Here is a 144,179-nt window from a genome sequence, read left to right on the forward strand (position 1 = left end):
TACAATGAAGGCCTGGCAAAAAGCCTCCTGTGGGGACGGGGGCTGGGATAAAAAAAAATATATAGGACAAAACACACATTTACATTTACATTTTAGTCATTTAGCAGACGCTCTTATCCATCACGACAAGAGACACCACAACACTACATAAAGAGAGACCTAAGACAACAACATAGCATGGCAGCAGCACAAAACATGGTACAAACATTATTGGGCACAGACAACAGAACATGGCCATAATGTAGTTGTCAAAAACGGATTTGTTGTCATCTTTTATTTGAAAGGTAAAAGGTCATCGGTGAAACGTCACAACTCGGCAACAAAATGTTCTCCGAGTTTCCCATTGTAATTCCGATTTGAAGGGTAGTTCAAGTGAAACTTCCCAGTCGGAACTATAGGAAATTCCTATAACTTCGATAGCACATGAACGCAACATTGCACCAGCAAGTAGGCGGGACTTTCATGGTCATGGCTAGAAGGGCTACAGCTTTTGTCAAATTAACGTAAAAAGTAGGGTTTATTTTGTTGCATTTTAGCTAAACCTAACCCAATTCTCCTAACCTGCTACGAAAAGTAAAATCTGACAAAAGCTGCATACTGTCTAGTCAACACCGACTAACCTGCTACGAAAAGTCCAATCTTGACAAAATCTGTATCCGTTCTAGTCAAAACTGACTTTGATATTTGTGTCGGAGTGGATCACGGCCTAGGGTGGGGTGGGACACGAGCAACTGGCGACTACACATTTCCTAGTCCGCTCCCCCTCTCATACTTTCAGCAATATCTGGCAATTGGAACCGGGTTGACAATTTTGCGGAGGACTACGAGTATTTGGGCAAATAGGTCCAATTTCTGTGCCACTGAATTATCCGAAATAACAATCAGAAATGGATGAGAAGTGTTTTACGAAAGAGATCGACCTATGGATCGAACAAATCACCGAATGCAAACAGCTGTCGGAGAGCCAAGTCAAAACTCTGTGCGAAAAGGTATGGTATACAGAAATAACTAACTTTCCATCTCAAAATGTTTCAGTGTACAGTAACATTCAGGGGGGTGATACATGTTGCGGAGCTTGTCTGTCAGCACTTTCTACTTGCCAAGCAGAATACATAATAATCCTGTCTAGTTTCAAAAGTGGACATTTATTTTTCCATAGCCTACTTTCTCATGTAGCCTACAGTATCTAAAGTTCTTGTCAACCTTTCAGAAATAGGAACACACTTGGCTGGCACATTAGAACTATTCGAATGTGGCTTTTTCACCCTTACACCCCTCCCATACATCCTTAAAATGGCGCCGATTTTGTACATCACATTGCACTTCTCATTCTGAGCTGTAAAACCGGTTTAGCATTTTACTGCAGCAATGTGTTGTTTATTTTGGAGACGCCAAACGGTTGTATTCATTCATTAATTCATAAACATGCTTTGTCCGGAACATCTAAATGACAAACCATAACATGTCAGTATTGTAGTGGACAAAATGTGTTGGATATACAGTCAAAAATTACCAGGCCCGGTCTTCGACGATATGCTGCCCTAGGCGAATCCAAAAAATATTGCAGCCCTCATATCCCCGTAAAGTAGAATAGTCGCCTAGGCTATACCGCCCACAATGCACTTTAATGAATGCCTATCCATGTGGTAGAGTGCCGTTTGTAAAACAGGCAGTTGCATTGGCTTTATAGTCCTGATAACTGACAAAGACTTAAGACTAATCATTTTGGCTATTCAAGCTCTGAATATCAGATGCCATAGGCGGAGCATTACAAGGTAAATTGAAATAAATGTACCTAAATTATATAATTACTCATGTCTTCACAGGAATAAATACAATAATTCAAAATACTTCACCAGAGAGCATGACTTAGCCACAGATGATCATTAGCTTCTTAAAAAAATAGCTGTGGATTGTTTCAAATCACAAGCGAAGTAGGCCTATGCCTAGTTGGAAAGTCCGCAATTTGGGCAGCACGAGTGGCAATAGGCCTAGCTGATTATTAAGTGGTGGCTGTCAGTGAAAAGCATCTCAAATATGTGTGAAGATAATGTGTCTTGAGTATAATTTGTAATGTTGAGACAAGAAGAAGGGGAGGGGTGGGTGGCGAGGATCTAGGCACATCGCTCTCCAGAATGTGCTCAGCTGTCTCCCGACAATTCTTGTGCATTAATTGTTTCATTGTGTGAATTGTTTGCCCTTTGATTATTTATTTGTATTAATTCCCCATTACATGTCACCAGTAGTACATTTACCTTTAATCCCCGGCATTTGGTTACATACATTTCTGTTAATGCATGTATTAATTAGTAATTTACCGTTCTAATTCTCGGAGTGGAAATGTTGTTCGCAGAGTTCACACTTGTGAGAAACAAGTTTTGGTTTATTTCATACCACCATTTAAAAAAAAATGGCATTCTTATGTTTGGAGCGCTCAATGTGAGCAATGAGCATGTGTCTGGTTTCTTTCTGTCCTGTTAATGTTGAGGGAATGTGCATGCCTAAAGGCGGCTACATGGTTTACCTGTGTAGAGTCGTTTTTTGGGGGCAGCGGACTCTTTTCGTTGCGTTACACCCAGAGAGGAAGTCTGCATTGTATAGTGTATATCCACTAGGGGGCTTGGGGAGCCAGAATAGCTTACCAAGCAAGAGGGGCCGAGGCGCTCTTTTTGACTCTAGTTTAGCGATGACATTTGAACTTCTGTATACGGTGTTATATGTCTGTTTACAAATGCTAGCTAGCTACATATCAGGCTAGTCTGGTGTTCTATTCTTTACAACGCTACTTTTTTTTGCCACAGAAGCGAACATGTCTCTCTATGAATTGCAATTGCTAGAGTTTGAACAGCAAGAGCTTGGACTGTCTTACTACTCGAGGAGAAGATAAAATGGTTAATCCACTGAACACTACAAGAGGGGATGATGGAGAATACACGTCTCTTGTCCAACCTATGCGAAGCATTGACGAGGAAATACATTTTCAATACTTTTGGATGTCTTGCCAGATTTGATGACTTGTTTCAGCAGCTTGCCCCTCACATCTCGCACGAGAGAACTCACAGCTTGCCCGTAATTGCTGCAGGAAGGCTGTCTTTGACCCTTCGGTTTTTGTGAAGGCCTGCATGGCCCTCCACAATTACCTTTGCACTACAGACACTGACAACACAGTCATCAACACGGTACATCCACCCCACGTTTGTTGACCACTCCACACCCACTGGGGACTTGCGTCCAGGAGATGGAGACAGCTGGTACAAGGGGACACCAGCTTCCTGGACCCAAGAAACATGTCAGCATACAGGGCAACCAGAGTTGCTATGGACAAGCGCAACAACCTCAAGGTCTACTTCACACAAGCTGGTTAAGTGTCTTTCCAGGATGCTGCTACCATGCGTGGCACCCTTCAGTGAATGTGGTTTGGAAAATGTACACACATACAGGATGTTCTCTTCCTCTGGTTGATGACTGTTTATCATGTTGTGAGCGACACTTGGTTTTGCTGTTTTTCTTATTCACACTTTACAAATCACAAAGACTACCATAATGACAGTCACTTCATCCTTGTTTTAGTTTGTCATATTCTTTGGAAGCTAGACCCTCAAGACATTTACCTAACATTGTGTTGTGTAGTGGCCTTTCAATGAGGACTTTCCTGCTTGGGTACATGGGTGAGAATGAGTTGTCAGCTGTAGACCATAAGGACAGACCTCCAAGATATTAACCTCATCTACATAGCTCCGGTACAAAGCAGTACACGTTTACTGAGTGTCTGATTCAGAACAGTAATATTTTATGCCACAAGTATAAATAACCAGACAATTACATCTGCAGACCTTTTTAGATAGTTATTTTAGGAAAATAGTTTAATGTAAAACACAGGGGAAAAGTGTGATGAAAGGGGAAATAAACACCAGTAACGTGAATTAGTAAATATAATCAGTATGATAACACAGGCACTGAATATTTCCCATTCACAATTTCTCCCATCCAGAAAATAGCAAATTTCACGTTAACTACGTCTTTAAACATAGGATCTCAAACACACACACACACACACACTGTACAAAAGAACTCTGCTGCATGACAAGAGTACATACCATATCTGGCATATTATTGGTGTCTGTCTGACAATGTTAAACGTGAACATGAAACCAATCTAGTTGTTGGACAAACGGTGGGGGACACACCAGCGGCAGCCCCACTCCGCGTCTCCTTCACCCTTTTCAGATTGCGAACATACCGGTCCCAAATCTTTCTCCATGTTTCTTTGATATCAGTATCGGTGTTCAAAGTTCGTGGTATCTCCCTCCAGCTGTTGTCTTTTGCGTGCTTGTGTGAATACAACCGTATCGAAGGGTTGTAACGGTTCTCCTATGTCTCACCAGTTTGCACAGACGCTTCTCAAAAAGACAGACATAATTGCACGTAGAAAATCTCAATAAAAGTACAAAAGGAAGCTTGCAAGTAGCAGAACATCTAGCCATCTCTTCCATGTTTATACCACAAGGGATCCTGGAAAAGACGTGATGTAGACAGGTGCGGGGGACTTCCGTTGCAAAACTCACTCAATACCGCCCCTCAGTCTTCGCAAGGAATGACATGTCTGGTCTCAATTTCCAGGTAGAAAAAAACTGCGTTGAATGAGTTCGATCGGGTTCAAGTCCAGGCTCTGGCTGGGCCACTCAATGACATTCAGAGACTTGTCCCGAAGCCACTCCTGCGTTGTCCTGTTGAAAGGTGAACCTTCGCCCCAATCTGAGGTCCTGAGCAGGTTTTCATCAAGGATCTCTCTGTACTTTGCTCCGTTCATCTTTCCCTCAATCCTGACTAGTCTTCCAGTCCCTGCCGCTGAAAAACATCCCCACAGCATGATGCTGCAACCACCATGCTTCACCATAGGGATGGTGCCAGGTTTCCTCCAGACGTGACGTTTGGCATTCAGGCTATAAAGTTCAATCTTGGTTTCATCAGACCAGAGAATCTTGTTTCTTATGGTCTGAGAGTCATTTAGGTGCCAACTCCAAGCGGGCTGTCATGTGCCTTTTACTGAGGAGTGGCTTCCATCTGGCCAGTCTACTATAAAGGCCTGATTGGTGGAGTGCTGCAGAGATGGTTGTCCTTCTGGAAGTTTCTCCCATCTCCACAGAGGAACTCTGGAGCTGTGTCAGTGACCATCGGGTTCTTGGTCACCTCCCTGACCAAGGCCCTTCTCCCCCGATTGCTCAGTTTGGCCGGGAGGCCAGCTCTAGGAAGAGTCGTGGTGGTTCCAAACTTCTTCCATTTAAGAATGATGGAGGCCACTGTGTTCTTGGGGACCTTCAATGCTGCAGAATGGTTTTGGTACCCTTGCCCAGATCTGTGCCTCGACACAATCCTGTCTCGGAGCTCTACGGATAATTCCTTTAAACTCATGGCTTGGTTTTTTGCTCTGACATGCACTGTCAACTGTGGGACCTTATATAGACAGGTGTATGCCTTTCCAAATTATGTTCAATCAATTGAATTGACCACAGGTGGACTCCAATCAAGTTGTAGAAACATCTCAAAGATGATCAATGGAAACAGGAGATGCACCTGAGCTCAATTTCGAGACTCATAGCAAAGGGTCTGAATACATATGTAAATAAGGTATTTCTGTTTTTTATTTTTAATACATTTGCAAAAATTTCTAAAAACCTGTATTCACTTTGTCATTATGGGCCATTGTGTGTAGATTGAGGAACATTCTTTATTTAATCCATTTTTAGAATAAGGCTGTAACGTAGCAAAATGTGGAAAAAGGGAAGGGGTCTGAATACTTTCCGAATGCACTGTAGGTTACATGATTTGACGGTGCATTAGTGGAGTGCCGCAGCGCTCCAACAGAACCATGGAGAGGTGCGCTGGGCATTGACAAGATACAGATTTGCATTGACAAGATACAGATTTGCATTGACAAGATACAGATTTGCATTGACAAGATACAGATTTGCATTGACAAGATACAGATTTGCATTGACAAGATACAGATTTGCATTGACAAGATACAGATTTGCATTGACAAGATACAGATTTGCATTGACAAGATACAGATTTGCATTGACAAGATACAGATTTTGCGCCCCTGCCTTTAGCAAATAGGCACTGCTTGTCATGGGGCGGCATTAGCGTTCACCTTAATAGCCCATATGCCACTAGGTGAGAAGTTTTCATTGTTTTTGGGGCAGAATTATGTGAGGTGTGTCTTGGTCAGTTAGAAGTTTCCCTTTATCACACCATCAGTACACCACCAAGGGTCTAAGCAGGGATTTAACCTCAATCTTCCTTGATGCCCTTTTCAGTTGGTTGCTTAAATACAGTCTGTTCTACAACAGTCCATCTACTCATGTACTTGTTTGTCTTGTTTACAAACAGGTGGTTATTGTCTTGAGATGCCTTATAGGTTAGAGGCCGGGATTACGGTACGGATGGAAATGGTACTTGGCTAGAATATCCCATCATTGCCAAATATGTAATACTAGGCTATAAGGTGTTGGCGATCACATTCTAATAGCCTGTGGCGTTCAGTCTCAGTCATCTGGTTGTTAGAAGGAATTCAGTCTCATTTGTTTTAAAGTAGAGGGGTTTTGCCACTTACTCAAGTCAAACTGTGAGTTGTCAAATGCTTAATCAGTGGTCTCACAAACTCCTGAGCACATCTTCGAGCAGGTCCCTCACAGCTCCAAAACGGTAGGCCTAAGCAGAATAATAGTAGTGGTGTGTAGTTTGAGAGCACACATTTGCTCAGAGATGTCTGATGCATCCACCCCCTGTGAATTTTGCTAATGTGTTCAGCAGAATGCGCAGCGAGAGTAAAAAATAGACTTGGATGTGAATGATTCTGAGTTGCCACCACATTGTTGCTGGGCTCTGTGACGCAATATAACACTGGTGGAATGGCCTCTGTATTGGGATACAAATTAAAGAATGGGGGAGAGGAAAAGCAAGCTGTTACATCTCAGCAACCCACTCATAACATATTGAAAAGCAGTTTTCTTGTATTTAAAACATAATCTTACACCAGGAGATTTCAGTGTGATGATCCCAGAGAAGCAGGAGCTCGTGAGTCTGGTTTGCATGTTAAGTTTTGATTCAAAGACTTTCAGGTAGACGTTTGCTTGTTTATTACTCAGAGGGGTCAACAAGAGAATCAAACTCAGATCACTGGATTCTGAATTAGTGATTGCCCCCATGTGATGGTTAATGTGTTTTGTGCTGAGAACATTGTTTTGTGTTCTGAGTGATGTCATACTTGGTCATGTGGTTGTTTAACCTAGAGTACACTTTCTAGGTCTTGGAAGGATAAAAGTAGGGTCAGTTGGTTAAATGTAATCTACTGTTGCAAAGATGGTGACTTCACTTCACACCATGTCATAAAGTAGTTTGATTTCACAGAATGAACATTGTAAGCCAAAGGTTTCTAGCTGACGCTGGACAAGCATTTCTGGAGTAGGTGCGGTTATGAGGGGTGACCCATTTTATGTAACCTGCTAAGTCATCCATTCAATTAACACGGAGTATACAAAACATTAAGAACATCTGCTCTTTCCATGACGTAGACTTACCAGCAATGTTCCCTCAACATTTTTTCAGCACTGAGCAAATTTCAGGTCTGCTGAGCGCAAACTTGAACATTGTGAAAATTCTGTGCAACTTCCAGCGTACGTTTACTGTGAACACTGAGGCTGTACCCGCTTTGTTAGTTTTTACAGTGGCCAAGTAGGTTACTGTGGCTGTTTGATCATAAGGTAGGTTTACCAGAGTGGCCTACCATCAAAACAATGGAGAAAATGCATCCCATAATATTTTAACATGGAAATAGCTGTTCTGTCATTCAGCCTACAGTAGCAGCCAATGTGTGGTGTTCAATGTAGGCCTACATTCCAAGAGACTTAAAAAAAAAACATACAGGGCTTGACATGAACCTGTTTATCTGCTTGGCCTTCAGACACGGAGGTGACTGAAAATGGTGTTGTTTGATGCAAGAAACCACTTTACAAAATAAAATGCATTATTATTTCCATACCATTTATTACAGAGAGGGAGGTGACCAAGAACCCGATGGTCAATCAATCTCTGCCTATTGGCTACTTAGCTTATTCAAGCCTGTCTCAAAATACAACACTGCCCCTTTTAAGACAAAAAAAAATATTTACCTCACTCACTTTTCAAAGATGTCTAGAAATGTACACGTTTTGTGCTCTTCTTTTCTTTTTTTTTCTTTTTTCTGAGGGTAGATCAGCTTTAATATTGCAGATAGATTGTAACTTCCATCAATGTAATTGTTTACATCACTTCCAATCCCCCATATATATTTTTTCTTCTCATATATATATATATATATATATATCCTTTAAAAATATATATATTTCCCTTTATTACTTTCCAACCCCACCATCCCCTCCCTAATTGGAGTAAACTAGTGAACAACAATGCTTAGGCCTCTACTTCATGCTTATACATACTATATACATTTTATGGACACAGTCACTAATTATATTTTTTGTTTTTACTCCTGAACTTCCTCTGATCATTTTCATGATGTCCATCTGGTATGCTTCTATATTCCATATCTTTCTAACTGTGCTCTTTTCACAAAAGCTCACATATATATATATATATATATATATATATATGTATGTGTGTGTGCTCTTATAGGAAGCAATCACTCCCCAATTGCTGACTACAAATTATCTATAAGTGGGCTAATAACTCCCTAAGTAGCAAAGGATATGAACAAAATGTGCACACGTGGCAACATGCAGCTCTCGCTTTGATCTCAAAACAAGCACATCTACTCATGCTGTAAACAGTCTAGTTCAAAGTCAACATATATCCATATATGCCAATGGTATATTTGCATGTAGGCCTACTGCAGCGCTGATTGGTTATGCTGCACCGATCTGTGTAGAGTACGGGTTGAGTCATGAGTGTCAATGCAATAGAATCCTACTCCGATGCGTTCTGCCTACAACAAAATCTATTTTATAGTTCGTTTTGTTTCGGTCTGTTGCATTGAAAGTGGCTAATATTGCACTGAATTGATCACAATTGCCACAGTAAAGGGAAACGTTGATAGTGTTAACAGGGAAAACTCTAGAACAGTGGTCACCAACCTTTTCAAGTCGAGTACCTTCTGAGTCAAAATGCAAGCCGAGATCTACCGCTCAGACTTTGTTTTTAACACGACTTAGAAAATAAGCCTATGCAACATTAACCAATTTAAAACAGTACTGTAGCAATGAGGTTTGTGCAGTAGGCTATAGGCCCAATACATTATTACTGCATATTGGCTTAACTTGAATTGCCCTGCCAATGCATTGTTGTTTGGGCCATTTTTTTTAGGTAGGCTATCCGTTGTTGTATTACTTGTGAAGCACAGCTGAGTGAGCATACATTTAAATAACTTGCTTTTTATTTTACTGAGCTGATGGTGACTGCATCTGATGGTCAGTCTCAGCGGAGGGAGAGAGCAGCAGACTGAGGGTCCGCCTCTCAACATCCCTCCGCTCTCCCTTTCCTCCACTGACACTGACCAAAAAGGGACACCGTCTTCCAGCTGATGGCGAAACTCGAGTCGCACCGCATTATTTCTGCCTCATGCACAAATTCATGTTACTCCTATGAACAGGGAAAGTTAAATATTCCTCTATATTAAAAGACCCAAGCCGTTAATAATAGCAACAACGCAAGCCTATAAATACACTTTCCTACTCATTCATTACTGCTGCAGTACTTGTTGTAGCACTGAGTGGAAATAGGAAGAACGTGCATTGTATACAAAGTCTCGATAGTGCTGAGTAAGAACTTAAACATGAACTCACTCATAAAAACAGCAGCTCTTTGCTGTATTCGTTGAGTCTGTCTCTAGTCATGGTTTTAAAAGTTTTGAAATCTCACAGTATCAACTTTGCTGTAGCTTTCGCTTATGCCTGCTACGTTACTGCAGACACGGTAATCTGAGCCATCCGATTGGCCAGCGTTAGGCCTATAGTGCACTTGATTTGATCTCCGGGCCCACCGGGAAGGCAGAGTTTGTACCTTCAGACACATGAAATGGTTCAAAATGGCAACATTTGGCCAACCCGGCCCACAGGGCAGCTGAATCGGGTGCACCTACCGCCAACAGCCTGAGACTAATACACACGGCTTTATCGTTGGGTTTTTTACAGAAATATTTGGCGATCGACTAGTGACCACTGCTCTAGAGTTCAATCTCGTGCTTCTCTCAGTCGGGGAGCTGCGCGGCAGTCTCGGGCTACTGCGCACAGTTTAGAGGGAGCATTGCAGACCAGGTGAAAACTTTTATCCCTTATTGATGTCACTTGTTAAATCCACTTCAATCAGTGTAGATGAAGGGGAGGAGACAGGTCCCTGTGGAACGCTTCAACACCTTGTAGAGTCCATGCCCCGACGAATTGAGGCTGTTCTGAGGGCAAAAGGGGGGTGGGGGAGGGGCAGTTGAATATCAGGAAGGTGTTCCTTATGTTTGGTATACTCAGTGTATATAGACATACCTAGATCAGTTGGTTCAGGTTTCTGATTTAAGAGGGTCTATATTCTGAGGTCATACCATATTTTGTAGGATGTATTAACTCTGTTACATACTCTTGTGAACACACTATGTATCTGACCAAATTACGCAGGGTTTTACTTCTGGGTTAACCAAGATTAGAGTCCCATTGACCTACAATTTCAGTGTTGGCCCTATCTGACTCTTTTTATTTTTAATTCCCACTCAAATTAATTCGAAATAATATCAGGTTTGTTTAATACGCATCTAGAATTAGCCTTTTGGCTGAGCGATTGAATGGCTTTATAGAAACCCCAGCCAGCAGTTAATTGAAAGGCCTTATGCGGCATGGTTGTGAGGGCACGTGGTGCCAGATTGTTTTGTGGGTATTTAGGTCAACACTAACCACAGTCCTCTTTCGCCCTGGCCTGGTCACTCTGTTTCTCCCTGGCCTCCATCTGCCAGTGTGGCTCTCTCCCTCGCGCTCTCTCTCTCTCCCTTGGGGTGATGCCTGGAGCAGAGATCAAAAGCTCTCTTCCTCTCTTTTCTCTCTTTCGCTCTCATCTGACCTATAGGCAAACACACAGTGACACATCCCTGCTCTACTCTATGCCTGCTGCTCTCAACATGGGATTTATGCTCTAAAAGCTCCTTACAACCACTTAAACCCCTAGTGTAGTACTGCCAACATTTATCATCCCAGCCACACACCTCAAGGAGCACCTCCTGATTTTAAGCCCTTCCTTTTGTTAAGGTTGAGAGGTGTTTCACAACATTGTGTCAACAAGTGCGTATGGAATGGTCTGGAGACCTATGTGTGTGTTGCAACTTTGTTTAGCCTAGAAATTGTATCAAAGACTAACACTGATGCTTTTTGAGATAGGGGGAGAGATTGCCTTGACAACAAATATAGCCTTGCATGCAATCACGTGCATTAGAGAACAGTAGTGGACTGTTTTCCTCTATAATACCACCGGCTTCGCCCCCAGCAGGCAGCACGGTTCTTAGAGCTGCCCTACACAGTCCAATGGTTTCTAGGAACTGCTTTGGTATTGAACTAGCTTGCCAAATGTCATTAGTCTATTTATTTCATGGGGAGATGACGGTTCGGAAGGGAGGGACTGATTGTCCAGGCGAAGGAGAAACAACCTAATGTTGTTGTGTGTTTTGTCCAGGCTAAGGAGATTCTGACCAAGGAGTCCAATGTGCAGGAGGTCCGATGTCCAGTCACAGTGTGTGGAGATGTCCACGGCCAGTTTCACGACCTAATGGAGCTCTTCAGAATCGGAGGGAAGTCTCCAGACACAAACTACCTGTTCATGGGAGACTACGTGGACCGAGGCTACTACTCTGTAGAAACCGTCACACTACTTGTAGCACTTAAGGCAAGTGTTGTTATTGTACACTGGGGACCAGTTTCCCGGACACAGATGAAGCCTAGTCCTGGAATTAAAAGCAAACTCAATAAAGAATCTCCAATTGAAAATGTTTTTCAGTTCAGGACTAGGCTTAATCTGTGTCAGGGAAACCGCCCCTGAAAGTTTTTTGAATGACCATTCCCTTTTTAACTTGACCAATGAGAGTGCCCAATGATTAGTTATACACACAGGGGCCTTGTGATGTAAAAGCAGTGTAATGCGAAAACACACTCTCAATCCCAGAATGCCCTAGTCTCCATTGAACAGTGCTGTTTTGTAATTCCCTGTATTTTTAACATTGATCACAGGTTAGGTACCGTGAACGCATCACAATCCTTCGGGGGAACCACGAAAGCAGACAGATCACACAAGTGTACGGCTTCTATGACGAGTGCCTAAGGAAATACGGCAATGCAAACGTATGGAAATTCTTCACAGACCTCTTCGATTACCTTCCCCTCACTGCCTTGGTAGATACTCAGGTAAGAGGTTTCGCACATTTATTAGATATTAAGTTGAATCTTCTATGGTGCAATTCCACAGTAATGGAAATTACGCTGAGACTAAAATGTTTCACTTTAAAAATGTATGCCAGACAAAAACCATTGCTTTCAAAGTTTAACAAACCATACAACTTTACAAGGATTACTTTGAACAATTTACACCAAATTTCACAAACACATTTACTGGAAGAACTGTGCAGATGCAAAGTTTAGTAACAGAATTACGGTGTAATCGCCGTTTTTTTTATGCGACCACGTTTTCCAAGAACTTTGTTAAATATCTACTCTGAATTAAGATTCAAAGATGTCTGCAGAAAGAATGGGATGTCAGCTATTATGGATAGGAATGTCATTCGCTTCATGATGATGTATCCTGAATAGGTACACAAAGGTAGAAATATGCAATATCATCTTTTGCATATATGGACAGGGCTCTAAAGTGTGACAAAACATTTTGCTGTGCGACCAGGAGTTTTATTTTGGGAGCACTGTGCGACTATGAAAAAAGCTCTCCCAGATAATTGTTGTAATGACAAGGCTTCGCTGTACCGTTGTTTCCGAGTGCTGCAGATTGGTTAGCGTCATGGTTGCACCATTACTACAGCAAACACAGCTTGCTTCTAGCCCATCCAGGTCAAAAGATCTGACCTATATTACCAGCACAACATTTTATCTTCCTAAAACGGTTCGCAGGGATCGCATTTTACATTCATAAACCATGTCGTGCGCTGTTCTAAAACTACTTTCATGTCGATAACCATTTGTTTACACTTTGTTCAGTCATGTTACCTCATTGGCTAGCTAGCTAACAACCCGGTAACTTTACCAGTATATCCAAACATTTGGAGGCACAGAAAGAATGGAAAAGGGATAGCTATGATCATATCTCTGGCAATGACAGATCTCTTGCATGCGTCATCACAAACTTGACGTTTTTATATACAAAGTACAATTTTCAATGTAATGCATCTCAATAGGAAAATAGTGCTTTTACACAATGTAAAATCTAATATTCCATAAATGACTTTGTAATTTCAATGACAGGTATTCGTAACATTTTATAATAAACTAATGTATTTACAGTGTTAAATATTAGTTTCTAGGGCGCAACATGTGCTTCAAAAGTAGCTAGAATTCATATAGGCCCAATATAGGCTGTGTCTCAATCAATTTAAAAAATCAAATTTTTTGGTGCTCCTAAATTTCATGTGGTACTTTTAAAAGTGCTACTAGTGAAAAATATAAATTTTGAGCCCTGTATATGGGTATTATTCTACACACTGGCTATTATTCTAATGAGCTCCGCCCCCAAACAAGACCAAATTTGGTTGGTCCGGACCAAATCTGAACCAATCATAGACGTCTGTATTTCACAAGTTTGGGCAGGCCAGTAGAGTAAAGCACAGCACATCACAGTAGAGTTCATTACAGTAGAGTACTAGTATAGTACAGTATGAAAATGTATGCACTCACTAACTGTAAGTCGCTCTGGATAAGAGCGTCTGCTAAATGACTAAAATGTAAATGTAATACAGTACATTATACTGTTCTCTACTCTAGTGTGCTCTACTGTACTATACTCTACTCTTCTTTTCTTTACTGTGGTTCACTGTACTCTACTGTGCTGTCCAAACTTCTGAAACATAGACGTCTATGATTGGTTCAGATTTGGTCCGGTCACCAATCATGGACACCTTTTGTTTGGGCCAAATCAAGGCCGGACCGGCCCAAAAAACAACGTCTGTGGACGTTGAAATCACGTCCATGGACGTAGGTTAGGGATGGGCATTTGACATTTTTGGACTGTTTGAGTACTCAAATAAAAAATACAAATAGATATATACAGTACCAGTCAAAAGTTTGGACATACCTACTCATTCCAGGGTTTTTGTTTATTTTTACTATTTTCTACATTGTAGAATAATAGTGAAGACATCAAAACGATGAAATCACACATGAAATCATGTAGTAACCAAAAGTGTTAAACAAATCAAAATATATTTTAGGTTCTTCCAAGTAGCCACCCTAATGCCTTGATGACAGCTTTGCACACTCTTGGCATTCTCTCAACCAGCTTCATGAGGAATGCTTTTCCAACAGTCTTGAAGGAGTTCCCACATATGCTGAGCACTTGTTGGCTGCTTTTCCTTCACTCTGCGGTCCAACTCATCACAAACCATCTCAATTGGGTTGAGGTCGGGTGATTGTGGAGGCCAGGTCATCTGATGCAGCATCCATCACTCTCCTTGGTCAAATAGCCCTTACACAGCCTGGAGGTGTGTTTTGGGTCATTGTCCTGTTGGAAAAAAATGATAGTCCCACTAAGCGCAAACCAGATTGGATGGCATATCGCTGCAGAATGCTGTGAAACGATGCTGGTTAAGTGTGCCTTGAATTCTAAATAAATCACCAACAGTGTCACCAGCAAAGGGAGGACACTAGCAGGTGACCCAACCTTTGGTTTGTGACTACTATGATTTCCCATTGTATTCAATTATTGTAATTCCGTTTCCGATTTGGTAACAGAATTACGAGTTTTAATCACTTAATAATTAATAAACAAAATGTATATCAGTAAAAACACTAATTGGTAGGTCTACCTTGTTACTTCTGTGAACTTTCATTATCCTCATGAGGGAGATAAATAAATAAAATATCTTAAAGATGTGGATTTTTGGTAACAGAATTACAAGCCTCAAGGCAATGTTGTTTAAAGAAGGCAAATCATCTCTCCAAAGCCAAATATGTGTGGATGTTAGTTGGTAGGGGTCTTCAACATTATTGTGTTTTGATGTATTTCTAATACCTTTTTTAAGACTTTTTCTGGTAGATGTTTTCTAAGACCCATTTTATATCCGTTGGAGCAGAAATCAAAGCCATTACTTATGCCTAATTCTTTAGATGGAAAATTGTAAAAAAAAATCTTTCTGCTTGCATTTCCCAAAAATGTAGATGCTTAGCTTTCATTTGACACCCAGTTTGATATACTATGAACTTCATGTTGGTGCTCATGGGTCCTTTTACATGGAAATTATCAATGCTTTACCTGCTGCTGTAAATACATGTTCACTCATGTCTTATGTCTCTGTCAAAATGTTACTCGGAGTCAAAACCAATATTGAAATCCTCAAGTAACATTTCTGTTTTCTTTCCCTTCTAAGATATTCTGTCTTCACGGGGGCCTGTCACCGTCCATAGACACGTTGGATCACATCCGAGCGCTGGACCGTTTGCAGGAAGTTCCACACGAGGTACATGGCTCAACAACCCTGCTTCTGAGCATGCTCTGCTGTCTCATCGGTGCTAGGCAGAAATAGCTTTTAGGCACAGGTCTAGGATCAGTTTATCTGCCCCTAATCCTAACCTCAACCATTAGGTGGAAAAACACAAAAGCTTATTGAGGCAACTTTCCATCCTACTCCATCTTATTGGATCCTTATCTTTATCACTATGCTTCTTACACGTCTCCTCCTCTCCAGGGCCCCATGTGTGACCTGCTGTGGTCAGACCCAGATGACCGTGGGGGCTGGGGCATCTCCCCCAGGGGGGCTGGCTACACCTTTGGCCAGGACATATCTGAGACATTCAATCATGCCAACCGCCTTACTCTGGTGTCCAGAGCTCATCAGCTGGTTATGGAGGTAAGCTGTCTGTCGCTGATTCTCCATGCTTGAAATCTCAAAGGTGACCATAATGTGAACTGTATGAGTGTGAAACCATATTGGAATGCATTTCTTGTTAGCCCCCTCATTCAAGTTGATGAATATGTATAATGTTATGTCTGTATGCATGTCTCAGATTTCTGCATTCACTACTAATTCGCTGCTCTCCTGTTTTCTTCTACAGGGTTACAACTGGTGCCACGAGCGAAACGTGGTAACAATATTCAGTGCACCAAATTACTGTTATCGTTGTGGTAACCAGGCAGCTATCATGGAACTCGACGACACCCTGAAATACTCCTTGTAAGCATATTGATTGAATCCTTGTAAGCCTATCGATTACCATTCCATACATGACCAACCCTTAGAAGTGTTTCGTCCTCAGTTTGGTGAATTACCAGCAAGGGCCTCCATTATTTCTGGAGGATGAGGATGATGAATTAAATCAAATTTTGTCACATGCTTCGTAAACAACAGGTGTAGACTAACAGTGAAATGCTTACTTACGGGACCTTCCCAACAATGCAGAGAGAAAGAAAATAGAGAAATAATAGAAAAGTAAAACGCGTAATAATAAATACACAATGAGTAGCGATATATACACAGGGTACCAGTAACGAGTCAATGTACAAGGTAATTGAGGTAGATATGAACATATAACTTTGAATAAAGTGACAGATAATAAACAGTAGCAGCAGCGTATGTGATGAGTCAAAAAAGGTAGTGCAAAAAGGGTCAATGCAGATAGTCCAGGTAGCCATGAACTGTTCAGCAGTCTTATGGCTTGGTGGTAGAAGCTGTTCAGGGTCCTGTTGGTTCCAGGCTTGGTTCATCGGTATCGCTTGCTTGCGGTAGCAGAGAGAACAGTCTATGACTTGGGTGGCTGGAGTCTTTGACAATTTTTAGGGCCTTCCTCTGACACCTCCTGGTATAGAGGTCCTGGATGGCAGGGAGCTCGGCCCAATGATGTACTGGGCTGTACGCACTACCCTCTGTAGCGCCTTGCGGCCGGATGCCAAGCAGTTGCTATACCAAGCAGTGATGCAGCCAGTCAAGATGCTATCAATGGTGCAGCTGTATAAGTTTTTGAGGATCTGAGGGCCCATACCAAGTCTTTTCAGCCTCCTGAGGGGGAAGAGGCTTTGTCGTGCGCTCTTCACGACTGTGTTGGTGTGTGTGGACCATGATAGATCCTTAGTAATGTGGACACCGAGGAACTTGAAGCTCTCGACCCGCTCCACTACAGCCCTGTCGATGTGAATGGGGGTGTGCTTGGACCTCAGTTTCCTGTAGTCCACAATCAGCACCTTTGTCTTGCTGACTTTGAGGGAGAGTTTATTGTCCTGGCACCACAATGCCAGGAGGTCTCCTGACTTCTCTATAGCCTGTCTCGTCCTCAGTAATCAGGCCTACCACCATCGTGTCATCGGCAAACTTAATGATGGTGTTGGTGTCGTGGGCGGCCACGCAGTCGTGGGTGAACAGGGAGTCCAGGATCCAGTTTCAGAGGGAGGTGTTCAGTCCCAGGGTCCTTAGATTAGTGATGGTGTTGAACACTGAGCTGTAGTCAATTAACAGCATTCTCACATAGGTGTTCCTCTTGTCTAGGTGGGAAAGGGCAGTGTGGAGTGCAATAGAGATTGCATCATCTGTGGATCTGTTGGGGCGGTATGCGAATTGGAGTGGGTCCAGGGTGTCTGGGATGATGGTGTTGATGTGAGCCATGACTAGCCTTTCAATGCATTTCATGGCTACAGATGTGAGTGCTACGGGGCGATAGTAATTTAGACAGGTTACCTTGGTGTTCTTGGGCACAGGGACTATGGTGGTCTGCTTGAAACATGTAGGTATTACAGACTGGGTCAGGGAGAGGTTGAAAATGTCAGTGAAGACACTTGCCTGCTGGTCAGCGCATGCTCTGAGTACGTGTTCTGGTCATCCATCTGGCTGGTTTGGTAGGAATCGATCTTAGTCCTGTATTGACGCTTTTCCTGTTTGATGGTTTATCAGAGAGCGTAGCGGGATTTCTTATAAACGTCCGGATTAGTGTCCCGCTCCTTGAAAGTGGCAGCTCTAGCCTTTAGCTCAGTGTGGATGTTGCCTGTAATCCATGTCTTCTGGTTGGGATATGTGCGTACGGTCCCAGTGGGCACGACATCGTTGATGCACTTATTAATGAAGCCGGTGACTGATGTGGTTAATGTCCTTAATGCCATCGGATGAGTCCCGTAACATATTCCAGTCTGTGCAAGCGAAACAGTCCTGTAGCTTAGCATCCGCTTCATCAGAACACTTCCGTATTGAGCGCGTCACTGGTACTTCCTGTTTTTTTGTTTTTGCTTGTAAGCAGGAATCAGGAGGATAGAGTTATGGTCAGATTTGCCAAATGGAGGGAGAGATGATGGAGAAGAAGAGCATCTGCTAAATTACCTTAATGTATATGTAATGATGATGATGATGATGTTCCATAAACTCTCAACAGGATTTTTGATTAAAAACAAGATGTGTGATGTAATGTGTTTCTCTTTTCCAGCCTGCAGTTTGACCCGGCGCCTCGTAGAGGGGAACCCCATGTCACCCGTCGCACCCCAGACTACTTCCTGTAAAACCTCACCCATTGTACTGTCCAGTATTGCCATGATTTATGAAAGTACCTTTAGCATCCAACACCATGGGAGAGGGGGGCGGGGCGGAGGGGGGGCAACACGGCAAAACATCAATGTACATAATTGTATTCACACAAAACGCTATTTAAGCATTCAGAAAACATCTGTGTACATGGACCAAATGGTGTGTGCCATATATTCATTACGAAATGCTGAAGAGTATGATGTCCAAGATCACAACCCCAATTCCTTACTCCTCTAGCTCTACTCTGTCTCTAATCTCAAGGTGAGCGTGGCAACCAAGTTTTGTAAATTGAAACGTTTTCAATCCAATGTACCATGGCTTATTTTGTGAGTCCCAACATTTTCAGATTTAAAAAAAATCAAAAAATGATTTTACATTCAAATAACATTTTAACATAAGTCAGATGATGGACATTTCATTCTACAGAATGTTTTCTTTTAGATTCTGTCAGCAGCTTTTTGCTGGGTTAAACTCTCGGGTATACATTTGAGGACAAACTTGCTTAAACAGGCGCCCATCCAATTGTGTATGGCAGACCGATTGAAAAACCATTGTGAAAATGGTCACACACTCACTACTCATGATGATTTAGTTTCTGTATTGAAGGTTCCAGTTGAATAATAAAGATGAAAGTTGCTCCTTGACTTGTGAGATGTGTTGGTTTATTCACTTGACTGCTTCGTCTGACACTGCTGATGGACTTTTAACCATGGCTTACGGTTATGTATGTAAGTGATGGCACAATATGCCTACCTAAAATGACCAAAACCATGATTGATTTTTGGAGAAAGGGTGAAGAATAAAGCTTCCATGGATGCTGAAGATATATTTTTCTTGCTGCTTCACTTATTCTAATTTTACATAGCTAAGTAATACCTGCACTGATAATTATTTGTATCATATGTAGTGATAAATACTTCTGATGATCCAACCTGTTCACCCACTGCTTATTTGTCGTAAAAATGTGTTACTGTTTACAAAGGGTGGCAGGTAGCCTAGCGGTTAGAGCGTTGGGCCAGTAACTGAAGGTTTGCTAGTTCAAATTCCCGAGCCGGCAAGGTGAAAAATCTGTCCATGTGCCCTTGAGAAAGGCACTTAACCCTAATTGCTCCAGGGGCTCGATCTTGGCCGTGATCCAACTCTCAGATGGTGTCTTAGGGGGAGTTAGTATATGCAAAAAATAAATTTCCATTTCAAACATGAATCTTTTTACACACTTGTACATGTGTGAAATACGACAAACATTAAGCACCCACCTAAATATTATAAGTGAAGAAGATACATGGAAATATACAAATAAGGGGAAAGAGTGCCATCTCACGGCAGGACTCGAAGTTACAACTCGGAATGTGTGTCAAGGTAAAGGTGTGATTGTGAAGCAGTGCTCATTGTCGTGAATAATATTTTGCATAATATTTATAGCTAGCGTACATGTTATATGTAGTACTTTATAGGCCTACTATTCAAGTAAGGCAGCAACAAAGTGTAGGCCTATTTACATTCATCAATTACTGTCATGGGATTTTAAAAAATACTAACATCTTGGCCAACAATATGACGGCACAAAGAGAGTAAAACAATTCCAGTAATTTGTTTTTGTCCTGGGAAAAATTGACAGAGCCTGAGCAGTACTGCATCATGAAATAAAAACATGCGTAGATAATAATATAATTGTATATATTTTGGACGCAAAAATGAACAGAATGTACAAAATATTACAATAATAGTAGTAGAAGCCACTCCTGTTAATAAATATTGGGTGAAATTATGTCTTAACGTCAATGGGGAAAATCACTCACAGGCATATCACAAGTCAAGACCACCTGCTCCATTTGACAAAGCGTAGCTTTCTAGTGATTGCCTGTACTTCGGTCTGGCCCTGTTGACGTTTAACATTTTATCTCTAGATTTGCTTTAAAACATTCACAGTAAGTAACGACCATTTATATACGATGTAGTTGCATGTCTTGGTGAAATAATGGGGTTTTTAAATGTATTATCCTTATGTCTAAATGAAAATATAAATTACTTGAATATGGCTGCTAAGACGAGGCCTTGCTGACGAAGCTAGCTAGCCGTTAAAGTCGTTTTCTGGCTGTCGTTGTTAGCTAGCACTGCAGGCTAAGGTTAACGTAGCAAACGAGTTACTGTTACCTGAAATGATTGGTACATTTTAAGTGTAACGCTAGTATTGAATCCAACATCTTATTTCAGCCCATAGGCCTGTTTCAGATATCCTGTTTTGTTTACAGTTGCCCAGACCGTATGTATGTAGGTAGTAACTAAGCAAGTTACTGTGTAGCTAGCTAACGTTAGCAAAGTAACTACCTAGTTCATGAAACAGACTGGAATCGATGCTAGGTAGTTAGATAACGAATGTTGAGTTAGCGTGTGACGCTAGCTAACTATATGGTTAACGTTATACAGGCAGTTGCGTGAACTGGTAACTAATTTGCCTTCTACCAATACGTGATTTCTTCAACTGTTTGAAAGCTGAACTTGGCTGGCAAGTGTTTGGGTGGCTAACTAACTGGCGTTACTTATCTAACTAGGATTGGAAATGGCTTGCTAACTAGCCACGTTAACGTTAGCCAAGGTAGCTAAGTTAGCGTAACTGTTACCTTGTCAGTTAGCCAAATATAGGGCTCTGTCACCCTATATAAAATGTCATTTATGGCCCCATATGTCAATCATTACTCTACTAGCTATGCCTGAAGCTGACAAACGTTTTCCTGTTTTACAGATGCCCACAATTAAACTGCAAAGCTCAGATGGAGAGATCTTTGAGGTGGATGTGGAAATAGCAAAGCAGTCTGTTACAATAAAGACAATGCTGGAAGGTATGTAGCTATGTTCTCTGTTGTGATAATGTGGTTGTAACCTGAGTAGGGTGTCCAATCAATGCATCTTTTGACAAGTGGGTAAAATAATGTTAATTATGTAGATACTCCTCTAAGAAAACCAACGGTCCAAACCTCTGTTGTTTTTTGAGAAGAAAGATGAGTTCAACAGTCAAGGTAGCCTTAAATCTCGCACAGCATCCAGCCTAGCTGACGCAATGCTATTTTTCAGATTTTTGACCAGTTTTTACTCTGGCCTCCATTGATTTAGTGGTGCAAATTTTGACCATCCAACAAGGGTAAAAACTCCCAAGAAGTTTTGAACGGAGGCTGAAAATATTTGGCATGGGCCTTCAGATCCTCAAAAAGTTATACAGATGCACCATTGAGAGCATCTTGACTGGCTACATCACCGCTTGGTATGGAAACTGCTCGTCATCCGACTGCAAGGCTCTACAGAGGGTAGTGCGTATGGCCCAGTACATCACTGGGGCCGAGCTCCCTGCCATCCAGGACTTGGGGGTGTCCGAGGAACGGCCTAAAAATGGTCAGACTCCAGCCACCCAAGTCCTAGACTGTTCTCTCTGCTACCGCATGGCAAGTGGTACCGGCGTGCCAAGTCCGGGACCTAAAGAGCTTCTACCCCCAAGCCATAAGAACAGTTAATCAAATGGCTACCCGGACAATTTACATTGACCCCTTTTATTATTTATTTATCGTAATTGTTTTGCACTGACTCCCTTGCACTGGCTCTATGCACACTCACTAGACTACATTTTAAATTTTAGTCATTTAGCAGACGCTCTTATCCAGAGCGACTTACAGTTAGTGAATACATATTTTTTTTTATACTGGCCCCCCGTGGGAATCGAACCCACAACCTATCAACTGAGCTACATCCCTGCCGGCCATTCCCTCCCCTACCCTGGACAACGCTGGGCCAATTGTGCGCCGCCCATGAGTCTCCCGGTCGCGGCCGGCTGCGACAGAGCCTGGATTCGAACCAGGATCTCTAGTGGCACAGTTAGCACTGCGATGCAGTGCCTTAGACCACTGCGCCACTCAGGAGTCTAGACTACCCACACACTCACACATACTACACTGACACTCCAACACACATACACTACATATGCTCACACACACAAAACATACACATGCATATTGACGCCACTCACACATAGACACACTTTCACACTTCACATACGCTGCTGCTACTCTGATTATTATATATCCTGATGCCTAGTCACTGTACAATACTGTATTACCTGAACTACATCGTACACCTGCACATTGACTCGGTACTGGTACTCCTTGTATATAGCCTCGTTATTCTTTTTGTGTTACTATTTCCTTTTTTTATTTAGCAAATATTTGTCTTTTTAACTCTGTATTGTTGGGATTGGGCTCGTAAGTAAGCATTTCACTGTAAAGTTTACACCTGTTGTATTCGGCGTATGTGACCAATAAAATGTGATCTGATCTGATATAGACATGAGGTTTGGACCATTGGTTTTCTTAGGATTATCTTCAAATTAAGTTGTGTATTTGATTAGACACTCTATATTAATGTGAAATTCCTGTTCTTTTTGGAAGATTTCTCACAAAAACAAGCATATCTCTGTGAAATGTTAAAGGAGCACTGAGCGTATACCAAGCGTTTTATTTTCAAAACATTTTACATTTAATCCAGCTCGTGTCATGCTAATTTAGCTTTTTGCGACCCGCGGAAAGAACTTTGCACACTACCACCACAACATGTAAAATCCTAAAGTAGGGTTTTCACCAACAACGAATTCAGCAGGATAAATTCGCCCTCATTCATTTTCAATGAGGGCACGCAGAGAAATGTGCGGGGGATTGTGGGAAGGTGAGCGGCGATAACCCAGCTAGCGGAGCGGTAGAAAAAGTTGAGCTCTACTTTATGCAAATTTCAAGCGGAGCGTTTTCAAGTGGAAGCGCCGCCTCTGGTCAAAACCCACTGTCAAAGGTCGCTGGGAGAAAGCTTGCTGTTCTGTCAACAGAGCTCTTATCGGATGTATTATTTTTATTTTTATCGGATGTATTAGGTTATGAAATCTGACTTTTTTTATTTATTTAATGATATTTTAAATTGTTTCAGAACATGAAGAATCGAATTTGTCTTGCTAATATTTATTTTATAACAAGGAAGTACAATTTCATCACCAAACGTGTTTTCACCAACTCTGGGCAGAGTGGGTGGACACGCTACATCGAAATGGTAAAGTGCAGCTATCAAAACTGTCTGGCAGCATCTGTGTGCACTTGTTTAATGGTTGTCTTTGACAGATTTGGGTATGGATGATGAAGGAGATGATGATCCAGTCCCCCTCCCAAATGTGAATGCAGCCATCCTCAAGAAGGCAAGTGGACTCACTGTCTGACAGTTATCCCATATCTGGTGCAATGGACTGAGGGACAGGCAAACTGTTGGGAGTTGGACATTGATAACCTTAGGTAAAGTGCCTCCTCCCAACCAGAGCTGGGGTTATCTTATCTCTATCTCCACTTTTATCAGTTTAATTGCACATCAATTCTATCCATAGCGTCACAGTTCAATTGAACCCAAACCATTCTTAGCCTTTCTCCTAGATTATTTTCCAAGAGGTGGAACATTTGGGCACAATTTAAACTAATTAAAAGCCAAACTTGTAGGCAGAATGACTGTCCCAAACCTGTAACAGGGATCCGTACCTATGTGGGAGGCACTGTGAGGGTCCGTGCTGGATCATTACATTATTTAGCAGACGCTCTTATCCAGAGCGACTTAAAGGAGCAGCCTTGCTCAAGGACAGATGGTTGGGAAAGTTGGCCTTAGGGGTTCAGTCCACAATGTTCATGTGGTCAATGGATGATTTGAGGAGTATAAAATAACATGCATCTAGTCATCTGTGCCTCTCCGAATCACTATAAATCAAATGGTGTGATTGTCTACAGAAGGTGTAGATGGTGCTAGTTGGATTTATACTGTGTGAAGGGATGTGGGATTAAAGCTGATTTTATTTCCTCTCCCAGCTAAATTGTTCCATGCTGTCTTGTGGGACAAGCTGATGTTGTTTCTGCTGCTTTGTTAAGCAACTGTATCCATGTAGCTAATTAATTACATTTTGTTTGGGGAAATGTTTGCATGGTCAGACAATTATACATTTCTGCCTGACTTAATTAACATGGTTCTTTACTTGGTTCTATGTTTCTTACATCTGTAGAATAGCATATCTATCTCTCTGCCAGAAGCATACAGCTCCAAAAAGAAACCTTCCTGTGTGCTCTGATGTCCTCCCTCAAGTTAGGCCTCTGAAACTGGACTCCATGGAAGATGGATGCCTGGCATGTCTGACTGTTGATTCACTGACTGTGCCTGGAATAGTTGTTCCTTTCATGTTCTTTCCTTTCTCACTCTGTCTTCCGTTTCCTCCCTCCAGGTGATCCAGTGGTGCACCCACCATAAAGACGATCCCCCTCCCCCTGAGGATGACGAGAACAAGGAGAAGAGGACGGATGACATCCCCGTCTGGGACCAGGAGTTCCTCAAAGTGGACCAAGGGACCCTCTTCGAACTCATTCTGGTGTGTACCTACCGCCCCCCCCTGCCACTCACTCACAGAAACAGTTTGACACCTGCACACATACAAAGAGGAAGAGTCTCAGGTCTTGAATTTAGGCAATGACTTAGCTGAACATACAGCACTAGTTAATCTAGTAGGTGCTTAATAAAATGTAATAAAGTTATAACTGGAGGTAGTAGTAGTTACTAAAGGGCCTTACACACAGAGTCAATAAAGCGGTGAAGTTTCCTACAGTTTATACAAAATCTTAACTGCTGGTGGTACAAAAAGCGGCTGCTATGACACCTCTGGATTATCCAATAAAACACCCCAGAAAAAGGGATCCAACCCCCTGTAATTTGATTGGTCAATGAGGGGAGGCACGGGTGCAAACATTTGTTGAATTTGTGCATCAGAGAAATTCCCTCTCCCTGTGCTGCTGCCGCCGAGGTGGGAGGCAAGTCTGCCACCGGCTTTTTATAGAAACACATGGAGGCGGCTGCGTTTTATTTTCCTGTGTGGAAGCGGCTCAGGAAGTATCAGCTATGTGCATATGAAGTTAAACAAGCAGCCTTGCATGGTTCTTTTGCAGTGATTGTGCAATACGTTCTTGTAGTGCTCAGGGCTTCTAGGAACTGTAACACAAGTCTGTCATTTGAGCAGTAGGTTTTATCCAGCTCCTGAAACCTGTTTACATGGCCTAAGCCCTGGGCTGCAGTAGTTCACTTGAAAGGCAGCAGTTGCTTTCATTTCATCCTCATCCTCCTATTATTTTTAAATGTTTAGGCCGCAAACTATTTGGACATCAAAGGACTGCTAGATGTCACCTGCAAGACGGTGGCCAACATGATCAAAGGAAAGACCCCAGAGGAGATCAGGAAGACGTTCAATATCAAAAATGACTTCACAGAGGAAGAGGAAGCCCAGGTAAAACAGCCTTCTGTGGTTCTCAGGATGTCCCAAATGGCACCCTATACAGTCACAGTGCACTACCTTTTTTGAGAAGAGCCCTATAGGCCCTGGTCAAAAGTAGGACATTTATAAAAGGAAAGGGTGCGATTTAGGACACAGCCGCAGTCCTGAATGCGGAGCTGCCGTGATAATATACATTTGACTAATGTGACAGTGTGCTGCTTTTCCATTCTCCCCCCTCAGGTACGCAAGGAGAACCAGTGGTGTGAAGAGAAATAAAGGAGGATCCTGCTAACACTAACACACTGAAAGGATTGTTCCATTAACTGGTTGCACTGCGCTGTTCATACTTGTTAATATTACATTTAGTCTATTAGAGCGCCCCCCCATGTACTCCAAGCATGACCATTTCTATTGCTTGTGCAAAATAATTAAAAAAGCTATTTCATGTTTTTACAAATGTTACTTCACTTCATATATTCACATGAGATGCATAGTCTGGTCTTTCTTTTACAATTTCAAGAGTAGATGTACCTCTCTCTCCCTTTTTTGAATTGCTATACTTGTCTTTCTTTACTGGACATGTTATTTTTTTCCTTTTTGAGTTAACTGAATAAATTGCATTTTTTGACTGAAATGATAGTGCAGTGCAGAATTTTGTAAAGGCAGCCTCTTCTGTGCTGTCTTCTTAACATTACTTTAAGGAGACAAGCTGTCGTAGGAGATTTGAAGTGGGGGTAAACGTGTTCAAAATGTCCTGTGGACTCGAAGTGCTTGTCGAATAAGTAAATGTGTACGGTCTGTTTGTCACTCAACTTAGGGTATTTACCTTGCTTATTACTATTGGATTGGAATCTTTTCTCAGTTCTGCTCTGAAGATGACATTTAGGATTAACAACCATTCAATTCCAGGAGTTAATAAATTACTTAAAATAATGTCTGTCTGCTGCGGTTTGTGATTGTACATCTAATGTGAAATAGTGAGGAAACTGATCCAGATTTTCAAAATACTTTAATACATCAAACAAAAACGAGTACATCAAAGGCAAATCTTTCAATGTGTAAAAAATACAAAAGACAGACTTAAGTACACACCTTTCTTCTGATATGAGCAGTGTTGTCCCCAAATCTAAGATGTGTGGTAGCATTAGAGCACCCTCTGATGGACTAGACATGAATTGACAAACAGAAAAGCCTTGCTGTACACATCAGCCTACAGTGTCTCCAAAGTAAGCGGGGTTCGACGCTTGCAAGCAGTAAATTAAAGCCATTTGTTTTTCACATGTATTTTTGGTACATTTAGGTGGAACATGAACACACTGAAAATGATTGACACAGCTGTGGTAACTTCAATGAAAGGAAAAGCTAATGCAAAACTTCTGCACAAAATGTGTTTTCTCTGAGAAGACGGGGGTAAAAAAAATTATATTGCTTTTAGAAATGGTGGAAAACTAAAAGCAGAGACTAAAGAAACAACTTTGAAAAAACGTTCATTTTTTTTTACATAACATAAAAGTTTAATTTTATATAGGGAATTCAACATTTATAAAACTTTACAACACAATGAAATATAGTACTCATTTGGTCTTTAGTTTACAGCAGGGTTCTTTAATATTTTTCAGCTCGAGACCCAATTGCGAAATGAACCGTCCTCCCGTGACTCATCATCCTCCACTGATCCAAATTAAGAAGAAATAGTGTGTGATTATAGATGTATTCTCTTAACTCGCGACCCACCTCTAACATGCCCAGGGCCCACTTTGGGTCCCGACCCATTGTTTAAGAAACCCCGGTTTACAGAATAACAGAATGTTCAGTCAGACAGGCAGTCTAGAGACTGCTGAATTTTTTTTGTTGATTATATAATGGAGGCTTTTTGACACCAGGAAACAAATTAATCTCCCAAACTGTGCATCCATATGAACAAACACCAATGATGTTTCAATTCTCTGTGAGAGACCTACATCAAAATAATGTATCTAGCAAGAATTTGACTGACAAAAAGGAAGTGCCTAAAACACATTAACATAACATAGATGAGTCTCTCCGAGGGGAGACAAGAACATGTTTACTCAGTGAAAAACACTTTCACTTCTACCTTGAAGCTTCAACCTTATACCACATCATGAATCAATATAAATACTATCTATGCTGGAAAAGGTTCCTTTGACATGTCTGAAAGTCTTCTGAAAAGGAGTACAGTACTCCTCTGTAAAAATCTTTGGAAATGGAATCAATTTGATTTTAGGCAGTGCGAAAGAGAGGCAGTTATCATCCCGGCAATATTAAAATGACATGAGCACTGAGTAAATCAGTTAGGAGTCAGTCAGTTATATTGATGTGAATGGCATCCTCTCCCAGACATAACGCTCCGTCATTGTTTTTGGATGTTTGTGGTGAAGGTCTATCTCCAGCGTGTTGCTCCCCACTCCTGGTTTGGTCCTGATGACGTTGGGTTGGGCTGTGTCTGTCTGTGTTGGGATGGTGGGAGGAAGTGTGAGAGGGGGCAGGACAGGTGAGGCTGGCTAGTGAGACTTGGGCAGGGTACAGTCATGATGATGATGATTGAGATTGTCGTGCTGTTGGGATGATTCTATTAAAGCTTTGAGAGATAGTTCTGTGGTCTTGGGTTTTGAGAGGATAAGGGGTGTGTGTTGTTTGCTGGGCTGGGGGTGCAGGGGGATGTCTGAGGGGGAAGCGGGCGAGGGCGAGCTGGGCAGGGAGGGGTGCTGAGGGGGGACGCCGTCGACGGGGGAGGGGGGCGAGTCTATAGCGCTTCCATCGGAAGAAGTGGGGCTGGCGCACCATCCTCCTTGAAGGTATCGAATGCACTTCTTTTTCCTCCTAGGAACAGTCAAGAGAGTTATCTGTGAATAAAGCGTGGATGCAAAGCGTCACCAAAATGAACTTTTTACTGTTTTCAACATGATTTAATTGAGTTTTAAGACCCAAAAATAGCAAATCCACTGAATACCATCGAATACGTTTTCATAGATCATCCACCACCATTTCCTTCAAATCATGAATGATTTTTGTGGTTGTAATGATCATTAGAAATGTTGTTTTCTAAGTTAAATTGAAAACTAACAACGGTTGTTTGCCTCTTCTTTAAAACCAAAGTAGCACAACTAATCCCATGATAATTACCAGAACACAACATGAGTCACTTAGTGCCACCGCAAGAAAAGGTGTGAGGACATATTTAGAGATATAGAGGAGGAAGAGAGTGATTCTAAATGTCAGAGTTCACCATCAAAAGCTGCATTGCCTGACCGCATGAATGGAGAAAGTTGAAGACAGATGAGCATGAGAAATGTCATCAAAGTGCAGAGCAGCGGTGCATGTGCCAGATTGTGTGTGTGTATGTGTGCGTTCAACTGCGGTGATCAGAATTCGCTCTAACCACATTCACCTCCCTTTGTTCTCTTGCAGCACAACACGCACAGTGGTCAGGAGATTTCCATGATGTGACGGCATGGTGGGGAAGACACTGTGGCAGGATGGAGTTGCTAAAGTGCTGCACAGTGCAAGGGGTGTGGGGGTGTGGGCAGGGCAGGTACATGGCTTTCTTCACACCTCTACACTGATGTGACTATGAGTGTGGAGATGTATAAAGGAAAAGAGATTGAGTTGGTAAAAAAAAGGCACTAAAGATGAGCATGACTGATCATCCATCCACTGGAAATAAATAAAAAATGCCTGCTTTGTCATTTCTACCAATAGGATAACCGAGAAATATCCGTTTTAAGCAGAGAACATCCTATGTGTGAACCCCTTTTCTCCCCTCAGACCTACAGGACCCCTCCCCCACTTTCCTTTGATCATCATCCCCACCTTTTCACCCACAAATCCCTGAGGACACACCCCATCACCAGCCAGTAAAGCAGCTTTAGTTTCCAATTCAGCCTCCTGACCCCCCAGTATGCTGGGGTTCTCTACCTGTAGGGGGCGACGTGGGTCACGGAGTCACAGGGTTAGTGAGATGAGTGCATGCAGAGCAGAGCACAGCAGTGGGCTGAGGCACGCTCACAGAGGAGGGAGAGAGGGGTAGCAGAGCGAGAGGTACACACCTGCAGGGACCACACCAGTCCGTTTGTTGGTTGAGGCCGAAGCGAGCTCTGCATTTCTTAGGAGAGCCAGGGTCTGAGCACAAGGCAACATGCGCATAGGAAAGAAGTAAGGAAAGAGAGGGAGAGTGGGTGAGAGAGAGCGAGAGAGAGAGAGAGAGAGTAAATCAGATCAAGAGGTCAGGGCAGACGTTGATGCATTGACAGAGATTGTCAATCAGAAAGCCATCAAACCAGACTGTTAGTGCCCAATTACTGAGTAGGAGTTAACAACAACAACCTACAAACTGCAGCCAGAACAGTGTAGAGGGAGCAGGAGCTCCGTTCACAACAGGCATTCAGGACACAGGCCATTAGGGAAGAGAGGAACACTTCAAATGGGAAGTCTGCCATGCTTTCACACTCTGTTAGTTCGAGTAGCAGTGACCCAGTCAGAGTACAAACCAATAACGGAAGAGGGTACTGCTAGGGGATAGTCAACCAGTGAAGTTATTTCAAACGATGGAATAGGGCTTGACGTTTTAGTATACTATATCGAAGCTTGGGGTTTGGTAGGAGAGAGAGGTTGAAGGTTGATCATTGGACATTACCTGTGGTGGAGTCCTGCTGCTTCTCTCTTTTTCTTCTCTTCTTCTTGCCCTGTTGGAACACGACCAGACACACACAGTCAGCAGGGGAACGAGTTCCTATACACCACCAGGACAGTCTGTCAGTGACATCTCGATGAAGACATGGGAGAACCATGTCATGATATTCACCATAATCATGAGACTTAGTCATCTGTACCAGAGACGTCCCAATTCACAAGTCGTGGAATGGGGGTCTGAGGTCACTTCATGATCACTCAGGTCACAAGTTACTATGACAGTAGAGGGGAAGAGAAGGGAAAGAACTCTAATTATCTACAGTAATGGATTTCCCCAGCAGCACCATATTGCTGTAAACTCCATGGGCTACACAGTGGGGCCTTAATAGCATGGTTGGGGTTGTTATCATGACGAGCGTGATAAAGTCTAAAGTCTCATATTGGGGAGAGGATGTGGGAACAGCTCTTTGATGCCTACGCAGAGACTTGTCTACCCTGACTGCTCCCTAAAGCATTGTGTGTGTGTGTGGTTACGGCTGGCGGAAGAAAACCCCACGACTGCGTAGGTGGACCTTCACTTCCTGTTTTGCTAACAGATCACATGACTTCCCTGGTTTTCTGGCTTGTGTCTGGGAAGGGGTAGACTGTAGCAGGGGACAGACTATAGCTAGTGGTCCTTTGTATCTCAGATGGTAGAGCATGGCGCTTGTAACGTCAGGGTAGTGGGTTTGATTCCCGGGACCACCCATATGTAAAATGTATACACGCATGACAGTAAGTCGCTTTGGATAAAAGCATACGCTAACAAACTATCTGTTGATAAGCAACTGTTTGCTCAGGTTAGGTTTAGGGTTATTGTTAGTGGATAGTTAGTTGAAATTTTGTTAACAGTTATTGAACATCTTATGTTATTAATTAATAATAATGTAATATTTATTACGTTATTGAGTTCTGTGGTTGCCATGGCGCCGTGAGGTAGCCTAGGCAGAGAGCTCTGTAAATATTGTACATATATTATTGTTTTTAAGTGTTTTTCATTGGAATCAAACTTTTTTTGCTTTTGATAACTTGTTGATAAATTAACTGAAATATCTGGTGCTGACCCACGGAATTGCAGGACTGATTATGGCAAGTCAGTTTATATTTGGCTTGGCTAGCTAGCTAAAATGCTTTTTGACCCCCTGCCCCAGTTCCTAGAGGCTTGCTTTGTAGGGGGCTTTTCTGAACCACTGCTGAGGTGTGGGGGTCTTACTGCCGCTGTTACAGTGCCGAAGCGTCACCCAGGTGGGTGCTACATTTCAGTAGAGGACAATCCAGCCTACAATCTTAGAAAAAAGGTGCTATCTAGAACCTAAAAGGGTTCTTCCGGTGTCCCAATAGGAGAACCCTTTGAATAACCGTTTTGGGTTCCATGTAGAACCCTTTCCACAGAGGGTTCTACATTGAACCCAAAATGGTTCTATCTGGAACCAAGAAGGGTTCTCCTATGGGGACAGCCGAAGAACCCTTTTGGAACCCTTTTTTCTAAGAGTGAACCTACGGAGGAGGAAGAGCTGTGACTATCAAAGATGACGAGGGGCCTGATGAAGAGCTCTGTGGCCTGTCTGTCAGATGTCTCTACCTCCCTGCCTGGCTGTACCATCTATGCTCCCTCCTCTCAAGATACTACATTTCTGAACTGCCTATCATCTAAAGATGTGGAAGACCTTTGCCCAAGAACTGCCAAATCCCTATATTTGTTTTGTTAAATCGTTTTTTGTTTATTTTGTTTTTAAAGCGACTTTAAGATTCTACTTGTAATGAAAAGCTCTATATAAAATTAATGTATTATTATTATTATTATTATTGGTAGCATTTACTGAACATCCACAAACCATCTGTTTGGGACTATCCAAATAAAGTGTTACCTATATGGTCACAATAAAACATTGGTATTCAAACTTTTTCAGCGGCGAGCCCATTTTTTCAGCCAACATTTCTGGGGATCCCATTTTTCCCCCAAGAATTTCTTGCGACCCCACCTCACCCCAAATGTAATGGCACAACCTTAAAATCGGTCAACTGAAATATTTTACATCAACAGATAACCTTAAATTCATTGCATTTCCATCTCTTATCAAGGGGTCACGACCCCGACTTTGAATACTACTGCTATAAAGTGTTACTATTTTATTATATTATATTATTATAGAGCTGCCATTAGTTCTAATGTGTTTGGGACAGTATTGTCTCGGGCTGTATTTTTCCATCTTTGAAATAAGAAGAAAGATACATGGAAACATACATTCAAGTGTTAAAGAGTGACATTTATGTTCACATAAAAACATTGCATCATATTAATCCGATTTTATACTAAATCAGATGCAGTAGTAAAAGCTTCATGCACATTTCACCTCATTGACAACCACCTCAACCAGCTCGTAACCCTCTTTACCCTAACCAGCTAATCTCACAACTATCCACAGCCAAGAGACAGAGAGAAATGAGAGAGCCAAGCCCCTATGGTGTGTTATGATACAAAACCCCAAACTTTATCAAGCCAAGGAAAGGAAATAGGCTGTGTAAAAGATCTCCAGGAAAGCAAGAAAGTGAGCTCTCTCCCTTTGAGACTCATTCTGTCTGTTTTCATATGGGGTGAGCGAACACTGGCAATTATGTAGTCCAGGAAAACCACCTCCCATAGAAACACATCCAGATACATAGCTAGCTAACATAACATAAGCCACCTCCACCCCTCTGTGCCTGCCCTAAGGGAGGGTATAGCCTAATAATGGTCCCCCAAAGCCCAGAAAGCCTCTCCAGCCCAGCTCCCAGCTGTCCTCTCCCTCTCTACAGTCCGAACCCCACCGCCCCACCGCCTGAGGAGGAGAGCAAGCCAAAGCCACCCTGCTGTTAGTAGAGCGGGTAAGTGGGGTAAAATGTGTGCCCTACCCAATCAGCTTTATTCTTTTCCCCCGCGCCCTCTCTAAGGCCCGCCTCCTGGAAGAATTCAACAGCAACTTCACAATTGAGCACAGCACAGAAGGGTAGTTAAGCAGCATTAAGCTAACAAACATAACATAGAGACGTTCTTCGAAACATGTCTCTCTAATACACATCATATTTATCTGCACAGTATTTGAAACAAGGGATTCTCTAAACTACTTCTTAACTCAGTTTACAAGCAAGCCACTACTAATTACAGATGTCATAGTCAGTGCACTTATACTAAGGTCCAGTTACAACAGTACAAAGATGCCCTCCATGCATATAACTACCCGTAATATAAAAACCTATTAAAGTAAAACAGAGATGAGAGGGGAGCGGTAGGTTTGCAGCTGATTGTGTAATGCTATGTGTAATAAATGCGTAGCTCGTCATGCATCCCTAACAGCAAAGCACTCAACTGCCAATTAAATCACCTCACTGAACAACACTGAACAGCCATGAATGACCAACTAATGTCCAGTATGCTCTATCTCATTCTCAAAACCCACTCTAAAGGAATGGCATGCCAAGAGATTATAACACTAGTCATAGAGGTTATAACACTGGTCATAACAATAAGGTCATAGACTAGTCTCTCTAACATTGTCTGCACTGATACATTAACAACTCTGGAAATGCGTCAAATAAATACGATTAGATACAATAGGTTGATATTTCTATGTGTAGCCACTTGCCTCATTGATTGGCAGGTGGCAGGGTGGGGTGAACATGCTGTGTGTGTGTAAGCAGGAAAAGGCGGGCCTTACGTAGTTGTCTCTGGCGGACCAGCTGGGGTAGAGCTGCATATGTAGCTGCCGTTCCTTTCTGGCCAGCTCATAGTATTTGGCCTGCTCCTCCCGGGTCAGGGCGTGCCACTGCAGGGAAGACACACACAAGCATGCACCCGCACACACACACACACACAAAACAAAGATACCATTTAGGTTTTGTTCATTAGCCTAGACCAGGGGTGTAAAACTAGTTTTCCTCACGGGCCACATTCGGTCTTCACCGAGGTCCAGAGGGCCGCACTTAAAATGTATTATATTTTCTCGCCATCAACATTAGAAAAAATTGTCCTCTAATTTTCGATGCTCCCTGACTTTATAGCTTTCATTTTGATGACTGTTAGCAAACTGGACAGAGTGAAGAGACTATAAATGTAGGTCCATTATCATTTCTATACAGTTTGATTTGGTTTTAGTCAGTTCATTGTTGTTTTCCCCCGAAAAAAAAATTATTAAAACAAATCTGGATCTGGCACTTGGCCTTGAGTTTGACACGTGGCCTAGAAAATGACATGCACAATGACAACTGTTGAGGCTAGGAGGGCTGAGGGAATGGGTTTATCTTATTACAGTGCACTGTGTTCTTGGGGACCTTCAATGTTCCATTTTTTGGTACCCTTCCCCAGATCTGTGCCTCGACACAATCCTGTCTTGGAGCTCTACCGACAATTCCTTCGACCTCATGGCTTGGTTTTTGCTCTGACATGCACTGTCAACTGTGGGACCTTATATAGACAGGTGTGTGCCTTTCCAAATCATGTCCAATCAATTGAATTTACCACAGGTGGAATCCAATCAAGTTGTAGAAACATCTCAAGGATGATCAATGGAAACAGGATGCATCTGAGCTAAAAAAATGTTTTTATACATTTGCTTCTAGAAACCTGTTTTTGCTTTGTCATTATGAGGTATTTAATCAATTTTAGAAGAAGGCTGTAACATAACAAAATGTGAAAAAAGTGAAGGGGTCTGAATAATTTCAGAATGCACTGTATATTATTTCATACCATGGCATTGCTGAATACTCATTTCTGATTGGCTTGAAGTGCATTCTAGAGCGTGCATTATTTTCCTTATAACGCATGGTATATTTGCACGGTAGAATTCAAAGGCTATAGTTCATTTTTACATGTTTTGTTTGAGCTGCTTTTGAAAGAAAAAGTCGAATTGAAAACAGTATTGGTATTGTTGAATTCGATTTTCTTAATAGCAAGCTAGGACTGATGGTTTGGTTAGCTAAACTAGCAAGTCTGTTTGTTTGCTTATCACGGCAACTACTGTAGCTATCTAGTAAACTTGCTAGCTACTTCAGAGGATGTTGAACACATTTCCACTGGGAAATGAACGCATTTCTAGTGGCAAAAGTGTTAAATTATAGCCATGGTATAAAAGGGATAATCAACTCGGGGCTCTATGCGTTCTCTGGAAAATAATGCAACTCGTGGAACACCTTCCATGTCGTTCATTATTTTCCATAGAACGCATTGTCTCTAATTAAGTGATAATGCCCGATAAGTCGGTGGATATATTGGCACGGGTGTTGTTAGGCCCGAGACGAAGTCATGCTTTGAGGGCATTATCACTTTTATACAACGGGTTACCAACATAATCAAATAATGACTGACATATTTTCATTAAAAACGTTATTTTGATGAATATATTCATACTATTTCATCCTTTCACAAGATATAGTGACATTGGATAGAGGAAGGTCCACTGTACAAAGTTTTGAGACAGACAGCATCATATATGATATTCATCCCATTGAGTTATTTCTGCATTTTGGTCAATGGTATCATATGCAGCAGTCAGTCGTGCGGGGGGGGGGGTAACTAACAGGGTGGTAATTCACATTACTGAGATATTCATCTCAAGTCCATCTCTCATGTGTGAAATCAACAGCAGGGATTGAGATTAGGGATTTGGGAATGAGTCTCTTTGCTGCATGAGTATTCATGGATGTGTGTGTGTTTTAGTGTGTGTGTGTGCTTGCTACTCACCCTTCTGCCTAGTATCTGGTTGATGGCAGCGCTCTCCTTCAGGGTGCACTCAGCAATCACCTTGGCCCTCATCTCCTTCATGTACAGCATGAAAGCATTCAGAGGCTTCTTGATCACTGGCTTCTTAGGCTCCTTCTCCCGCTTGGGCTCCTGGTGTGGCTTACTGAGGGAGGGAGGGAGGGAGGGAGGGAGGGGGGAGGGAGGGAGGGAGGGGGGAGGGAGGGAGGGAGGGAGGGAGAGAGGGAGAGAGAGAGAGAGAGAGAGAGAGAGAGAGAGAGAGAGAGAGAGAGAGAGAGAGAGAGAGAGAGAGAGAGAGAGAGAGAGAGAGAGAGAGAGAGAGAGAGAGAGAGCGAGCAGAGGAAGACAAACAAGATCAACAAGGACACCCGTGGTGAATATGTACACAAGAACATCAAAACAATAAGAAGGGGCTATTCATCCATCTAAGCTTTTGATACACATTCAATGCATCAATGAGATACTCCAGTATTGTATGCCATGTAGCTAGCACACACAGATCACACATCTCCTTTGAAAGACACGTGTGTCTAACTCATTGTAGAGATGGGGTCGCACCATGGGGGTACTTACGCGTACATGTTCCTGTCGTAATGGTCATGATGGTCCTGTTTGCCTGAAGGTGGCACGATGGCTGGGTGGGGGATGCCTGTGGGGTGCATGCCTGGTCCTAGCATCAGAGAGTGAGAGAACCTAGTGGGGGAGAGACAGAGGGAGGGCGAGAGAGAGACAGAGAGAGACAGAGACCAAAGCATCAGAAAATATGTTTTGTCTTTATATATGGCAGCGTTACCATGAAGCGCTGAAGCACGTGGGCTGTTGGTTGGCCCTGTAAGAATGGGCTTTCTGACAGTCCTCTCAGAGCATTAAGACTGTGACAAGTCTCATCCAACGCCAGCAGAGGGAGCTGTAGTCACATGCAGACAAAAGCTAGGCTGCGCTGTAGATAACAGGAATATACTTGCTCTATTTTTCATTAGGGTTTCATTAAATGCTTCTTTTCAGTATCTTATTTTTTGAGATTCATATTGTTGATGATATCTATTTATTCATTATTTTATTGGGAATGAAAAGTGCCATTTACTGAAACTTTATTGAAAATGTGAGTTGTAATGTTGGAAATGTGTGTTTTTGATTTCCTGAAATTAATATGTTATATATTTAGTCATTAAATGTATTTTCTGATTTATAAAATTCCAAAGACATAATTCTTCCAGTGTAAAATAAACATTCAAATCCTAAAGCCTCACTCTGAACTGATGGGATTGAGAGAAAGCTGTGTGACATAGATGTTTGATGACATTTAAATGTGAACAATGTCTCCAGTTGGATTTATTGCTGAAGCTAACTGAGTTAGCATGTTTGGCTCGCCAGTTACAGTGACAGAGGAGAGATTTCATGACAGAGCCTTTGCCTACAATAACAACAGTCAACTGCAGACAGTTTGCAGTGGTTTGTGTATAGCATCTCTCTTTGTCACAGCAACATGAGATACACTGCTGCACTCACTCTTCTGTCCAGGAGAACAGAGGGGTTGTCTCTTCGTGTGGGTCCCCACACAGTTGCAGGGTAGGGTATAGCAGTTGGCACACAAAAAGCCAGGACACACACGTTGCGGAGGCACCTGTACAAGGCAATAGCGAAGGACACATGGTAGGTGGGAGGAGTAGAAGCATTGGACTGGAAGAGGGGTAGGTATGTATTTTGCGATTCCCTCCCCAGACTGAAGCAGCTCAGCTAATACTGTACCTGGGGTAGGAAGAGCTGTTGGGGAGACTGGAGGAGTAGGGCTGTCTGAATCCACATGAGGACAGGGGATAGACAGGCTGACTTTGCCTGTGGTTGGGAGGACAAATAGGGATGCAATAGAGTTCAACTAGGCTGCTGATCAAATCCTCACTGCCTAACTTCTACAATATGTTTAGACCAGTGGAGGCTGCTGAGAGGAGGACGGCTCATAATAATGGCTGGAATGGAGCGAATGGAATGGCATCAAACACATAGGAACCATGTGTTTGATACCATTCCAGGGACCCCCATCTTATGTTAGCAAAAAATTAAAATAATCACGTCTTATCTTATCATCAGGTGAATGAACATGGCAAGGAGAAGTAATCAACATAAATCGTTTTTCATTATTTTGACCTCCCCACATTATAATTGGAAGAGGAAGTGTAAACTCTAACATAGCCTATTAGCTAGAAAGGTAACTCCAAACACATTTTTACTAAGAGCAGCTGTTTAGCTGGTTAAACAAAGGTTAGCCATGTGTTGACAAAAAATGATGTCCAAGTCAAGAAAGCTTACCAGCAGCCAGCGGCACTGGTAGCCTATTCGCAGGTGCTTTTTCAAAGCCTATGTCAGATAATCCAGTAAGTGTAATTGGTTCCAATAAGTGTAATTTGCTCAATATTAGGAGTTGAGAAATAAAGTTGACATCAGTAGAATATATTTTCCTATTTTCTACTGTAGGTATGTAATTCAAAATTAGTTTATTCTGTTATTGCTAGCGATATTCATAAAAACATTGGGGGGGAAAAACAACACTTTATTATTTCGATATTTTTCGCGGACCCCCTGCAGTACCCCTGGTTGAATACCCCTGCTATAGGTATATACGGGCAGTCTGGGTTCTGAGTCTGTGTACCAGCTAGCTAATGAGGGGCTTGACTGGTTATGGAGTTAAGTCCATCCTAATGTAACAGTATTGTTTCTGTCCCTCTCTTCGCCCCAACCAGGGCTTGAGCCAGAGACCCTCTGAACAAATCGCCAACTGCCACCCAAGAAGCATCATTACCTATCGCTCCACAAAAGCTGCAGCCCTTGAAGAGCAAGGGAAACAACTACTTCTAGGTCTCAAGGTGGGTGACGTCACCGATTGAGAGACGAAAGTCGAGGAGTGAAGTCGGGGGAGGTGCATCTGTGACAGCCGAACGTCGGACACTGATGTGGTTTTCCAACAGCAAGTCTCAGTGCAACATGGCAGTGTTGTCATTGTTTATAAAAGTTGTTCTTTATAATGTCAAAATAAACATGTCTCCAACCCCACACCCTCACAAACTGAAAATATATGTGTGTACATTGTACAATCAACTGGTGAAAGAGAGCCTCAAATGTCACATTAATTTGTACATATCCACTGTATACATGAATTGCGGCAAAGTTGGTTCCTGTTTCAGTCACATCTTTGGTCACGTTCGCGTGGGTCAAACAAAAACACCCTAATGATTGCTTGACAATACAGCCTCCCACAATGCAGGCGATGGCTTCAGGATGAATTTGGTGAAGAGCAACTGCAGAAACCTGCAGGCGACTGCAGTCAAAACTTCATGACCTTTGATCATATGATTTTTGTAAAGTTCAAGCAGTCGACATGTAGGCGCAAGTCAAACAATTTTTAACCCCATAATGCAGCACACTTTGGTCACCGACTTGACATATGTGATCCGCTCGAACGCGCCCACAATGTTGAATCTTCCAACAAAAGCTAGCTAGTAAGCTACTGTAGCTAGTAGTGATAATGCTTCCATCATTATGAGTTTTCATGAAGCAGCTGTTCTTTCTGCCACGAGTCATTGCAGTAGCCTCCCAAGTCAGCTGCTGTGCTCAGCTGACCCAACGATCGCGGAGAAACATTCTGATCTACGGACTCATTTCTGATAACAGTCGGTTCCTCTTAATTGTGGGGCTGCATGTCTACAACTTTAGGGTAATTGAAACAGGCTAGGCAAGCTTTTTATGTCAGTGATGGAAAAGCTAGCTAACTAGCCAGATAACTACAGTGGGGAAAACAAGTATTTAGTTAGCCACCAATTGTGCATGTTCTCCCACTTAAAAAGATGAGAGAGGCCTGTAATTTCCATCATAGGTACAAGTCAACTATGACAGACAAAATGAGTAAAAGAAATCCAGAAAATCACATTGTAGGATTTTTAATGAATTTATTTGCAAATTATGGTGGAAAATAAGTATTTGGTCAATAACAAAAGTTTCTCAATACTTTGTTATATACCCTTTGTTGGCAATGACACATGTCAAACGTTTTCTGTAAGTCTTCACAAGGTTCACACACACTGTTGCTGGTATTTTGGCCCATTCCTCCATGCAGATCTCCTCTAGAGCAGTGATGTTTTGGGGCTGTCGCTGGGCAACACGGACTTTCAACTCCCTCCAAAGATTTTCTATGGGGTTGAGATCTGGAGACTGGCTAGGCCACTCCAGGACCTTGAAATGCTTCTTACGAAGCCACTCCTTCGTTGCCCGGGCGGTGTGTTTGGGATCATTGTCATGCTGAAAGACCCAGCCACGTTTCATCTTCAATGCCCTTGCTGATGGAAGGAGGTTTTCACTCAAAATCTCATGATACATGGCCCCATTCATTCTTTCCTTTACACGGATCAGTCGTCCTGGTCCCTTTGCAGAAAAACAGCCCCAAAGCATGATGTTTCCACCCCCATGCTTCACAGTAGGTATGGTGTTCTTTGGATGCAACTCAGCATTCTTTGTCCTCCAAACACGACGAGTTGAGTTTTTACCAAAAAGTTATATTTTGGTTTCATCTGACCATATGACATTCTCCCAATCCTCTTCTGGATCATCCAAATGCACTCTAGCAAACTTCAGACGGGCCTGGACATGTACTGGCTTAAGCAGGGGGACATGTCTGGCACTGCAGGATTTGAATCCCTGGCGGTGTAGTGTGTTACTGATGGTAGGCTTTGTTACTTTGGTCCCAGCTCTCTGCAGGTCATTCACTAGGTCCCACCGTGTGGTCTGGGATTTTTGCTCACCGTTCTTGTGATCATTTTGACCCCACGGGGTGAGATCTTGCGTGGAGCCCCAGATCGAGGGAGATTATCAGTGGTCTTGTATGTCTTCCATTTCCTAATAATTGCTCCCACAGTTGATTTCTTCAAACCAAGATGCTTACCTATTGCAGATTCAGTCTTCCCAGCCTGGTGCAGGTCTACAATTTTGTTTCTGGTGTCCTTTGACAGCTCTTTGGTCTTGGCCATAGTGGAGTTTGGAGTGTGACTGTTTGAGGTTGTGGACAGGTGTCTTTTATACTGATAACAAGTTCAAACAGGAGCCATTAATACAGGTAACGAGTGGAGGACAGAGGAGCCTCTTAAAGAAGAAGTTACAGGTCTGTGAGAGCCAGAAATCTTGCTTGTTTGTAGGTGACCAAATACTTATTTTCCACCATAATTTGCAAAAAAATTCATTAAAAATCCTACAATGTGATTTTCTGGACTTTTTTTCCTCAATTTGTCTGTCATAGTTGACGTGTACCTATGATGAAAATTACTTGTAAAATTTTACAACACACAAAAAAACGAAATACTGCAAAGTTGCTTATGAGCCATGAACAGGGTGACCATGTCTATCGGCGCCATCTTAGTGTATTCAAGGTTTAAAAAGGCTTCTAATGTTTGTAATGTTCAATTTAACATTTCAGACTTGATTTGCCCTAACAAAAAATGTATCAACCCCTACAGAAATGTCTATTAATTATAATCCACTCCATTCACATTTCCTGTTGCTGCAGGGGGGGTTGAACAGGAGTCTTTGATATGCAGCAGTACCCCAGCTCCATGCTTCCCGCCTCCCCAGCCCTCCTCAGCCCCAGGAGGTCCCTGAGATCAAGGAAGGCAGAGGAGGCTCAGTGTCAGGGAGGCTCCCAGGTCCAGAGGATTCTCTCAGGGAGGGATTCACGTGCTAATCCCAGCCAACAGGCCCATTAGGAGCAACATCCACATCCAGGACCTAACACCTCTTCTCTCCACAGCCCTGTCCGTCCTCCGCTGGGGAGAGAACATTTCCTGTTTGTGTTGTGGCACGGATGGGGTTTTCCTGTGTATTGGCATACCGATAGATTTGTGATTTGTCCCTCTCATGTCCCTTTAAGAGTACCAACTATATAGAGAAATCTCGATCAATTTCTTGCTTAACCCTGTATCTGAACTTCTTTGAAACAAATTAACTGTGAAACGTACTGCTGTCTGCTACAGTCGGCTGTCCCTACAGTGGGCTGCCTAGCTTCATGGGGAAAGAAGACAATACACATCCTCCCAGGCCCCAGTCACGTGCCATACGGTGGCCGGAGTGGGACACACCACACCACGCAGTGAGTCACATCCAGTTGTTTGTCATCTCCTTTCTTTGCTCTCTCTTCCCCAAACAAAGAGGGACACAAGAAAACCAAACAAATGCATAATCTGCACTAAGCAGATTACGAGTTTGTAAACAACATGATTTGTTGACAATACCACAGAAACTCCACAGTGACCATTAACTGTTTGAAATAAAAGACAGTGAGAGAGTCCAGAGAAATAGCAGACCTCTGCCTCGTGCGGACGGAGCATGTCTAGGGAGCGCCAATGTCCTCCACCAGCTTTAAAGACACACAGCATGGATGTGAATGGAAGTAGTCTTAGCTGCCATTCCATTATGGTGAACCAAATCCCCATCACATTTAAGATAAGCCCACAATTGTTCAGGGGGATTTGCACAAAGTTATTCTGCCAGTTACAGATTTTTAATAAATGGATTTGTAAAGTTGAGCTCAAGTCAATGGATGGATTGTTAGCCAGAGCGTGTGTTCTAACAATCCCTGTCTGAGATTATGGGTGTTAAAACATGCTCTGATTTGGCATCGTATACACTTTCTGTTATAGTGCCTTAGCGGCTGGGAAGGCAAGGGAAGACAAAAGTTTCATTTTGAGAGAGGAACTCTAGGCTAGATATGATCAATGAATCCAAGGCAGGGCATTCGTATTTTAGGAAGTTAACTATTCAATCACTACTGCATTTGCCAATTTTGTCACGATAAACCAACTTTATAGGAGCTACTAACTGCGTGGGATGAAGTGGTTGCCATGCAAAAAAAGGCTTGAGTGGCTGAAGTGAGACTCGATTGGTTGATGTAGTAGGGGTCAGTAGTCCAGGTCAGTGTGTGTGTGTGCGGCGCGCTCATGTCCGTGTGCAAGAGAGTATGTGTGTGTGTGTGTGTGTGTACGAGAGCGTATGTGAGTGTGTGTGCACGAGAGAGAGTGTGTGTGTGTATGTGTGCGTGAGACTTACCAGCCCATGGAGGGGGGCATCTGTCCCACACCGCTCTGAGGTAGGGAGTAGAAGCCTGAGATGTCCTGGGACTGGGGCCTGTGAATGCCTGGAGAGGACACACAGGAGAAGACAGGCTTGTTAACTCAGGGCCCCTGACTCAGCAAGGACCTCATTACCTGGCTGGGAACCTACCATTACACACACAGGTCACACACACAACCTCCCTATTCTCATACACCCCTACTGTGTGTGTGCGCTCACTAGCTCATGGGAGGGTCAAGGGGGTGTTTATGTACGATGTTCGAGAACTAAGGCCTAAGGTCAGGCTCCCAGAATCTTGTTGAACCACTACCAAGTGAAATGAAGAAACTCAGAGCTGTGAACTCTGTTCTTTGTTTCCACTCCTTTGTACCAGCCAGTCTCCTGTGAACATGACTTTGACATTCTGAGCTTACGTCGTCTTCTCCTAGAGCAAGCAGTTTTACTGTTTGGCCCCTGCTGCTTGCATCGCACCACCAACAATTGTTTTATGGCAAAGAGGGATCTTGATCCAAGCTACAAGTTCCTTCCCATGATGTGTCAGTCAGTCAGAAACATGTGAGGTTAGGACCCCACTCACTACTTCACCCCACTCCACAGACACCCACCCCACTGACACTCGCCAGGCCAGGCAGCGAAATGGTTTTAATAAACGTGACGTTTTCCATTATCGAGTCGGCCCACATAAAAGAGCAGCGTCCTGAAACAAAACAAAAAGGCTCTCTGTGCCTTTCAAAGGAAGTCATTTGTCAACAGAGAGCACCTAGCACTTAAGCACAATCCAACGGTAACCTATATTTGTATTTGCAGAAGAATGCTGCAGATGACTATAATTTGCCGTTGCTGCAGGCCTGTTTCTGGACGGGACCATTTATAAATCTGAAGGACTGGAATGTACCTCTCTTGTCCCTCCCTCCCTCCCTCCAGACCCCTTCCCCTCCCTCCTGAAAAAGCCCCTGTCCCTCGTGTACAGACCAGTGTGCAGTCTCAATCTCTACTCTCCCAACACAGTTATCACAATAAGAGGTCTCCAGAAACAACTTTATCCACGCTTGATATTTAATGTTTATGATGCACTCAACTTCAATTCTTAGCCTTTAAAAAAATAAAAAATGTATACCTACGTTTAACTTTAACTTGAATCTATTCAGGTAAATTCAAAATGAAATGTCACTTTTTACTTATTTATTGGTTCAAATGTAGTAATTGCACTGTTTTGTTACAATTCTAATGGTAAAGAAAAACATCAAATACATTTAATAAACATCTCTGAAATGATATCAGACACAAGATCGTTCAGTTAACTGTATCTTTCAGGTGCAAGATAAAACAATTTAGTCAAATAACCCCCCAAGATACACTGCTCAAAATAGCATTTCAATACTGACAACCTTTTACTGTAGACAAAACCACAGAAAGAGAAACTGTTATTGTATCGGAATCCAAAATGACTGGACAGTAGCTCCTGTGCTGTGCCTGAAAAAAGACCCAAAGAGGAACACCTGTAGAGTCCAGAACAGTGCATTACAGCAGCTTTCATTTCTACTGTACTTTTCTCTTTTTCACTCTGTACTTCACCCTAGTGCAGCAAAGCAGTCATATCTGACAACTGCACACGTAAACAAATGTGACAACATGGTGTGACTTTGGTCGTTTGGTATGATGGTTGACACACAATGACTAATAGTACATGTCTGTAGTGAATATACTGAATGCACTGGCTGACAGATTGACTGACATGCAGACAGGCTGGCGGGCTGAGTGGGGTAATGGAAGATGGATGGAGAGTACTTGTAGGGACTATTGTCAGAGAAGCTGCTGGAAACTCAGACTGATTGTCAGCTGTAGTCTCTGTACACTGCAATGTGAGGTATTATGTGAAATCAATGTGAGGTTACTGAGGTAGGCCTGCAGTGCAAGGTGTGAGGTAAGCGAGGTAAGGTGTGATGGATGATGTGTGAGGTACATGGGGTGAGGTGTGATGATGTGTGAGGTACGAGGGGTGAGGTGTGATGATGTGTGAGGTACGAGGGGTGAGGTGTGATGATGTGTGAAGGGGGTAAGGAGGTATCAGGTGTGTACAGGTAGGGCCAGACCTCTCATTATGGGGTGAGTCACTGGTTCTCGCCTCTCGCCTCACCCCTGGGAATTGTCATGTTACCTAGCTGCTACACCGCCCAGCCCCAGTCTAGAAAAGGAATGGGAGAGCTGGGGAATTCCAGCTGGAGACTGAGAGAGATTGTCTGGGCTGGGGCCTGCTGCCCTGCTCTGTCTGTGAGAGGGGGTTTGTCTCTCTGTGCCTGCCCGTCTCTCAGCGTGGACAGAGATAGGCCCTGATGCAGGCACAGTCTTGGCCACAGACCAACTACAGCCACACTCCAACACGTATTGCTATTCAGCCAGTGTCAGTCTTCATCAGAGTGATACAGGATGACATTTTCATCGGCTTGTTAATTAAACTGTGACTCTTGTTTGGGTTAAAATGGCATTTTCCTCCCACTGAAAATGAATCAGATCTATTGAATTGATAAAGATGAAATCAAACATGTTTGTCCATACTCTCTCTCTCTCTCTCTCTCTCTGTATTTGAGTAGGAACTTCGTGTGGGATGTTTAGGAGAGTGATGGAGTACGTGTGGTGCGTGTGGGTCTGTGAGTGACTATGCAAGCTGAGTGTGCGAGCGACTGTGTAAGAGTAGCGTGCTAAGCAGAACCTTGTGTGCTGCCGAGATGGCCCTGTGTGATTGTCACCCTAATTGCTTCCAGCTGTGTGTGTGCATGTGTGTGTGTGTTTGAGGGGGGGTTGTGTGGCAAGCAGCCCCTCTTGGGGAAGGGACCACTTCAAGTGCGGTGGTGGGACCGCCAGAGGCTCCCTGGAAAGAAGGGCCTGTCTCTGGGCTGCCTCCCAAAAGGCACCATTTCCCCCACATAGTGCACTACTTTAGACCATGGCCCATAAGGTCAAAAGTAGTACACTATACAGGGAATAGGTTGTCATTTGGGATGCAGTCCCTGTCTCTGGGCTGCAGCTGCTGCTTGGCTCCACACGGCTCCACTGCTGCAGCTCAGGAACAAGGGGTGGAGGTGTGTGTGTGTGTGTGTGTGTGTGTGAGTGTGTGTGTGTGTGAGTGTGTGTGTGGAGGTGGGGGAAAGACGGCAGCAGCACAACACAGGGCCAGGAGCTTTCCATGACTGCGTGAACTGACCAGGAAAAACTCCAGACCCAAGTAATATGCTATTAATAAGGGCTCAGAGTTTTTCATGGCAAGGTCACAGCAGTTGCACAGTGCAGGTCTTACTTAAGAGAAGTCAGTCAGAGACTCCACAGAGACATCGGCCCAAGTAGATGGTGAAGGGGCACCATATTCTTCTTTCAGGATTGTTGTAAGTCGCTCTGGATAAGAGCGTCTGCTAAATGACGTAAATGTAAATGTAATGTTACAATTCAGCTGGAAGTACCAATTCCTTTTGGTTCAGGTGAAATAATTACCATTTAAAATGGGAATCGATAAGGACCGTGGACTATTGTATTATTCTGCTGTGGTGACTGACAGGAGAAGTCAGGCCTTCCCACTCATCTGGCTAGTGTGCGTTAGGATGAGGGAGATGGTAATGAGGGAGATGGTAATGAGGGAGATGGTAATGAGGGAGACGATGATGAGGGAGATGGTAATGAGGGAGATGGTGATGAGGGAGACGATGATGAGGGAGACGGTGATGAGGGAGACGGTGATGAGGGAGACGATGATGAGGGAGACGGTGATGAGGGAGACGGTGATGAGGGAGACGGTGATGAGGGAGACGGTGATGAGGGAGACGGTGATGAGGGAGACGGTGATGAGGGAGACGATGATGAGGGAGACGGTGATGAGGGAGACGGTGATGAGGGAGATGGTGATGAGGGAGACGATGATGAGGGAGACGGTGATGAGGGAGACGGTGATGAGGGAGACGGTGATGAGGGAGACGGTGATGAGGGAGACGGTGATGAGGGAGACGGTGATGAGGGAGACGGTGATGAGGGAGACGATGATGAGGGAGACGGTGATGAGGGAGACGGTGATGAGGGAGACGATGATGAGGGAGACGATGATGAGGGAGACGGTGATGAGGGAGACGGTGATGAGGGAGACGGTGATGAGGGAGACGGTGATGAGGGAGACGATGATGAGGGAGACGGTGATGAGGGAGACGATGATGAGGGAGACGGTGATGAGGGAGACGGTGATGAGGGAGACTGTGATGAGGGAGACGATGATGAGGGAGATGGTTATGAGGGAGACGATGATGAGGGAGATGGTAATGAGGGAGATGGTAATGAGGGAGATGGTTATGAGGGAGATGATTGGGTGACCTACCTTTCTGGCTCATGTCTGTGGGCAGGTGAGGGGGGCTGGGGTTGAAGTGGTCGTTGCTGTACGGCAACAGGGACGTCAGGGGGTGCATCCCGTGAGACTGCTGGACCACCGAAACTTTGTTGGACTGCAACAGAGAGAGAGAGAGAGAGAGAGAGAGCGAGAGAGAGAAAGAGAGAACGAAAGAAAGAGAGAGAGAGTGTGAGAGAAAGAGATAGAGAGAATGAGAGAGAGAGAGAGAGAGAGAGAGAGAGAGAGAGAGAGAGAGAGAGAGAGGCGGTTGTCATTTTAAGCATGGCTTGGAACAAACAGATGTGCTTTGGAGGCTGAATACATTTGCTCCCATTGGGTTGGCTGGGGATTCGGGGAGGGGTGGAGGGTGTGGGGGAACATTTGATCGATAGGCCTTTGATGATCAAGGGAGGCTGCGTGAGAGCTTGTTTGCTTTCATGTTCCTGTTTACAAATGGCTTTCAATAACTTACGTGAAATCCAGTTATTTCTAATGCTAACAGCATGCTGTTTGACATATGATATGTCACAGTGGTTACCATGTTGGAGGTATTCACCGTTCTTGGACACAGTTGCAATAGCAGAGCCTTTCATATTTGTTCAATGTGTGTGTGTGTGTGTGTGTGTGTGTGTGTGTGTGTGTGTGTGTGTGTGTGTGTGTGTGTGTGTGTGTGTTTGAAGGTTTGGCAGAGGCATTGATTTTCATGTGTATGTACATATTTATGAAAAAGTTTTCAATTTTTTCCCACTGCTCTGAAGACTCCGGCAGCAGTACTACTGAGAGGGGCTGAGGCTTGCCCTGCTGCTTCACATTGCCCCCTGCTGCTTTACAAAGTGAATGCCTTATCACTTTAAGGCAGTTCTTCCACGCTCGCCGACACACATTAAAACACACTTTCAACATTGCCCTATATCCCACCTGATTACATCAAATTTAAACCTCCTAACACAGGATCTCATGTGTATGCAGTGGGAGAGGAGCTAGATCAATATACTTCCACTGCTTTTAATGTTCCACACACATGCAGACAAAACACAACATCAGAGCTGAGAGAGAGAAGGAGATTTCTGCAGTATAGTAGTCTACAGTATATTCAGGAGCAGGGCATCGCTCTCTCTCTCTCTCTCTCTCGCCCTCTCTATCTCTCTCTCTCGCTCTCTCTCTCTCTCTCTCTCTCTCTCTCTCTCTCTCTCTCTCTCTCTCTCTCTCTCTCTCTCTCTCTCTCTCTCTCTCTCTCTCTACCTCTCTCTCTCTCTCTCTCTCTCTTTCTCTCTCTCTCAATTCAATATCAATTCAAAGGGCTTTATCTCTGTCTCTCTCTTTCTCTCTCTCTCTCTCTCTCTTTCTCTCTCTCTCATCTGTAGGAGACCAGAAAGACCCTCCAGGACCACTGGTTCCCTTTCAAGGTCTGAGGCTGATGTTCCATTTCCTCGTAACATTAGAGCCGCCACACAATTGTATATTTCTGTTTCTTGATGTCTCTCCCTTCCTAAAGGCAATTAGCCGTCCTTGAAGTGGTTCTCTATGTGCGTTCCTTTTTTACACACACTCGCAGAGACCAAATGAGCGCACTCCTTTAACGTATAATTATCAGCCTCCCTCTATTTAAAACCCCCCCACACAACTTAGACATAATTATGATTCTGTGTTGTAACAGTGACGGACTAGTGCGTACACGCATAGGAGCGAGTGCAAACAAATACGCACGTACGCACGAACGTACGCATGCACCTAAAGAGAGGTGAATGAACTAAAGACTTCAATCTATAACTCGAATCTACAATCTTCGGTCTCCGATAACATCAAAGACAAAATTCCAATTAGATATTAAACATTTTAAAGTACGGCAAACGCACAGTGCTCCTCCTGCAGTAATATAATTTCACTTAAAAGGACATATATTAGCATATTGATATTGCCTTTTATCTGGCGGGGTTGTGTTTGAACAGGAATCCGGTGTTAAATAAAAGAGGTAATGGTGTTTGAGACATCACTGGGAATTAATGATGGATGACGGCCTCCCCCCGACGACCAATAGGCTACACCTTGACCCTTGTCTCTGCAGCTTCATTCCCTATGCTGATGAAACACTTTGCCCATAATGTATTCTTTGGTTTTCACAGACCTAAGAAGGGTTTTTTGAAGCGGAAATGAAGGGTCCTTTCTAATCTCTCTATTTCATCGTTGATAGATTAAACGCACTCACTTCTCTGTTCATCCTCTAGGGCTACCCTCTGTTATATATCATGGCTGAATGAAGTATAATCATTTGGATTGAATGGTCTTGTTTAGGGCTTTCAAGTAGGTGAAAAAAGCGATTTTGTAAAGTGAGCTTTCACAAAGAGATCCAATTCAACTCAGTTGTTTTCTTTTTGTAACATTGTCATTACATGAATGAGCAGAAGACATAAAATACCACTAATAAAACACTCTCTTCCCCTGACAATCAATCACAAGTTACCATGAATTACCATTCTGTTAAGTACAGAAAACAACTATGGTTGTAATGTCATGTCCTATTTATTACAATAGAGAGCCTGTTCCCACTGTATACAGTGTAGCCTATATGTGGCCCCTGTGAAATCCCAGGTTAAGCCGCTGGGCTGCAGATATAGACAGGCAGGAGGGGAGACAGTTGTGACTGTTAACCAATCCACTGTCCCACCGCCACACTGAGCCAGAGCCTCGCTGTGGTGAGGCTGTGGCATTACTCATACAGACACGCTTTCAACACTACCCACACACCCAAACACACACACATTTTCAACAATACCTACAGACCCCCATCCGCACCCCCCCACACACACACATCCCCCCAACGCACACATACACCCCCCCACACACACACATACACACATCTTTTCAGCAAAACCCCCGCCCTCACCAACACATATTGACTGAAAGGTGAGAGACAGGTTGGAGGTTTGGGCGAGCAGGAGTATAGAGCCTGAATCTAAAGGTGTAGGGAAATAACCCACACCTGACTGCAGTGCAGAGAGAGTGTAAGGGTTGGCTGAGGTGGCACAGGAAGTCTTCAAAATGAGACCTGAAACTTTCACATTATTTTTGATCCCGGAACTGGCCATGTGCTATATATGGGTCCAAGCCAGGAATGGAAATAATTTAAATAGTGCTCTGGATGACTAAGTTTAAGGTTTCTATACAAAGACTGAGCCAGTTTCATGTGTGTGTGTGTGTGTGTGTGTGTTTCCAGTGCCCAGGGCCCATGTCCAGTGGCTGACAGTCAGGTAGAAGTACTCCTAGCGTCCCTTCCCCCTGTCACTGCCACTCCCTGCCATTATAACCCAACACCCAATCACACAGAGTAGGAAGCCTAATCTGGAAGTGATTCTCCCTCTCCAGAGTTACCCAAAATGAGCAGCACTTAGTTGGAGGTTTGGAGAACATCAAAGCCAAGGCAGACATAACAACGCAGCCATGTTTAAAATACTAAATCCCCCTTCCGCACACATGCACCCACACGCACACACAGCCAATGCACAACACAGTGGACATACAGTTGAAATCGGAAGTTTACATACACTTAGGTTGGAGTCATTAAAACTCGTTTTTCAACCACTCCACAAATTTCTTGTTAACAAACTATAGTTTTGGCAAGTCGGATTGGGCATCTACTTTGTGCATGACACAAGTAATTTTTCCAACAATTGTTTACAGACAGATTATTTCACTTATAATTCACTGTATCACAATTCCAGTGGGTCAGAAGTTTACATACACTAAGTTGACTGTGCCTTTAAACAGCTTGGAAAATTCCAGAACATTATGTCATGGCTTTAGAAGCTTCTGATAGGCTAATTGACATCATTTTAGTCAATTGGAGGTGTACCTGTGGATGTATTTCAAGGCCTACCTTCAAACTCAGTGCTTCTTTGCTTGACATCATGGGAAAATCAAAAGAAATCAACCAAAACCTCAGAAACAAAATTGTAGACCTCCACAAGTCTGGTTCATCCTCGGGAGCAATTTCCAAACGCCTGAAGGTACCACCTTCATCTGTACAAACAATAGTACAGAAGTATAAACACCATGGGACAACGCATCCGTCATAACGCTCAGTTCAATTCCAGAACAACAGCAAAGGACCTTGTGAAGATGCTGGAGGAAACAGGTACAAAAGTATCTATATCCACAGTAAAACTAGTCCTATATCGACATAACCTGAAAGGCCGCTCAGCAAGGAAGAAGCAACTGCTCCAAAACCACCATAAAAAAGCCAGACTACGGTTTGCAACTGCGCATGGGGACAAAGATCGTACTTTGTGGAGAAATGTCCTCTGGTCTGATGAAACACAAATAGAACTGTTTGGCCATAATGACCATCGTTATGTTTGGAGGAAAAAGGGGATAGCTTGCAAGCCGAAGAACACCATCCCAACCGTGAAGCACGGGGGTGGCAGCATCATGCTGTGGGGGTACTTTGCTGAAGGAGGGACTGGTGCACTTCACAAAATAGATGGCATCATGAGGAAGGAAAATTATGTGGATATATTGAAGCAACATCTCAAGACATCAGTCAGGAAGTTAAAGCTTGGTCGCAAATGGGTCTTCCAAATGGACAATGACCCCAAGCATACTTCCAAAGTTGTGGCAAAATGGCTTAAGGACAACTAAGTCAAGGTATTGGAGTGGCCATCACAAAGCCCTGACCTCAATCCTATAGAACATTTGTGGGCAGAACTGAAAAAGCGCGTGCGAGCAAGGAGGCCTACAAACCTGACTCCTGGTTACACCAGCTCTGTCAGGAGGAATGGGCCAAAATTCCCCCAACTTATTGTGGGAAGCTTGTGGAAGGCTACCCAAAACGTATGACCCAAGTTAAACAATTTAAAGGCAATGCTACCAAATACTAATTGAGTGTATGTAAACTTCTGACCCACTGGGAATGTGATGAAAGAAATAAAAGCTGAAATAAATCATTCTCTCTACAATTATTCTGACATTTCACATTCTTAAAATAAAGTGGTGATCCTAACTGACCTAAGACATGAAGTTTTACTAGGATTAAATGTCAGGAATTGTGAAAAACTGAGTTTAAATGTATTTGGCTAAGGTGTATGTAAACTTCCGACTTCAACTGTATATGCTATACTGGTGGGCAGATGCTGGGGTGTGTTGGTGGGGCAGGGGAGGGAGGATCATAGGGGATCTTGTATCTAGAGTGTTACCTCCTAGCAGCACAGTGGGAATGCTCCATTGCTGAGCCATTCTGTCTGTAACTGAACAATATATGGGACTGAGGGACAGACAGACAGACCAGGCCAACCCAGTATACAGACTTGCAGAGGAATTCTATCTCCATCTAAATGAGCACAGTTAGACAACAATAAAGATGTGTTCAGCTCCACTGAAATTGTCTTTAATGATCATGCTTTAAAACCTAATTAATGGTCTTCTTGTTTATGTCATCAAAGGAGTCATCCGTAATTATTGATGCAAAATATTGACGCAGAATTAAGGGAAATGAGACGACCACAGAATCATAAATCCTGGTGAAAATTGTCACTTCCTCCTCTTTATGGTTTATCAACACAATAGATAAACCGTTTAACACACAGACCCAGACATATTTGTTTGTCTAGTGGAGTTCTGTACACAGAACCAGACATTAAACTGTGAAATAAGAGCATTGTCAAAGCGGCTCAAAAGTCAGAAGTATGATGTGTGTGGTTATTCTTGGGTGTTCATTGTTTGTTTAAAATGTCAAGACTTATACAGATGTAGGATCTTAATTTGAGCCAGTTCGCTACAGCAGGAAAATAAACCTGCAGCAACAGGAAATGTGAATTATTATGTGGATTATAATTAATGGCCATTTTTGTACGGGTTAATACATTTTTAGTTAGGTCAAATCAAGTCGGAAATGTAAAAGTGGAAATTACAAACTAAGAAGCCTTTTTAAAGATGTACTATGCAGAAATCGTGCTGCCATTTCCTGATTGCTAAAATTCTAATAGTTTGCCTAATTTTAGTTTATGTGACAAAACAAGCAAGTATATTGTAGATAATCATTGTACCATCTAAACCGCTGTGAAATATATTTTCCATAACCAAAAATATTGTATTTTCAGCTGTTTGAAGCTGGTGTACAAAACCGAAAGTAAAAGACACAAAACGAAACTTAAGAATGGGAAGCATAGAAATAGCGCACATAGAAAATATCTATCTACCACTTCTTAGACTTGCTTTCATTGAGAATGACAGATCTATAACACACATTTCTATGTGAATTTGGTCGGGTCGCCCAAAAAGTTACATATTGCAGCTTTAAAACTAAAATACACTACAAGTCAGCAACAAAATAATGATCAAATGAAGATCCTACATCTGTGCTCTCTGACCTTGTTGGGTGCTGTGGTAGGGAATCCTCGTCACCTACAACACACATTACCTTTTATGAATCCCCCCTGTACATTGCAGGAAAAGACACCCTCGAAATGTTCTTAAAGATTCCCCTTGAATCAAATCCCTTCAGTCAGTGGTTGAATGGTCTTACAGTAATGATGCTGAGCAGACAATACATTCAGCACCGTGCTAATCATAGTGAAACCTGTCCTCTACGGCGGCTGGGACAGCTTTCACTCACAGGTGGTTTCTGAAAGCAGACCTGGCACCCCCCCTGGGAAATACCACAGCACATCAAAAAACCCTGCCATCAGGCTTTGTGTTGTGGTCGATGACACATTAAGACTTATTGATTTCCCAAACTGATCACAGCTTCCCTTGTCAATGAAAACCCCCCTCTATACTGTATCACTAGCAAGGTTGGCGACAGATTTTCATGCGAATATTCTAAAATCTGCATATAAACAATATGCAGATTTTCCCCACCAGAGATGTGTTTCCATCAAATTGATTTGTTGGGGATAAAAGGCAGTGCGTGATGACGTAGTGCACATACAAATATAATTTGAGGATAAATTCCCATGTACCGAATACTGATGGATTTCTCACAACAAAAAAAAAGGAATTATATAGCAAGTGTGCCCACTCTGGTCTTGGCACCTGCGCTCTAGCCAACAGCTGGCAGATACAGTGCGGGTATAGCCTACATGATGAGATCATTTTAGACAAAAGAGCGACATATTTTTGTATTTGTCAAACGACAGCCAAGCATCGATGATCATGGCAACAGAATAAGACCCTCAATATTTATTGGAAAGGCGCATCAAGCTCATCACCTTGCTGATGGTCCAGATACTCAACTAGTCTCAAGAAGGCCAGTTTTATTGCTTCTTTAAAATCAGCACAACAGTTTTCAGCTGTGCTAACATAATTGTTTTCTAATGATCAATTAGCCTTTTAAAATGATAAACTTGGATTAGCAAACACAACGTGCCACTGGAACACAGGACTGATGGTTGCTGATAATGGGCCTCTGTACGCCTATGTAGATATTCCATTAAAAATCAGTTGTTTCCAGCTACAATAGCCATTTACAACATTAACAATGTCTACACTGTATTTTTGATCAATTTGATGTTATTTGAATGGACAAAAAATTGCTTTTCTTTCGAAAACAAGGACATTTCTAAGTGACCCCAAACTTTTGAACGGTAGTGTATGTAAATGTGATATTTCAGTTTATTATTTTTAATAGATTTGCAAAAATGTCTAAAAACCTGTTTTTTCTTTGTCATTATGGGATACTGTGTATAGATTGATGAGAAAAAAAACAATTGAATCCATTTTAGAATAAGGCTGTAACGTAACAAAATGTGGAAGAAGTCTGAATACTTTCCGAATGCACCTTGTGCACAAACTCTTCCAAACTATTTCGGTTGGGAAGCATGAGGATGCCTTTAGGCACTAGTCCTATGCCTGATATATGAGAGTTAGGTTGATCAGGACAGGCAGACCTTCCCTCAGCATGGCTACTAGTCCCTTTATAGTGCACTACTTTTGACCAGAGCCAGTAGTACACTATAAAGGGAATAGGGTGCTATTTGGGACACAACCCCTCAGTGAGCCGCTACTATGCTAATTACAGGGTCACACGACAGCTCCGCAGCTCCCCCTCACATTAAAAGAACTAGCGGGATCTGCTACTGGGTCTCCAGGAGTCTAAGTGTGTGTGTTTTGTGTGCGTGTGTGGGTCACACACAGGGTGGGTGGGTTGGTCCAGTGCACTGCAAGCCAGGGGTGGGGTGTGGCCCTGCACTGCCGGAGTGTGTGTCCTCTCCTCTTTAATGTCCCCCACGAAGAAATCGGGGAGGAGACTGTGGATCAGTCTCCGGCCGTCCGTTGGTTTGTTAGTCACACGTGATATCTCAGACAGCACTGGGACAATTTTGACGAAACTTGGGTGAATGATGCGTCTGGCATGTATAACATTACAATGATTGGCCCAAGGCGGGACCTATAGTAATGAATTGAAATGTGTTAGTCACACGCAATATCGCAATTGGCCCAAGGGGGGGCGCTGCATCATTTGTTAGGGACGACATATTTACTGTTGCCCTGTTAATCCCCTAAAATCGATGTCCCTGCAAACATCTCATTAGCATAATAAAACAATCCCCATAAAAATCTGTAAATTTAAGCTGTTTTTTTGCACTGAATGCGTCTCAATCCACCGCATCCGCCTATTCATGTCACACTTCTGCATCTGTGGTGAAAGGTGACAAGAGCTACAGAAGTGTTTGTCAGACCATGAGACATCCCGAAAATTGGTCTTCTCACAAAATCGTCTGTAGCGTCCGAACGGTTTGGCCTACAAACTATTATGACCCCCTCTATGGAAAGATGAGACTCTCGCAAACACGATGGTGTTCTCCGTTTTGCTTTACAACCCCCACAAGTGTCTTGGGACTTGTCTGAAGTCGGTACAGCCGATCTGCCAACTTCTGTCTGTAGCATCCGAAAAGTTTGGGCTACACATAATTTGACCTCTCTGTGGAAAGGTGACTCTCACGAACACGTACATGCCCACAGGCCTCACAAGACTTGTCTGAAGGTCCCCCAGTACCAGTTGAAAAAATTAATGGAAGTACATTAAGAAGGAAATAAATTCCACAAATTAACTTTTAAGAAGGCACACCTGTTAATTGAAATGCATTCCAGGTGACTACCTCATGAAGCTGGTTGAGAGAATGCCAAGCGTGTGCAAAGCTGTCATCAAGGCAAAGGGTGGTTGTTTTAACACTTTTTTGGTTACTACATGATTCTATATATGTTATTTTATAGTTTTGATGTCTTCACTATTATTCTACAGTGTAGAATATAGTAAAAATAAAGAAAAACCCTTGAATTAGTAGGTGTGTCCAAACTTTTCACTGGTACTGTATATATGGAGACTGTTTAGTGCAAAAAATAAGGGGCTAAATACATGTAAAAAAAAAAAAAAAGTTTCCTGATCTTTCTTATACACTATATATACAAAAGTATGTGGACACCTCTTCAAATTAGTGGATTCGGCTATTTCAGTCACACCCGTTGCTGACAGGTGTATACAATCGAGCACACAGCCATGCAATCTCCATAGATAAACATTGGCAGTAGAATGGCCTTACTGAAGAGCTCAGTGACTTTTAACAGTGCACCGTCATAGGATGCCACCTTTCCAACAAGTCAGTTTGTCAAATTTCTGCCCTGCTAGAGCTGCCCCGGTCAACTGTAAGTGCTGTTATTGTGAAGCGAAAACGTCTAGGAGCAACAACGGATCAGCCGCGAAGTGGTATGCCATGCAAGCTCACAGAACGGGACCGCCGAGTGCTGAAGTGCTAGCACGTAAAAATTATCTGTCCTCGGTTGCAACACACTACCGAGTTCCAATCTGCCTCTGGAAGCAACGTCAGCACAATAACATGTCCGTCTGAGCTTCATGAAATGGGTTTCCATGGCCGAGCAGCCGCACACAAGCCTAAGATCACCATGCGCAATGCCAAGCGTCGGCTGGAGTGGTGTAAAGCTCGCAGCCATTGGACTGGAGCAGTGGAAACGCGTTCTCTGGAGTGATGAATCACGCTTCACCATCTGACAGTCCGATGGACGCTACCTGCCCCAATGCATAGTGCCAACTGTAAAGTTTGGTGGAGGAAGAATAATGGTCTGGGGCTGATTTTCATGGTTCGGGCTAGGCCCCTTAGTTCCAGTCAAAGGAAATCTTAACGCTACAGCATACAATGACATTCTAGATGATTCTGTGCTTCCAACTTTGTGGCAACAGTTTGGGGAAGGCCCTTTCCTGTTTCAGCATGACAATGCCCCTGTGCTCAAAGCGAGGTCCATACAGAAATGGTTTTTCGAGATCGGTGTGGAAGAACTTGACTATCCTGCACAGAGCCCTGACCTCAACCCAATCGAACACCTTTGTGATGAATTGGAACGCCGACTGCGAGCCAGGCATTATCGCCCAACATCAGAGCCCGACCTCACTAATGCTTGTGGCTAAATGGAAGCAATTCTTACAACATCTAGTGGAAAGCCTTCCCAGAAGAGTGGAGGCTGTTATAGCAGCAAAGGAGGGACCAACTCCATGTTAATGCCCATGATTTTGGAATTAGATGTTCAACGAGCAGGTGTCCACATACTTTTGGTCATGTAGTGTATCTCTCAGATATAGGACAGACACTTCAGAACAAACTTCCTTTTGTTTTTTGTGGGGGACTATCTGTTGTTCCATGTAGTGAATCTGTTATTCAATGTGTTTGTATGGGCTAATAGCAGTATACTACTTTTTATACTTCAAGCGGTCTGAAAATTCAAAATCAAGCAGCAAAAGGATGGTATGACCTTTTTAAAACAATTCCATATAGCTTAGTAGAACCCCCCTCCCCTGGATTAAACAGGGCTTAGACTCTTATGGGTTAAATTGTAGGAACATCAAAGGACTGGGAGAAGAGAGGAGTGTCTCTGATGGGAGGAGTGCTTCAAAGACACTCTGAACTTTGGACTACATTTGGATAGAAAACATGCATGTATACTACACATGTAGACCACTAATGGGGTATACAGTGTGTGTGTGTGTATACGTGTGTGTATGGAATATGTTGCAAATAAGAACGGTAGCCCTGTGTTCCGTATGGAAATGGTAACTGTTTCAGTCCAAGAGGTCACTTTCAGTTCAGACATCTCAACACCTCCCCCAAGAACGTCATGATGACCGAATTGTGTAAACATCACCCCAAGTTCCCGTGCCATGAATCAGTCTATAAAGTGTCAATGGTAAATTCAGCTTTCCCGTGTTTACAAACAAAGCAATGTTAATGTGTACCCAAATGGCACTATATAGGGAACAGAGTCCCATATGGGACGTAGATAATGTCTTTGATATCTAGTCTGAGAACGCTATCCCTCTACTTTGACCTTAGAGATGAGCCTCTTCCTTCCGAGGGGAGGATGGTAGAGCAAAAGAAGGGAGGAGGGGATGGTTCTCCCCAGCCTGACCTCTACCCAGTGAAGTGAGATGAACAAATCATTCGTGGACAAAAGAGGCCTGAGGCAACTGATCAATCAGAACATTCCTCCAGCATCCGTCTTTCTTTCTTTTTTTGATTTTATTTCATATTTTATAAACAATACAAAACATATCGGAGAGATCTTTCTTATCGACAGACTCCGTTGACTTATCACAGTGTAGCGCTCCACACCCTGCACCTACTGTTGATGAAGGTGAACACTGTCTGTCTCGCTGACTGTCTAACTAGGCCCTGAACTCCCTGTTCTTCATAGCACAACAAACTAGCGCTGATTAGCCATTGAAACAAGACCCATCACCCCTGACACGACACATATTAAGTGCCTGATTCTGCTTTCCATCTGCACAGTTCAATGGCTATCGGTAAACTCAACACAGGAGAAATGGATCAATCCATTCAAAACCAGCAAAAACAGTCCATACACACCCAAATCCTCTATCTATCCATAACCGCATGCATCATCCATATCCGTCCAGAGTTAGATGCAGTAGTAAATAGTGGAGATCAGGAGAACATAGCTGCTTAATGCATGCATAGAGAGGGAGGGTGGATGATCTTCTTTCATGTCATCATTTATTCTGTCTGATTAATTCCCTTTGCCCCTGTGGCTGAAGTGATTCCAGTGGATATGCCCCCCACCCCCTTCTCCTTCCTCCTCTTCCCTCCCTCCTACCCCCTACCCCTCTCCATACAGCCCCGAGCCCTCTCCTCTCTCTCCTATCTCAGAGCCCACTTGCTGGGCTGGGCCCTCTCTACGCCCGCCGGCCGCACTAGGAACAAGGCAGACCGTTCCCATGGTTACCGCCCCTGCACTGTGTTTGCCGTCCGCAGGTAGGCTGCAAGGCCCGCTCTGTGGAAATCTGTGCCAACTCACTCCTCTCAGCCCTATCTGTGTGTGTGAGAGAGAGAGCCAAACCCCTTCACCCTGCACTGCTCTGAGGCAGGTCTGCTGCTGCCGGACAGCCAGAGAAGATGAGATGCGGATGGAGCATTTAGATGGGTTGTGTGTCTGCTGCTACATCATCAAGTAGCTTAATGTGACTTAATTCAACATCAACTTAAGCCTGTGAGGAACCTCCTGTTGAGACACATCCTAAGCCCCTTGATTCACCTGAAGTTAGACCCTGGACGTATCTTTTAGTGGCCTACCAACACGGATGTAGTGCTGCTGTAGCGTGGGGAGCGGCATTGAGAATGCACAGAGCTGGTAAAAATGTTTCTGGAAAATGTATTAGAATAAATTCTAAATAAATAATATTTAATTACCACAAAAATTCCATGAAAACGATAGAATGACAAACTAAATAAATATGTAGGCTATAGTAGCCTATAGGTAGGTAAATTGTGGTTTCTTCCCTGTCTTCGCTCTCTCTGGCAGTGGCGTGAATGATGAATAACTGTAGGCGTGTGAAGAGGCCCACCTTGAGCGGGCCAAATCTTATATAACAAGAACTGCCACAGACAGAAAACTTCAGGGGTTGCTAAAATGGCTGTCGCCAAAACAGTTTGTTATGGACTTGGGGCTCATGTAGGCCTATGACTCACTTGAACTCGCCCTACTGTCCGAGTGCTTAGCTTACAGAAACGTACCACCTCTATGCAGACAAACTGATCCACCACATGAACCGTATCATCACACCAACTAGATCTAGGATCCAAATTCACCGCGTCTGCCTTGATGTTCATAAAACTCCACGGACCCCCTCTTGCGCAGTGGAACCCAGAACGATATGTGACCACTTGGTTACGGTGCTGTCCTTTCAGCACCACGATTCGAAGGCCGCTCAAAATAAATAACCCTCATCATCAAGATCTGTTGCCTACGCCTAATAGTCCTACTAATCACTTACATGTATTATTATTATTATTATTATTATTATTATTACAAATAGAAGATTATCACTTCTCACAATGGTGCTCATTTAGTAAAATTTGATCAAAGCTGAATCAAAGTCTCTCAAGATTACATAATGATTCATTAGTATTTTACATAACAGAGCTGAATATAATAGCATATACTGTCGCATAGTAGGTCTATAAGATGTTACACCAAAAACACCTCAGTCATTTCTTATCTGAAGCTGAATAGTCCCCAGAAATTCCTCATGAGGCCAAAACTCAACAGCGCCACTAGGCAGGATATATGCTCTGATTGAAACAAAATAGGCCTACAAGAAAGGCTTATAGTTTGTTAACACCATCGGCTTTAAATCACTCACAAAACAGTAATTCAAGAAGATCTAAATGCATATTCCCATGAAACTGATTCAGATCAAATGATTGGCATGCAGTTTGGACATTTCACTGGTAAAATGTGAAGAATGATTGACAGTGATGATGGCCTATTATGAATAAGAGTTTTTCTTGAGACAATATGTGTGGGCACAGTCAGACTTTGGAGGACGCATTTTATGCATATTCTATAACGGTATTCAATAGTCTGTCGGTACAAACTTTGATTGAGAAATTATGACATCATTCTATTTTTTTTCTTTGTGCTCCCTCACCTAAACCACTGCTCACCAATATGATCAAACCCTATAGATGCGTGATAAACTACATACACATTGATTGAAGGTTTAGAACTTACAGGGAAACCTTGAAACGTTTTGAACATGCCGTTCCTTGTTTTTAACTCAAATCCTGAGAAGCATCTTGACGGTTTCCTAGGAAACCTACCTCCTCACAGTAGTTGACTGGTTTGAATTATAGATTTGAGACTCAAACCCCCGCTGTTTGTTTGTTTGTTCAAGCCTTTAAGTGAGGAGAGAACAGTGATGAGTCGAGAGACAGAGAGCGAGATGGAAAGAAAGAGAGAGAAAGAAAGGAAAGAGCCCTTTCCCGTTAAAAAATACGTTGTGTGCCTGCCTGGAAGGCTAATGGTTTGTTATTGAACTATCATTGACGAGTCTCCCAGAGCTGGACCTCCTGGTAGCCTTTAAATCCACCAGCCATTCCAATTTAAGCCACCAGGCTCAGATATCACAGGGCACAACGCTCTGATGTGGCCACAGATATCATTGGAACTCAACCAAGAAGAAGCCGGCTCGAAGGAGCCTTGTCCTGTGGGTTCCGTCTATGAAAGAATATTTTGGAATCGCTTGTGTATTTGCTAACCAGAACTCCCCCTAGCTGGGACCGACATGCTGTTCCCATTTTACCAATGGCTTCTCATATAACAACTAAAAAAACATTGCCTGACATCACTCCAGATGAGGAATGTTTGGTGAGTATTTATGACAAGTTAGTCAAAGTGATGCATCCAGTATTTGTGCGGTTTTCCCTCTCCGGCCGGAGAGTGTCTTTCGTGCTAAGATAACCAGTGTCGGTTTGGGTTTAGAAGCTATGTTGAGTGCAGGGAAGGCCCCTAAACAATTGCATTGGGGACCATAAAAAAAGCTTTGAGCTCTGTCAAATGAGCATCACCACCTTCATGCATTCAGTTAAGTGAAGACATGGGGCAGAATTGAAGACATTAGAAACAGGCCAAAGCCTTTTAGATAATCACGCCTCCAGGAATACAATACAAGCTGTATCCAGCACAATACAGAAGAAAAGAAAGAGTGTATGAGAATGACATAACACAGCCAGGGCTTCAGTATATGAGATCTTAATTGTGAACAAAATATTATCTCTTGAAATTCAGGACCACGGCATCAAACAACCCATATTATCAAGGGATTTGGTAAGACCTTTCTGTTCTTAGTGTTTCACACAAAGCAACAACAGTGATGAAATTGAGCAGACTTCAGAGCAACACAGAGAAGAGCCAGACCACACACAAAGTGGAGGTGACACTACTTCCAAATAATACATTCTTTAGTTCATACGTGTAATTTGATGTCTCTGTTCTATCCAGTTAGCACATGAGCCAGTAATTTCCCTAATCATATTGCATTCAAAGCCAGAGAAGATCCTTTAGAATTTAGTCAAGATAAAGAATGTCGTCTCCGGTCTTTGCTACTAAATCTACAAATGTATTTGACGCTCCATAAAAGTTAGTTACAGCAGAAAATGAATAAACAAGATGTCGTCAACATCTACAGCTGGCCTGGGCTATGAAGAAGGCAGGATTCAAAACCAAGTAGCCTATTGTTTTTCTTCACCACGTCTCATTACCAACCATTCTTATTATAAAATCTCATTTGTAATAGAAAATCCACACACTGCAGGTACTCTATGAGCCCTCAGAAAACCCTCATCATTTGATACCAAATAATAGCATAAAAACAGGCACCTTTAAGTGGCACCTTAATGCATTTTGAGTGGAGAGCGAGAGCCAGATCAATTGATTAAAGAGATCAATGGCACTGAGACACCGACCGGACACACAGCTCATTTTGAGGGTGCGCTGCTTGTCACGAGGATGTGTGAGTGTGTGTGTCTGTGCAATGTACCATTATACCACCCCCCCCCCCCAACATCAATTAAAGCCTTTCCATTTGCCTGCCCTTGTACACTATTAGCACTTGTCTCTCCGTCTCTGTGTGTCTTTAATCTTCAGGAGATGTTCCCATTGATGGGAGTATTGATTTGATGTTCAAGCTCTCCCTTTTATCTAGTGGCACTGGAATGCAAAGACCTACAGAGGAGAGCCACCCCCACCCCCATCCCCAGCATGTTGGGCTTTAACCCTCTCCTGGTTGTCTATGTTGCATTAGAGGACAACCTACATCTATCCCATCTATCCTCTGTCCTCAGAGAAAGATGCTACTGATGATCCTCACTGATTTAGAAAGTGGGGGGATTCACAGATTAAGGTCAGTGGATCAGTGACAGATGCTAAGACACTGTAGACAAGACAGAGTTAGATGGGCAATGTTTTGCTTCTGAGCAGGTGAGGAACTAAGCTAATTACTGCTCTGCATGGTGGAAACCTCAGCCTGGTCCAGCGAGTGTAGGCAGAAAGGGAAGCTTCTCCCCAGAGTTCTGTGTAGAAGGAGTGACTCACACTGGGTGCGTCCCAAATGGCACCCTATTCCCTATTTAGTGTACTACTTTTGACCTTCTGACTGGCCACTTCTAAAAGCAGAGTCAGCTTCTCCAGCAGCAGTCAGTCTTCCAGGAGTAGGCAGAGCTCTGTGGGAGCCAGCAATGAGCCGGCAGTGAGCCAACCCAATGAGGGCACAACCACAGAGCAGCACTCCTAGCCCCAGGGGGTCCCTCTGTGGCCCAGCATCACAGAGAACCACTGTCATCACTGGGTTACACTCCTCCCGGTCCGGGCCATTTGGTTAGAACGCTACCCTCCGCCCGGGTTCTCTAGAGAACATGGTTGCCAGTGGTACTGGGGACACTGCCAAGCTGCCTAGCATAAGGGTGGCATTGAGCAATCGATAATCTGTACAAATAACATAGTAAGCCTCCTCACTGTGTAATTTTCACCCCAAAATAAAGTACCATGCATGGCTCCTTCTCTCGCTCTCTCTCCCTCTCAATCTCAACCTAAAAAAAGTTGCTGAGAGGGCCGGAGTGCACTGCACGGTTTGAACATGGTCTCGCATGACTCTGTGCACTCCCTCCATCCCCGCTGAAACAATGGGCCTTATTTGTCCTACAGTCGGGTGAATTGTTTGCCGATGATTTGTCATGTAACTGTGCGGTTGCACATGTGAACACTGCTCCCCCCCAGTGAGCTCCCCGGCAGCTGCCTCCCTGCCTGGGGCCCGCAGCGCTGCCTCCCTGCCTCTGCTGCATCCCATAATTGCTCCCTGACTCTCGTCTTCCAGCGCGGGGCTCGGCGGAGCCAAGACACTAACCAGGAGCAGCTTCTCAGCTTTAAGGCCACAGTGTGGTCCTCAGATGCAGCCGAGATAAGTCCCCCGGCCTCGTTTCATCGCGCTCCAACAGAAACATGGAAAAGACGAGTGTGTTTGCCTTTACAGCACCAGCCGAGCCCACTCCTTCCAGGCAGGCTTCCCTCCCTGCTACTGCGTCTGGGACTTGGGATATGCTGGGAGGGAGGCTGCTGGGGAGTGGGGATGGTGCTGACATCACATTATCCATTACGCAACTAAAGACCCCCCACTGCGGCAAAACGAACATGACCAAGCACACAATGCCACAACGCTAACATCTGACATTGTTGCCTTCTTATACATGGAGTTAGTGTTGTCCCCAATTTGTTATCCACTGCATTTAATGAAGTTCTTAATTCAGAGCTGAGGGGCCACAGGTGCTGGGATGGACGTAAAACAAAGAGCAAGGTTGAAGATAGAATAAAGTACCTGACAACTGGGTTTTAAATAAAATAGGTATTTGCACATTTTGCTCCATTTGTGACAGCCGCAGTAGGAAAGAGAAGGTGCAGTTGAGACTGAGAGTGGATCGGACCGTTGAAAGGTTTCCGTCGCACTGTGCCCGGTGGAGGAACTGCTGTGTTGTGTTGCTCAGGTGACACACACTGACAGACCTGGGCTTTATTTTCCATGGTAAACCACAAGAGGTTTAACCTCGCACAACTGTACACAATGAAACGAGCGAGACACACAGACAAGCTGCAGACAAAACCATCTACATGGAATCTTAACACAACGTCCTAGCAACAACACCTAAACAAGCACAGTATTCTGTACATTCGAAAGGTAACATTCACTGGGTAATACAAAGACCAGAGATCACAATCACATAAAAGCATGTCTTATAGAGGAAAGTCCTTCATTCATGTCATCTCATGGTAGTTAGTAGTGAGGATATTGTCTGTGTCCCAAATGGCACCCTATGGGCCCTGGCCAAAAGCAGTGCACCCTATATGGAATAGGGAGCCATGTGGGACACAGTCAACCTCTTGGACCTGCCCTATGCTACATGCACATTCTGCACAATACTGTCACACAGCAGCCATGGAACAGTGAGTCTGCAAGGCATATTTTTCTCATGAATCTCAATCCGTTTTAAAATGTGCTGTGTTTGACGTCGTGACTTTGATTGTGTCCTCCTCCATGTCGCCCATGCAATTCCCTCTAAGGCAGCTCTCTCTGGTAAAGTGACTAAAGAACTAACCCAGAATCTAAGAAAATATGTACTGAAACAAACACTACAGGTTTATCGGGCTGTTTAAGTACTAATAATTAACATTAGTTTATCATATCAGTTAAGTTAGGCCTATTAAATAACATTACACTCCCTATAGATATCATATCCACTTCTAAACTTTGCATTAGAAGCAGAGCGTACTATGAGCATAAGGGACTTTCAGGGACTTCCTTCCCTGTGGTAAAATTAACCTAACAAACATCAACAGTCATCTCCCTTGTTTCCCCTCATCAAAAATGTATCACATTGACCTACTGTTTTGTTAATGAATGTATAATTGAAAACAGTATTCCCTGGGCTGGCTTGAATGAATGAGAAGGGAAATCTACTTGAGCTGGGATAGCTCTCTGCTTTTAATGAAGACAAAGTGACAACGTCTAAATCAGCACATTAACTTGGAGCCCTCTTTCTACTAAAAAACCCCCAGGATGGATGGGAGGAGGAGGACGATGATGGCATCCCTTTGAGACTTGGACCGCAGAGAGAGGAGAGGAGAGGGGATCTGGGTCCTCAGTCACAATGATCTCATTCTAATACGACTAGCTGCTGTAAATCTCCCGGGTTGGACATGTTCTGGAAAGGAGATGGAGCAAGCGGACCATAAAACGCCAGGGAGTCGTCCGTGCATCCCAAATGGCGCCCTATGTGGGGAATAGGGTGCCATTTGGGACGCACATGTCCTCTGTGCTGCCAGTCAGTTTGACTTGATAAAGACCGTCCACTGTCTGTCTCCCATTCAGAAAAAACAACCAACTGCAGTGAGTGGCCTATTCCTCCAGGAACACAACATAGTGCTCTCTCTCTTAGTCATCAGGGCATCTGCTGCTCCTCTTAGGGGGAGTGATGAGTGTTTTCTTTCTCCTAATATACACATGCTCTCCCAATGCATTTTAAACATCTGTCATGTCTTTAACATGTTTCAAGCAGACCACCATAGTCCCTGTGCCCAAGAACACCAAGGTAACCTGTCTAAATTACTATCGCCCCGTAGCACTCACATCTGTAGCCATGAAATGCTTTGAAAGGCTGGTCATGGCTCACATCAACACCATCATCCCAGACATCCTGGATCCACTCCAATTCGCATACCACCCCAACAGACCCACAGATGAAGCAATCTCTATTGCATTCCACACTGCCCTCTCCTACCTGGACAAGAGGAACACTTATGTGAGAATGCTGTTCATGGACTACAGCTCAGCGTTCAACACCATAGTGCCCTCTAAGCTCATCACTAAGCTAAGGACCCTGGGACTGAACCCCTTTCTCTGCAACTGGATCCTGGACTTCCTGATGGGCTGCACCCAGGTGGTAAGAGTAGGCAACAACACATCCGCCACACTGACCCTCAACACAGGGGCCCCTCAGGGATACGTGCTTAGTCCCTTCCTGTACTCCCTGTTCATCCAGGACTGCGTTTCTGCGCACGACTCCAACACCATCATTAAGTTTGCTGACGACACAACGGTGGTAGGCCTGTTCACCGACGACAATGAGACAGCCTACAGGGAGGAGGTCAGGAGACCTGGCAGTGTGCTTCTACATCTGCATTGCTTGCTGATTTGGGGTTTTAGGCTGGGTTTCTGTATAAGCACTTTGTGACATCTGCTGATTTGGATTTGACAACAACCTCTCCCTCAACTTCAGCAAGACAAAATTGCTAATCATGGACTACAGGAAACAGAGGGCTGAACATGCCCCCATTTACATCGACGGGGCTGTAGTGGAGCGGGTCGAGAGCTTCAAGTTCCTCTGTGTCCGCATCACTAAGGATCTATCTTAGTCCACACACACCAACACAGTCGTGAAGAGGGCAAGACAACGCCACTTCCCCCTCAGGAGGTTGAAAAGATTTGGCATGGGCCCTCAGATCCTCAAATAGTTCTACAGCTACACCATTGATAGCATCTTGACTGGCTGCATCACCGCTTGGTATAGCAACTGCTTGGCATCCGACTGCAAGGCGCTACAGAGGTTAGTGCGTACCGCCCAGTACATCACTGGGGCCGAGTTCCCTGTCATCCAGGACCTCTATACCAGGCGGTGTCAAAGGAAGGCATAGAAAATTGTCAAAAAAAAGACTCCAGCCACCAAGTCATAGACTGTTCTCTCTGCTTCCGCATGGCAAGCGGTACCGATGCACAAAGTCTGGAACCAACCGGACCCTGAAGAGCTTCTACTCCCAAGCCATATGACTGCTAAATACTTAGTTAAATAGTTAACCAAATAGCTACCCGGACTATCTGCATTGACCCTTTTTGCACAAACTTTTTTTGACTCATCACATACGCTGCTGCTACTGTTTATTATGTATCCTGTTGCCGAGTCTCTTTATTCCTAGTTATATGTACATATCGACCTCAATTACCTGATGTACAGCTGATGTACTACTCTGGAGGAGGAAGAGGACATTGAGGAAATGGTGGCAAACGTGGAAACCAAAGAGGCAGAGGAAGAGGTAGAGGCCGAGGGGCCCCTGCACATCGACTCGGTACTGGTACCCCATGTATATTAGGGCTGTCTTGGTCGACCAAGGGTTGGCTGTTCTTTCGACCAATCAAAATGTGTTTTAATCAAATCAACTATATTCACTGAGCTTGTCTGATGCTTTAAGCACACTGTTAAATAATGAATTTACATGTTTGTAATTTAGCCACCAGATGTTGAAGCGGTCCAATGGCGGTGAGCTTTACACCACTCCAGCCAACGCTTGGCATTGCGCATGGTGATCTTAGGCCATGGAAACCCATTTCATGAAGCTCCCGTCAAACAGTTATTGTGCTAACGTTGCTTCCAGAGGCAGTTTGGAACTCGGTAGTGAGTGTTGCAACCAGTAGTGAGTGTTGCAAGTGCTATGCTCTTCAGCACTCGGCGGTCTCGTTCTGTGAGCTTGTGTCGCCTACCACTTTGCGGCTGAGCCGTTGTTGCTCCTAGATGTTTCCACTTCACATAACAGCACTTACAGTTGACCGGGGCAGCTCTAGCAGGGCAGAAATTTGATGAACTAACTTGTTGGAAAGGTGGCATCCTATGACGGTGCCACGTTGAAAGTCATTGAGCTCTTCAGTATGGGCCATTCTACTGCCAATGTTTGTCTATGGAGATTGCATGGCTGTGTGCTCGATTTGATACACCCGTCAGCAACGGTGTGGCTGAAATAGCCGAATCCCCTAATTTGAAGGGATGTCCACATACTTTTGGCCATGTAGTGTATATGGATGATTTATAAAGCCAGGCATATTTAACAGTTAGGCTATTGATTATAGACCTAATTAAATTGGAGTTTCCTCTCTCCTCACTTTTCTTAGACAATTAAAGCAAGGGCTGTTTTCTCGTCCCCTCATTCTGCTGCAGCCTCAGTTAACATCAGTTAAATGCACGGACTAACCGTTCTTATTTAATCTTTTGATAGGAATAAGAGGGGGACACAATGTTCTGACACAGAGACTCACAGAATCAAAGGTTTGATATATGAGAGCGTGTGAGTGGCCAGAGAGAGGCGTTAGGCTGGACTGTGCAGGGCTGGACTGTGCAGGGCTGGACTGTGTAGGGCTGGACTGTGCAGGGCTGGACTGTGCAGGGCTGGACTGTGTAGGGCTGGACTGTGTAGGGCTGGACTGTGCAGGGCTGGACTGTGCAGGGCTGGACTGTGTAGGGCTGGACTGTGTAGGGCTGGACTGTGCAGGGCTGGACTGTGTAGGGCTGGACTGTGTAGGGCTGGACTGTGCAGGGCTGGACTGTGTAGGGCTGGACTGTGTAGGGCTGGACTGTGTAGGGCTGGACTGTGTAGGGCTGGACTGTGTAGGGCTGGACTGTGTAGGGCTGGACTGTGTAGGGCTCTGTATAGGCCTGTAGGATAGTTAGTTAGGGTGTGTCTGACAAGGAAGTTTCGCTGTGGCATCGAAGCATTCATTGTTGGAGCTGTTCCTTGAATGCTGCCTGCCGTGGATGGCTGTGAAATGGTTAAGGTGCTGCGAAGGTGCCTTTGACTGTTTGAAGTCGTTTGCGGTGAGGTGTACCAGGTGCATACGCGGTTACCTGCTTCTCATTGTTTACTGCTAACTCCCTTCCGCTAGCGCTCTCTCTCTCTCTCCATTTACTCCCCCTCTCTCCCCCTCTATAAATCAGATAAGGTTATGAGAGAGAGGAGAAATAGAAAGAAGCTTGTTTTACACTCTCTCTATCCTACATCTCTCTATCCTACCTCTCTCTATCCTACCTCTCTCACTGTTTATGTTGCGTGTTTCCCGCATACATGCATATACGTTAACGCACACACACACTAACACGAAGAGAAGGCAAGTCGTCTAACCACACTACACATCACCATCACTGTATTCACACAAGCTCTTCGACTTGGCCTTGATATACAGGATGTATGTCAGAAACCCAGCCACCACAATGCCTATGCACACACTCATGCACGCCCACACACACACACACACACAAATAAACACATGCACACACACATATACACATGTGAACATGTGCACACACACATCAATGCTATGAAACCTGCACATCAATGGCCCAAACTACAGTGATATGTGAACTAGGTCTGACAGCCTAACAGTGAACCAAAATGTTTCTAACTCTATCTGCAACAAACAGAGGTGTGACAGAGGTGGGTGGGAGGGCCTTCAAACAGGCGTCATCACATCTGAGGCAGAAAGGGTCTCCCTCTGTATCCACAGCACACAGTCTGCGTCCCAATTGGCACCCTATTCCCTACATAGTGCACTTTATTCTGGTCAAAAGTAGTGCACTGTGTAGGGAATAGGGTGCCAATTGGGACGCAGGCCTTCTGTATCCACTACACACAGTTGTTCCCTTACAACCTCCCTTTAAGCTCAGGCACTAAAGCACAGCTCCGTTGGCACAGAGCTCTGCGGTTCCAGCTGAAATGGGGGAGCGTTACGTTAATAACTTTCATGTCCACCATTAAAAATCTTGATGCTATTTTTTGAAGCAAGATTTTCTTTTTTTCCTTCTACCCGCCTCAGCTTGTTTGATATCTACAAAGACCTTGCGCTCTATCCCATAAGTAAAGCTCTATTTTAAGTCGTGAAATGGTTTCCAGTTGGCTCCAGACGATCATAGGGGGAAAACCACAGAGAAAACCACATTCCATAACATTTGAAAAGCAGCAAGTAGCTTGGCGGAAACTGGGATGCCTCTTGTTTAACTTGTGGAGTTCTGAGGAGCAACTGAGGCTTGGGCTCTGAGATGAAATGGCTTTAACATCCTCACTCACAACGCTGGGGTACAGCATCGGCTCAGTAACTACCACCACACCCACCTACTCACTCACTCCTGTTATTATCTTTCTATTATTGATCTTTTCTCTCTCTCTGCAGGGCCCGTAAGTAAGCATTTCACTGTTAGTCTACTATGTGGGTCTTTCTATAAACTAGGGTACCAGTGAGGATTTCCTACACTGGACAACTTGTTACAGCTGTTGTTAAGTCATTGATAATAATCTGCCATTTTTAAAAATGTCATTACATTAAGATATAAGGGGATCATAGCTATATTCAATAAAATTCACGAGTTGATTTAAAACCTATGTTTAACCCTTTATCATGGTTGGTATAGAGATTAGCCCTGAATCACTACAAGTGGTGCGGAGCAGACCAATTTATTGGATGCGTATGACAGCTCCCAGAAGCGCTAGAAGTATGAATGCTCTGACTTCTGCATAGGCCGCATCGCAGTAAATGCTGATGTCGGATTGACCATGCAGAGCCTTTTATGAGGACGACAACATCTGGCTTTCCATACAAATCATTCCATTAAAAAAAGAACCTGATTTTTGGTCACTTTCTCATTAGAAAAACAGTGATGGTGAGATTCAAATGGTGAGATTAATGCTACCACTATTCATGGCTTTATTATGTGTCCCTGCCTCGGCCACATAGGCTACATAACAATCGCCATGCATCCAATCTATTTAGTCAGGCAATGTCCACATTGTTCTCACACATTTTAGAATGTAATTTGAATATCAATGCATTGGCAAGGCCTAAAATAAAATAATTTTTCTTAAAGTGGTGATGGCCTACTTTTCTTTGACACTTTTTGCATGCATTTTTGGAGGAGGGGATTTCTATATTAGGCCCTATATGTACAATTATATAAATTATACACTTGTATAACATTGACGTCCTTGAAAATTACAATGAAGTGCTTGAAAAAGTCCCTGAAAGTCCTTGAATTTGACTTGCCAATGTCTTTATGAACCCTGCTTAAAGGATGTATTGTCCTAAGCCTATGTTGTTGTATAGATGGAGTTATGGGACAATTTGCATATATTCACTTTTATTCCTCTAAGTGCACATCCCTTTTCATTTAGTTTCAAACCATTTTGAAATGTTGATCCCAATGTCACACATTGACCCCATTATTTATGGTAAGACCCATGTGTGCTTTCCCATCTAAGAAAAAGTAGAAATGAACTTGGTTACATAATTTCTCTCTTTACTTCTCACTCTCTGTTTCTCTTTCTTTCTCTTTCACACACCTGCTTTTATACGGCTGTGTGTCTCTGGGAGCCCTCCCTGCCTGCAGTAGGCAGTGCATCATTATCTCAGGGCCTCTGTCTCAGGGATGAGCACACACACGAGGAACCGGCTCTGACAAAACATATCAGCTTACTTTTCATGGAATGTCTGAGACTGAGACCTACTGGAATGATACAGCTCAACTCTTCAAACAAACCACCTTGGAAAACAATCCAGCCAGTCACTAATTTCATTGTCTTCTACACACAGTGGAATCAAGTGCACAATGTGTGCCTGATTATCCTTTCCCTGACTAAACATTGTTTCAGAAACATTGTGATGACAAAGAAAAACGGTTTGAAATGGATATCAGATCGTTTGAGAAAAAAATGTTAGGGGGCATTGCTCTTAATGTTGAACAAAGACTGGCTGAGTTCCCCTTTGGAGTCAATGATGGAAAAATAAACAAACAAATTAATTCCATCCATGAAAGAACAACAGGACTCCATGTTGTGATTGGAGTTGGGAAACGGCAGAAACGTTCTGCCTGTCTGTGTGATCTTTTACTCTTTCTCTCTCTTTGGGATTTTGTTCCATAAGATTTACAGGGCTATTCTTCAGTCACATGCTCTTCCAAACACGAAAACTTTTCATAATTCAATGAAAATGAATCTAAAATACCTTTCAAATAAAGTTATTTTAATGTTGGTAAGTATGGGGCCGACTGTCCCAGCCCTCCAACTGCCCTGCTCTCTACCAGAACCCACACTTAGCCAAGCACAAACATATGGCCTTATCTGATTAGATGCTACAGATACATACCCTAACATGCCTATTCTTTCTTGAATGGCTAGGCTGAACCCAAGAAATCCACCATCCTTGCATGTCACCACAGATTTCACTTCCCACCTCCCCAACACAATATAGGTCCTCTGTAGCTCAGCTGGTAGAGCACGGCGCTTGTAACGCCAAGGTAGTGGGTTCGATCCCCGGGACCACCCATACACAAAAATGTATGCACGCATGACTGTAAGTCGCTTTGGATAAAAGCGTCTGCTAAATGGCATATTATTATTATTATATTATTATTATATTATAACATGCAACTTTGAAAGTAGACCATTCCATGTTTCAACTTACAATGCCAGTGCAGCTACCCAGTGCAGCTCTGGGACAAGGAGTGTGTCCCAAATGGCCACCCTATTCCCTATACAGCCTGGTGAAAAGTAGAAACTATATAGGGGAATAGGGTGCCATTTGGGACGCAGCAAATGAGGGGTTCCACAAGGCCTTGGGCTGAACCTCCCTCTGCTGGGGTCAAGCCACAGCCCACTAACACCACTACCCAGCTCACCCTCCCCCACCCATCCACCAGGCCGGGCCCCGCACCCTGAATGAGCCAGTGCCCAGCCCTAGACCCGGTGGAGCCACCCCAGCCGCATGGGGCAGACACACATGGGTGTGATCACAGTGGCCTAATCCTGCCCCATCTGATACCCATCTACCAGTAGCCCTCACCCACAGCCTCACCCACCCACCACCGCCGCTCTGGTCTGGTTCTCTCCTGCTGCTGCTGTTGTGTGGTTCTGCCGCTCTGCTCTGCCACGGCTTGGCCTGTCCCTCACAGCAGGGGGCAAACATCACATGACCACAGCAGAAGTGGGCAGAACAACCTGTGACGGAGGGCTGTGTTCATGTGTGGCCTCTTGAAAGGCACCAACACAGCTTGTAATAATTTACAGTGATTTATAATCATGTTACAGAATTAGTTTATGTAATATATGCATTTGTAGTCATTTGTTATTACTAGAACCATTTAGAATAAGATAGGCCCTACACCCAAACACATCATTGTAATACTGTGAATGACATCCATGACACACAATTTTATAACACGCCTCATCCACATTGGATGGGTAGAAGCAAGCAACACAGTATTATGTGCGTGTCCAACACGGCTCAACACACTAAGACTTTCCTCACTGTTACAAGGCCTACAGTAGGACTGTTTATCCCAACCTATTGAAACGAAACATCGCGCAGCAGTCAGTCACATGCTTCACTCTGTGACGCTACGGCTACCTGTGAAATGATAGTGATTAGGGCAACAGTAATAACGGACACAGTTTGATGTGATGAGGGAAAATTCCACCCGAGCAGGCCTGCACAAACATAGCACATCAAGATGAAAGTTCCACCCTGCTCTGAGCACACATGGTAAGGCCCGTCGGAGCCAGGGAAGACAGAAGACACACAAGTGCAAACAGGTTGTAAAGTTCCTTACAGAGCCAGATAAAAGAGAGAGCACATGGCAAATTGTCATCTAGGGCCATGCACACACCATTCAGCCACCCATATATAAAACGCCTGTCAACAAGAGAGAAGGGGACTGGCCACCACTCAGAGCCTGGTTCCTCTCTAGGTTTCTTCCTAGGTTCCTGCCTTTCTAGGGAGTTTTTCCCTAGCCACAGTGCTTCTACATCTGCATTGCTTGATCTTTGGGGTTTTAGGCTGGGTTTCTGTACTGCTGATGTAAAAAGGGCTTTATAAATAAATGTGATTGATTGATTGAGAGAAGACAACAAACCCCACAATAACAACCCTCTCTCTCTCAAACAGGCTTTGTGTGAGAGTGTGATTTGAAGGAGTCAGGCGCAGGAGGGTAAATCACAGAATACAGAGTTTATTTCGTAGACTGTTGACGCTGGATAGCGTCAACAGTCCAGTGTGCAAAACAGGCGCACTGGAACAAATACAGGCACACAGGGAAAATATACCCCGGCAATACAAAGTACAGGTAGCTCCACCGAGCTCCACTCATCTCACATGAAACAATTACCCACAAGGACAAGGGGGCAGAGGGAACACTTATACATGGACTAATGAGGGGAATATGAACCAGGTGTGTGTAATTGACAAGACAAGGCAAATGGAATGATGAGATATGGAGCGGCAGTGGCTAGAAGGCCGGTGACGACGAACGCCGAAGCCTGCCCGAACCAGGAGAGGAGGCAGCTTCAGAGGAAGTCGTGACACTTTGTGAACGGACACACCCCATCATCCAACACACTTGTATTTCATAGTGGAAAAACAGAAGAGTGATTTCCTATCCTAACCCAGGCCCAGATGCTATAGATGAGATGACATCACAATGGACGGGCCAAGAACCACGGCTTCATTCACAACTATTAAAACTGAGTCAATCAGCCAAGTGACCCAGGAGACTGTCACTCACTCTACCCAGGATACAGTGTCCCCAGCCTAGACACTGCTGCTCCATCGAGCCCCATCACAGACCCACAATGCCTCCTCCCTATCTAGCTATCTTCATTTTTGATCTCCAGTCCCCTATTGCACAGAGCTCGGCGAACTCAAAGGTGCCCGCATGTTTTGTTCAGCCATCTTCATCTCCTTTCCTCTTGCTTTTCTTCCGCAGCAATCACTTTTTTTCATAAACATCATCCTAAAACATGAAAGTGATACCACCCTCTGACATCAATAATCTAAAGTTATGGTTATATAAGCAGGGGGATTTTTTTCTCTTTCCTTTTATGAAAAAGTACATGCTGTATGTATATACTTTAAAATATGATTCATCTGGGGAAGGTGATGCTGTTTGAAAGTGCCATGTGACGGCACTATGAAGTACAGTAACAAGAAATGATACAAAACCTGGTTCCCATATGTCACATGGGCATTAACCTACGAGCCACCTATCCAACCCCCTTGTAATTTATTTTCAGTTAGGTAAACAGGAAGCAATATGAACATGTCTAAAACTACAGTGTCCTAGTAACACAGGTACCTCAGCCCCAGATTGGAATTTGGAAAAGTCAATGATTCGATAATTACACATCAAAGGGGTAGAAAGCAGGTTACCGCATGTTCCCGGGGCCTATATTTAGTCATATTTGCAAGGTGAAGACTCGGAAGGAAGCCGTTCTATTTAAACCCCCCTGTGCTGTGCCTGCCTGTGTGATAGTCATCTTCCTGTAGTTTATTAACTGCAGTCTGAGAAGCTGAGCATCTGGGCTGTCAACAACAGCAATCGAGCCGCCGTTTGGTTTGCTCCCATCAGCCAATGGGTCACCTGGGTGCAACATCCCCCCATCCCCTTCTCCCCCACCCCACCTGTAAAGACCTCGCAGACAAATACAAACAGGGGCCCAGGATGACCAAGCTGTGAGTGGCTCCTGGCGGAAGCCTCTAGTACAGGGTTTCCCAAACTCGGTCCTCGGGACCCCAAGGGGTGCACGTTTTTGGTTTTTGCCCTAGCACTACACAGCTGATTCAAATCATCAAAGCTTGATGATTAGTTGATGATTATTTCAGCTGTGTAGTGTTAGGGCAAAAACCAGAACGTGCACCCCTTGGGGTCCCGAGGACCGAGTTTGGGAAACCCTGTACAAGTAGACTAAAGAGTAGTGTTTATTAGAGACGCTCTGACTGAGCCTCTCTCAGATTCGTGAGTAGCACTCTTGTAAAAAGCGGTGGAGTTATAAAACATGTTAGTCATTGAAACTGTGATTTTGAGTAGAAGACTATAAAAGTGCAGCAGATGCTGGAACATCCACCTTTCAGGAGAGCTCTTTAATATACTCAAAATTGGGGTGTGGGGGGGAACAAGGAAATAAGTGCATGAATAATTACAGCTATAAACACCTCAGGGGATTCAACAGGTTTCTGATATTTTCTAAATGTTTCCGCCTCTTAAAATAGGCTTGTACATATTTTATCTTGAGGCTTCTTTATAGCCATCCACTTCAAAGCGCTGAGGATGAGAGCCCCTTATCGTCATTTGTATTTAAATCTGCAGCTTCTCTGTCATTTCCTGCTGTTCCTTTATTAAAGGCCCAGTGCAGTCAAAAACTTGATTTTCCTGTGTTTTATATATATTTCCACACTATGAGGTTGGAATAATACTGTGAAATTGTGAAAATGATGATAATGCCCTTTTAATGTAAGAGCTGTTTGAAAAGACAGCAATACATTTCAGCTTGTTTTGGTGGGATGGAGTTTGGCCTGCCTGGTGACCTCACCAGGCGCTAAATTAGTTAATAGACCAATAAGAAAGAGAGTTCCAAACATCTCTGCCAATAACAGCTAATTTTTCAGTTTTCCCCTCCCCACTCAGACCACTCCCAGACAGTACTAGCAAAATTCTTGCTTGAGAAATTGCTCTTTGCTAAGAAGCTATTTTTGTTTCTTTTTGACCATTTTAATTAAAAACAATCACAGTAAGGTACTTCATTGTTCGCCAGAAATGATTTGATATTGAGATAAAAATGGCTGCATTGGACCTTTAAAGCCTTTGCTAACTCTCACCTGAGGCTCAGAGAAAGAGAGAGAGAGAGAGAGTGTGTGGTCTCACCCCCTGCATCCCCTGGCACCCTATTCCCTGTATAGCCCTGGTCAAAAGAAGTGCACTAAATAGGGCCTAGGGTTGACATATGGGACACAGTCACTCCCGCACACATACAGCTGCCACTGCTAGCCTGCCCTGTCCCACCCTTACTGTACAACACAGCAACATCATCACAAGTTGCCTACCAGGATGCTTTTAGTTGGTCTCAAAGTCAAAGGTCAGGACATAATGTACAGGATATACATTCTCTGACTGACACGGCTTTCTCTGAATGTTCTGCTACGGTCAATACATCTATTAGGCTCCTCTGCCACACCTCCACCATCATCCTTGTTCATTTAAATAATCTCATGCTTACATGTTAAATTACAACAAGGAGCAGTTTTGGAGCAGTCCCAAGTTTCCAAGTAGTTTGTTCACACACACACACAAGCGGGCGCAAAGCTGCTTTTCTTTAGCGGAGCATAATCCAGCACCACTGTTTCTTATCGTTGTCAGTCAGAGGCACAGAGCCCCAGCCCCTGGGCTTGTATGCAGGGATTACAGGGCCTAAGTCAGTGTTCCTGCTTTTGGTTACCTAGGGACTAGGGGGCTAGTTGAACAAGCCAGTGTAAACAGCACTTCACAATGCCAGACGAGGATGTGTGATCTGGGGACGTGCGATCCTGGGCTTTGCTTGTAATGAATCCCTTGATCTGGGGAAGGACAAACACTTAAGGCACAGATAGTTCAGCACAGAAGCAAGGCAGAGACACACCCACAGACAGAAAGAGGGAGAGATACGGAGAGGGAGGGCTGAACTGGTAAAGTAACATTTTTAAAGATTGTATCCTGTTTCCTGTATGACGATACTCAAAAAGTTGACTGACAGAATTTAAGCGGAACACCAAAAAGCTCAGTTAAGAGTATTACGCAACTCATGAAAATTCACTACGAAATATTTGAAACAACTAGCTGGCCTTTTAAAATGTTCACTTGCTCAAGATTCAATACAATGAAGAAACAATGTGAACACATCCGCGATTAACTGTTCTTTCCATTCGAATTGAACAGGTTAAGTGGGATATGATTTACAGCCGCCCCAGTCTGTCTGCTAGACATGTTAGTGCCTGTGATCCACACGGTGAAAACCACATCTTCCACATCACAGGCTCTCTGGGCTCTGATGATTGTCCTGACATTCTAGCCCTCCATGAGCACAGCACACCGCAAACATCCTCCTCCGGGGCCACATCACCCACTGGGATGCAAGGCCATCAGAGAGAAGAGGGAGAGAAAGAGAGGAGATAGGGAGGAGAGGAAAGAGGAGGGGAGAGAAAGAGGAAGGGGGATAGAGAGAACAGAAAGAAAAGAGGAGAGGAGAAGGAAAGAAGGAGAGAGGAGAGAAAACAAGTGTATTTATGGAGGCGAGACAGAAGGTAAGGAAGAGAAAGAGAGGGGTGATTGCAAAGGAGATTAGAAGAGAGGCATGATGGGCAGGACACCATGAGGAGGCAGAGAGCGGAGAGAGATGGATGGGCAGGTGAGGAAGAGTGCATTATGGTGAGGATACCATGAAGAGGGAGAGAGAGAGAGGAGAGAAATAGATATATCAGGAGGAGTGTATTCTGGTGGCTCTCATTTAGAACCCTTCATCCGCAGGGGTTTGACTCCTTCAGATGAACCTCTTCTACTGATCCCCTCCAATTCAACAAAGTCTTCTGGTAATCCAAAGCATTACACACACCCTAACCCTTCTCGCTCCACAGCTACACACTCAGGAGGAAGCTTTGTTCAAAGAAAAGCTAGGGAAATCTAGTACAGCATCTGGGATTGTCTCAAATCGCCTTCTTTAGACACTCTCTCTGGAAGGACAACTGATATCTACATTAATGTTACAGCCAGAACATAATTCCCTGGCATGTCCCATGAAACATCGCTGTAATAAGGGTATTAGGACGTGTTTGGCATAGAAGGAGCACGCTTTCCAGCCTCATGTGTTTTCTTTTGAGACGTTGTAAAACGATTTTTGTAAAGAGAATAGATTTTTGTGAAATTCTTTTGAAGAGTTAATAACATTAATTCTAAAATAATAAGGAGTGTGAGTCAACTGTCTGGGGGAAGAATCAGCTAATTAGACAATCTGTTCATTGAGGCCTTTCAACTAATTGAAGAAATGTACATATTTTATAACAAAATGGTTTCAAATACTCCTTTCAATAGTCGAATACTAGTCTTATAATAGTCTTATATATTCTAACAAAATTAATTATTACCCTGTGGATAGTCTACTCTAAACTCAACAGACAAAAATAAATAAAAAATGAGAATATTTATTTCATAGTTTCTGGGAGGTAAATTCACTAATTGCTACCAAAACAAATAACAAAAAAAAGCATCGACCAAGTCAAAACCGACAAATGAACCCAGCTAAAACAATTAGGTGATAGAGCGCCTGAGCTGAGATAGAAGCAGAAGAGCGCCCGCCTCTGGGTGAGGAGAGGTGAAGACAGGCATCACCTTGTTCAATGTAAACATTAGAACTGGAACACCAAACAGGAGGGGATCCACAGCCCTGTTTCCCCTCGCGCCCCACTGCCATGTCCCATGCTATAATCACCATCTACACCCTTCCTTTCAAGTGGCAGGTAGATAGATCTGCAGCTACAGTACTGCTATTGCTGCTGGGTAATTACAAGGGAAGCAACAAGTGAGCATTGTATGGAACTGTGGAGACACACACACACACACAAGGAAGAAAGTGCTCTTTATTCCCAAAACAATCTTTAGAACCTCTGTGCTTCGCACTGCGGGGCAATTAAGGATAAAACGGGGGAATTAATTTATAAGAAGAAAGAGGTAGTGACACATTAATTTCTGGAAATAACACTGAAAATAATTCAGAGTATTGTGTTTACTTTGTAATGACAACTTTATAATGTCTCAATAAAATGTGTTAATTATTTTATGATCTGATGCATTTGGAGACAAATGTAGCCACTGCATAGAGCCTAATAATACAAACAGAAGATTGTTTTTGTGTCTCACACACTCGCATACATACACACACATACAGACACAGACACACACACTTGACACTTTTAGGTCATTTGAGTGGCAACATGACTAGGTCTCATATCCAACCCCATTTTAACCTGAGCTTCTGATTGTGCTAGCGTTTCTTTCAGAACACTTCAAAGAAAGACTGTTGGAAAAGACTTTTTAAAACACCATGCTTAATATTAGAGTGTTTGCTGCTTTCACAGATTTAACAAAATGTGCATCACCTAATCAAAGATGCATAGTTCCTTATTAATGTTTTATGTTATAAGCTACCAATACCCAGAAAACCTACAAAAGTGTGAGCAAAGGGAGTGAATCAACACAGTGTCAGTTAGTCACACCTCAAAATAAGCTTTGTTTTTGATGTGCTACTGATTCAGACCATACTCAAACTTGTATGAGGGTGCGGATGTATACTTAATATCAGAGAGTAATACATGGCAGTACAGAAATAAATATCTACTGGTGTACACATGACTTTTCATTGTTGTTTTAGACTTTCTAATTTCCTTACAGTTTGTTATCCTTGCATTTGACTTTCAGGTATAGACGTTTAACTGATGATGCACCCGTTATCACAAATTGATTCATTCTGAGTCTTATAATAATCCAACAGAGTGATTAACTCTACATTGCGATGTGGAAGGTAACGTGATGTGGACTTACAGATGGTGACACTGATCCGCTGGGGATGTATGGGTCGGGCAGCATGAGAAACGGGTACCCTGGATACAGTGTTTTATGCATTCCTCCATCTTGATGTTTGGAAACTGTGGAGTGAGACAAAGATGTGAGATAATATGTTTTCTCTTGTTCACTTACCTTCCAAATAACTTTTTAGCCTACTGTAGTTAAAACTGGTATAATAAGCAAAAGTATTTTCAACAAATAATGATAGAGAGTTCTTCGACAAATTGTAGGTTACAGACTTGTTTTACTACTGTCACATATTTGTGTGACAAAGTGACAGCCCTAACCTTGCATTGCATCACAAAAACAGCCAAACCCCAATCCCTTGTTGTTGCTGTTGTTGTTGTTGTTGTTGTTTGTTACTCACCACATTGGGCTAGCCACTGATCTCTAAAGTCTAGAGTGTGATGGTAACAAAATGTGTGATGCATCTTTACAGGCTGTCCAAAAAGAGGGTCATTGATCCACATGGATGTTTTCAACTCCCTTTAAGGTAATTGCATGAGTGGACAAATGTTTGTGATTTATCATATTCAAACATTGATACTGAACTAGAGCACATTTATACATTTTAAATAACGTTTAGCTGCCTTTAAATGTGAGGTTCAGCACAGGCAAAAATCAATTTGTGTTTTTGACAGAATTGGCCCCATATAGGGGCAAGAAATAAACCTAATGTAAAGCTGAAGCCTACTATATACTTTTGGTTTTCATTAGGTCTTTCAGAATGAAGTTACTTTAAACATTATTACCATGTCATAACCTATGTAGCCCAGGGAATGCAACCTCACACAATATTGTCAGAAATCTCAGGAAACGTATTTCACTCACTGCGATACAATTTGCCTACTTCAGCTACTGTCGGAGTTTGTTAGTTCTTACCGCAGTCGAGATGCTCCCGGTGTTTCTCTTGATAACCTCTGTGTTCGTTTTGCTGTCCCCGTCTGACCGCCTGAAAGTGTCCAAAGCAATGACAGTAAACATAGATCAGTAACCTGAGAATAACTTTGAACAGGCCAGGCGACAAAAGTTTCATACTAAGACCCCTCAACAACCCCTTTCAACCTTACCAACAGCGCATAAGAACTCTCTCTCTCTCTTGTACCTACCGCTGCGTTCGGACTTTGATTTGTCTCCGATTCATTCACCAGAGACGACTTGAGGTCAGCTAAGTCCCTTTCTGTGAAAGCGTTTTCTTGAATTTTCTCATCTTGATCGCCTTCATCCTTAAAGGATATCATTTCATCGTTCGCTCCGAGATCATCTCCTCCGCCACTACTGAGCTGAGGCATGTTGCTTTGAAAATAAAAATTCCTGTCCTAGCCTAATTAGAGGTGCACTCCTCAGAAAAAAATAAACGAAACTTTCTATTAATCTAAACCACCCAAGTTTGTTGCACTCAGATACGGCCAAAGTATTAAACTAAACAAAAGTTGCTCTGCTGTGGAGCGGCCCTGCAAGTTGAATGTAATGTAGCCAGGCAGCAACAAATAGCGCATTTGAGCTCAAGACAAGGCGAGGACTCCCAACATCAAAGAGCGCCGACCGGTGATTGACAGATTCAATGACTTGTTGGGGGTTGTACAATTGTTTCCGCAGAGGGTACAGTTCTTAAAGAGACATCACCTAAGAACCTGCTGGGCATTAGCCCATTCAGGACTTTTAACACTTCATCATGGATAAAGTTACTTGTTTTTAACAAAGGGGACATTTTGTATGAGCAAACGATCTTTCAGATTATTGAGCATTGATAGATCATTCCCACAACGTTATCTAATGTGTAACATTGTTATAACATTGTTATACATTGTTATATATACATACACACACACACACACACACACACACACACAGATACAAAACCTAAAACCATGTTATCCCAGCATTTGTGAAGTTGTAGAAATATTTATTTGACATTTGTATTGACATAGTGAGAACATCAGAGACATGTAGGACATCCCCTGTAAACCATCATAAAAAGACTCAAGCTCATCAATAAAAGAGGCATGGCATGTCTCGCTAGTCTCTACAGCACTTGGATTTTGTTGTAATCTCCAAAAACAGCAACTGTCTAGAATGAAACTGTTTGATTGATGGAAAAACACAATTTGGAGGGGAAAGGGAATGTAGTTCAAAGATGTAGACCAGGAATATGGTGTCTTGTCAAACAAGTATCTGTCTTTTCTATTTTTTCACGTCAATGCATTTTTTATACTGATACAGTAGCATGGTCTTCTGAGTTTTAATTGAGAAACATTTATACGCTCCCATGCTGTGACTTAATATTTGGTTTAATCTGTTGCCTTGAATGAAAATGATGAACCACAACTGGGAAATAGAATGAAATACAAACAGAAAATGTGCCTAGTATTTGCATAAAGCTGCATATTTATCCAATATCGGCCATGCATATGAATAAAAATATTAAAATGAGCTGTTTAATGTATGCAAATCTAAATTATAAATGAGTTGTTTAAACTCCTTGTTTATTCACTCTGATTAAATATGGACAGCTGTTTTTCACAGAACCAGTTTTACTATGTGGCTTACTTCACAAGTTCTTGATTCTTTGGCACTTTTTGTGTGTGTGTTTCTATGTGCTCACATTGGTTTCACATATCCTTGAGGTGGGGTATGCGCTTGTTCCTTTGTTGGACTTGACTATGTGTGAGTTTTGGATTTGATTAATATGATAGATCTATCTTTGTCGGACTCCAAAACATTCCTTATCAGTCTTTGTGTGTGCATTACTCACTCACACACCAGTCTCTGTATCCCCATCTCTTATCTCCTCTATGGTAATTGCAGACATGACGTCAGATGTCAGTAACTTCTACTCTCTGCTCTGCCTTAGGGGCAGGAAACACCAAAAAAGGAAAGAAAATAGACCAAAAAATCTCAGGCTGCCGACACTAGCACTTCATGTCGAGAGACAAATATGTACCATTGGTAATATTGCTTCAGGCAACAGTTTACGGAAACTCAATGCAAATATTAATGGCACATAAGTTAGTCACTTGAATGTTTATGGGTTAAATTTAGAGCAAGTTTGTAAGACAGAAGTATGTCTGTGGTGGTGAGGTTGTACACTTTACAAGCAACGTAATTATGTGGCTTTACAATGATGTGGAATCCTGCAACGTACATTTCTCAAGTTCCACATAAGTCAAACCTGTTTGTTATATGTCACTCCTAGTGCGCTGTTGTCTATTGTGAACAATACTGACATATCAAGTGACATTTTATTTACATTTAGTCATTGAGCAGGACAGACACGAGTCAAATACACTACCGGTCATAAGTTTTAGAACACCTACTCATTCAAAGGTTTTTCTTTATTTTTACTATTTTCTACATTGTAGAATAATAGTGAAGACATCAAAACTATGAAATAACACATATGGAATCGTGTAGTAACCAAAAAAGTGTTAAACAAATCAAAATATATTTGAGATTTGAGATTCTTCAAATAGCCACCCTTTGCCTTGATGACAGCTTTGCACACTCTTGGCATTCTCTCAACCAGCTTCATGAGGTAGTCACCTGGAATGCCTTTCAATTAACAGGTGTAACTTCTTAAAAGTTCATTTGTGGAATTTCTTTCCTTCTTAATGCGTTTGAGCCAATCAGTTGTGTTGTGACAAGGTAGGGGGGGTTCACAGACGATAGCCCTATTTGGTAAAATACCAAGTCCATATTATGGCAAGAACAGCTCAAATAAGCAAAGAGAAACAAAAGTCCATCATTACTTTAAGACATGAATGTCAGTCAATACGGAACATTTCAAGAACTTTGAAAGTTTCTTCAAGTGCAGTCGCAAACACCATCAAGCACTATGATGAAACTGGCTCTCATGAGGACCGCCACAGGAATGGAAGACCCAGAGTTAACTCTGCTGCAGAGGATAAGTTCATTAGAGTTACCAGCCTCAGAAATTGTAGCCCAAATAAATGCTTCACAGAGTTCAAGTAACAGACACATCTCAACATCAACTGTTCAGAGGAGACTGTGTGAATCAGGCCTTCATGGTCGAATTGCTGCAAAGAAACCACTACTAAAGGACACCAATAATAAGAAGAGACTTGCTTGGGCCAAGACACACGAGCAATGTGTCCAAATTTGAGATTTTTGGTTCCAATCACAATGTCTTTGTGAGTCGCAGTGTGGGTGAACGGATGACCTTCGCATGTGTAGTTCCCACCGTAAAGCATGGAGGAGGAGGTGTTACGGTGTGGGGGTGCTTTGCTGGTGACACTGTCTGTGATTTATTTAGAATTTAAGGCACACTTAACCAGCATGGCTACCACAACATTCTGTAGCGATACGCCATCCCATCTGGTTTGGATTTAGTGGGACTATCATTTGTTTTTCAACAGGACAATGACCCAAAACACCTCCAGGCTGTGTAAGGGCTATTTTACCAAGAAGGAGAGTGATGGAGTGCTGCATCAGATGACCTGGCCTCCACAATCCCCCGACAACCAAATTGAGATGGTTTGGGATGAGTCGGAACACAGAGTGAAGGAAAACCAGCCAACAAGTGCTCAGCTTATGTGGGAACTCCTTCAAGATGGTTGGAAAAGCATTCCAGGTGAAGCTGGTTGAGAGAATGCCAAGAGTGTGCAAAGCTGTCATCAAGGCAAAGGGTGGCTATTTGAAGAATCTCAAATATAATATATATATAATATATGTTTAACACTTTTTTTGGTTACTACATGATTCCATATGTGCTATTTCATAGTTTTGATGTCTTCACTATTATTCTACAATGTGGAAAATAATAAAAATAAAGAAAAACCCTTGAATGAGTAGGTGTTCTAAAACTTTTGTCCGGTAGTGTACATTTATCAAATACTTCAGGTGCGCTTGATTTAGCTTGACTGGTACTATGGAACCAATGGAATAGTCCCAAAAGTGCAAACTCCTCCCACCCTACACTCCAGTCAAAGGTCGTGTGAGCAGTCTTCTGTAAACTTAAGTCATGTTTTAAACCACTCATTTAATACTTTTGTCTAAGTCGGAATGAAGCTTTGAACATCAGCTGAAATGGATAGAGTCCATTGACCAGAGAGGGAAATTAGATAATGAAAATTAAAGGTTCCTCAAAGAAGAGGAATACCAACAAAAAATCCAAAGTTCTTCCATTTTCCCTTCTCGGATATTGCTAAGCTAACAATTTGGAATCATGGAATGATTTCAAGTGAAAACTTTAGTAATCCCTTTTCCATTTCTTAATCATTTGCAAGGGAAACCATACTCTTTTGCATGGATTTTTACGGCACAATGGATAAATTGCAGTTCCTACAAAAAAATGATATACTCTGCTTTCTAAATAAACTTCAGGCACATTAAAGCAGCAAACTAATTAAATCACATCCTTTCATTGAGGTTAGGCCACATCGAAGGAAGCAGTTCTTAACTGGAACCACTTGTGTTCGCTTTATTGGTTTCCCTCCAACCATAAACATGTTCTCTCAAGCAACATTCAATGTGCACTACTGAACCTTAGCAAATCTTTTCGACAGCCTAATTTTATATAGGTTTTCCCCCATGAAATATTCCACCCTTCAACACAAGTATGTATGAAGTATGAAGCACCCTTGAATGTGAAACCCTGTAAATGACAATAATTGAATTGGATGAGTGAATTGTTCATTTAAATTGTATGCATCCCAAATGACACCATATTCCCTATATAGTGCACTATATAGGGAATATGGTGTCATTTGGGATGCACACATTATTACTACATTGTCTCTGTGACCTGGTCAGTTCTCTCTCCTTTCTAAACTGGAGTTTGATGAAAATGGCATTTCTGTCTGTTTATCTCCTCTAGAATGCAGGACAGTTTTTAGATGTTATATCTAGGACTTTTACACAAACACTATTTGAATACATCTCCGAAGTCTACATTATTGATATGTTCCCTGTGAGTACGTTGTAAGGCCGAGCCAAACTGAAGATAATTAACACATAAAAGGAGCCATAAGGAATGTAATAGTGATTACGCAATGTGCGCTTGTTTCTATAAAGGCTAAATAAAGTGATGTTACTTGTAATGCTGCAAGGACCAATAATTTTAACAAAAAGGTTAAGAAGGCAGGTAAAATGCTAAGTAAAAGGTAAGCTAACCTTCTGCCTCGTTTTGAGTTAAGGAAGGAGTTTTTTGAGGAGAAGAAAGCAGAAAACCATTATTGGAGAGGTTCCATCTTGTCTCACGACTGCTTTGGCTCATGTGCTTTTAAAGATGTTATAGTTAAAAGAGCTGGACTGGCTCATTAAAAATGCTCTCTGATGGGACCTACCATACCTCTACATTCCAAATGGCATTATATTCCCTATATAGTGCACTACCTTTGACCAGGGCCCATAGGGCTTTGGTCAAAAGTAGTACGCTATATAGGGAATAGGGTGTCACTTGGGATGCAACCAAACTGTCTCACATCACAAAAGACTTGCTGAAGGAGCAGCCATTTGCTGTTATAGAGTTAATGAGGTATAGGGAAGTTTATGGACGGGTGAATCTGCTATGGACCAGATGTTGGGATAGTAGTTGGATCACAATGATCCTTATTAATTTCTATGAGTGGGGTATTGTGATGACTGTTCTATCCTCGCCCTCCCCTACTCTACAGGGCTGTAGAGTTGGCTGTTACTGAGGAAAAGGCCTTGGTCCCGAGGTTACTGTGCCCTCCCTAGCAGAGCCTGAACCATTGCAGTGGAGGGAGAAACCTGTTGTAATCTGTGAGGCAGGAAACAAAAGGCCTCGTTAATGCAGAGTCTTGCAGGGGCCTTTGATGTGGAGCCAAGCCATTCACTCCTCGCTCCTTCCACACACACAGGCGTGCGTGCACACACACACATACACACATACTCACAAACACACACACACATATGTGCACACTCACACATACACACGTACGCACGCACACACGCTTGGCACACACTGCTATTTAAAGATTCACTAGATTGAAACAACGATGTACGTTTGTACAAAGATGTGGCACAAGCAGCATGTTGCTTCAGTGGAAATATATTTTTTTCTACAGCACCTTTTCCCCTCGCTGAATTTATTCCATTGCTTGTTGATCTTATGCCGACATGCCAATGTTGCAATTATTTAAAACAAAAGTGCAGCTTTTTTGGCACCACCACACAACTTCACAATAGTACACTAAGATCATTGACATGCAAAAGCTGAGCTTCAATTTCAGATATTTTCATTAACAAAGTTGTAGCTTGGATTTGTGGTAAAGTGTGTGAGTCAGTCCTTCCCTGCCTTGCCTCTGTACCTAACATGATATTAACGGTTTTACTGATATTAACGGTTTGTTATTACCACAGTCCAGCAAGGTCTGCTGTGGGTGGTTACATAACTCTCTCTCTCTGATGAGGTTTTTACTCAGGCACAGTCTCTCTCTCACAGATACCATGAAAGCACAAATTTAACCTCCTCAGTCTCTGCTAATAAACACTTCAGATTGTTGCTTGAGTGTCATTGACTCAGATGAGCGTAATTCAATTGCTAATCAAGTCACATCTGATTTGGTTTTGATATGTTCTCTCTACAGTCTGTCCCTCAGGATTTAGGTTGCATTTTACATTGAAAAGAAACAGTTGTGTATGAGTGTATGAAAATGTGTGTGTGTGCTCTACAGTTGAAGTCGGAAGTTTACATACACCTTAGCCAAATACATTTAAACTCAGTTTTTCACAATTCCTGACATTTAATCCTAGTAAAAATTCCCTGTCTTGGGTCTGTTAGGATCACCACTTTATTTTAAGAATGTGAAATGTCAGAATAATAGTAGAGAGAATGATTTATTTCAGCTTTTATTTATTTCATCACATTCCCAGTGGGTCAGAAGTTTACATACACTCAATAAGTATTTGATAGCATTGCCTTTAAATTGTTTAACTTGGGTCAAACGTTTCGGGTAGCCTTCCACAAGCTTCCCACAATAAGTTGGGTGAATTTTGGCCCATTCCTCCAGACAGAGCTGGTGTAACGGAGTCAGGTTTGTAGGCCTCCTTGCTCGCACACACTTTTTCAGTTCTGCCCACACATTTTCTATAGGCTTGAGGTCAAGGCTTTGTGATGGCCATTCCAATTCCTTGACTTTGTTGTCCTTAAGCCATTTTGCTACAACTTTGGAAGTATGCTTGGGGTCATTGTCCATTTGGAAGACCCATTCGCGACCAAGCTTTAACTTCCTGACTGATTTCTTGAGATGTTGCTTCAATATATCCACATAATTTTCCTTCGTCATGATGCCATCTATTTTGTGAAGTGCACCAGTCCCTCCTGCAGCAAAGCAGCCCACAGCATGATGCTGCCACCCCCGTGCTTCACGGTTGGGAACGGTGTTCTTCGGCTTGCAAGCTTACCCCCTTTTCCTCCAAACATAACGATGGTCATTATGGCCAAACAGTTCTATGTTTGTTTCATCAGACCAGAGGACATTTCTCCAAAAAGTACGATCTTTGTCCCCATGTGCAGTTGCAAACCGTAGTCTGGCTTTTTTATGGCGGTTTTGGAGCAGTGGCTTCTTCCTTGCTGAGCGGCCTTTCAGGTTATGTCGATATAGGACTTGTTTTACTGTGGATATAGATACTTTTGTACCTGTTTCCTCCAAGATCTTCACAAGGTCCTTTGCTGTTGTTCTGGGATTGATTTGCACTTTTTGCACCAAAGTATGTTCATCTCTAGGAGACAGAACGCATCTCCTTCCTGAGCGGTATGACGGCTGCGTGGTCCCATGGTGTTTATACTTGAGTACTACTGTTTGTACAGATGAACGTGGTACCTTCAGGCATTTGGAAATTGCTCCCAAGGATGAACCAGACTTGTGGAGGTCTACACTTTTTTTTATGAGGTCTTGATTTATTTTGATATTCCCATGATGTCAAGCAAAGAGCCACTGAGTTTGAAGGTAGGCCTTGAAATACATCCACAGGTACACCTCCAATTGACTCAAATGATGTCAATTAGCCTATCAGAAGCTTGTAAAGCCATGACATCATTTTCTGGAATTTTCCAAGCTGTTTAAAGGTACAGTCAACTTAGTGTATGTAAACTTCTGACCCACTGGAATTGTGATACAGTGAATTATAAGTGAAATAATCTGTCTGTAAACAACTGTTGGAAAAATGACTTGTGTCATGCACAAAGTAGATGTCCTAACCGACTTGCCAAAACTATAGTTTGTTAAAAAGAAATTTGTGGAGTGGTTGAAAAACAAGTTTTAATGACTCCAACCTAAGTGTATGTAAACTTCCGACTTCAACTGTATATGCTTGTGTGTGCATAAGCTCCTACATGTGTATTTGTGTGTACTTTAATCTGTATGTGTGTGTGTGTGTCTGTATGTATGACCATGTGTCATATGTGTGTGTGTGTTTATGTACAGTATATATCCCCTTGTGTGTGTGCGTGTGTGTATGACTTTGTGTGTGTGTGTGTGTGTGGCCAGGGCTCTGGGGCTTGCGCCCCTTTAGAGGTAGAGGACTAGCGTGATAACCCCAGTGAGCCAGCAGCAGGCTCTGACCACAGTGGCGGGCAGCTGAAGGCTGATGCCTGAGGCCCTCCTGACTCCCTGCCCCAGTCAGACAATAAATGGGAGTCAGGAAACACAAAAGGAATTAGTGTACTTCAGCATGTTAGTGGAGTGGCAGCAGCGGTACAGTGAGAACAACTAACAAGCAAATATGGGACCACTTTTATACTATATAGTTATTACAATGTAGTTAAATGGCTTATTATATAATTGTACAAATCACACACGCGCACGCACACCCACACACTGATGATTTACTTTTGTTATTACTTCAGCTTATGAAACTGCATGTCACGTTCGTCATAATGAGTAGACCAAGGCGCAGCGTGATATGCGTACATCTTCTTTAATAGTGTACTTTTCCAACACGATACAATAACAAAACAACAAACGAATACGTGAAGTCCTCGGTTAACAAAACACAAACCTACACGGAACAAGATCCCACAAAACACAAGTGCACAACAGGCTGCCTAAGTATGGTCCCCAATCAGAGACAACAAGCAACAGCTGATTCTCGTTGCCTCTGATTGAGAACCACCCCGGCCAACCTAGAAAACACATGAACTAGAAACTGAACATAGAACACAAAACATAGACCCTACACACCCTGGCTCAACATATAAGAGTCCCCAGAGCCAGGGCGTGACACTGCATAGAGATGAACATGACGTCCTTTAGAAAGCCACCTAAATAAGCCACCTCACTACAACATCATACATCACAATGAATGAAACAATTACAGTTACAATTCCGCAATTGCATTGTTTATTTTTCTTGGTTTGTAGAGTGAAATAAATGAATGTCATATATAGAAAAAGATCAGAGTGTCCTTTACCAGGACTTATGGCACAGCTATTAAATGTGTGCGTTCAGCGTTCACGGTGGTCGCTTTCTAGTGGTGAGTGGGCGGGTTGGACTTTTGAGTTGACAGTTAACAGCAGATTCCGGGATCACTTTTTCCGCTGTTAGTGGACTGATGTGGCTAAGTAGAGGATGTATACATCTATCAAGGGGATACATGCTTAGTCTCACACACGCACATGCATGTAGGCATGCGCGCACACACCAATGATCTGGGTACCAATGTTTCACAAGACCTATAGAGAAGCCACAAATTGATACCTGCCAAGATACCAAGAGGCAAGAAAGCAATTGTTCATGTGTTCTGAGTGCTGTTATTCCGGCTTTAGGCTAATGAGATGACTTGGCAGACCACATGCCCATCCTCAGGGGGGACATCCCCATTAGACTCCTGTCCACAGGGTCTTGCTTTAAGACAAGACATCTACAAAGATCATACATGAGTATCAATCAACATGAAAGGGAATAGAGAACATCTTTTTACATGGCCCCTGTGCACAGTTTTTGTCTAACACAAGAAGCAATGGATACGAGCCATTCACAAAAGAGCAATAGCAGGAAGATTAATAAAGGGGTGGATATTTTTTTTACAAGTGAATGGATTGAAAGTGTGGGGAGATTATTACAAGCACAGAATCATAAAGAACACAGTGAAAACTCCTCTGTGTGATCTTGTTAATTTCCAAGCATTATGAGAGCCTGGGCTCCAAACATCCTCTCTGAAGCCAAGGTCAAAAGTGGGGAGCGTTGCACAGAAAAGAAAGAAAGAAAACATCCCAGATTTTTTAACAAGCTGGCAAAAGCCATGGAAATACAGGGAAAATACTAAGAGAGCTGTTGCTAATTGGCTGCCTGAGGAGTGGTGAAAGCCAAGGATCAGACTTACTTCTCACTCAGGGACAGAATTAGTGGTGTGAAGGCTAAGTAAATGACGGTGAGATGTGTAATGAAACTAAACCACCGTAGCTACATATACTGTACATGACTGTATCAATGGTGCTAATCCATGTAGGCTAACAAGAGCTATTTTGTGTTCCATATTATTTACAGAGTAATTACATGGATTACACCATTTCACAAAGTAGTCAACATGTCAACCAATTGATGTGTTTATACGAGCAATATTCTAGTGCTTCTTTTAGAACTGCAGAACACTTTTATTGTACCAATGTACTGTGTGGAACTGGTCAGTGAGATAGGACCAAGGACTCAGCAAAGTGAATAAGGCTGACCCCTTGAGGAACAAGATGGGAATTAGTGGAAACTGGTTGTACAGTAGCCTACATTACGAACCTGGTCTTGTCTATCGATGGACAAATACTTGATTTTTGCCCCTTTGTATGACTGTAAATACACAGCTCAGGCTCAGAGACCACAATGCCAACTTTCAACTTTCAACAAAGAAAATATGCGATTTGTTCTTTTTTTGGTGTGATATGATTACTTAGGATCAGTGCTTTAAAGTCTTAATTATTGTTCTTGTCTGTGTCTCTGCATGAGCATTCTAAGGAAAGTTCTCTGAAACTGAACTTGCATGTGCTATAGTGCTATATTAGAAGCCACAGCATTCATTTTACCACATTTTGAAAAATGATTTGGTCCCATCTGGGATTGATCCCTGCAACAGATATAACAATATTTTTTACCCATGGAAGGAGATATAGTTTGAAATAGAAAAACCATTAGATTTATTGGACATTTAGCTATGGTTGGAACACTAATATATTACATACTCACACATCATTTTTATCATGACTTCTGTCATGTGAAAACATATTGACGCCAGAAGAATTATGCCTCAAGTCGTTGAGTCTTCCCTTTTTCATCAATAGTGAACCACTTTCCAATACAATAATGTAATGACAACCGTTTGAGGTGGTTGATTATATGTTTATTACCAAGACACTTATAGGAATCATCTCCAAATTTCCCCCTAAAAACATATATATATAATTCATAATTTCATAATTTCTAATTTATTTTACATTCAACGAGAACAGCCCAATCTACTCAATGCTTTGGGACAAAAAATACTAAACAGTTTCTTTGGTGCCCTTACACTTTATATTATAGAGTTTTAAGTACAGTAAAGTCAAGATATCATGAACATTTTGCTACGGTGACACCAAGGGTACAGGTTTGTGCTCATGAGAACTGTCAGCTCAGAGGGCCATTTACTTGTCAAACAAAAACAAAATATTATCCAGTGATATCAAATATTTTGCCACTGTGTACGGTACAATACGGTTGTTGAGCTGGATTTATGAGGGAGGGCCTTGTAATCTTTTCGCCGTGACTGGGGTTATTCTGTGTGACACTGGGAAAGGCGGGGTTAATTAAACTAATCCAAAACAAATAAACGTTTGGCAACCCATGAAAGGCTGTGGGAAATGTTCTGAGACTGAACCGACTTTAGAGTCCTAAACTTTAGGCTTTGATGGTTTTGACTTGATTCAGAGACTGAGAACAGAGATTGGATGTCCCAACTGGTGCTGAACTGTTTAGCCTTTTTTTAAACCCAAACAGGGATTAAAAAAATTATGTAGACTGATGCCTACTGAAAAATGTATATATCTTTCATTAATTCACTAAAATTAAAATGCTCACACTTTATTTGAATTTTTATGACGTTGGGTTCATGTAGCTGAGATTTTCTTTAATCCTAGGTAATGTTATTACATGGAACTAATATCAGGAGGCAAATATATGACTGTGTTACACAGGAAGCTGGAGAATGATGTTGTGATAATAGTGTGGTAGTTATATCCTTGCAGAAAAAAAACAATGACCCTTGAAGAGTGTGATTCATAGTCAACTAACCTTGTCCCTGTAATGACAGGGGAAACCCAACCCTAAACCATACTTGTGTATTTGGGAGAGTGAGAGTTTGGTGAGAGTTTGTCTGCATATGTGTGAGAAATAGATGTGAATGGGCTGCTTCTCACAGTATATCATCTAGTTGTGAATCAATCTTGGGAACAAACATTATTCTCCCAGGCCTTCTGATTGGCTCACTGCAATTTAAAGTGATGGCACCCTGGAAGCGCTACACAACCAAATCTGTTCTGGTTTTATGATGGGCTAGATTACAGGGTTGCTCTGGCAATGGCAGCAAAAGATTCACCACACATATATCAACTGTTGTTATTTCTCTTGATTTTCTAAATTGGAACAACTGAAAACATTCATTGAGGCTAGATAGACCTCTTATCTTTACTACTGATATGATGTATTGGTCTTGAATGGTGGTTGGTGGAGCAGTGGTTGATATAATAACCATTGTTGTTGCATGGTGTTATGGGCTCTTGGTTTTCACGTATTTGCTCCATACTGCAGTTTTTTAAAATCTTTTGTCAGGGCTGAGCAGCTACGGTTTTGGGGGAAGAGATAACTATGTAGAGTTTTGGAAATGTGTTATTCTCACACTGAGCAAGCCAAAGATGCACCATAACTAAAGTTGGCTTTACAGTCCATAGTGACTAGAACTACTAAGACAAAAATACATCATGTTAAAAAATGTATATAATTCGTTATCCAGGACCAGAATTAATAAAGGGGAACTATTGGGGCCTTTGGGGAACACTACGTCTCCTCCTCAGAACTATAAAAGATGATGGACTGAGACTGATATTTCTCATGCTGAGGGGAAAAGCAATGCTGTACGTTTATAAGAAGTATTTTTATTTAGGGTTGCTTGGATGTGACAAGACGGTCTGAGGATGTACTGTATGTTCGTTATTCAGAGACGCAAGCCTGGCATTTAAGGTTTCCTGTCTATCTCCTCAAAGCTAGCACATATGCCAAGCCTTGGAGTAGACATCTCCTTTTGTTGTCTGATTTCTTTACACTTTAGATCAAGGAGCTGCACATTTCTCAGTAAGGTGTTACACAACAAGCCAAAAGCTTGTTTCCACTGCATAACAGTCTGGAAGTTATCATCCATTATGGCCTCTCAGTTGCTGTTTGCTGTGTTTGAAAATATGTTCATTTAAAAAGGGTTGAGTGTGATTTATTAAATTGTCCTTTCTCTGTGCTACATCATGTCAAGGCTTTAGTTCTTTGTTTCGTTTGTGGTCCAACCTTACCTAAAGGTTACAAATGGCCCCAACACATCAACCAGGCAGCGGTAGAGTAATGAAATTCAATTTCCTAGGTTTCTTCTTGGCCATGTCTATGGGGTTAAAACCAGGCTTGTTCACAGCAGTAAGTGCAGGCATAGAGATACCATTCCATCCTTTGCCCCTTTGATGTGCAGACACCTGGGGGGGGAGAATATGGAGAATGTGTTGATTAGATTATCCCATATTCAGTACACATGTTGATGTTGGGTGCAGTGAGGTGTTGGGCTCTCTGATAAACTTTATAGTGGTTGTTCAATAGCTTCAATGCTGAACATCTCTCACTTCTCTGAGCCAAACCTGTGTTGTGATTATCAATGGCAAAAATATCATAATTGTTTGAATGATCAGTTGTTACTGATCAAGCACAGTTTAGTGTTGAACATATTAATCTAGACACATTGGCCCTTCATATGTTCATATTTAGTATACCAGAAAGATTGATAACATATCTATGGAATTATTACCACAGTGTTACACTGCGAGGTGATTTGGGAAATAGAAAGTGAGTGATTGCAGCAATACTTCAGTTCCCACAACAAAGCTTGTTCTATACTGGCAAAAAGTGCATCTGAGCATACACGATTATCAGCACAGATCTCTCCACTACTGTGAAACTGTCTGTTACCCATCTTACTACATTCCTTGGACTACAGTGCATGGTAGCTGGATAAAGATCTCAGTCTCTCACACTTAGAACAAAACAAAAGAATACAAGCAGGCATAGCGAGAGTGACTCAAGGCTCAACCGTGTGTGTGTGTGTGTGTGTGTGTACATATGCAAGAACAGCTTTGACCACAGTCAAGCCTTGACATTTCTCGTACCTTCTACCAAAGTTCAAACAGGAAACACACATATATTTTTTTCCCTATAACGTTAACAACTTCTGTGACGTTGAACTGAAGAAAAAAAACAAAGCCTTTCAAAGTACCCCTTTCACATTGTTTTAGCTCATCTTTGGCATCACTAACTTTATGTGCCAGGGCAGGGCAGCCAACAGTGGACGATGGGGATTTCAAAAAGTCAAGAAGTACAGAAAAGGTTGAGTGAATCTCCTACCAACTACTTCTTGTATTCTGTGTCACCCCCTCTCTAAAAAACATTTCCAATCATTGATATAAATTATGTTTTACTCAGAAAAGTGGAGACAATAAACCATCCCATCTTCAAAAACGTCAGTTACCATATTCAATCATTGCCCATAGTTTATGGAAGGTAGAAGGTCTTTGGAGAGCGGCTGTTTGAGTAGGAACTTGGGGGAAAGAAAATGATTTATACAACCATGACCAGAGTCTGGGTTGCGGACTTCCATTCAGTGCTGAATGGAAAAAGCGGCAACATACATCAGGCTCCAGTGAAGTCATTGACTCATGAGAGGCTTGGTTGGATTGGAGGGTTTTGGACCTCACTTGAACCGCTGTTTTGAAAAAGATGACATAGTGCTTTATTTATCCATATGTTGTAAATTATGGCATCTGTTTATAATTTCTTTATTTACTTTGTAGATGCAGGCCCTGGGTTGATTAGCATTTTCTGTTGTGTTTGTCATCTTTAGAAACGTGACTGGCAGTTGGTGATGGCTGTTTGAAGTGTGCATTGGTTGGCTTTGATGCGTGAGGATGAAAGGAGCATTCAGATATTACTTGAGGATCATTTAAAAATGAATTTGGCTTCATCTGCAGGCGACTGAAAGGCGACAAATGAGAAATTGTTGGTAAAATGTGATTCAGGATACAATGACACAAGAACAACAAAATGCAATTTTGCATGTTCAAGACAAAAGAGCAGTTCAAGAATTTAAGGAAATACCTTAAAGCTAGAATCCTTAATTGAAACAATAACAAAGCCACTCCCCGCTTCTGTTTTGGAAAAAAACTGAGAAATGCAACCACTCTTAAATTCATAGACAGAGCTATGGATACAAGGACTAACTATCCATGATATCAACATTAGAGTTTAAACCATGTTTTGAGGCTATACAGTGTTTGTTTAAATGTACATTGTTTACAAATATTTCAGTAAAACAATATTATATTTTGGGTTCTGATGTGGTACGACAGTTGAACTAAGTTCATGAGGCATTAATAAGTTATATATATACAGTGGGGAGAACAAGTATTTGATACACTGCCGATTTTGCAGGTTTTCCTACTTACAAAGCATGTAGAGGTCTGTAATTTTTATCATAGGTACACTTCAACTGTGAGAGACGGAATCTAAAACAAAAATCCAGAAAATCACATTGTATGATTTTTAAGTAATTAATTTGCATTTTATTGCATGACATAAGTATTTGATACATCAGAAAAGCAGAACTTAATATTTGGTACAGAAACCTTTGTTTGTAGGTCTTGACCAGGTTTGCACACACTGCAGCAGGGATTTTGGCCCACTCCTCCATACAGACCTTCTCCAGATCCTTCAGGTTTCGGGGCTGTCGCTGGGTATGGAGGTGGACAGGTGTCTTTTATACAGGTAACAAGTTCAAACAGGTGCAGTTAATACAGGTAATGAGTGGAGAACAGGAAGGCTTCTTAAAGAAAAACTATCAGGTCTGTGAGAGCCGGAATTCTTACTGGTTGGTAGGTGATCAAATACTTATGTCATGCAATAAAATGCAAATTAATTACTTAAAAATCATACAATGTGATTTTCTGGATTTTTGTTTTAGATTCCGTCTCTCACAGTTGAAGTGTACCTATGATAAAAATTACAGACCTCTACATGCTTTGTAAGTAGGAAAACCTGCAAAATCGGCAAGTCCAAAAATGGATGTAGCAACTAAGGATTGTAGCTTTAACTTTAATTGATTAAAACAATCAGTCACTGTTGGTAAACAAATAAATATAAGAGTATCTGCGTCTATGACAGACTGTTTGTTAGTTATGAATCGTGATGTTTATACAGTGAGGGAAAAAAGTATTTGATCCCCTGCTGATTTTGTACGTTTGCCCACTGACAAAGAAATTATCAGTCTATAATTTTAATGGTAGGTTCATTTGAACATTGAGAGACAGAATAACAACAAAAAAATCCAGAAAAACGCATGTCAAAAATGTTATAAATTGATTAGCATTTTAATTAGGGAAATAAGTATTTGACCCCCTCTCAATCCGAAAGATTTCTGGCTCCCAGATTACTTTTATACAGGTAACGAGCTGAGATTAGGAGCACACTCTTAAAGGGAGTGCTCCTAATCTCAGCTTGTTACCTGTATAAAAGACACCTGTCCACAGAAGCAATCAATCAATCAGATTCCAAACTCTCCACCATGGCCAAGACCAAAGAGCTCTCCAAGGATGTCAGGGACAAGATTGTAGACCTACACAAGGCTGGAATGGGCTACAAGACCATCGCCAAGCAGCTTGGTGAGAAGGTGACAACAGTTGGTTGAATGGAAGAAACACAAAATAACTGTCAATCTCTCTCGGCCTGGGGCTCCATGCAAGATCTCACCTTGTAGAGTTGCAATGATCATGAGAACGGTGAGGAATCAGCCCAGAACTACACGGGAGGATCTTGTCAATGATCTCAAGGCAGCTGGGACCATAGTCACCAAGAAAACAATTGGTAACACACTACGCCGTGAAGGACTGAAATCCTGCAGCGCACGCAAGGTTCCCCTGCTCAAGAAAGCACATATACAGGGCCGTCTGAAGTTTGCCAATGAACATCTGAATGATTCAGAGGAGAACTGGGTGAAAGTGTTGTGGTCAGATGAGACCAAAATGGAGCTCTTTGGCATCAACTCAACTCGCCGTGTTTGGAGGAGGAGGAATGCTGCCTATGACCCCAAGAACACCATCCCTACCGTCAAACATGGAGGTGGAAACATTATGCTTTGGGGGGTGTTTTTCTGCTAAGGGGACAGGACAACTTCACCGCATCAAAGGGACGATGGACGGGGCCATGTACCGTCAAATCTTGGGTGAGAACCTCCTTCCCTCAGCCAGGGCATTGAAAATGGGTCGTGGATGGGTATTCCAGCATGACAATGACCCAAAACACACGGCCAAGGCAACAAAGGAGTGGCTCAAGAAGAAGCACATTAAGGTCCTGGAGTGGCCTAGCCAGTCTCCAGACCTTAATCCCATAGAAAATCTGTGGACGGAGCTGAAGGTTCGAGTTGCCAAACGTCAGCCTCGAAACCTTAATGACTTGGAGAAGATCTGCAAAGAGGAGTGGAACAAAATCCCTCCTGAGATGTGTGCAAACCTGGTGGCCAACTACAAGAAACGTCTGACCTCTGTGATTGCCAACAAGGGTTTTGCCACCAAGTACTAAGTCATGTTTTGCAGAGGGGTCAAATACTTATTTCCCTCATTAAAATGCAAATCAATTTATAACATTTTTGACATGCGTTTTTCTGGATTTTTTTGTTGTTATTCTGTCTCTCACTGTTCAAATAAACCTACCATAAAAATTATAGACTAATCATGTCTTTGTCAGTGGGCAAACGTACAAAATCAGCAGGGGATCAAATACTTTTTTCCCTCACTTGTAACTGCTCTGCTGTTAATATAATGAATTATTGTTTTCTGACATGACTTACTTCAAGCCATCTTAAGGAAAATAAAATCACAAAAACACTGCCTCATAAACACTGCATGATATTATCTTGGAATTAATCAATTATAACAGAAATTCAATGACAAAAACAGCTCCTATTTACTTTGAAAAATTAGCTCAAATGAAACAACATAAATGCCACTTAAAGTACTTTCAATTAAAATAATAATTGAAATGTTGCTATTAAGATTAAGGCAAATTGAAAGAATCCATCAGATAGTTATGTAGGTAAATAAGACTTCAATCATTTTCATAGTAGTAGTTATTTTCTGGACTACAGTATGAGAATGTTAACATAAATTATTTCAAAATGCTGAGGCTTTTTATTTAATTTCGAGGTGTTGCTATTTTATGTGATATGAATGTGTTTATTAGTCTGAGAAATACAACATGTTCCTTACTCTTTTCAACTGAGCTAAAACCCAACAGTATATGTTATTTTAATCAGTATATTCATCTTATGATTAACATTTAAACTAAATTGGAGAGAAAAAAATTAGAAATACAAATTGTTTTAGCTCATACAGTAACTAATCAAACAAATAACTTCAAGAAAATACTATATGAAGATTTTGAGAGTGTCTGAATACCACAACATATAAAATTATTAGGGAATCAAACATGGACGAATTCTTCATAGCATAAGCAGCATTGCCTCAAATTTTCAGATATCAAAATATGTGAAAAACTAATTGTAGGCCTAGTACTTCTGTCATGATGGACAACTTACACCAGAGAACAAAATAAATGTGAAGTTCTCAGTTGCCTTTTTTTGTGATTTGAGGAGACTTGTTTCACTGTGCTTTCTGGAAACAGAGAGGAGTCACATTACATTGCTTACACTGCCACCTACTGGCCAAAACAGCTCAAAGCTTCTCCCATGTCCTCTTTCAGTATGCGGATCCTTTGGTTCTTTGATTAGGCAGTTTCATGGTCCCCTTGTCCTCTCAAGATATCGTAGTGCTGCTAACCTTCCTAGAAGCCACTCTAGCACAGGTGGGAGTGCAAATGTTCATAAACGGCTTTCCAAACGTCTTTATTTGTAGGGTATTTTGCCTATTTCGTAGCAGCAAAGATAAAAACATAATTCGATAAAGGTAGACATAATTACCGTAGGTGCATATCATAGTTCCAAAGATGAGCATGGTACTGTATGCTCTCCATAGGCCTAGCTGTGCATTTCTACTTCCTGGGTCACCTGTGTGCCTAAAGACACATACTGCAACCAGTGACCCATGACCCATAAATAGAGTTTATGATTGAATTTCTATTTAAAAAATATATAAATATGTTATTTTGAGCATAATATAACTAATCTGACGTCGAAAGTGAACTGGTATAGATTGTATCACATTGTAGTTATTTTCACTAGATAATACCTGGAGGTTTTTGCTGCCAGCTGCACCCTAACTATGACAGAGGAAGTCATGGGGTTTGGCAGGGTTCCACACAACCACACTATTCTATGAAAACAAGTTACACACAATTTCACAAAAAGCTTTGCATCCATGCACTCATGCCATACACTGCACTCATAGGTGTCACAAGAGCACAGGACAGATTATGAAAACTGGCACTGAGGTGATTTGTATATGACAAAAAAGTTCAAAATAGCAACTGCATGATAGGCTTACATAGAAAAATGCCTTCACAATATGCACATTTTGAATATATAAACTGTGTCAAACAGCCAGGATTTGCTGGGGATCCAGATAATGCCCTTCAGAGGTCGACTGTGATGAGTGCTCAATGTCACATCCTGGCTCTTCTCCTGTGCAACACTGATGCGACATTCCTGCATTCCTGCGATTAGGCTACTCCTTGACCAGGGACGGTTTTGTTATAAGCACATAATGGTGGGGAGTTGTGATTAGGTGGGACGACCTGATTCTAGATCGGTTGTTAACGGCGGCGGGTTTTAAGCCTACTGATGATGCACTATGCGGACGTAAAATGATCAACAGCGCGTGCGCCACAAAGTTAACGCAAGAGTCGTGGCTCTTTTTTCAAACAATTGCGTGACTTCTAGAGTGTGTGACGCTGTGGCACCTCCTCTTACCCCTCCCTTTTGTCCAGTTGACAGGAATCTCCTCAGGCAGGATTGGAAGGCACTGACAGAGGTATGTTGAAATGTAGCTAATATTGTTGCCTATTATGGGGCACTATTGTATCCCTTTTGTGATGGACATTGACCTCTTGGCTTGAGTGGGAAGAGATGGCACGCGCATCCACCACGCAATCAGTAACGTTACGTTAGAAGCAGCCCAGGAGGAGAGATGCTGATCAGCATGCAGCTAGCTAGCCATCATGCTCTCGAGTAACTAGTTAATACCCTGTGTGCAGTCGTCTGGAGTTGACTGCACGCATTATTATTTGGATTTAATGAGTTTAGGTACTATTCTCTGCAAATTTGATTTAAATTACTAGCTATAGCCAGCGATAATGTGCAGGGTATGCGCTTGTCCCGCTGTCCACCAATTACTTGCTAACCTCAGCAGCTAGCTAGTTTGCTACTTAGTTAGCAAGTAAGCAAAAGATGTTCAAGCACAAGCAGTGACGCTTCTGCCACCTTGTTTCATAACCCCTTGGACATCATCAGGTAGCCAGGCAGAAGAACTGCTCGTACCAGGCAGCAGGTTGCAGATTCTGTGACAACTATCTGGGAAACATTGACATCAAATTTCCATCTCCAGTGCATGTGGACAGTGAAACCACCTGCCTGATACGGATCTGATGTCTGATGCAACAATGCTAACGTTCTCAATTTGGCTAACTGCTTGATCAATCTATCCCAAGGTCCTATCAGTCAGTGTTCCCTTGATATTTATGTTCAGATATGCTTATTTGAAAATTAAATACCGCAAAAATCTAGCTATAGTAAAAGCTATAGTCTGATGAAATTGCATTGACTTTGTGCAATAGAGTATTTCTATCTCTAGAGGGACCAGAAGGACATCTTGCGTGACTTTCCTTGAGGACCCTGTTATGTAGACTAGCTAGTACATTCCTCAAGGCCCCACTGACATTATTCTCTGTATGGCCTAATATTCTAACCTTTCCCACCAATAATGATCCTCAAAGGTTCAGTGCTCCTTCCTGTGTGTGTATTTGTGTAATGTGTGTGTTTGCTCTGTGTGTGAGCGGGATGTGTGTGTGTGTATTCTGGAATGCCTGATGCTTAACACTTCCTGTCCCCTCCATGGTCCCCTTCGAGCTACGAGCGAGTGCCTGTTGGTCACTGAAGATGGCTCGTATTACTGAACTTCAAAGCGTGTAGAAATGATAGATGTGTAATAATTGGTTTTGGGTGTCACTAAACCATGCATTTACACTGAACAAAAATATAAACGCAACATATAAAGTAAATATATTTTTATTTTTATTTTTCTCATTTTGTGCACAAATTTGTTTACATCAGCATTTCTCCTTTGCCAAGATATTCCATCCACCTGACAGGTGTTACATATCAAGAAGCTGATTTAACAGCATGATCATTACACAGGTGCACCTTGTGCAGGGGACATTAAAAGGGCACGCTAAAATGTGCAGTTTTGTAACAACACAATGCCACAGGTCCCCTGTAGCTCAGTTGGTAGAGCATGGCGCTTGCAACGCCAGGGTTGTGGGTTCGTTTCCCACGGGGGGCCAGTATGAAAAATGTATGCACTCACTAACTGTAAGTCGCTCTGGATAAGAGCGTCTGCTAAATGACTAAAATGTAAATGTCTCAAGTTTTGAGGGAGCATACTATTGCCAGATAATTAAATGTTCATTTCTCTACCATATGCCACCTCCAACGTCGTTTTAGAGAATTTGGCAGTACGTCGAACCGGCCTCAACCGCAGGCCACGTGTAATCACGCCAGCCCAGGACCTCCACATCCGACTTCGTCACCTGCGGGATCGTCTGAGACCAGCCACCCGGACAGCTCATGAAACTGTGGGTTTGCACAACCAAGGGATTTCTGCACAAACTGTCAGAAAGTGTCTCAGGGGAGCTCATCTGCATGCTTGTCATCCTCACCAGGGTCTTGACCTGACTGCAGTTCGGCGTTGTAACCAACTTCAGTGGGCAAATGCTCACCTTCAATGGCCACTGGCACGCTGGAGAAGTGTGCTCTTCACGGATGAATCCCGGTTTCAAATGTACCGGGCAGATGGCGTCGTGTGGGCGAGCAGTTTGCTGATATCAATGTGAACAGAGTGGCCCATGATGGCGGTGGGGTTATGGTATGGGCAGGCATAAGCTACGGTCAACAAACACAATTGGATTGTATCAATGGCAATTTGAATGCACAGAGATACCGTGACGAGATCCTGAGGCCCATTGTCGTGCCATTCATCCGCTGCCATCATCTCATGTTTCAGCATTATAATACACAGCCCCATTTCGCAAGGATCTGTACACAATTCCTAGAAGCTGAAAATGTCCCAGTTCTTCCATGGCTTGCATACTCCCCAGACATGTCACCCATTGAGCATGTTTGGGATGTTCTAGATCGATGTGTACGACAGCGTGTTCCAGTTCCCGCCAATATCCAACAACTTCGCACAGCCGTTGAATAGGAATGGGACAACATTCCACAGGGCACAATCAACAGCCTGATCAACTCTATGCAAAGGAGATGTGTCACGTTGCATGAGGCAAATGCTGGTCACACCAGATACTGACTGGTTTTCTGATCCACACCCCTACTCTTTTCTTTTAAGGTATCTGTGACGAACAGATGCATGTCTTTATTCCCAGTCATGTGAAATCCATAGATTAGGGCCTAATGAATTTATTTCAATTGACTGATTTCCTTAAATGAACTATAACTCAGTAAAATCTTTGAAATTGTTGCATTTATATTTTTGTTCAGTGTACTACAGGGAGAAAGGTGTAGTAATTATCATTAATATTCTATTAAATGGTGTTTGAAGTAGGTGATTGAGGCTGTAGGCTATGTGGCATGCGCTGATGTACAAAATATGGCATTTGGGCTGTAGGCTATTCTATTTGTGAATTAGCATTGTGCACACATGGGTAGAGGGCAAGTGTTCCAGTTTAAGCCTAGTCTTGGACTTAAAAGCAAGATCAATGCCGGCATCCTTTTTGGAATCTGGAACAAGCAGGTTTTTTTTCATGTTACTCAACATTTAGATCTCTGCCCACACATTCTCTCATAGCAGTAGTGGAGGTCATCTAACAAATAATAAAACACATCTAACCTTCAATTTAGAAATCACTTATTGATTCATAAGCTGGCCCTTCTATGTTTTGCATTTTAATTTGGCTGTCAGTCCAGTGTATCAGGTTTGGCTGCTGTTGTGAAATCTCTAGCCCGTCAAGGCAAGCACATCACTCTTTTTCTGATGAGTCAGAGCAAACGGGTTAGTCCGTCCAGGCAGATGTGTGAGGCATGTCTGCCTGCCCCTCCCCCCACCGGCCCACCCCATCCATCAATGACCTCAATCCTCTCCTCTCCTCTCCCACCTCCTCCCCCACAAGCAATGTTCTCTCCTCAGTTGGTGTGTTAGTGAAGGCCTAGCACACTGCTAATGGTTTATCTCACAGAGGTTTGTGCTAAGCAGTAGCCTAACACAAGGCTGTCTCCTCTTTTTTTTGTATACATTTCTTACAGATAATGGCCGTTCCTCCTACCTATGTTGACCTTGGCAAGTCCGCCAAGGATGTCTTTACCAAGGGATACGGTGAGCACTGAGCAGTACTACTTACTACCCACTATTTTCTAGATCATTCTTCAACTCAGCCTTTGCTCCTGTCCTGCAGAGAATCCGGAGTGGACTTTAGTCGTACTAGCCTAGTGTTATAGCCATTTGGTGAACCCTCTAGTTTAGACTGGCTGTCCTTGGGCAATTTATTGACTGCGAGGCACACAGCTGCACAGAGCTATTGAGGCCTAGGCCTTACTATGGGGATTCCCAGGTAAATTCCCCAGGCGAGGGTGGTACGACCAGCGGACCAGCACACAGTCTCTCAGAGGGGGATGGGAAGGAATCTGGGGCAGTGAACCGTGCCTGACATGACGATGTACTCTAGCGTGGAAACTAGGGCCGTGAAGATACCAGTATCGCAATACTCGTAGTATCATGGGAAGGAAACAAAACACGAAGCAGATTTAACTTTAGGAAAACATCATTATGTCATCCAGAGTCACATTTATTTATTTTCCAAGCAATAGCACACTATTTTACAAGTTTTTAAAAAGTTTGACATGCTTTGTGTTTTCATTTTTGCCATTGAAAAATATTGCGATACTGGTCACAACCCTAGTAGAAACCACATCAAATCAATAAACTCACTCAATCTATCAATGTTATGTAATAGTTATAATGGATGTGTGATAGGCTAGACTGGTATTTCTCAGAGAGGGATTTATTGAACAGTGGTTTACAGTGCATTGGGAAAGTATTCAGACCCCTTGACTTTTTCCACATTTTGTTACGTTACAGCCTTATTCTAAAATTGATTAAATAAAACATTTTCCTCATCAATCAACACACAAGACCCCATAATGACAAAGCGAAAACAGGTTTTTGCATATAAAACAGAAATACCTTATTTACATAAGTATTCAGACCCTTTGCTATGAGACTCGAAATTGAGCTCAGGTGCATCCTGTTTCCATTGATCATCCTTGATGTTTCTACAACTTCATTGGAGTCCACCTGTGGTAAATTCAATTGATTGGACATGATTTGGAAAGGCACACACCTGTCTATATAAGGTCCATCTGTTGACAGTGCATGTCAGAGCAAAAACCAAGCCATGAGTTCGAAGGAATTGTCCGTAGAGCTCCGATACAGGATTGTGTTGAGGCATAGATCTGGGGTAGGTTACCAAAAAATGTCTGCAGCATTGAAGATCCCCAAGAACACAGTGGCCTCCATCATTCATAAATGGAAGAAGTTTGGAACCACAAAGAATCTTCCTAGAGTTGTCCGCCCGACCAAACTGAGCAATCGGGGGAGAAGGGCCTTTGTCAGGGAGGTGACCAAGAAGCCGATGGTCATTCTGATAGAGCTCCAGAGTTCCTCTGTGGAGATGGGAGAACCTTCCAGAAGGACAACCATCTCTGCAGCACTCCACCAATCAGGCCTTTATGGTAGACTGGCCAGACGGAAGCCATTCCTCAGTAAAAGGCACATGACAGCCTGATTGGAGTTTGCCAAAAGGCACCTAAAGGATTTCAGACCATTAGAAACATATTCTCTGGTCTGATGAAACCAAGATTGAACACTTTGGCCTGAATGCCAAGCGTCACGTCTGGAGGAAACCTGGCACCATCCCTACGGTGAAGCATGGTGGTGGAAGCATCATGCTGTGGGAATGTTTTTCAGCGGCAGGGACAGGGAGACTAGTCAGGATCGAGGGAAAGATGAACAGAGCAAAGTAGAGAGAGATCCTTGATGAAAACTTGCTCCAGAGTGCTCAGGACCTCAGACTGGGGCGAAGGTTCACCTTCCAACAGGACAACGACCCTAAGCACACAGCCAAGACAACGCAAGAGTGGCTTCGGGACAAGTCTCTGAATGTCCTTGAGTGGCCCAGCCAGAGCCTGGACATGAACCCGATCGAACATCTCCGGTGAGACCTGAAAATATCTGTGCAGCGATGCTCCCCATCCAACCTGACAGAGCTTGAGAGGATCTGCAGAGAAGAATGTGAGAAACTCCCCAAATACAGGTGTGCCAAACTTGTAGCGTTATACCCAAGAAGACTCTCTAAGCTGTAATTGCTGCCAAAGGTGCTTCAACAAAGTACTGAGTAAACGGTCAGAATATGTAAATGTTATATATTTATTTTTTAAAATAAATTAGCAAACATTTCTAAAAACTTGTTTTTGCTTTGTCGTGATGGGGTATTGTGTGTAGATTTGATAAGGGGGAAAAAACAATTTCATCCATTTTAGAATAAGGCTGTAATGTAACAATATGGAAAAAGTAATGTGTTTATGTGGTGATAAAATAAGTCTGCAAGAGTCCGCATGCTTATTTTGAAAACGATAAAGCCACGCATTAATGGATTGCTAGGAATGTTAGTGAAAATAATGAACTGAACAGGAATATATCATCAGTTTAAAAGCACTGTTAGAATATATTGTAATTACAACAGTTTGATTTAATTTTCTTCCATGCATCTCAGGTTTTGGTCTCATCAAGCTGGACTTGAAAACAAAGTCAGAGAATGGACTGGTAAGTTCCACTGCAGTCCGTTTACCCCTTGGAGCCAAAAGAGGCACTTGACTGAGTGCTATATGACTAATAATTTAGGTAGTTATCTAGCCCTCTGTCACCATAAAACTTATACAGAACAAAAATATAAACGCAAAATGTAACAATTTCAACGATTTTACTGTTACAGTTGATATGAGGAAATCAGTCTATTGAAATAAATTCATTAGGCCCTAATCTATGGATTTCACATGACTGGAAATACAGATATGCATCTGTTGGTCAAAGATACCTTACAAAAAATGGGCCTCCAAATGGGCTTCAGGGTCTCGTCATGGTATCTCTGTGCATTCAAATTGCCATCGATAAAATGCAATTGTGTTTGTTGTCCGTAGCTTATGCCTGCTCATACCATAACCCCACCGCCACCATGGGGCACTCTGTTCACAACATGGTCTGTGGTTGTGAGGCCCGTTGGATGTACTGCCAGATTCTCTAAAATAACATTGGAGGCGGCTTATGGTAGAGAAACGAACATTCAATTATCTGGCAACAGCTCTGGTGGACATTCCTGCAGTCAGCATGCCAATTGCACGCTCCCTCAACTTGAGACATCTGTGGTATTGTGTTGAGTGACAAAACTGCACACTTTAGAGTAGCCTTTTATTGTCCCCAGAACAAGGTGCACCTGTGTAATGATCATGCTGTTTAGTCAGCTTCTTGATATGCCACACCTGTCAGGTGGATGGATTATCTTGGCAAATGAGAAATGCTCACTAACAGGGATGTAAACAAAGTTGTGCACAACATTTGAGAGAAATACGCTTTTTTTGCGTATGGAAAATTTCTGGGATCTTTTATTTCAGCTCATGAAACATGGGACCAACACTTAACATGTTGCGTTTATATTTTTCTTCAATGTAGTTATCTGACTCATTGACACCTGTGAAAGACCTCTCGGATTGTCCGCGTCACTTGTGTCAAATGCCAATGTGGTCCACAACCATCCAAATCCTCACTAATAATGTCTGATTCTATATAACATGATCTCTTCACTGACCTCTTTTTGACCCCAATCCCAGGAGTTCACCAGCACGGGCTCTGCCAACACGGAGACAAGCAAAGTGGCCGGCACCCTGGAGACCAAGTACAAGTGGGCCGAGCACGGACTGACCTTCACTGAAAAGTGGAACACTGACAACACTCTCGGCACTGCGATCACTGTGGAGGACCAGGTCAGGACTATGTGTTCTTTAGATCAGGGTGTACTCCACTCCATTTTCTTCAATCTGCAATTGTTAGAAGGGTGCTTTAAGCCAAGGAGTAATCCCTTAGTGTAAATATAAAAAAGACCAGCACTCACTGACTTGTTTCATTTATTTATTATATATTTTAAGACAATATATTTCAATAACTTTACATGTTTAGTCTTCCTCGTGTGGGAGTCTCAGTTCCTTACGGGCCCCCCACCCTATTAAGTGGTGAAATGCTCATAGCATCTCATCTGTCTCGGAAATTCCTTTACTAATGAATCATTCATGCTTTCTTAACCTCTCCATCTTTCTGTCATCTTCTCCCTTCAGTTGGCCAAAGGGCTTAAACTGACGTTTGAGTCCTCCTTCTCGCCAAACACTGGGTAAGAAGTGGCTATCCAATTCATTCCGTGAAGATAGCATTTAATTGTTTCTCAATGTTAATTCATTGCAGTGAATGATGTCATCACACAATACATGTTGAAAAATATTTTTCCTGCTCAGCTCAATGTAGATTATTGGATGTATTTGCCATCCTGTCACTGTGATTCCTATATTACCTCACACTCACACGTTTTTCCTTCCTTCCATTCCTCACTATCCTCACCTCCAGCAAGAAGAGTGGTAAGATCAAGACTGGCTACAAGAGGGAGCACATCAACCTGGGCTGTGATGTGGACTATGACATCAACGGGACGGCTGTGCACGGCGTGGCGGTGGTGGGCTACGAGGGCTGGCTGGCCGGCTACCAGGTGACTTTCGAGGCCGGGAAGAACAGGGTCACCCAGAGCAACTTCGCCGTGGGCTACAAGACCGACGAGTTCCAGCTCCACACAAATGTGTAAGTAGATGGAATTTAATGAATAGATACATAAATATGGTTCAGGTTGGGCTCCACGCTTCAGCAAACAATGGACGTAAGAAGGGTGCTCAACAACACTGACAGTAAGCCAGTGATAGGGCTTAACAACAATGATAGTAATAGAGTGATAGGGCTTAGGGACCATAAATATGGTCTTTAAGACACTTATCCAGTATTTTGTAAATGTGGCATACCCCCAACTCTGTTGCAAGCGCCATACTCCAACCAACTGAGCCTTTTGAACCACTAGTCAGTAACATTTTGTGTCCAGCTCTGAACTATGAGAGCTGACGTTGTCTGGACACTAGCAGCTCTAAGCACTTGCTGTCTTTCTGGTTCCCTCAGATGCAGACTGGCAGTTATTTTAGTACCAATGTATCCCACAGTGATGGGATTTGTCAAAGGGCTTTGTCGGTAGGATAGTATAGGATAGTAAGCTAGCCTCCTGCTGCGACCTGGCCTTCCATTCATGATCACTTGTTTTGATGAGGTCAATTAGCTCTGAGACATGGCTATTTAATCCTTTGACAGCTCATCCTTGATATACACTGAGTGTACAAAACATTAGGAACAGCTACTCTTTCCATGACATAGACTGACCAGGTGAAAGCTATGATCCCTTATTGATGTCACCTGTTAAATCCACTTCAATCAGTGTAGATGAAGGGGAGGAGACAGGTTAAAGAAGGATTTTTAAGCCTTGAGACAATTGAGACATGGATTGTGTATGTGTGCCATTCAGAGGTTGAATGGGAAGACAAAATATTTAAGTACCTTTGAACGGGGTATGGTAGTAGGTGCCAGGCGCACCGGTGTCAAGAACTGCAACGCTGCTGGGTTTTTCACGCTCAACAGTTTCCCGTGTGTATCAAGAATGGTCCACCACCCAAAAGACATCCAGCCAACTTGACAAAACTGTGGGAAGCATTGGAGTCAACATGGGCCAGCATCCCTGTGGAACTCTTTCGACACCTTGTAGAGTCCATGCCCCGACGAATTGAGGCTGTTCTAAGGGCAAAAGGGGGTGTAACTCAATATTAGGAAGGTGTTCCTAATGTTTGGTACACTCAGTGTATAGGTCTGATAGTTTGATAGTTTAAACAGTGAATATTGATCATCTGATTGCAATTCATGTGATATTAGGTAGTTGTAACAATTCATGTTTTTGTTTTTTAATGAACATGAATACTGGAATGGATAGTAATGTTGCAATATACTTGCACACATGTTAGTTCCCACAGCCTTGTGTATTCAAAGTATAATTCTCATAGTAATGACCAACCATTTTTCCCATGACAGAAATGACGGCACCGAGTTCAAGGGCTCCATCTACCAGAAGGTGAACGACCAGCTGGAGACAGCAGTCAACCTGGCCTGGACCGCTGGCAACAGCAACACCCACTTTGGCATTGCAGCAAAGTACCAGATCGATGCCGACGCATCTTTCTCGGTAAGGGGCCACTCTAGCTAGTCCTCTTACTGGCTGAGACGTGACCTCTGCCTGGGGTCACATTCAGGGCACGAGTAGAGGGACTTACTAGGCTAATATGTAAAATATGATCTCTTGAATTATTGTTGAGTACATTTGAGTCCTATTTTGTTTAATCCCATCATTTCTCCAACAGGCCAATGTGAACAACTCTAGCCTTGTGGGCCTGGGATACACTCAGACTCTGAAGCCTGGTTAGTAATGTTCAATAGTGTTATTTAAAATGTTCTGTGAAATATTATTTTTCTCCATGCCAGTGTAGATGAAATGTGCAGTTGAAATACCTTTCTACTGTATTTAGGGCAGAAATGACAGAACAGCAGCTGGCACTTGGTCTTTGACCTCCTCAGCCAGTCAATGAGCCCTGATCTTGTCACTCCCGCTTGTTGATGTCTTGTCTCTGTCTCTCTGTCTACAGGCATTAAGCTGACCCTTTCTGCTCTCCTGGATGGGAAGAACATTAACAGCGGTGGGCACAAGCTCGGTCTCGGCCTCGAGTTTGAGGCATAAGAAGGAAAGGAACACAGCAACAACCCCAAACCTCCAAATATATTTTTTAAAATAGCTATCCTCGCAACCGTGTTTCCCTTACAGTAGATGTGCTTTGGTTGAGGGTGAGGAGGCACATGTGGTCAAATCACACTACAGTTGATATGGCACTTTTACAGGACCATTTCAGATAAAATATTTTGGGTACAGGGCCCAGTTTAGAATAAAACTATAACAGAAGTTTTAAAGGTCTGCAAAACGTAAAAATGAAAAGGTCTGTTAAGGTCTTATGAATTTGTATTTCACTACAATCATGTAAACACTTTAATGTATTTATCTTTGTTTCAAAGCAGATAAGAGAAAATAAGATATTGTAGGTAAAAAACAACAACAGGCATTTGCAGGATTTGGTAAACATAGTTTACTTTTGGTCCACATGGTGGGGCTGTTGCACAAAACAGATCACTGGGACTGGATCACAACACAACATTCCTTGGCCAAGGTGAAATATTCCTCTGTACTGGAGAGTTCTCTCATTGTAAACCCTTTGACAAAGAAGGGAAGTGTCTAAGATATTAGATTATTATGGGATGGGTAAGTGGTCCTTCACTTAAGCAGCATTAGCTCTGAGGCACTACATAGGGCACTACCTTTTGGGAATAGGGTGCCATTTGGGATAAAACCTCAGTGTTTTTGGCTCACTTGTCTGTGCATTTGGTGTGAATTATCATTTATTACATATAGCAAAAATATTATTTTAACAATGTTCTTGAATACTTAACCCGCCTGTGAAGTTTAAGGCAAACCTTTGTCAATTGTTCCTAAAGAGAAAGGTAACCTGTCGTGCACACTATTCAACATCCCTCTTAATACAAATGCTTTTACAATGAATGGTAGTCTTCCGATGATGGTGTTGGAACAGACAAACTGTGTACCTGACAGTGTTGTTACTCCCTGTTAAATAAAGAACAACATCTTGAGTATGCCTCTGTGCTTTTTTTTCACCCATAATCTTAATGCAATGATAATGTAAATAAAGACCTTGGTTTTGCTGTAGGCCTATATTCATATATACCATAGATTATAACTGTTAATTTCTCTACCATAAGCCGCCTCCAACGTCGTTTTAGAGAATTTGGCAGTATGTCCAACCGACCTCACATCCGCAGACCACGTGTAACCATGTCAGCCAAGGACACCCACATCCGGTTTCTTCACCTGGGGGATGGTCTGAGACCAGACAGCTGATGAAATAGGAGTATTTCTGTCTGTAATAATGCCCTTTCGTGGGGAAAAGCTCATTCTGATTGGCTGGGCCTGGCTCACCAGTGGCTGCCCCCCTGCACAGTCGTGAAAGCCATAGATTAGGGCCTAATGAATTTATTTCAATTGACTGATTTCCTTATATGAACTGTAACTCAGTAAAATCGTTGAAATTGTTGTATGTTGCGTTTATATTTTTGTTCAGTATACATAAAGCTATCTTTCCAACTGATCAGACAGTCCCCACCCAGGTGTCAAATACAAAGGACCATTCAGTTTCTGTTGTCATCTGTTCCACGTCAGCTTTTCACCACGCCCCTCAATAATCACTCACAAACAAGATGGCGACTTGCAGGAAGATGAGACGTAGCTGGAAAATTCACTCTGCATTTTCCGTGTTTATCTTGTTACAACTGTTTCCTCTCAACTGTTTTTCAGCTTCGTTGGGACGCAAAGACGGTATGTTTAATATTCGCCAAGAAGTTACCATTAATTATGGTTAGTTTTATGTTGAGTGCCAGCTAGATGAGCTAACGTAGTTTAGAACGTTAGCCCGCCTTCACCTGAACCAGTATCTCTGCGTTCAGCTTTCACCTAGTTACGGTAGCTAGCTAGCTAATGACCAGCTCCTCCTGTGCCGCCCACTGAGGTATATTGCTGCCGCCTAATGACTTGCCAAGGTGTCAGATGGGGAGCATGGGGAGCATGGCAGCCATCTCTGTCAGAAATAGAAGTCAGGGTTAGGCTTTTACAGACCTAAACGTCTAATCTGTCATCAGTGACCCATTGATCATCACCTAACTAACGTTACAGTTTCCAATCCCAGACACAGAGGGTTCGCTAGCTTGTCTTCAAAGTGAAAGTAAAATATTAATTTGGTCGTTAGCTTACTAGTAGCACATTATTTAGTCTTATAATCATATAATTACTTATTAGAATAGGAATTTAATAGGATCTCTATGGTTAGAATACCTACTTTATAGATACTAACTCTTTGGTGGTAGTAAGCCAGCTACAGTTAGCGAGTTATGTGGGGGTCTTGGACTCTAATTCCAGGTTTGACTGAGAGAAAGGGACTGTCAGGCCATGTGTCCCTCACCAAGTATCGGAAATAATAAGCATTCTGTCAATGAAATGGACACGCTGTTCTCTAAGCAGAGGCCAACTAAGGAAATGTCAACAAAATTATTTCCTTATTACAAGCCTACATATATAAAAAACATGTTTCTGCCTGTATATGATTTTAATATCAACATTTTTTACTTGACAATGCTGTATATGATATTGATATAAAGCTTGTCTTCATGGGAATACTTTTCCAATGTCCTTATCGCCTTCTGAAAATGACTTGAGTACAAGAGGAAAAGGATCATATTTCGAGACCAGAGCAGATTTTTGTTTTACAACACTACAACTCTACCGTTATCGTCTCATGCCAGTCATGTCCATTTTGTGCTATAGCCGAACTGTTATGAGTTCCTCTTTTAGGATCATTGTTCCTCTTTTAGGAGCATTGCATGATGCCACAACAGTAGCCCATTCACTGTTTCTGTGTGCCGGCTGCTGAGATTGCCCACATAGTTTCTTGAGTTACGGAAAGAGGCCATCTGTCGACGTGTCATCCTACTGCGTTTAACCTGTTTGGAGAGCAGTGTTTGCAATGTAGGTACTAGTGTTACCAGAACCACGATACCAGAATTTGTATTTCGATACCAGGTTAAGTATCACAATACTCGATACCAAAATGATACCACGGCAAAATAAGGCGTATTAGCCAAAGGCACAGAATGACACTTGATCCAGACATAAAAACTCAGCTACTGCTCTGTTCAATCGTTGGGCATCTTTTGAGTTCAATATCATTACATTAGAAAATGTTTACGTCAATATCTTTCAGAGACAGCAATGTTTAGTATTAATGAATCAATCATACAATCAATTTCGCTTTGTTTTTACCAATCTAACGACATAACATAATGGTAAGAATTTATTTGAATGGTAAAGCTCTAGTCTATTGATAAACTGGGTAAATCAAGATGTAGCCTAGGCCTATTCACAATACAGGTGAATGCATATTCAGTAGGAGTGTGTGCATGCATTGAGTTATTGAGCTTGTTTTGGCTGATTTCGTGGGGCTACGGATGAAAATCTGTTTCTCTGACATTTGCAAATTGATGTTTGCTTTAGCTGTCAGCTAGCAGAGCAAGGAAAGTTAGCCTACAAAGCTGCAATCTACTTGTATCTTCTTGCATTGTAAAGTGTTCTAGCCTGTATGAACATTGTTTTGCGAACAGTAATTAAGTTTAAACTAATGAAACTACTGATACCTCTCACCAAGTCACCTAAGGGACAGTTCAACATTTTTAGACCACAAATAACAATAACTGTAGTGACCCTATGTTTATAAACGTGGATATTGACTTTTTCACTTCAGCATGCTTTTGTGGCACTGTCGATGCCACACAGGGCTACGGGCCAGAAGGTTGAGGGTTCGCAGACCACCACGGATGAGCTAACTCTCCCTGCCTGTTTCATTAGACCTATAATACGAAAGAGCCGGCTGCAGACAATTACTTGCTAGGTGGAAATCTGATTTTCAACATTTTGATGCAATATTTATAGTTATATGAAATATATGCAACGAATTTTCCACCAACAGGTTTCTGTACAAATGCACCATAACCAATAAGCAAAGCATACAGACTTCGGGCGCTTCAACATGGTTTGCGTTTTCAACAGCACAATCTACACAGTTTGGATGCTGGAATGATATACTGAACAAAAATATAAACGCAACATTCAACAATTTCAACGATTTTACTGAGTTACAGTTCATATAAGGAAATCAGTTAATTGAAATAAATAAATTAGCCCCTAATCTATGGATTTCACATGACTGGGCAGGGGCGCAGCCATGGGTCGGCCTGGGAGGGCATAGGCCCACCCGCTAGGGGGCCAGGCCCAGCCAATCAGAATGAGTTTTTCCCCACAAAAGGGCTTTATTAAAGACATAAATACTCCTCAGTTTCATCAGCTGTCCGGGTGGCTGGTCTCAGACGATCCTACAGGTGAAGAAGCCGGATGTGGAGATCCTGCGCTTGCGTGGTTACACGTGGTCTAAGGTTGTGAGGCCAGTTGGACGTACTGTCAAATTCTCTATAAAGACGTTGGAAACGGCTTATGGTAGAGAATTGAACATTCAGTTCTTTGGCAACAGTTCTGGTGGACATTCCTGCAGTCAGCACGCCAATTGCACGCTCCCTCAACTTGAGACATCTGTGGCATTGTGTTGTGTGACACAACTGCACATCTTAGTGGCCTTTTATTTTCCCCAGCACAAGGTGCATCTGTGTAATGATCATGCTGTTTAATCAGCTTCTTGATATGCCACACCTGTCAGGTGGATGGATTATCTTGGCAAAGGAGAAATGCGCACTAAGAGGGATATAAACATTTGTGCACAAAATTGTAGAGAAATACGCTTTTTGTGCGTATGGCAAATTTCTAGGATATTTTATTTCAGCTCATGAAACATGGGACCAGCACTTTACATGTTGCGTTTTATATTTTTGTTCAGTATATTTTGGAAGAACGTGCGCAGGTAGCCTACATGAGACTTTTGAACTAGCCTAATCAGATTAAAACTTTGTGACTGGTTGTGTTTATGCCACACATAAAAGGAAATACATTTTAAAAGTGAAGCGACTGGCCACATTATTATCAGTAGCGGTGCGTGGGTAAAATCACTGGGGAAGCAAACCCCCTCCCATATTACAACCTATGTGTTGTGATAATTGCATTGTTTGCTCTATAACCTGTTAATTCATATGCCTTGCGACCGTGATATATAGGCCTAACGGCTGAGACAATAAGAAGACACAGTGGCAGGATAAATGGTCATGTAAGTTAATGTTTCCGACATTTTTGGACCACTAAACAAGTATTGATTTAGAACCACAGAGAGTTACCGCGAGTCGCAAAGAAAACAGGAGCTGCTGCCACTATTCCAGCACCATTTCAACTTCAACATTTCAACATCATCAAATCACCTCTGCTTAGTCTAATACAGTGACAACTAAAATATATCAAAAACCATTTAGTTCAATCAACATAAGCTAAATATGATGTGGCTGTCCATGGCTCTGATTTATGTGTGCGTGCGTGTGCATGCGTTCGTGCAAGTAGAAAAACATGTTGACTCACCCTACTTGTAGAGAAATGCCAATGCCATCCTCCTCTCTTTCATGTTGACGAAACGGTGTATCACTCTGTCATACAGTACACGCTTTTATTTTTTGTTGTCCTAGGCTACCTGGCTAAAATGCTTGCTCACTAACCTAACTTCCATTCATGGGCAACGTTAGCTACTTAACATTAGCCTTCTACATCTAGCTACATATTGAACTTCCATCCTCTCAGGCCAGGGCCACAACAATGTATGAATTTATGGTTGGATCAGAATCGCCGTTATAATCGTTGGCCAGTACGGAGAATTAAGTAAAACCACAAGTCCAAATCCCTATCTCCATCCATGGCTAATTTAGGAAAGGACCAACTTTAGCTAGCTAGCTAGCTAGCCACCTGAGGACAACAACACAACGAGATGCAACAATTCAAGTTTTTATGTCAATGACGTATGCTGTCAATGGGATTAGATAGGAGTGACGCCAAATCCAAACTGGCTTCCCTTGACACTTTTTTTTGGTATGCCAGGACCATTCACAGTTGAGCTCACTCAGTTTAGCTCAATGCTGATTGGCTAATGTTTGTATACTTATCTTGTCAAGGGAGGCCAGATGCTCGCTGGCTTCCCTTGCCTTCAACGCTACGGGCGGCAACAATGTCATACTCATTTGGACCAGACAGCATCAGATAATGGCCTACACGTAGAGAGACAGAGGGGCGCTGTTTCGCTTGCTCGGATGCTTTCTCATGTGAGATGCATTCAGCCTCTTGCGAATTGCAGGAAAATTACGAAACGCAGAGAGACGAAAGATACATTATATATACTGTACCAGTCAAAAGTTTGGACACACCTACTCATTCAAGGGTTTTTATTTATTTTTACTATTTTTTACATTGTTGAATAATAGTGAAGAAATCAAAACTATGAATTAACACTTATGGAATCATGTAGTAACCAAAAAAGTGTTAAACAAATCAAAATATATTTTATATTTGAGATTCTTCAAATAGCCAGCCTTTGCCTTGATGACAGCTTTTCACACTCTTGGCATTCTCTCAACCAGCTTCATGAGGTAGTCACCTGGAATGCATTTCAATTAACAGGTGTGCCTTCTTAAAAGTTAATTTGTGGAATTTCTTTCCTTCTTAATGCTTTTGAGCCAATCCGTTGTGTTGTGACAAGTTAGGGGGGGTATACAGAAGATGGTCTTTTACCAAATAGGGCTAAGTCCATATTATGGCAAGAACAGCTCAAATAAGCAAAGCGAAATGACATTCCATCATTACTTTAAGACATGAAGGTCAGTCAATCCGGAAAAGTTCAAGAACTTTGAAAGTTTCTTCAAATGCAGTCGCAAAAACCATCAAGCGCTATGATGAAACTGGCTCTCATGAGGACCGCCACAGGAAAGGAAGACCCAGAGTTAACTCTGCTGCAGAGAATACGTTCATTAGAGTTACCAGCCTCAGAAATTGCAGCCCAAATAAATGCTTCACAGAGTTCAAGTAACAGATACATCTCAACATCAACTGTTCAGAGGGGACTGTGTGAATCAGGCCTTCATGGTCGAATTGCTGCAAAGAAACCACTACTAAAGGACACCAATAAGAAGAAGAGACCTGCTTGGGCCAAGAAACACGAACAATGGACATTAGACCGGTGGAAATATGAGATTTTTGGTTCCAACCGCCGTGTCTTTGTGAGACGTGGTGTGGGTGAACGGATGATTTCCGCATGTGTAGTTCCCACCGTAAAGCATGGAGGAGGAGGTGTTATGGTGTGGGGGTGCTTTGCTAGTGACGCTGTCTGTGATTTATTTAGAATTCAAGGCACACTTAACCAGCATGGCTACCACAGCATTCTGCAACGATACGCCATCCCGTCTGGTTTGGGCTTAGTGGGACTATCATTTGTTTTTCAACAAGACAATGACCCAACACACCTCCAGGCTGTGTAAGGGCTATTTTACCAAGAAGGAGAGTGATGGAGTGCTGCGACAGATGACCTGGCCTCCACAATCCCCTGACCTCAACCCAATTGAGATGGCTTGGGATGAGTCGGACGGCAGAGTGAAGGAAAAGCAGCCAACAAGAATGCCAAGAGTGTGCAAAGCGGTCATCAAGGCATCTCAAGCATAAAATATTTTTTTGGGATTACTACATGATTCCATATGTGTTATTTCATAGTTTTGATGTCTTCACTATTATTATACAATGCAGAAAATAGTAAAAATAAAGAAAAACCCTGGAATGAGTAGGTGTGTCCAAACGTTTGACTGGTACTGTATGTGCATGAAACGCACATTATGGAAAACATGACTCACACTCATAGTTAGTAGAATAATGAATTGATTTGTAAGATTTTGGCACCGTTAAATTTTAGGTTATTAGGAAAGTTAATAATTTAAACCACCTAAATATACTCACATTCACTGAACATTTAGTATTTGAAACTCAAACATTCATTTCCCAACTGCTTTTTCTATAATCCTACAGGCTCTTTATCATTCCCCATACCTTATATTCCAATGGGTCAATTGAGGACCATGAGGTTGAGCTACCGGGTTATAGCAACCGAAACCGAAACGGTGGCCGTGTGTGTGTTTTTACTAGGAATTATGTGCATTTTAACCCACGTTCAGATCTGAAAATGGATGGTCTTGAGGCTGCATGGGTAGATATACTTCTTACTAAATGTCGTCCTGTACTTGTTTGTGTGTGCTATTGGCCTCCTAAGCAGAATAATTGCTATGATTTACTTGAATTGAATTGCTGTGATCACAATGTATTTGCTGATAGGGAATATATTCTGCTTGGCGATTATAATACAAATGTGCAGTTATCACCCAAGAAAAGTACACTAGAAAATGCCCTGTATAACTTTAATCAGTTATTTGGACTTAAAGAACTGATTGTTGAGCCAACCCGGGTGTGTATTGACAGTAAATCAACTTTGAAAATGATTATTGTATCAGACCAAGAGAACGTCTGTCAGGAGTCTTAAGTATTGGTTTTAGTGATCATATGGTAACCTACTGTACCTGTAAGAAATCCAAAATGCTACTTGAGCCAGGTAATAACTACATGAACGTACGGTCTATGAAACAATATTCAAAGGAACGTTTTGTAGAAGTACTTGGAGTTTTGGATTGGTCTCGTACTAAACTGTGATGATGTTGATCAAGCTTGGTATCTTTTTAAAGATCTATTTCTGTGTGCACTCAACTCTCTGGTTCTGATTTTTAAACAAATTCGAATCAAACAGCGGTCAGGGAAATGGATCACTTCCAAGATCATCTCTGGTTAAGAAGTTACCAACCTGCTCTGGACACTATGGCCAGTCTTTCATTACGAACTTTTACCATAGCAAAGGTATCACAAATTATTTGTTTGAGCTGTGCATGGTAACAGAGGACAAAGTTTCCAATCTACTGTGCTTAATGAGCAGAAACAACAACTGGGCTGGATAACCTTCCTGCAAGATTCATAAAGGATAGTGCTTGTGTCACTGCTAAAATGATAATGCATATTGTAAACCTTTCTATTAGTAGTGGTACATTTACCAATGATCTCAAAACAGCCCGGGTGGTTCCGCTCCACAAGAAGAGCAGTAAAACAAATGTGGGAAACTACAGGCCTGTGTCGATCCTCAGCACCTCATCCAAAGTTGTTAAGAGATTTGTTTTTAATCAGCTTGAAGGATACCTTCTCAAGCCCAAACTTCTTTATGAACTCCAATCTGGCTTTAGAACAGCTCATTCCACTGATACTTGCCTTATCCACCTTTTTGACCACATCAAGCAGGAAAGTGAGATTTCAGGGCCTTTTATTTCTTATACATGTTAATGATATGCCAGATACAGTAAAGTGCAAACTCCTGCTTTATGCTGCTGACTCAGCCATACTGGGATCAGGGAAGGATACAGTTTACATAGAGGAGACCCTGAGTAAGGAATTGCATTTAGTTAGAGATTGGTTGACTGACAACAAATTGTCACTACATTTGGGAAAAACAAAATCGATTTTGTTTGGAACAAAACGTAGATTGATTAGGACAAGATAAAGGTAAACCGTGCAGGCAAGGAGATTGAATCTAAAACAAGTAACTTATCTTGGTGTGTCCCTAGATCAATCCCTTACTGGAGACCTGATTGCTGCTAAAATTATTTCTAAAATGGTGAACAAATTGAAATGTTTATATTGTAACACTAGATATTTTAGCATCAAAGTTAAGAAACTGCTTATCTCAACCTTAATTCAGTGTCATTTTGATTATGCCTGTTCTTCTTGGTATAGTGGACTATCAAAAAAGCTGAAAAAGAGAATGCAGGTCATGCAAAATAATGTTATCAGGTATATGCTGAATGTCCCCCCTAGGACCCACATAGGGGTACAGGAGTTCTGGGAGGTGGGCTTGTTGGCTTTGGAGTCCAGAGTGGACCAACTTAAACTTAATCATATGTTTGACATCTTAAATGATCGTGCCCCAGGTTATATGAAAAAACACATTGATATGGTCTATAACCAACACAGTTACAATACCAGAGCTAGTGTTATGCCTTTTAAATCCCAAGCGTAAACAGTATTGTGAGGAGCAAATTTTTCTATACAGGCATTTGTCTATTGAATAGCCTCCCCTTGGCGATCAAGCAAAGAAAAACTAGAAATAGCTTTAAAAAGCAGGCAAAGGTTTTCATTTGGACAAGGTTGTCTTAGTAAGAGAAACCACTCCACTGCCCTTTGTGCCCCCTACTGCTGGGCAGGTGTATTTATTTGAATGATAGGTATGATGTGCAATGAATAGATTGTTTTAATGTGAAATGAATATGGTAGATTTTTAAGGTTAGGGAAAAGTGCAGTGAATAGTGCCATTTTTTAGGATGTCAATATAAATGAATGTATTTATGATTGTTTGTCTTTTATACTGATAACAAGTTCAAACAGGTGCCATTAATACAGGTATTGAGTGGAGGACAGAGGAGCCTCTTAAAGAAGAAATTACAGGTCTGTGAGAGCCAGAAATCTTGCTTGTTTGTAGGTGACCAAATACTTATTTTCCACCATAATTTGCAAATAAATTCATAAAAAATCCTACAATGTGATTTTCTGGAAAAGAAATTCTCAATTTGTCTGTCATAGTTGACGTGTACCTATGGTGAAAATTACAGGCCTCTCATCTTTTTAAGTGGGAGAACTTGCACAATTGGTGGCTGACTAAATACTTTTTTCCCCCACTATATATAGGCTAGAATGATGATGATGATGATGATACATGCATTGTTAGGCCTAGAGTGGATTGATGCATGTTGCATATAATTACTATTGGAGTGCGTAATTGCCATGGTCTTTACATCAAACGCAATGGTGCCAAAAATTTAACAAACTGCGGAATATAAGATACAGTTGCCCGCAGTAGGCCTACCATATAAGAGGAAGACATGCTTCTTTTGAACCTAAAATAAATCTAATCTAATCAAAATTGTATGAGTACACCCTCCTGCAGTTGAGAGGCTTACTGTATTATAATAGCCTGCAGATTAACAGTATAGCTCTTCTATTTTTTTAAGACGCAGGTGTCACGCAGACGTGAGTCAGGCGTTGGTATCACAACATGTTATTGGCTCTTTTCACCCACGATAATGATGCAGCCCAGACATGTAAACATCTCACGCAGACGTGAGTCAGGCGTTGGTATCACAACATGTTATTGGCTCTTTTCACCCACGATAATGATGCAGCCCAGACATGTAAACATCTCACGCAGACGTGAGTCAGGCGTTGGTATCACAACATGTTATTGGCTCTTTTCACCCACGATAATGATGCAGCCCAGACATGTAAACATCTTCTGACGGCCATGCCTCTTTTTATTCAATGTTGATTCTGGCAGTAGCTTCCAGGAAGGAATTCTCCAATTCTTTGTGGCGACTGCTAACTTGGCCTCAATTCCTCAGAGTTTCCCCGCCCATATTAACCCACAGCTTGGCCGACGCCTATAAGTCCCATGAGTATAAAATCATGTTGACTCTCTGGTTGAATCGTGTCATTGATTTAAGAGGACCGGCCAAAAGCATGAGATGGAAGGAGCTAGAACAAACATCCCTCTCATTGGATGCCTGACTGAACATTTTGTACAGTTACAGAATGCATATGACTTAAGCTGATATTGACTGTACAGTACACTGCACATTTCTACAGTGAGAAGTGTATGCTGATAAACTCAGAGTAGGGTGTCCACCCACTCTGCCCAGAGTGGGTGAAAACGCGCTTTGGTGATGAAATTTCACTTCCTTATGTTATAAAATAAATTTTACTAAGACAAATATGATTATTCATGTTCTGAATCGTTCAGTGGGGTCTTTTTCTAACATATCATTAACATTATATCCAAAAAGTCCGATTTCGTAACCTAATACAGTGGGGAAAAAAAGTATTTAGTCAGCCACCAATTGTGCAAGTTCTCCCACTTAACAAGATGAGAGAGGCCTGTAATTTTCATCATAGGTACACGTCAACTATGCCAGACAAAATGAGGAAAAAAAATCCAGAAAATCACATTGTAGGATTTTTTATGAATTTATTTGCAAATTATGGTGGAAAATAAGTATTTGGTCACCTACAAACAAGCAAGATTTCTGGCTCTCACAGACCTGTAACTTCTTCTTTAAGAGGCTCCTCTGTCCTCCACTCGTTACCTGTATTAATGGCATCTGTTTGAACTTGTTATCAGTATAAAAGACACCTGTCCACAACCTCAAACAGTCACACTCCAAACTCCACTATGGCCAAGACCAAAGAGCTGTCAAAGGAGACCAGAAACAAAATTGTAGACCTGCACCAGGCTGGGAAGACTGAATCTGCAATAGGTAAGCAGCTTGGTTTGAAGAAATCAACTGTGGGAGCAATTATTAGGAAATGGAAGACATACAAGACCACTGATAATCTCCCTCGATCTGGGGCTCCACGCAAGATCTCACCCCGTGGGGTCAAAATGATCACAAGAACGGTGAGCGAAAATCCCAGAACCACACGGGGGGGACCTAGTGAATGACCTGCAGAGAGCTGGGACCAAAGTAACAAAGCCTACCATCAGTAACACACTACGCCGCCAGGGACTCAAATCCTGCAGTGACAGACGTGTCCCCCTGCTTAAGCCAGTACATGTCCAGGCCCGTCTGAAGTTTGCTAGAGTGCATTTGGATGATCCAGAAGAGGATTGGGAGAATGTCATATGGTCAGATGAAACCAAAATATAACTTTTTGGTAAAAACTCAACTCGTTGTGTTTGGAGGACAAAGAATGCTGAGTTGCATCCAAAGAACACCATACCTACTGTGAAGCATGGGGGTGGAAACATCATGCTTTGGGGCTGTTTTTCTGCAAAGGGACCAGGACGACTGATCCGTGTAAAGGAAAGAATGAATGGGGCCATGTATCGTGAGATTTTGAGTGAAAACCTCCTTCCATCAGCAAGGGCATTGAAGATGAAACGTGGCTGGGTCTTTCAGCATGACAATGATCCCAAACACACCGCCCGGGCAACGAAGGAGTGGCTTCGTAAGAAGCATTTCAAGGTCCTGGAGTGGCCTAGCCAGTCTCCAGATCTCAACCCCATAGAAAATCTTTGGAGGGAGTTGAAAGTCTGTGTTGCCCAGCGACAGCCCCAAAACATCACTGCTCTAGAGGAGATCTGCATGGAGGAATGGGCCAAAATACCAGCAACAGTGTGTGAAAACCTTGTGAAGATTTACAGAAAACGTTTGACCTGTGTCATTGCCAACAAAGGGTATATAACAAAGTATTGAGAAACTTTTGTTATTGACCAAATACTTACTTTCCACCATAATTTGCAAATAAATTCATAAAAAATCCCACAATGTGATTTTCTGGATTTTTTTTTCTCATTTTGTCTGTCATAGTTGACGTGTACCTATGATGAAAATTACAGGCCTCTCTCATCTTTTTAAGTGGGAGAACTTGCACAATTGGTGGCTGACTAAATACTTTTTTTCCCCACTGTACATCCGATAATAAGCACCGAGCTCTGTTGACATCGCGGTGTAGGTTTCTCATAACAACTTTTTAGGTTTTTACATTTTGTGTTCGTCGTCTTCAAAGTTGTTTCTGCGGATCGCAAAAGCTAAATTAGCATGACACGAGCTGAATTGAATGCAATAGGCTTTGAAAATAAAAAGCTTGGTATATGCTCAGTTGACATTTCAGAGAGATACGCTTGTTTTTGAGAAATCTTCTAAAAAGAACAGGAATTTCAATTTAATATGAAAAGTGTATACTAAAATATGAAAATACTACATGTCATGTCTCAAAATCAATATCCCATCATACCTCTATATTGTTTTATGTCCTGCGGATTGGAGAAGAAAGATGAGTTCAACGGGAAAGTGAGCCTGTCAGGTAGCAAGTAACCTTAATTCTTGCACAGAATCCCGCCTAGCTGACGGGATGCACATTTCTGGAATCTTTATTAATTTTTTTACCACTTTTTTTCTCTGGCCATAATTTTGGCCATCTTACAAGGGTAAAAACTCCAGTAACTTGTTAACGGATTATGATAGACATGAGGTTTGGACTAATGGTACACAATTAACATATTATTTATATGCATTTTTGATTGGACACCCTATTCAGAGGGCAAAGAGAACCTACTATTTTATTTTTATAGAACACAAAAAAATTCAAAGTGATTTTATAGGTCAGATGTAGAATAAGATGTGTGTATCATGTACAATTTGATGATTAGGCCTAGGCTATATCACTTGGCTAAATTTTTCCACTAAAGATTTCACCACGCTTATTTTCAAATCCCCTGTAGACTACAAAACGGTTAAACCCCATGGCTTGTTTTGCAAAGTGTGGAATGTGAACATATGTTCAAATGAATGCGGTGACTGTTTGTTTTCAATTCCTACTTCTCTAATTTTCAGACGTTGTTGGTTCAGAACCCTCCTTGCCTTTGACACCAACCAGCAAGGATGCAGAAACAGCCATCAGCAATGGTACAACAGACGGCAAAGCAGACACCGTAACCAGTGACAAAGCTACAACACCTGATACAACAGTCATTAAGGCTGTAACAGAAGACGCAAAGGACGCTGCTGCTACATCCTATGAGGGCGCTACCACACCTATCAAGGATACACCTATCAAGGATACACCTATCGATGGTGTAACAGCACATGATGATGCACCAGACACCAAAGTGGAGGTTATAGCTGAATCCACTGCAGACAAGAACAAAACCAAATTGAATAATGAAGCAGGACTGACTCCTGAAGAACTACCTCCCAGACCCGCTGATTCAGATTCAGATTCAGATGCTGATGCTGCCCCTACCATGGCTGCAGCTCCAGCCACCACCACCACCACCACAGTCAAAGCCCCAGAGCCTGCCAAGCCCACCCTGGAGAAACCAAGCCCTGCCTCCAACACCAAGCTTGTCGGCCCCATGTACCCTACAGAGGATGAGCAAGAGGACAATCTAGGGCCTGTCAACACCCAGGAGGCCCAGACACAGACAGACCTGTACGACAGAGAAAATGAGGGAGACGTTGATGATGATGATGACAACTATGACCCCCCTCTGGACCAGAACCAGAACTTTGGCGGCAAAGAATTAAAGGAGGAGAAGGACGACGACATGGTGGACGCAAAGATTGTTGGGAAGATAGACGTACGTATGAAGGACACCAACATCTACACCACCCAGGACGAGGACTCCCACTTCTTCTTCCACCTGGTCATCCTGGCCTTCCTGGTGGCCATTGTATACATCACCTACCACAACAAGAGGAAGGTAAGCAGAGGAAGAATACTTTATTAATCCATACGAGACAGTCTTTGATTTCTGCTGTACCGAACCCCTTCAATATACACACACAATGTGTACTGTTGTGGGTACTCGAGGAGTTGGGAAACTCTGGCCTAGGCTATAAAATTTACAACCATTAAATAGAAACATATATGCAACCTGTCTATAGCCTATCAGTCGTTAATACATTTTAGTGAAGCAAAGGGTGGTTATGATGACACTAGGCCTACATTTTAATGTGAGTGTTTTATCTAAATCTGTGCAACCACTTATTGAAAAAGGGTAGCCTAAACTCTGGTGGATATTTCACTGTAATTCATGCATCTCCCCTGACAACTCACCGATCTCTTCCCCCTCTCGCTAGCTCTTAAACTAGAGGCATAGGTTATACACAGAGTGTACAAAACATTAGGAACACGTTCCTATAATATTGAGTTGCACCTAGGACTGTTGCGGTGACCGTATTGCCCCCATACCGGTGTTCATGAAGGCAGTCAAATTCCACGTGACGTGGCCGTTTAGTCACGGTAATTGGGCTTCTCCAAACTTGCTAACTACCTGGTACTCAGCACTCTATTGTCCCTCTAATCACTCTGACATCAATGCAAATGACGTCGAAAATCTAATCAAACACTTCATGAGAGCCCATGAGCTCATGTTGCACAACATTTCTATAGGCTATGCAATTGGGTGAGAAAACCGAGTGATGGCCTCTATTAAAAAGAGGAGGATCCCATCAGCTTTCTATAGGCTAGGCCTACTATATTTATTTCTCAACTTTCCTAATATTAAGCACATTGCTTATCTTTACAACAGGAGCATAGCCTACCTGGCTGGCATGAAAATGAACCACAGGAAAAGCGTCCTCCATTCGGTATTTAAGTGCATAGATGACATGTATTTTTTCCCGCTGCCCGTTTCGAGACAGGTGCATGATAATGGTCTATTCTAAATCAAAACAAATTTCACACATATATTATTTAGTATATGTAAAGCCAAGATTAAATCAAGAATAGTCTGATGGTGACAATATTAGCTTATCACTTGTGAATTATATATTATCACTTGTGAATGATGCCCAGCATAAGGCAAGAAACAATGCCTTTTTTTGCTACTTTTTCTAATCATAGTCGCACACCTCATGTAGCCTAGCCCATAGGCCTATATGTTTTGATAAGGTTTGTATCACAACTAAAGTGGCCAAATAACTTGTTAAAATGAAGCACATTAATCTGCTTTACAAGGGGTGTAGAGCCTAACTGGCATACATAAGCAGCACGTGAGTTTCAAGTTTGGGGAAGATAATTTTCACCATAAAGATGCACCTTTATAATAAAAGCATTACATTCATAATTGCATTTGCGGTGACTTTTGATAATGGTGTTTTCTCGCTAATGCATCATTCGTGCTTATAGCCTACTGCCATGTGCGCATTGCTGTGCTTATAATGTGAAAAAATAGCCTAATAGTTTATCAACATTTAAAGCTAAACGTTCTGATCTGTTGCGTCAGCCACATTGTGTAAAAATGTTTTTTTTATGCTAGTGGTTGTATTAATTTGGGATCTGTCGCATCCAACAACTGTCCCAGACTATGTTTGGAATATTTATTTCTCGTACAGAATAGAGTAGGTCAACTTTTGTACCATGGGGGATAGTAGATTGACATAGGCTAGTGCTTTTGCTATTAGTTTGGCCCACTCGTCTTGTTGGCTGACGAAAATAAAATGTGGACAGTTTTTCCAATATCTTTAATATGCACCTCGGAATTGGATAAGGACGCGCACAGTTGCTTCCATGATGTGTCTGTCTTCACTTGTAGCCTGTGAGAAAGACCCGATCACGTGATGGAGAGCCATGTGAGTGAGAGGTGCTTCGGAGCGCGCAGCACTCGGGGAGAAGGGCACAACGCAGCACTCCGGGCCAAGGGCACAACGGCCACTGGCCGCAAAAGATATGGATTTATTTAGGGTGTATAACGGCCACACAAAGGGGATGCCACTGTGAAATTCGAGGCATTATCAAGTGCTTGTCAAATTGTGAATGAGAGACTGATGAAGTGTGTACAGCCTGCGTAAAAAACAAAGCAGAGCTCATGTCTTTCAAGCGACGTTTTTCAAATCATCATTAGTCGCATCATGCAGCCTTACAATGTATGAAGAATCAAAACATATAGCCCAATGTTTGTAGAACAACTAATTTGTTGCACCCCCTTTTGCCCTCAGAACAGCCTCAATTCATTGAGGCATGGACTACAAGGTGTCGAAAGTGTTCCACAGGGATGCTGGCCCATGTTGACTCCAATGCTTCCCACAGTTGCCAAGTTGGCTGGATGTCCTTTGGGTGGTGGACCATTCTTGATACACACGGAAACTGTTGAGCGTGAAAGACCCAGCAGCGTTGCAGTTCTTGACACAAACCGGTGCGCCTGGCACCTACTACCATACCCCGTTAAAAGGCACTTAAATCTTTTGCCTTTCCCATTCACCCTCTGAATGGCACACATACACAATCCATGTTTCAATTGTCTCAACGCTTAAAAATACTTATTTAACCTGTCTCCTCCCCTTCATCTACACTAATTTAAGTGGATTTAACAGGTGACATCAATAAGGGCTCATAGCTTTCACCTGGTCAGGCTGTCATGAAAAGAGCAGGTGTTCCTAATGTTTTGTACACTCAGTGTATACACACACTGTAATAGGAATTTCCTGGTGAACAAAAGAGAAGAGCAGTCGCAGATAAAGTCAATCAGAAATCAATCCGGTTTATTACAAGTTGCAACAGGGAGACACCATCCAGTACTGAAGCAGAGAAAATGTCTAACTGGCCTCTTGTAGACAGGTCCTTTTATATCTTACTAATCAGACAGCACCACATGTTCTCCAAACACCAGTCCGAGAGGCTAGTAGGAAGTCCAAACAAAAGGCAGTGTCTTTGTCAGCTGCTACAGAATCACAGTTTTCATAGAATGTCATCAATACAACAGTGAATAATCAGTGTGTCCTTGGTCCTTATATATCCAGTCTGGCGTCAACCACTATCAACAGATATGAGAATAGTCCATAACAAGTCTAGTGACCATCAACCGGCACCTTGAGTGTTACAAATGGAACACTGAACATTTAGTGTATTACAGAAACTCAAAATATGCTAAATATTGTTTTGATCACTAAATCAGGGATGGGCAACTGTCAGGGCCCCCCTTTTGTAGGCCCGCAGATCCATTTACAACAAAAATCATGATAATTTGGGGTGGGAGGGACTTGGTCAAGGTCTCAACTTACTGTTGAGAGAGAGAATAGGACAATACACAAGGTGCAATTTAGAAATTTGCTGAATTTTTTTCTCTTATGTCAGCCACTGACAGTCACTGAATTAGCCCATGCCAGCTAACATTTATTTTTATTTTTAAGTTAGTCTAGCCTGCTATCTACACTTAAGCGTAAGCATGGTTAAATTACAGACCAGGGGGCCCCCATTGATTTTGTTAGTCACACTCATTCAGATATCATATTAAAAACTGCAAACATTTCTCTATCCACCCTATGGCAAAATGTGTACAATTGCAGGAAATTAGCTGTAAAACTGAAAAAAATGATCTCCGCCCCATGGGAAAATTAGTACAATTACATGAAATGAGTTATAAAATTGCAAAATCTTCTCTCCACCCATGGCAAAATGTGTGTAATTGCAGCAAACTTACTTTAAAACAACATTTCACTTAGGGCCCCCAAAAGGCTAGGGCCGCTCTAACTGAATATGTGGGTACACAGACCTGCGAGCCAGAATCTTCGTGAGCCCCACCCCCATCAAAGTTGCCCATCCCTGCTCTAACTTAAATATGAACTTTAGTAATCTTAAATATTCTGATTAAATACACAGAAATACATATTGAGTTGGGGGTAACTTTTGCAGTTAGGCTATTGAGAGACCATTTACTTCCCTGATAGGTAGCCTAGCTACATTGTTAGCGTGGGCAATCCCCATTCATTGCCCTTTTTGTGTTCCTTTGAATATCATCCTGATTACGCTTATTTTAGTTACTTTTGGGTCCGTATGTATCAAGCGTCTGAGTAAGAATGCTGATTTAGAATCAGCTTTGCCTTTTAGATCTTGATGAATAGAATTACATGGACAGTGTGGACCTGATCCTAGATCAGCACTACTACTCTGAGACGCTTTATGAATACTGGGTCTGGACGGCCGGGGTCACCAATAAAAAGGGTAAAGGTCAACTTGAATATCCACTGTCCCCTCTCTCCAGATCCTCCTCCTAGCCCAGAGTCGGCGCTGGAGAGACGGCCTGTGCTCTCGCAACAATGTGGAGTACCATCGGCTGGACCAAAATGTCAACGAGGCCATGCCTTCCCTCAAGATGACTCAAGATTACATCTTCTGAGCAGAGAAGGAAGTTGAAAGGACTGAACTAAACAAACCTGTTTCCAGCTGCATTGTTGAAACGCTCACTTGCCCACAAGCTTGCCCCACTTTTTCTTGCTTCAGGACAAACCTGGGTAAGAGGGAGTTTGATGGTACTACCACTCTGTAATCGATACACGTTTTCAATGTTTGCCCACGTATGCTGGAAATAGTATTTTCTGTTTTGTTAACCATAGTCCTAGTTTTGAATTATTATGATTTAGTATTTGATTTATTTGGGTGGCCTATACTGGTCTATATGAAATAAGTTTTCACCATGTTTAAGCCTTACTGTCCTACACTTAAAATATTGTTTGTGCTGATTGCAGATTACACACTCAGAAAATTGGAATGTAAATATTGTCAATCAATACCAAGATGAATATATCCAATGATACTGTACTTTACTTGCTAGTCACTAATCTGCCCTGCAATGAATGAAGGATATTTGTAGTGGTTAGCCTCAAAGCCCTCAATCCACAAAGCATTTGCAGTACAAAGCATTTGCAGTTGTAAAAGTTAATATTGTACGTATGTAGCGTACTACACAATATAGATTTATGTTCAGAACTTGTGGTTATTTCTTACCCTAAATCCATTAGACAAGTCAGGACTTTTGACACGATAGGGCCCACCACATTGTGATATGGCGGCAGTAATTCCCCTGACTGTTCTGCTTATTAACACGTTGCCCAGATTGTGCTATGCAGTAATCCCAGCGCTGGGCCATTTTTTGGTATTTGTTTTTATGACTTCGATGAAGTCTCACAGATGGAAGGTAAAGATTCCTCACTGAGATTTCTCAATTAGTTTCTCAATGACTTCGAATCAGAGCACTCTCTTTCTGTAGGACGTTTGCACTCTTCAGCCTAATGTGGATGTAAAGCACTACTTCAACACAGGTCTCTATCTGGCGACGAATGCGTATTCATTAAGTAGTGCACTATATATATATATATATATATATATATATATATGGTAACATTTGGGATGCCACCTCAGTCTAGAGGAAACGATGATGACCACCGTCACTCACTCATCATTACCTTAACGAGCCTTCAATTCTAATGCCATATCCTGTGACGAGAATCCAGAATCAATCATTTCTCATGCACTTATCGATCCCCAATACTTTTCCAGCTGTCTTTTCAGGACAGAGGAAAAGCATTGTAACCTGAGTGCCAGTCTGTTGTGTATCATGCAACTTCCTTGTCACTCATTGTCATGTTTGGCTTGACAATGAGCAATGGAGTTGGCAAGAGCACAAATAGATCTGGGACCAGGCTCAAGCATTGTAAATAGGTGGTAGGAGTTGTGAGCACTCTGGTGTCACGACAATAGCTAAAGCATGGCAGGGAAGTTTTGTCATGCATGGAAAAGGAAGTATATTGTGTAGCTTTCATATAGCCTTTGGTGGATGGACACTGCTTTTGCAATCAACTGTAGAGATTGTACAATCGTTTGACAATAAAGTACAATTGTATTTGGGGACCCTTTTTTTAGTCTCTTGCTAATGCTTCATTTTCTAAGAAATACATTTGGAAAAATCTGTTTAGTCTGTTTAGTGTAAATTAATATAACGTCCACACCAGGTTTTAAGAGTCATCAAACAACTGTTCATCATGAGTATTGAATGCTTTTTATGAATGCATGTCCTTGGAAATGATTCTGTCGTGACCACATGAATCTACTCTAACCACTCAATCATTCCATTGCTAATTGTTTTGGATGATGACAGCAATACACTTAGCTCTAAGTCATATCCTTGTTCATGGGTCCATCCAAGCACCCCAGTGAGTAATCCTGAATCCTAAGCAGTGTCAATAGCATTTTGAACTTGCATGGTGGTTCTGCATTATAAGCTGTCTGTTGATGATGGTATTCTTAAGAGAGGTTGATATGAGATGGGTCTTGTGGGGTGTTCTTGAAGGAGGCACATACCAAAGGGCCTGGATTACAGGTAAGGCTGCAGTTAGTCATATCACCCTTGGATGGCAGTAGAGACCTACAAGTCAGCGGTGATCAGACAAGTGAACAGCAGCTCAACCACATTTGAGAACATTCAGAAAGGCACTTCCAGCTAGATTCAAGACTGTTTTAGCTTGAATGGTTATTCCATCATCCTAAAACTTGGCATGCACAGGGTAGGCAAATTATTAACCGTGTAAGCAAGTAGAACGTACTTATGTATTTACATGGTTGATTTCATGAACCCCCAGCACTGTCAATTGAATTGAAACCAAATATTCTATTGCTACATGAATGCACAAGATAGTTGGTAAATGTAAGTCACTCTGGATAAGAGCGTCTGCTAAATGATGTAAATATGAATGTAAATGACTAACAAATCTGTGATATTGAAAACAAATGGGATGTCAAGGTTATGCAGGATGGTTGATGCAGGCTGATATTGGGCATATAGAGCTCGCCAGTTTGTAGTCCTAAAAAATGGAAATGAAACTGGTTCGTTCAGCCTTTTTTATGGGGGAAATGAATGGGGAAAGAATGGGGTTTTGGGATAAATACCGAAAATAATGTATGCGGTTAACACAGGCTTAGGAGATCTTAAATGTATTGTTCTATGACATATCAGTCAGTTAACATGACCTTTAAGAGTTATGAAGCCTGTATGTGGTCCTCTGTAGCTCAGCTGGTAGAGCACGGCGCTTGTAATGCCAGGGTAGTAGGTTCGATCCCCGGGACCACCCATACGTAAAAATGTATGCTTTGGATAAAAGCGTCTGCTAAATGGCATATTATATTATTATTATTATTTTATGGGCTTATTTTAATTACATAAATGCTTCAAAATTCACAAAAAGGGACTTTAGCTGATGAAGATTCTCATAGAACAAAACGTATAAGATCTCCTAAGCCTGTTTACCACAGACCTTATTTTTGGCGTTTATGTTTATCCAAAATCCCCATTAATTTCCCCATAGGCTTTGGCCAATGAGCCATTGCGGAGTCAGCCTCAAATAGTCCCCCCCAATTTTTTTTTTTAAAAATATATCCACACAACCTACCAAAAAATATTTCTACTCAAATCCCCTGCTCAGGCTCTAGGGCCTGATAGGGTGGGACTGCACAAGACAGTACTCCATATACAGTGGGGAGTATTTGATACACTGCCGATTTTGCAGGTTTTCCTACTTACAAAGCATGTAGAGGTCTATAATTTTTATCATAGGTACACTTCAACTGTGAGAGACGGAATCTAAAACAAAAATCCAGAAAATCACATTGTATGATTTTTAAGTAATTAATTTGCATTTTATTGCATGACATGAGTATTTGATACATCAGAAAAGCAGAACTTAATATTTGGTACAGAAACCTTTGTTTGCAATTACAGAGATCATACGTTTCCTGTAGGTCTTGACCAGGTTTGCACACACTGCAGCAGGGATTTTGGCCCACTCCTCCATACAGACCTTCTCCAGATCCTTCAGGTTTCGGGGCTGTCGCTGGGCAATACGGACTTTAAGCTCCCTCAAAAGATGTTCTATTGGGTTCAGGTCTGGAGACTGGCTAGGCCACTCCAGGACCTTGAGATGCTTCTTACGGAGCCACTCCTTAGTTGCCCTGGCTGTGTGTTTCGGGTCGTTGTCATGCTGGAAGACCCAGCCACGACCCATTTTCAATGCTCTTACTGAGGGAAGGAGGTTGTTGGCCAAGATCTCGCGATACATGGCCCCATCCATCCCCCCCTCAATACGGTGCAGTCGTCCTGTCCCCTTTGCAGAAAAGCATCCCCAAAGAATGATGTTTCCACCTCCATGCTTCACGGTTGGGATGGTGTTCTTGGGGTTGTACTCATCCTTCTTCTTCCTTCAAACATGGCGAGTGGAGTTTAGACCAAAAAGCTCTATTTTTGTCTCATCAGACCACATGACCTTCTCCCATTCCTCCTCTGGATCATTCAGACGGGCCTGGACATGCGCTGGCTTGAGCAGAGGGAACTTGCGTGCACTGCAGGATTTTAATCCATGACGGCGTGGTGTGTTACTAATGGTTTTCTTTGAGACTGTGGTCCCAGCTCTCTTCAGGTCATTGACCAAGTCCTGCCGTGTAGTTCTGGGCTGATCCCTCACCTTCCTCGTGATCATTGATGCCCCATGAGGTGAGATCTTGCATGGAGCCCCAGACCGAGGGTGATTGACCGTCATCTTGAACTTCTTCCATTTTCTAATAATTGCGCCAACAGTTGTTGCCTTCTCACCAAGCTGCTTGCCTATTGTCCTGTAGCCCATCCCAGCCTTGTGCAGGTCTACAATTGTATCCCTGATGTCCTTACACAGCTCTCTGGTCTTGGCCATTGTGGAGAGGTTGGAGTCTGTTTGATTGAATGTGTGGACAGGTGTCTTTTATACAGGTAACGAGTTCAAACAGGTGCAGTTAATACAGGTAATGAGTGGAGAACAGGAGGGCTTCTTAAAGAAAAACTAACAGGTCTGTGAGAGCCGGAATTCTTACTGGTTGGTAGGTGATCAAATACTTATGTCATGCAATAAAATGCAAATTAATTACTTAAAAATCATACAATGTGATTTTCTGGATTTTTGTTGAAGTGTACACAGTTGAAGTGTACCTATGATAAAAATTACAGACCTCTACATGCTTTGTAAGTAGGAAAACCTGCAAAATCGGCAGTGTATCAAATACTTGTTCTCCCCACTCTAGCTCAGATGTGAAATATTTTAATGACAGAAATATTTCAGCTGCATAAACAATGATGTCGATCTTTCTTGACTTCTTTTCAACTTGTGCAGTGTTGTTTACCATCGTCGAAAGTCCACTTTCTTCACATGAAGATTTTCTGGGTCCTGCTGGTGATTCACTACCACTGGACCTTCAGAGATACTCAATCTCTCTACCCTTTTGACAGCCTCTGCATTGGAGACTCTGAACTGCCCTGATTTTGGCAACCTCAGTCTCTTTCACCCTACTCAGGCATTCCAAGGATTTCGCCCCATGGTCTCCACCACAGTTACAACACTTTGCTCCTTAGCAACTGGCCATTCTCTTCTGCTACACATTCAGAATCACCGTCAAAGTGATCTTTCCCACACATCCCACATCTTGGCTTCTTCCGTCTGCAGACACGTTCTACAGGTCCAAACATTTTGACATTGCAAAGGCCTGGAGACAAAAGCTCTGACAGGATAGTACACATATCCCAGCTGCACTCGGGTCGGGAGGGACTCCACATAAAAAAAACTGGGGGGCAAGCATTCCTTTGCAGATAAAACACCTGGAATAAAGCCAATACTTATCAAAGCATATATATCTGATATGTTCTGGCTGTTGCTTTATTTTCACAGGGAGGTCAAGATGTGTTCATTGACAAGCTAGCTCTGTGTCGGGGCCTGTTGGAGAAAGGTTGCTGTTGACGGAAATAATTTAGTTGGGATTTATGGTATTTTCATAGGTGCTGTATGTTTCAAAGAGGACATTCGTGGACCAATGTGTGAATGAATGGGTGAATGCAATGTGTTAATGCAGAAAAATGTCCTCTTTCTTCATGTCCTCAAAATGCTGTTTTAGTTCACAGAGCTCCGTGTCCTCTATGGATTCTTATTTTTTATAAAAATTCTTCATTAATGGATTTTCATATTGTATGAGACAGTGTCCGACGGGGGACCAGTACGAAAAAACGTATGAACATTTATGCACTCACTATGGTAAGTCACTCTGGATAAGAGCTTCTGCTAAATGACTAAAATGTGAAATGTAAACGTGGTTGATGCTCCACAGGAAGTGGCGTTTACCTTCATTTTAGAAATTAACTTACCCCATTTTAGAAATTAACTTAACCAAGTAGCCCTACCACAAAATGTGACAATTGTCAGTAGTATGCAGTAAGATGAAAATCTCTGATCTCCTCTACCCTCTCTAATTACTTCACTGAGACTTTACATTTCCTGTCCCTGTTGCTTTCAAACTAAAAATCACCTGGACGGCATATACAGTGCATTCGGAAAGTAGTCAGACCCCTTCCGTTTTTCCACATTTTGTTTCGTTACAGCCTTATTCTAAAATAGATTTTTCTCATCAAGCTACAAACAATACCCCATAATGACAAAATGAAAATAGGTTTTTAGAAATTGTAGCAAATTTATAAAAAATTAAAAACAGAAATACCTTATTTACATAAGTATTCAGACCCTTTCCTATGAGACTCGAAATTGAGCTCAGCTGCATCCTGTTTCCATGGATCATCCTTGAGATGTTTCTACAACTTGATTGAAGTCCACCTGTGCTAAATGTAATTGATTGGACATGATTTGGAAAGGCACACACCTGTCTATATAAAGTCCCACAGATGAAAGTGCATGTCAGAACAAAAACCAAGCCATGAGGTCGAAGGAATTGTCCGTAGAGCTCCGAGACAGGATTGTGTCGAGGCACAGATCTGGGGAAGGGTACCAAAACATTTCTGCAGCACTGAAGGTCCCAAAGACCAAAGTGGCCTCCATCCTTAAATGGAAGAAGTTTGGAACCACCAAGACTCTTCCTGGAGCTGGCCGCCCGGCCAAACTAAACAATCGGGGGAGAAGGGCCTTGGTCAGGGAGGTGACCAAGAATCACATGGTCACTATGACAGAGCTCCAGAGTTCCTTTGTGGAGATGGGAGAACCTTCCAGAAGGACATTCATCTCTGCTGCACTCCACCAATCAGGGCATTATGGTAGTGTGGACGGACGGAAGCCACTCCTCAGTAAAAGGCACATGACAGCCCGCTTGGAGTTTGCCAAAAGGCAGCTAAAGGACTCTCAGACCATGAGAAACAAGATTCTCTGGTCTGATGAAACCAAGATTGAACTCTTTGGCCTGAATGCCAAACGTCATGTCTGGAGGAAACCTGGCACCATCCCTACGGTGAAGCATGGTGGTGGCAGCATCATGCTATATGGATGTTTTTCAGCGGCAGGGACTGGGAGACTAGTCAGCATCGAGGGAAAAATGAATGGAGCAAAGTACAGAGAGATCCTTGATGAAAACCTGCTTCAGAGCGCTCAGGACCTCAGACTGGGGCGAAGGTTCACCTTCCAACAGGACAACGACCCTAAGCACACAGCCAAGACAACGCAAAAGTGGCTTTGGGACAAGTCTCTGGATGTCCTTGAGTGGCCTAGCCAGAGCCCGGACTTGAACCTGATTTAACATTTCTGGAGAGACCTGAAAATAGCTGTGCAGCGAGGCTCCCCATCCAACCTGACCGAGCTTGAGAGGATCTGCAGAGAAGAATGGGAGAAACTTGTTGCGTCATACCCAAGAAGACTCGAGGCTGTAATCGCTGCCAAAGGTGCTTCAACAAAGTACTGAGTAATGGGTCTGAATACATGTTTTTTGCTTTGTCATTATGGCCGGCAAACCGTGCCAATATATCCTCCAAACACCGGCTTCGAGGGCATTATCCCTTTTATACAATGGGTTACCAACATATTCAACATATTTTCATAAAAAATTATTTTGATAAATCTATTCATACTATTTCATCCTTCCACAATATATAGTCCCGACACAAATCTAGGGTTGTTACCCAAGCAACGTTCTTATCCCTTGCTTGCTAGCTAGCCAACTACGGCTAACTTACAGTCACGTCAGAATAACAGCAAAGTAGCTGCATTTGCATTTGTTTAAGCTGATTTATAGAGATATTTATTTGGATACATCATAACAATGAGCTAATGAGGCACGATTTCGCCTGGCATAGCAAATGTGCTCACTCGTCAGGGCACTGTTGTTCAGAGGAGCTAGACAACAACACAGCTAACACAATCACTTCAAACTGAAGCTGGAAAGAGGGAAAACTAGCTGCACTTCGTTTCGTCATCAAGGCAAAGGGTGGCTATTTGAAGAACCTCAATTATAAAATATATTTTGATTTGTTTAACACTTTTTTGGTTACTACATGATTCCATATGTGTTATTTAATAGTTTTGATGTCTTCACTCTTATTTTACAATGTAGAAAACAGTAAAAATAAAGAAAAACCCTGGAATGAGTAGGTGTCCAAACTGTTGACTGGTACTGTGTATCCATAAAAATTATTCCAACTGATTCAGGATTTCGACTGGTTGAGAAACGTTGCCTGCCTGTCTGTCTCGTCCCAATTCCCGTTACTATGGGTCAGCTGGAGATCAAATTTGAATATTGAAACAAGGTTTATACAAATCTCCGCTGTTGAAAACGAAATGTTAGTCTAAAAGAAATGTGAGATAATGTCTAGATGCTTTTTATAGTGGAGATCAAGTTTATTAACTGTTTGGCTGGGCTGATGTGACAGTGGATTGCGCAGGCAGATGGAACAGAGTGAATAGGTATTTTAACGTCATATATTTAGCCGGTTGTAACTTGTGGAATAGACACCTGCTGGAATGCGGTTTTAACCAATCAGCATTCAGGATTAGACCCACCCGTTGTATAAATGTAAGCAAGGTTTGAAATGATTATGTTTTAGTCAAATATTATATCTGTTTGGGCTTCTTGCGGTCAATTTGCAGTCTACAAATTATTTGTAATTATGTTCCGGCCCCCTGACCATCCACTCATGAAAGAATCAGCCTGCGGCAGTATCTAGTTGATGATCCCTGGTCTAGACTGTCTAGTCCTGTTTGCCCTGTTTTATCTGGGTGGGTTATTTTAATATTGACTATAGCTTTACTGTCTTGAGTTTCTGTCTGGGGAAAGCCTACAGAGTGTACACTGTTGACTCTTGCATTACCTCTTGTTTATAAACACCACACCATGTCTTCTTTGGTGTAATGAAGACTGCCTACCGTCTTCTCTGAGGGGCCCGTTCCTCTGGGGCCTCCCTCGCGTCTCATTATGTTGTCATCCTCCCCTTCATTACTCACTCACCATCAAAGCACCTCCCTTCCTTAAAACCCTCCTCCTCCTTCTCTAACAAACTGTTAGCTCAGAGGCTGTCATTGGTTTGTTGATTTAAGATTATGAAATGGTTATCATCTGTTAAAAACCTGTCACATGTAACCTCCTGTCTTCTTCAGTAACTCTTACATGTTAGCAACTCCCCCTTCGTAGTCACAATTAGCATGTTGGTCCGGCTGCCTCCAGTTCTGCTCTCAGCTGATTGCTGTTAAGCATCCATTGTGTGTGTGTGTGTGCTTCTCCCCGCTCAAGAAAAAATCGGCCTGTGGCTGAAACTAGTTGATGATCCCTGATGTATGGCTTAGCTTGGGATGGTTGGTGGAGGCCAGAGGAGGCTGGTAGGAGTAGCTATAGGAGGACGGGCTCATTGTAATGGCCAGAATCGAATACATATCTGTGTGTGTGTTTGTGTGTGTGTGTGTGTGTGTGTGTGCTTCTCCCTTGCCTCCACCTACTATCCCATGCTAAGCCATACAGTGTCTGGCTGCTTGGTTCTGTCAGACCTACTATGTTAGCTGCTTCATGATTCATGCCTTAACTTCATTGTCAGCATCTCCCCGATTTACTTTTCTCCTTCCGTCCTCTCAGAATAGTGTATTAGCTCTTGTTGTTTGTCTTATATATCCTCTTCTCTTTCTCTCTTGTAGGAGTAAGTTTGTCTACGCTATCTGTCAACTCTGTATGGGCTATTCAAAATCTGTGCTACTCTCTCTACCAGTGTCTGTCTTCAGAGTCCTGCAGGATCCATATATCACTCTTATTCACTTTGGATCTATATTCTTAGCTCCGTCCAAATCTCTCAGACTAGCTTCTTCTCATGGTTTTATTTGCTACTTTGATCTTCCCTTCAGTCTCTGATGATGAGGTGCAGTTTTTTTGTCTGTGTATTTATAGGTATGTCTATGCATTAATTGGAGGAAGATTTCTCATAATGCTTTTTTCTCCCATCTTGTGCTTGTAAAAAAAGGTTCACTTACACCCTCTGCAGTTCCCTCAACATCTTGTCCCTCCATTTTAAATCCATGGGATCATCTTGTGACGAGGCAGGTTGAATTTATTGGGGAGCCATGGCCTGGAAATTATGACTTCTTTCCAAACACACTGCTTGTGTCTTGTCAGTCACAACAACATGGACCTGCGTCACCCTCTGTCCCACAGGCAATAAAACACCTGATTTACAGGCTCAGGCAGGACCACTGACTAGAACACTGAGCAATCTCAGCCTTCTGGAGGAACAACGTGGTCTTAGGGCAATTCATATTATTCTGTACTTAAATCTGTAACACTCCATTTAGTATCATATATTACATTATGTTAGGTTACATTATGAATGAAATAGCGGTCGTACAATATCAAATCAAATCAAATCAAATTGTATTGGCCACATTCGCCGAATACAACAGGTGTAGACATTACAGTGAAATGCTTACTTACAGCCCTTAACCAACAATGCATTTATTTTTTAATAAAAATGTAAAATAAAACAACAACAAAAAAGTGTTGAGGAAAAAAAGAGCAGAAATAAAATAAAATAACAGTAGGGAGGCTATATATACAGGGGGGTACCGGTGCAGAGTCAATGTGCGGGGGCACCGGCTAGTTGAGGTAGTTGAGGTAATATGTACATGTGGGTAGAGTTAAAGTGATGATGCATAAATAATTAACAGAGTAGCAGCAGTGTAAAAAGATGGGGTGTGGGGGCAGTGCAAATAGTCCGGGTAGCCATGATTAGCTGTTCAGGAGTCTTATGGCTTGGGGGTAGAAGCTGTTGAGAAGTCTTTTGGATCATACAAATGATCGGACGCATAGTATCATAAGTCTTACCCGGTTGTACAATAGCATACGAATTGGATGACATAACTTATCATACATCTTGGAGGACAGGTTGCTTGTTGCACTGTAACAACAAATGAAAAATACGGGGAGAATGTACATTGGTGGTTAGGGGAACTAACGACAAAGGTTAGGATAATTTACTTAAAAACATTAGGAGAACTAAAACGAAGGTTACAGAAAATAATCCTGCAGCAACAGGAAATGTGAATTATTATGTGTATTATAATTAATGGACATTTTTGTAGGGGTTGATACATTTTCCATTAGGGCAATTGAAGTCTGAAGTTTCAAAGTGGAAATTAAAAACTTTAGAAGCCTTTTTAAAACTCAAATACACTA

The 144,179-nt window shown here is 42.4% G+C and overlaps 5 protein-coding genes across 14 annotated transcripts; 4 read left to right on the top strand and 1 right to left on the bottom strand.

Annotated features, from left to right (window-relative positions):
• Positions 1-449: 449 nt before the first annotated feature.
• LOC121574003 (serine/threonine-protein phosphatase 2A catalytic subunit alpha isoform) lies at positions 450-19,389 on the top strand. Its single transcript, XM_041886496.2, has 7 exons — positions 450-989; positions 11,707-11,916; positions 12,258-12,431; positions 15,614-15,703; positions 15,932-16,093; positions 16,299-16,417; positions 18,648-19,389. Exons 1-7 carry the CDS (start codon positions 888-890, stop codon positions 18,718-18,720), a joined length of 930 nt encoding a protein of 309 aa, XP_041742430.1. The 5' UTR covers positions 450-887; the 3' UTR covers positions 18,721-19,389.
• Positions 19,390-20,554: 1,165 nt separating this feature from the next.
• On the top strand, positions 20,555-26,996 carry LOC121574005 (S-phase kinase-associated protein 1). Its single transcript, XM_041886508.2, has 6 exons — positions 20,555-20,673; positions 21,489-21,585; positions 23,893-23,966; positions 25,026-25,169; positions 25,935-26,075; positions 26,304-26,996. Exons 2-6 carry the CDS (start codon positions 21,489-21,491, stop codon positions 26,337-26,339), a joined length of 492 nt encoding a protein of 163 aa, XP_041742442.1. The 5' UTR covers positions 20,555-20,673; the 3' UTR covers positions 26,340-26,996.
• A 59-nt stretch (positions 26,997-27,055) lies between these two features.
• On the bottom strand, positions 27,056-83,557 carry LOC121574004 (transcription factor 7-like 2). Of its 10 annotated transcripts, none has more exons than XM_041886497.2 (13): positions 83,139-83,557; positions 82,912-82,981; positions 82,006-82,109; positions 47,948-48,071; positions 43,570-43,657; positions 38,236-38,322; positions 37,060-37,179; positions 36,469-36,631; positions 34,448-34,555; positions 33,645-33,692; positions 30,718-30,766; positions 30,131-30,203; positions 27,056-28,904 (listed from the first exon to the last, which is right to left on the bottom strand). In XM_041886497.2, the coding sequence occupies exons 1-13, from the start codon at positions 83,319-83,321 to the stop codon at positions 28,586-28,588; spliced, it is 1,536 nt and encodes a 511-aa protein (XP_041742431.1). In that variant the 5' UTR covers positions 83,322-83,557; the 3' UTR covers positions 27,056-28,585. The 10 variants fall into 10 exon arrangements, with proteins under 10 accessions (XP_041742431.1, XP_041742433.1, XP_041742432.1 ...); XM_041886502.1 differs by having other exon boundaries at positions 28,812-28,927; XM_041886499.2 differs by lacking the exon at positions 38,236-38,322.
• Positions 83,558-103,151: 19,594 nt separating this feature from the next.
• On the top strand, positions 103,152-114,388 carry LOC121574006 (voltage-dependent anion-selective channel protein 1-like). Its single transcript, XM_041886509.1, has 9 exons — positions 103,152-103,258; positions 106,762-106,831; positions 109,287-109,336; positions 110,398-110,550; positions 110,899-110,951; positions 111,182-111,409; positions 112,730-112,880; positions 113,056-113,113; positions 113,338-114,388. The coding sequence occupies exons 2-9, from the start codon at positions 106,765-106,767 to the stop codon at positions 113,427-113,429; spliced, it is 852 nt and encodes a 283-aa protein (XP_041742443.1). The 5' UTR covers positions 103,152-103,258; positions 106,762-106,764; the 3' UTR covers positions 113,430-114,388.
• A 596-nt stretch (positions 114,389-114,984) lies between these two features.
• LOC121574007 (trans-Golgi network integral membrane protein TGN38) lies at positions 114,985-134,602 on the top strand. The gene is made up of 3 exons (XM_041886510.2): positions 114,985-115,130; positions 127,802-128,670; positions 132,952-134,602. Exons 1-3 carry the CDS (start codon positions 115,013-115,015, stop codon positions 133,084-133,086), a joined length of 1,122 nt encoding a protein of 373 aa, XP_041742444.1. The 5' UTR covers positions 114,985-115,012; the 3' UTR covers positions 133,087-134,602.
• Positions 134,603-144,179: the final 9,577 nt, after the last annotated feature.

This window comes from Coregonus clupeaformis, unplaced genomic scaffold, assembly GCF_020615455.1.
Source record: "Coregonus clupeaformis isolate EN_2021a unplaced genomic scaffold, ASM2061545v1 scaf0088, whole genome shotgun sequence".
NCBI classification, from domain to species: domain Eukaryota; kingdom Metazoa; phylum Chordata; class Actinopteri; order Salmoniformes; family Salmonidae; genus Coregonus; species Coregonus clupeaformis.

What these genes read in the sequence shown, in the direction of transcription:
- LOC121574003 (XM_041886496.2), top strand. Translation starts at nt 888, where the DNA reads ATGGATGAGAAGTGTTTTACGAAAGAGATCGACCTATGGATCGAACAA. An exon ending in TCAAAACTCTGTGCGAAAAG is followed by an intron (nt 990 to 11,706) that starts GTATGGTATACA and finishes TGTTTTGTCCAG; the next exon opens with GCTAAGGAGATTCTGACCAA. An exon ending in GACACCCTGAAATACTCCTT is followed by an intron (nt 16,418 to 18,647) that starts GTAAGCATATTG and finishes TCTCTTTTCCAG; the next exon opens with CCTGCAGTTTGACCCGGCGC.
- LOC121574005 (XM_041886508.2), top strand. Translation starts at nt 21,489, where the DNA reads ATGCCCACAATTAAACTGCAAAGCTCAGATGGAGAGATCTTTGAGGTG. An exon ending in AATAAAGACAATGCTGGAAG is followed by an intron (nt 21,586 to 23,892) that starts GTATGTAGCTAT and finishes TGTCTTTGACAG; the next exon opens with ATTTGGGTATGGATGATGAA. An exon ending in CAGAGGAAGAGGAAGCCCAG is followed by an intron (nt 26,076 to 26,303) that starts GTAAAACAGCCT and finishes CTCCCCCCTCAG; the next exon opens with GTACGCAAGGAGAACCAGTG.
- LOC121574004 (XM_041886497.2), bottom strand. Translation starts at nt 83,321, where the DNA reads ATGCCTCAGCTCAGTAGTGGCGGAGGAGATGATCTCGGAGCGAACGAT. An exon ending in ATCAAAGTCCGAACGCAGCG is followed by an intron (nt 82,982 to 83,138) that starts GTAGGTACAAGA and finishes GGACACTTTCAG; the next exon opens with GCGGTCAGACGGGGACAGCA. An exon ending in GCAGCAGGACTCCACCACAG is followed by an intron (nt 30,204 to 30,717) that starts GTAATGTCCAAT and finishes CCTTGTGCTCAG; the next exon opens with ACCCTGGCTCTCCTAAGAAA.
- LOC121574006 (XM_041886509.1), top strand. Translation starts at nt 106,765, where the DNA reads ATGGCCGTTCCTCCTACCTATGTTGACCTTGGCAAGTCCGCCAAGGAT. An exon ending in CAAAGTCAGAGAATGGACTG is followed by an intron (nt 109,337 to 110,397) that starts GTAAGTTCCACT and finishes CCCCAATCCCAG; the next exon opens with GAGTTCACCAGCACGGGCTC. An exon ending in ATGCCGACGCATCTTTCTCG is followed by an intron (nt 112,881 to 113,055) that starts GTAAGGGGCCAC and finishes TTTCTCCAACAG; the next exon opens with GCCAATGTGAACAACTCTAG.
- LOC121574007 (XM_041886510.2), top strand. Translation starts at nt 115,013, where the DNA reads ATGGCGACTTGCAGGAAGATGAGACGTAGCTGGAAAATTCACTCTGCA. An exon ending in TTCGTTGGGACGCAAAGACG is followed by an intron (nt 115,131 to 127,801) that starts GTATGTTTAATA and finishes TCTAATTTTCAG; the next exon opens with ACGTTGTTGGTTCAGAACCC. An exon ending in CCTACCACAACAAGAGGAAG is followed by an intron (nt 128,671 to 132,951) that starts GTAAGCAGAGGA and finishes CCCTCTCTCCAG; the next exon opens with ATCCTCCTCCTAGCCCAGAG.